Genomic DNA, 144,179 nt, shown 5'->3' on the forward strand with positions numbered 1-144,179 from the left:
ATGGAAGGGGATGAGAAGGACGAGCCATTCATTGTCATAAAAAATGGCTCAGAGGACACTGACAGTGCCCCTCCTATTCAACCGGCTCTGAGGGATGTGACACTGGTACCCCTATGACCACCAGCTCCCAAATTTGTAAGGCCCCCACTGAGAACTGCATCCACTACTACCTCAGTCGAAGTACACACTGCAGAGAGAAACTCATTGACACACCCATCAACCTCCAGTTCTTCGGACATAGGCAGTAGCACCATTGGCCCACTAAAAATGTTCTCCTCCTCAGTTTGAGACTTCTTTATGATTAGCAAGCAGAAGTATAACATTGCAATATGCTCCATTTGCCCCCTGTGTGTTTCCATCGAGGTAAGCCTGGGTCACACTATGACACTTGGCAAAATGACCCATAATAAAAACAGCACACAATCCGGTGGAAGGTACATATTAAAACAATTGCTTCAGGTGGTGGTGGTGATGAGGAAGGGGAATCAGCCACCAATCATAGTGGAAGGTGAAGGTGATGAGGAAGAAGAGGGCGACTGTTTTACGCAAAGCATCCCTGTCCTCGGCAGTGCACCAGTATCACGCACCTCAGCAACCTCAAATAGGCCCAAGAGTCAGATGGAGACACCACAGCATACAGTGACTGCCCCAAGATGCACATTGAGGCTACCACCTCCTGGTTCTTCTCTCCAGAAGTTGCCTGCATCAGTGGTACCAGAAAACAAAATCCAGGCTACTATTACCATCATGGTTAGGCAGGAGGGGCCCTACAAATGCAATCACCCAACATCAGGTTTGTACAACGAAAAGCTGGGAAAAATGTAAGTGGTGGACCGCCTCCCTTTTTTGTGGAAAGGGTGGGATTTTCAGAATTTATGGCAGCCATCTGCCAGAAATGGAAGGTTCACAGATGGGCCTATTTTGCCAGAGTTGCTGTTCCAGGCTCTATCACGATGTGATGCAATTGGTTGGACAAGCGTTGCAGCAAAGTGCTGTTCACACTATCCACCTGATGACAGACATGTGGACCAGTTGTCAAACCTCTGATTTTCATGCTCATCACTGCACAATGGATCACTTTTGTGGTGGTTAGGAAACAGCTGTTTGCAGGTCTCAGTACTGTAGACATTTTAAGGACCTTCATCAGCATGCAATAGTAGCCATGTTTGCCATTGAGAAATCCCATAAAGCTGGAAACATTTTGGGAAACTTTAACAGCAAGATGTTTGAATGCCTGTAACCAAGAGGTCTCAGAATTTAATTTGTTGCCACGGACAATGGCAGTAATATAGTTAAGGCCTTGGCAGATGGTGGCTATTTCAGGGTCCTGTATTTGGCAAGATGTTCTCAATAAAGAAGACATAGGGCCATACAAACACATTTCCCCATAGATATAGAATGGGTAAAACATTGATACATCTGGGTCATAGTCAGCAATATACTAACCTCCTGCAGAAGTATCTGCACTCATTGCAGCCATTCTTTTGAAGCCTGGAAGCAGATGAGGATCATTCAGCGTGCTAATAGAGTACCTCATACAGGAGGTGTCAACACGTTGGAACTTGACCTATTACATGTTGCAATGTCTATCACATGTTGCAGTACAAACCGATCAATGACTATGTCATTCAAAGAGGAGGTAATGCAACTGGGAAAAACATGACTAGTTAAAAACAGTGTTGCAAAGGTTTGCATATATGAATGGAGAAGTGCATGACTTGTTTGAGAGCTTAATCCTTAACCTGGCTGTTATTCCAAGGCTTCAAAGCGACATTGGTCATCCAGAGAGTACATCTGTGCCACAATACTTGATCCACTATACAAATAAATACTACCCACTTTCATTCCATTTATGGAAGCAGATGTTTCACTATACAAGACATGGATTGTTGATCAAGCGAGAGACCTGGAAGAAGAACTGCAAAAAATTTGAGTCCTGGGCAGAAGTTCTGGCATGCAGCCTTCAACCTAGAGAGAGGACAGTGCTGTTGTCTCACAGCAGCCGACACTACCAACAAGAACACAGGCAACAACAGCTACAGAACAATCCTACCCAACCTCTACAGTGGCTTGGTTTCAAGTGGCAGGGTTCAAGTCAAGTGCAGAGGTGAAGGCAAAAGAGAGTGAGCAAATGGCAGCACCAATGACCATTCAGATACAAAAGATGTCTGTGTGGATCAAAATCCATTGGTCTATTGGTATGGTAAGATGCCCCACTGGCTAGAGCTCAGCAAGCTGGGAATAAAGTATCTGGCTTACTTTGGTAGCCAGTTTGTCTGCTGAGGGTGTGCTCAGTGCAGCTGGCACAATTGTCACAGTGAGAAGGACTCTCACCACAAAACGTGAAGAGATTGACCATGATTAAAATGAACCAACACTTCATACCACACGATTACACTATTCTTGAAACACCACAGGAGGGCGAGGAGGAGGAGGAGGAAGAGGGTGATTGGTTAGACTCAAGTGCATTAGCTGGTCAACTTCTGGATTAATCACCTGAGTTTGAGGACAAACTCTACTTCCTTGACTGAGTAGGCCACCATACAACTTTCAAATTATCATTGAACTGCTTTGCTAAAAATAAAAAACTGGAGCATTAACTATTTTGTATGCGTCTGACGTGTGCAGCCACACCAATTAGGCACATGTATGTCCAGATTGGAGTTGGACCAGTGTGCGGTGAAGAAGTTTCACCATTCTCTTCAAGGACATTGGAGACAATGCCTGCCTCCATCCCAAGCCTAACCTAGTTTTCATTGCCTAACAAGGCTGCTCCAGTAAAGATCATTTAATTTACAAGACTGCCAATGTGTTGCTCCCATGGGAAAAGAGGAGATGCAATACAACAATTGTGTGGCACTATGCTTGGAAGGGAACAGGTAACTATTACACCATTGAGTGATATATTATTGAGTAAATGTGAGTGATGATTGATGATTCATGTGATGGCAGACAGTGAGGAAGGGTGTTGAACTAATTTGTAAACTTGATTTCAATGATTTGCAATGTTTGGGGCCTGATGGGTGATTTTTCCTGAAGGTGTTTGGTCCTTTCATACTTAGCAAGATTTACTTGTAGGGTCCACTCCTTCCTGTACTTTGTTTCCTGGTCCTTCAGAGACCAGACCAGTCAGTTCAGTCAACTAACATAATCTTTACAAAATAATTAAATTATTTTTCTCTTCTTGTTCATCAACAGCAGTACACTACAGGTCTATTACTCTCAATCTCAATTGAGTTGGGACAGAGTCAGACTGATTCGTTGCTCAGAGTAAGGAAGGACTCAGGGTGGGACTACCTCAACAGCGAGAAGGAAGTTATCGACTTCAAAGGGAAAACACAATTATGATGCCTGTAAGAGGCCTACTCAGCAATGTGGACTGGAGAGAAGTTTGTTGATTTGAGAAATGAGTGTGTGTGCTGGATTATATGTGAAATGTCTCTGTAATGTGGTTGTGGTTGGGGGGCTGCTATAGCTGGAGATAGACATGTGATGTCACATCATCATATGATGCATGCACTCTGCTAAATGTTATGATGACAGTTGTAAGATTGATCAGCCCAGTACATGCAGCTACTAGTATGGTTGTAAAATTGCTCTCACTTCCCAGTTAACTGCACACCAGTCATAATGGTTGATTGCAGCAAGCCTCTGGTCTTGCTCTACCTCTTGCTACACTCCTTATGAAGCTTACCTTCTGCCTTTCTCCTTTACTCTGCAATATCGTTTCTGCTTTACATTCCGCAGGCCCTCTCTTCTCCTGCATGACAAGCAAAAGCTCCACAAGACTCCTGCTTACCTTACCAGACAGGTTCAGCTCGGCTCCCAAGAAGACAGACAATCCAAAAAGAATGCAAATGCACCACCCAATTTGGCATTTGTACAGTATATCTTTTCTTTTAACAATCATAACTATAAGAACTGTGTGGGTTCCCGCCTACATAAATTTGTATTTTTTAAACCTAGATGACAGAACATTTAGAAATATAACAACTTGGGTATCTGGGGCTGAAAGACTGCTTGTAATGCATGTAACTGAACTGTCATTCCTTAATTTCCTTATACAACAGATGTGATGATGATGATGATGTACTGCTGATGAATATTGTTGTTGTCTAGTGTTTGTCTTTGTCACACCTTTCCCAACTACTCATTTCAATTCATTTATCAAACTCCTAACCCTCTTCCTCCAGGCTTTGTGATATATTGATGTGTGAATCATGAATCTACACCACAAACTGATCAAACACTTGGTGGTGCGGATATGGAAAAAAGTGACACCAGCTCACTGCGGGATCTTCTATTACCTGAGAAATAGTCCACACCAGCTCCAATTACCCACCCATGTATAACAAGCATTGGCATAGCTATTGACTTTGCCAATGTCTTCAAGCTGTGCTGTAGAGAACTGTGGCTGCTGTGCAGTATGCTGAAAGGTTATAATAAAAGCATTTTTGTTACCTTATATATGATCAAAAAGGCATTATGTACAACTGAACGACCACATAAAAAAAGTATTTACAATAAAAAATGTCCTCAGTTTTCTTTTGTTCTTGCAATGCTGGCAACTTGTTTCTGCCCATTCCAATAGTTGTTTGTTAAAACTTTTTTTGAGGGGGCATAAACAATCAGAGGGTGAAGGTTGGGAACTAGTACCTGTATTATAACACTAGCAGCGGCTAGACGCTAGGGGAGAATCAACAGATACCAGATTCCGAGAGCAGGCTGAGGTGGCACTGAGTGATGCTGTGGTGGCGCTGAGTGAAGCTGTGGTGGCGCAGAGTGATGCTGTGGTGGCATGAGTGATGCAGTGATGGCGCTGAGTGATGCTGTGGTGGCACTGAGTGATGCTGTGGTGGTGCTGAGTGATACTGTGGTAGTGCTGAGTGATGCAGTGCTGGCGCTGGGTGATGCAGTGCTGCCACTGAGTGATATTTTTGTGGCACTGAGTGATGCTGTGCTAGCGCAGACTGCTGTTGTGATTGCGCTGAGTGATGCTGTTGTGGCGCTGAGTGATGCTATTGTGGCATTGAGTGATGCTGTGGTGACGCTGAGACATAGGGTGGATATTACTGTTGATCCATAGTTAGACTAGTGGTACTGAATGAAGACCAGTGAGTTTCTTCCAACCGAGGGTACAGTCACCCTCTTGCAAGTGGTGAAGGAAAATAATAAAGTGCTCATTCAGCCAAAAAACATAAATGCTTTGCGGAATCTGCCTTAGAGTTTTCATTACTAGCAAAAAAGAACACAAATTACACTGATAATGATATGATGGTGACTACATGTCTGAAAATAGTCAAATTTCCTGGCTACTGTGCTTTTCAAAAAGCCAAGCGCCTGCAGTTTTTTTTACTACAGGAACTATCTCCCCTTTAACAGCGGAAGAGCTTTGTTTCATTGAACTCACAAACAGACAAGTCTAGTGTGTGGCCATTTTAGACCTCATTTGAGCCCATCAGCATCCACCAACGTCAGATACAGTTCTCTCAGTGAATTTCTCAGCAGAAAAACATAATGGCTTGCACTCAACCCAACATTATGCACCATGACGGAAGGGTTTGTGGACATTCTTTGGGAACACAAGGGTATTGTGGATTTGTGGCTTTCCGCTTCTACAGTGGAAAGTCATTGCACTGCCATTCCAGCTCAGAATCTGCAAATTCAATGAGCAAAACCAGCATGGGTCTTGATAGGCCACAGCCTTTTTTGTACCAGTGCTGATGACAGCAGCCAACACTGAGAAATCAGAGTAGCAACTGATCAAAATTATTAAGGACCTCTGGAATCTAAAACTGACTCCTTACAAAACTAAACTCACTGCTAGAGATGACCTGGTTCCACTCTTTTCTATAGAATGGCCTACATGATGCTTCTTGTTTCCATGATATGTATTTTTGCATAGCACAGAATTTGCCATTATGTAGGTTACCTCAATGTGCTTGGCGAGAGATAGCAAGGTGACGGAGGGTGGAGAGGAAATATCAGAGTAGATTTTTGACTATAATGAGATGCCTTTAAACACAAGTAAAAAAATAGTTTTTATTGTTAGGTGAGGGCAGTTCATCATAGTAACATAACATAACTTTTTTTGTAAAGCGCACTTTCACCCACAAAGGGGCATCTTGGCGCTGAATAACAGACGTCTATTGGTTACCCAACTAAATAGCACTCATATTTCTCGACCTCAGAAAGGATGAAAGGCTGAGTGAATTTCCCGGGATTTGGACCTGTGACCATGAGGTCGAACACAGTCCCCTGTAGTGCAAGTTGAGAAGTGGAGCTGGGCAAGGTGATCTAAAAAACTCCAACCACTTTGTAACGCTACAGAGGCAATGGAACAAAAGAGAACTGAGCTATAAAAGGAAAAGAAAGAACCTACAAAGTACCTATGGAAAAGATTAGAATACCAGGAATAACCTGAAAATATCTGTTTGTTTTATTGACTGATGTCAATTAAAAATAATTTGGTTAGGACAGTTTCCTTTCCCTTATCTTTAGAGTAAATCTATGCTCAGTATGAAAATAAACATAAACCATACACTACTGAACAAGATATGTAATCCAAAATCAATCCAGGGATGAAAAAGGGTGGTGTCTGCTGGCAAAGAGTGTGCACATTGGACCTAAAATCTACTGAAAGAGGTCAGTTATTTTTAGCATAAAGCTGAGATACTTGTATGAAAATATTTTATGAAATATTGTATCATGGAGCTATGATATTTGTATCTCCAATACTCGGCTTCATGGTCTTCAACCTCCTGACACATCTCCCTGAATCACACTTTATGTCTAGATATTGTTCATGCAAGGGCCTGGATAGGATTGTTAGTGAAAGCTCTGCGAAGAGTAGTGTACAGAAGCCACATTATTTTGATGCCGGTTTATCCTGCTCATAAGAGACTTCCATATTCGCATAGTGAAACAGAGAATTAAGTGGCATGCGAAACATTACACCCCCAGCAGAATGTGATTAGGGGCCCCTGAGTCAACCATAGCTCATAGATATTCATCAATCTTGTGAAGCATGGGGTCTCTTGAAGAGTTGGGGGTCTCCTAGAGGGGCTGCAGATGCCTGCGTTACTGCCTTGAAATAATGTCGCAGTCGAAAAACCAAAAACCACACCGCCAAACATTACACTGACAAGGTTGTTACTTTTGGGCTAGATGTCGGTCCCCAGCTTCACTCTTGTGTGTATTTAGCTTCTTTTCCTACACTTGTTTGAGGAGGTTGTCCATAGTTTGCTTGTGTTGCTGGGTCTGCCCTTATTTCATGTCTGCGTTGGCTTTGTTATTCAACCTGTCTTACCTGCTCTCAGTCGGTGCCCTGCCTCCCGGTCATGCTGCTGTGCGCGTGGCAGAGATGGGCGCTTGGTTCAGACGGCGGGAAGCGAAAGACGGTTCATGGCCACTATCGGAACGGATCACTGCGAAAACAAACAGATTGGTGGCGTGACTGCTCATGCGCACTGCAGTGCGGGGAAAACAACACGAGTTAGACAAATCATGCACATACGCAAAGACTTGGATTATAGCAATTATCAAAATCAATAGGCGCACAATCAGCCACTCTCAGCACTGGAAGACAGAAGTAATAGCAGTTGTTCAAATGCCATGGGCGTGTGGCTTTAATCCGTACTGTAAACGGGTAATTGAGATTGTCGTATAGCTCCAGGGAGTGTTAACATTGTTGTACCATCTACATACCTGCAAAATACCACAGCCTCTGCCTCACGCGCACACAAACACAAGCATTGGCCGTACGGGGCCACTATCGAGACGGATCACTGCGTAAACAAACAGATTGGTGGTGTGATTGCTCATGCGCACTGCAGTGCGGGGAGAACAACAAGAGTGTAACAAATCATGCACAAACGCAAAGACTTAGATTATAGCAATTATCAAAATCAATAGGCTCACAATCAGCCACTCTCAGCGCCGGAATACAGAAGTAATTGCAGTTGTTCAAATGCCATGGGCGTGTGGCTTTAATCCATACTGGAAACGGCTAATTGATATCGTCGTATAGCACCAGGGAGTGTTAACATTGTTGTACCATCTACATACCTGCAAAAATACAGCAGCCTCTGCCTCACGCGCACACAAAAACAAGCATTATTGACCGCACGGAAATAGACAAAAAACGCAAGTTGTGTGCACGCGCGAACGGAAAAAGTGCTGTGCACGTCGCGCGCGCTTGTGCGCGTTCTAGCAAGCTGGTGGCCGGCAAGGTAGCGCTCTTTGAAGCAGCTACTAAATGTCTCGCAAGAGCAGCGCATGCACTGACTCTAGCGAGACCTAAAAAGGATCAATACTTTAAATATGTAACATCTTTCATCAACATCATCATTCAGGCCTTGTGTTTTGTAAAAGCTTAACCTTGTCCCAAGTCCACTTCTCCTGTTTCGAGTATTTCATATGTTTAGTTTTAATTGTTTTAAAAATTAAATAATAGCTCCCTATTTCTCAGAAGAAGTTACTATTGCTAGTTTGTGTTATAATATCAGGTCTTTGTGTTGTGGTGGTAGACTTGTCTCAGTCTTTGTAAAGTTAGGATATAAATAAATAACCAACTAACTCAGTGTTTTTTTTCCATCTAGTTGTCTGTGAAGAATAATCCTGATTAATACTACAGTTTTTGTTCACCTGGGTGTAATTGGGTCCTTGCTTGTGATGTCTTCTCTATTAACGCACTAGCTGGCTACTACTACCACAACCATTAAGAAGGCACTTTGGGAATCCCTGCAGTAAGGTTTTGGAAGATTGAGATAGGTAGCAGCCATCACTACATCTATTTAGCTAAGAGAACTATGGAGTGAAGTAAACAAGTTTAGTTAGTAACTAACTTCTACCGAAGATTTAGATGTTTATATGTTGGTTTAGGCAATGTAGGCATAGGCAATGGCATACCCACCCTTGTAGACAATATAGTTACAGAGGGTAGTAGGACAAGTTTATAACTAACAGGTATACACTTTGAAAAGTGGATTAAAAAAACAACTAGCTGAACTAAAAGGCCGCACTACAAAGTAAAACACAAAAAGATTTCAGGCATAAAGTAACAATTTTGCTTTCATTTTTCTAACAATAAAAAAAACACCCACAACAGCCCCACCCCTCTCGGCAAACAAATCACCTCAATCAATGTCCAAAAGAAGAAACTAAAGTCCAACTTCCTGCTTCCTTCCCAATTCCTACCCTCACCAACCACAACAAAGTCCCTCCCACCAAATCAAATAAAAAAGACAGGGCATCAGAGGACATCATCAATATGGGTGTGCTACCTCTCAGCAAAGCGGTCTTGGTATGATGAGGAGGGGGACAGCAGTGGTGGATAGGGATCTCAGCTGCTAGCGGGGCTGCCAATCCTGTGACGGGGATAGAGGTAATGGCGGCTGGCTGGATATACTGGGAACATGGCAGTGACAGATGCTTCTGGTTCCTTCTCTTCCTCCTCCTCCTCCTCCTCCAGAGCCACCCGCCAGTGATATTCGGGGTGGATGGCCTCCCTCCATTGCCGTTGCAGCGGAGTTGCTATCTGCTGCTGAGATGGTGGACCAGCATGAGTAGCTATATCAAGGAAGAAACACATTTTAAATAATGCTTAGTGCAAACACTTGTTTATATAGTAGCACATTAGCAGTACATTTCTGGTCCCCAGGGTCATTGGGATTTTCTGATGTAATTAGTCAAAGAGCCAAATTTTCCCCAAACATGTATCACAAACAAGCACTGACTGGCTGCAAGGCATTAAGCCAGAATATCAGCAGATTAACCATCATCTCTGCCTACCCTCATTCTTATGTTACCGGGACAGAACTTGGGAAAGAATATATGAGTGAAGTACTAGTAGGCGGTGACCAAATGGGCACTGGGAAACACACCTTGTTTTCGGTTTGTAATGCATTGAAAACCTTGTAATGCTACAACCGCAATACCTCACTACAGTTCGGTTCTATCAAAACTATCACTTTGGAGGGTTTGTTGGTTAACAATGTTAGAAAAACCCAGTAGTCGAGTTAACCAAAAACCTTTAGTAATGGAGGGGCAGAGATAAGATGACTCTGAGTCTTTGAAGTGCAATGAAGTGAAGGGGTGCACTTGAAGGGTATCTGGTCTTCGCTGGCAAATGCAATGAGACCTCATACTTTCCTGCCATGCTGCACTGTCGTGGAAACTGCTGGTATACTTTATGAATGAATGATCACATACCATGGGGGGGGGGGGCCATGACCCTGGGCACTCTCTCGTTTTGACTGTTTGAGCATGAGCATGAAAAAGAAAGTTTTCTTAACAAAAATGCTTGTTTAATAATAGCTTACTTGGCCTGCAACCTTCACAATGGAGTACCAAAAAATATGTTCTCTTAGTTAACAGTACAACAAATATGTAGGGAGCAAGGTAGAGCTTCCTAACAAAGCAGAAGGAAGCTACATAGTGCAGACAGTTGGAATTTAGCTATAGAAACATGAAATATAGAATAAAGAATAGTGCCGGTATAACAAGAATTTAACCAACATTAGAAAGAGGAGATGAAAAAAGGAGGCAGTAAATAAATATAAACAATGCAAAATTATTCTAATAGTGGGGAGAGGTAAAAGTTGGGGAAACAATATTAATAACAGGGCTTACGGGGCCAGAAAAAAACCATCTTCCTTTGCGCTGGTGGTGGTTGCTCCTCCCGCTGCGGCAGTGGTGGCAGTATGCCTTTCTCCCGGTGTGATGCCCTCTTGCCCTTGGATGCTGATGTAAGAAATAAAGAAGATTAAAAAAATTAGATTAATTGTATAGTTAATCATCCCACAAATATTTTGACAGGCAGACGCAGAAGCATTGTACTTTTGTAAATCAAATCTCCTATATATATTGAGTTGACCTATTCCTAATTTCCTTTAACTACGTCCTCCCATTCTGGCTCGTTTGATCCTGGGCACCTGGAATTTTAATTGATTAGAGGATCGTAGTAGGCGTGAGGGACGATAATGATGCACCAAAGCACTTAGATAGTGGGGAGCTGAGCCCATGTTTATTCTATGCATATAGCAAAGGCTTTAAGTTTGGCGCGATTGTCAATTCTCAGCCAATGTAGTTCACCAAGTGAACCTGAAGTGGAGGCCATTCTGGGTAATTGGCAGAGCAGTCTTGCCGCAGAGTTTTGGACTACCTGCAGCTTGCGGAGCACTTCCTTACTAGCACCCAGATAAAGCACGTTACCGTAATCTAGTCTGGACACTGCTAAGGCCTGGATGACAGTTTTTTGCATAGAGGAAGGACGCATCCAAAGAATTTTTCCAAGCCACTTTAGAATAGCAGAACAAGTAGAGGCAACTTTAATCACTTGCTACTTCATAGACAATTGGTCGTCAATAATAATGCCAAGGTTGCGGGCGATTGTGATGGGAGGGGAATATCGCCCACTTGCGGCGGCCAATGTTGGGGGCCCCAGAGAGTTTTATTACCACGAAGATGAGAAGGTCAGTTTTCCCACCATTTAGTTTTAGTTTAATTGCGTGCATCCAGTCAGCTATATTTTTTAACCCCGGCTTGAGAGAGGATGTCTTCGAAGTCTCCTTGGAGGAAAGGGAAAAGATGAGCTGGGTGTCATCCGCTCTAGGAGTATATTGTTAACCTTGCTTGCTCTGCTATCATAGCCAGAGGGCTGATGTAGATGTTGAAAAGCAATTGACTGAGTATGGAGCCCTGAGGGACTCCATACGGGGACACCTGAGTCTTGGAATGAGCAATTGAGGAGAAGACCTGAAAGGTCCTTTTAGATAGAAAGCTGGACAGCCACTTGAGTGCCGCACCGCCAATACCCTTTGATTGAAGGATTTTCAAAAGAGAAGTGTGGGAAACAGTGTTGAACACAGCACTTAAATCCAATAAAATAAGTGCCACCGTATCTCCTTTGTCGACCTGTTGACAAACATTCTCAGTAACTCCCAGAAGTGTTGATTCTGTGGAGAAACCTGCTCTAAACCCCGTTTGAGACTAATGTAGAATGTTTTGTGCCTCAACAAACTTCATCAACTGGAGGTTCATGTGTTTTTCCAGGATCTGGGAAAGGACAGGAAGCAGGGAGATGGGGCGAAAGTTAGGGAGGACCTCGGGTCAGAGTTGGCTTTTTTAAGCAAAGGGAGGACCATAGCATGTTTCCAGGCCGCAGGAACCCGAGCTTCATATAGGGATGCGTTGAGGAGCTCCATGATGATAGTAAGTATAGGGAGGTCTAGTTTTTGAAGCACAGAAGAGGGAACCGGTTGCTTGGGGGAGCCAGATTTGATGCTTGTAAGAATATTACGAAAGGAAGAGATGTCAAGGGGAGTCCATTTGTCTAGCAGGATGTCACTGCTGACTTGAACGACTTCCTGTGAGATGCATTGTGTTGCAGAATAATTAGGTTGCAAATGTATTATTGTGGTCGTATTTTTATTAAATTCAGAGTAGATTTTATCAATTTTATCCACAAAAAAATCCGCCAGATCATCACACTGTTTAGAGTCAAGACCTGGAGGCTCGGGTTGACAAGTGGCACCAGAAAGTTCCTTCACTACTTTAAACAAAACATTGGGGCAGTTTTGTGAATGTAAAATAGTGTGATTGGCATGCTCAGCCCGAGCAGTGTTGCAAATTGAGTGAAAGTTGTTCAAAGCTAATTTATACGTGGATTTTTTTGCCGGCTCATAGTTTTTCCACCAGCGTCTTTCTAGATTTTTACATTTAGTTTACAATGCATTACATTAATGATGCACCTTTAAGATTAGCGCAGCATTACATTAATACAGAGCAAGATAGTTCCATCTCTGAGGCTCGAGTAGGCTTGGCTGGACACATTTGACCATGTTTGCTTTATTGGCTATTTGGTGTCATCCAAACATGGAGAAATTACTGCACAGTTGCAATAAGCACCAAACTTGTGAAAATTCAAGATTGAAAGTCTTCTGGGGCATAATTGTAAGTATGCACCTGTTAAGTTGGGGACTTTATATCAAAAGCAAATGTGACCATGTTTGCAAATGAGTTGAGCCATCACCTGATCGCTCAAGTTGAGAGGGATGCAATGGACAGAAGAGAATAGCAATTACTATTTTCTTTGCAATATTAAGACCATTCTGGATTCTATTAATGGCAGTCCTGAACATTTCTTGCTGTTCAAACTGACAATGAAGATAGCCCAGTGACTGTGCTTCGTGGATGGAGGGCTGTGTTTGAAAAGGATGTGTTTTGCGAGATGTGGATTGTGCATTGAGAGCAAAGATGTTTCTGTATGCTGAAGGGGTTGTATGTGGGTACTGCCAGGGGTAAGTAAGAGCCTGGGATCTCTTGGCACCCTGACCTGCCACAAGAGTGCCCCTTGTCACTGAATTTTAGGTCTTGGCTAGACAGCACGTGTGGTGTCTCGGAGAGGCTGCTGTATTCAATATGTGTGGGATTCAGCCTGCCACTAGGTTTCTCATTTATTGGCTCCATCATCGCTCTCATATTCTTTCTCCCCATTTGTGACTGGCATGCATGTGTCATGCCTCCTCCTGTGTTTGGCCCTCCCCGAGAGCATGGACCAATTACTTCTCCCATTTTAGGAACTATTTATGGAGCTATTTTTTTCTTTGTTTAAGAGCATTTCACATAAGGGCTCATGTTTTCACACGCTCCATTCTCCGTTTGCTATTGCCTCTTTAGTATTCTTCCAAGAGCTCCATTTCTGTAAACAGGCCAGGAAATCTTGTTCTTATCCCGTCACATTTGATGTGCATTCAAAGACCGAGGTCAAATGTTAGGCGCTGTTTTCCGAAGGCACCTCTTTACTTTTCTTTCTCTGACCTCATACCTCTTCTAGATTACCAGTGGGAAAACTCCATATTTAATAAAACAGCAATTTTAAATAGAGCTTTGGGTAAAACTAATCAGAGATTTACTGTATTTGCATGATTAAGATTTAGTTTCATGATTTATCATTTTTGGCAGCCTTCGATAGCTGCTGATGCGCAAGGAGCCTTTCAATCTTTCTTGAACAAGCAAACGTGTATCTCCTAATATATTTGCCAACCAAATATTTTTTGATTTTTAGTCTTATGCAGCGCATGTCCCCAAGCAAACTGCACATTGCCTTTTCCTGGAGGGATGCAGATGCCTCAGCACTCGCCCTTCTCTTGGGCATGTTTGCAGGAGGCTGTAATCTCTTTTAAAGTCTGGAAGGAGAAACACTGCAGTGAATGACTGCAGCAAATAGTTTAATTTCGGTAGAACTGTTAGAAGATCATTATTTCAAGCAGAAAATACACCAGCACTCAACCAAACTACATGAATGGGAAGAGAGGGGGCAAACCCACCCAGAATTAGGGGCATTAACTTTTCAGAACAGAAAGTCCTTTAAATAGCTTAACATATCCTGGGGTTGAGGGATTACAGTGTAGCATCGCGCAAATCCTTTTTCTTTGCCCTGTCCAGCCACATCCTTTTTGGTGTCTTCATGGTATCTTAAGTGACAGGTGTTAATAAACAACCCAACTCACTACATTGACATCAGAAGGATGAAACACCAAACTGGCCCTTTTGGAAGTTTCCGCAGATGGTGTAGATATTTCTGCAGCAGCGGCAGAATCCCATTATTATCACATTGTTGTCATCATCAAAAGTTATTGTATTCATTACAAACCAACATTTGTGCTACACATGATAGTAAACACTGCACACGTGAAATCCCATCAACAGCAGTTAATTTTGTGTTTACTAACTGGGCTTGGTGCATTTTGCCTCGATCGTTGCATCTCTCCAGGCCTTCCTGTATGCTCTCCATCATCCCCACACTCTCCTGTGTTGTAGTTTTTTATGTATAGTGCAAAATAAACTCGATGGTGTTGGAGCACTTTCCATAAGCACCGGATTAGGTAACAGAAGAGCAGATTAATTAAATGTATTGCTGGTATGGTATTGCTTGCCCCTCCCATCACCCTCTCATTGCTGCTTGCACCCTCCATTGCTTTTAGTACTTCCAAGACAGCACATCATTTTTGTATTAATATGCAATTATTCTGGTGTGAACATGATTCACCTGGCAGTCCACCTCAAAAATGTTTCTATTCAAACTGAGCTCCAATTTAAGTTAAAGATCCTTCGCTTTAAGCTGTTTATTATTTGCAACAAGGTCAAATGAGTTGATCGTTGTTTGTATTTTTACTAAAGGACTAGAAAATTGGCAGCCTTTATTCAGCTGGCAGCATCAATTATGCAGATGGAAAGGCTTTTTATGAGAAACTGGCTTTGAGCGTGTTGCAATTCAAAGCCGCTAATATGGGAGGTGAGAGTGTGTAACACTGGTTCAAACACATCTTGATGAAAGGTTATACTGGCTAAGCTTGGGCTACGTGGAAGAAGGATACAATTAGGGACTTTCCCTTTAGAAGAAGAAAGAGTGCTAAGGAAGTCTTCCAACCTGTGTAAATACTGTGCCAGAGACTGTTATGAAAATTCCCAAAGATCCAGAAGGAAGTTGCTCAAAGACTTTGTTAATAATATGTAAGAGGTGGAGTCAGAGAGACTCTATGTGTTGATCCTCTTACAGCCACAATCCGAGCCACTTTGAAAGTGGAGTCTGAAAATTCGACACAAATGTATTATAGGTACTCTTGTTGTAGGGGTAAACATAGTAATACCTGTAGTCATTACTGAATCCATTTTAGGCGTGCACAAGGCTGAGGTACAGGGAGTGGGGGTACATTGGACATCCACACCTACCACTGCTGCCTCAATAGAGGGTTCCTTAGGATCTGATAGAGGCTCAATAGAGCAAACTATTTGCTTTTTGCATGTAGATTTGTCAAAATGTGATCACACGCTGAATGCTTATGCAAAGTTACTGTACGAGTACATGAATATTATGGATGTGAGAGAGTGTTATGTGTGTATGCAATTGCCTGCTACTGTTGAGGAAGGTATTAGGTATCACCACTTGCCCTTGATGTATGGTATTAGTTGCAGTTTGCTCCTTAACATCTTTAGAGAAGGGTCATTACGAGTACTATTTTCGAATTATGATTTGGTACTTTCAGAAGTTCCAGTCTACAAACATTCCTCAATGACTCGCTGCAACAGTTCTGCTCTGAATGATGCAATCTCCTGAGGAGGTGGGTGATTTCCAAAGCTTGGAAATTCAATCTCTTCCAGAATCAGAGTCTGTAACCCACTCAACCTTGGCGGATAAGGCACAGTCAATAACAAGATTGCATTGGCTCATATTCCTGAAACTCTCAGCAGAATCTCGACAATCAGTATTGAATCTCGGACCTAGCTCTCCCCAGCATTTGTAGCTAGATAAGTCCACTCGGGAGATGAGTATCTCTGACTCAGCACTCTTGTTCTCCTTGATCTCCTCACTGTTCCTGGGGCTTGTTCGGACTTACTCAGGTGAGACTCAGATGATTCACTTATTGGTGCAAGTTCTTTCTCAGATGCAAGTCTCAAGTTTCTTCTTTTCTGTCTCACAGGCCACAACTCATTTGCAACCTCTTTAATCCCTAACTACCTACAACCAACTTCCACACCAGTCTCTTCTGCTGAGTCAGACTCTATGCAAATCGCACTGTTACCGTCTCCCTCAGAGTCTATAACTGGGTCTTATGTAGCTTGACCCGTCTCAGCTTCACCTGGTGGGTATCCAGACTCTTCAGGACGCCCCTCAGCTTGGCTTGCCCTTTCCAGTGACCTTGTAATCATGACTGGAGTCACTTCTGGTAGAGGAGCTGTTTCATCAGAGGGCCCGAGACTCGTCGGGTATGTAAAACGTATATTAGGTTCGGCACTTCCTCACACTTCACAGCAGTTTTCGTCACCAATATCACCTGGCATGGTCCATGTCACTGTAAGTCAGGACAATTCTTCTTTGAGTGTTTTCAGACAAGCACCCAATCTCCGAGGCTCAAGTCGTGACAGAAGTCTTTCGATGTTGGTGCAGTCACTGCTCCAACCTGATGAGACACAGAAAGAACCACATCAGCCAATCCTTTGCAGTAGTCAAGGACCAAGTCATCTGGTATGTTTATCAAAGATGTAGCTGGTGCTGCAGATAAGCGCATCTCCCTTCCCATCAGTATCTTGTGCAGAGATAGCCCAGTTCTCCTATCAGGAATGCTGCATAAGCTCATTAAAACCAAGGGCAATGCATCGGGCCATTTCAAAGATGCCAATGCTTTTGCCAGCCTCGCCTTTAGCGTCCCATTGATCTGCTCCACAATGCCTGATGCCTCTGTCCTGTAACTACAAATAAAATCTTTGATTCAAATGAGACAAATGTACCCATGTGCTTAGAATTGAGTGTGTCTAGCCCCTCGTCTTGCTTAAAGGCTTGCAAGAGCCTTTCGTAGTAGGCATGTATTGACGTTTTAGGCTCCTGGGTCGTTCGATCTATTTTAACCCAATTGATGTCTTGAGGGTATTTTTTGGACTGCAACCATGTGATCACCTGATCATAGTTTTTTATAACCAAGGGCGAAGGACCATGAGTTACAGGATCACTCTCTGGCTCAGCAGAAGGCCAATCAATAGCGAGTTTTTATGCAGACCATAGATCACTAGAAAACAACATTTTGAACACAGTATTTAAGTTAATCCACAGCATTCTAGAGATCTTAACAAAGCGCTCAACTTGTGTGTACCATTCAGCAGGTTTCTCCCTCGACCTAGTAAAATAATTTGTGAATGCAGCTAGGTCACCTCTATTCCAAGGTACATGAACATATCCTCCACTAGGCACCTCACTTAATGAATATACCTCAACTCCCAGAGTTTCCCCTCCTGGAGGTGGTGTTTCCCCTGTCACTTTTCTGGCACCCTTCTTCTTAGACCACATTTCCTCCCACTTATCCACCATACTCCAAGCCTGTATTCCTATAACCAACTCCTGTATATGCGTTTTCAGTCTTGTCACGCTCTTTTCCTCCAGCTCCTGGTCACTATAGTTAAGCCTTTGATTCCCCTGTAGCATTTATGTTCGAGACAGGTCTACTTCGTACCACTGAGCCAGTTCTGACAACTTCTTGTGGGTTTGTCTCGCTTAGGGGGTGACATCCTTTGCTATACACAAAAGGTCACCTGGCTCGTAGGTCCCTATTCTCTCCAAAGGTAGATTCCCACTGATGATTGCGTCTACCTCAGCCTTCAACCTTACCACATACAATAGCTTCACCTTTACTGCTGCCTTTATGGTTCCCTGATTTGTTGTACTGTTCTGACCTTCTTTGCTGTTATCTCTCAACCAAGTTTCTAAGGGCCAGATGAAGGTAAATTCAATTTAGCGAGTCCTTAATAGCGATTTTTACCAAATCGATATTAAGGACTCGCTAAATTGAATGTAGGTAGGAATCGCTAAAATTTTAGCTATTCCTTAAAATTCCTTATTAATGAATCGCAAATTGAGATTCGTTAATAAGGAATACCTACCCATTCATTCCTATGGGATAGGAGGCCCATAGGAATGAATGGGAAGATATTCACTATTTACGATTCGGTATTAAGGAATCGCAAATAGCGGGAGCTATTTCAAGGGTGCCAGGGTGTCAAAAGGACACCCTGTTGCACCCTGAAATGTGCATGTGTGCACGTGTGGCGCAAATACATGCCCTAAGGGCATGAATGTCTGCCACAGGTCACTTTAAAAAAAAGCAAAAAAGTGCTTTTTTACAGGAAATCGCTAATTATCACCAACTTGAAGTTGGTGGTAATTAGCGTTTCCTTAAGCCTAAAGTGCACTTTCTTTTGTGCTACCTACATTGCATTTTAGGAATCGTAATTTGCGATTCCTTAAATGCAAGAGCAAAATAAGGAATCGCAAATCTTGCGATTCCTTATTTTGCTAGTAGGTTTAAACTCACCTACATTGCTCTCAGCCAAATACTGATTGCAAACGCTGAAATTCTGCAAATGACAGCGTTAGCGATGGGCAACGTCTAGGAAATGTTGATTTCTGGCAACTCCCGGTCTTGCACTTGTTTCTGAAGTCGCACTCTTTGGTCCTTTCACATGTGTTTCCCACATCCTCAAGTCTGAACTAGTGCTTGCCATGGGTATGGATCGTATAGTGCTGGAACTGATGCGTATTCCCGAAGAATCGACAGTAGCTGGTAAAGGGGTACTAGATTCTACAGGCACTACAGATGGACGATTTCCACTCATGTTCGCTGACCCTCCCAATCCAGTTCCTTCCACCTGAGCGGACTGTCGCTGACTAAGCTTTCCCTCTGAGCTCAGGTCATACACAGGAACAACAGAACTAATGGTGACTGGTACTGTAAGAGCTTCCTGTAACCGTGAAGCAGCACTGACTCCATTTTGTTCCCTACCTCTTAAAGTGGATACTCTCGTCCCTCTGCCTCCTGCGGATATCCTTCCCACAACTCCTATAGTAGGACCTGTTTAAGATGCTGACACACTTTCCATGTTCACTGCATTCAGCAAGTCTCCCCTTCCTTCCTCTGATTGGTGTTTGTAAGATAAAGGATGCTCAGATAACAGCCCATCCAACAAGTTGTCCTCATATCACTCCCATCATTTCCGTTTTCTCTTCTATTCTTGTTCTGGGGATCTCCCTCTCCCACCAGCATTGGGTACAGCCTCTCTCCTTCAATCGTATCCACTCTCCATCTCTTGTGCTTCCTGACATGCCCTCAAAGCTTTTCTCATCTTCCCCTGATATAGCTCCCTTTTCTTTGCATGTGCTGCCCGTATCCATGCGTCTAACACCTCGAACTATATTGGTCTAGGTAAAGGTTTCAGCACAAACATCACTCCTCTCAACTGATGTAACATGTCCAACCAAAATGAACCAAAATGTGGAAATGACATTTCACCCTCTTTTTCAGTCATTTTTTGCCAATTATAGTATGGAGCGCTGCATTTGTTCCATATAGTGAGCAGGAGTATCCTCGGGTGGTACTTCTTCAGCCACTCGAGTAAAAACCCCTTGATCATCCCTAAAAAGATCCCACAACCCTCTAAAACATTGCAGTTTGTTCAAATATTACAATGGAACACTTTTTTCCAACTACAACTTACTGATGACTACCAACCAATCACAGTTAGGCGTTACACCAACTGACCTACCCCAGCACGGCACACTCTGATCTCACCTTCACTCCTCGCAGGGGAACACCCTACTTTACAATTTCTCCATACACATTCACTAACACAACCATCTTAAACTCCATCATTTTTTGCCATCTGAAAGGATTGATAGAATTCAGTCATCAAAGAACATTCACACACGGCGGCCTTCGACGTGCCCTGGTCACTTGAATCAGTATACTACACCTCTGTACACAAGGTCAACTAAACGATTCCCATACGTCCCCTTCATACAAACTTCCCTGTCTTAGGTGGAACTGCCAATGACGTCTCGCGACAACTCCTCAATTCTTCAGTCAGACAATCGGAATAAATCTCAGTGTCTTCTACACCATTTAATATATCCTGAGATCATAGGCTAATTCGGGACCTGAAACTCAAATCTCAGTCCTTGGACCACATCCTGCCCGAAACCACATTCAGTCAACTCTCACACCAACTCCGCCAGACATCTCACAATCGATAAATTCCCACAATCTAATACACAACATATACACTATTGACACTCACTTCTCCGTTCGCCGCTGATCTCGCCTCAACATCAATCTCTGTCGCTCTCTGCCAGATTCCGTCGCTCTCCATTCTTGGTCATTGTGATCTATTTTGGGGATCTGGGGTTCTAGCTTCCCTCTTTTTTAGGCTAATTCTGGATTCTCCTCTCGCTTCATGTGCAAACCATCTTACGCTGCTACCAACTGAAAGGGCCGGGCACATAAGTTCTGTTGTTAATAATGCCAATCAATTCAACTGGAATTTCTCTGGATACTTAGTAACCACAGCCAGCTACGTAGGGTTTGTTAATTTATCACAAAGCCAAGAATAACTGAACAAAGAAACACCTCCAAACAAGAGTGTAAAAATACATTGGAATCAGCATAAAGCCAAATCTGCGAATAAAGTTGAGTCGATGCAACATGCACAAAACAATTAATTCAAGAAATAGGATTCAAAGGATCAAAAGCATAAGTCCAAATTACCCTGCATCAAGGGCTGATGAAAATAAAGCATCAATGTAACCCTACACTTGCGCTAAAATGGCATTCCTACTTAAGCTTTCTCAGGCAAAGGAATGAAAAGGGGTCAGCATGTGGAGTCTTCCTAAGAAGTATCTGCACCATTGATGGGTCGGATAACATAAAGTTATTGAAACAGAGCTCATCCTGAGATGCTCTCTCCCAGAAGGCAGAGATGAAGTGGGCACTTTCCCTGCTTGCAACGTTCCAATATTGCATGTATCTTCCCAAGAGCCCTTGCGGGTCATGCCATCTGCTCCGACCACGATCTCAAAGGTACCGTTCCATGGGATAGAAGTGTTCCTGAACTGCAACATGTTGACTCTGATTCCCAGGCCTTCTCTGGTGTGAAAAACAACAATTTCTCTTATCAGATTTAGCTTGTGATGTATCTCTAGCTCTTCTTGCCTAACTAATAAAACAAAGACATTATTCTAACTAACGAGAACGATTCTACCACCTGCAACATAAAACAAGAGAAAGAACAGGATTCACAGCACAAATGAAATTCAAGCTGTTAATTCTAAAGTGAGAGCTTTCAGGGTAAAGCATTTCAGGCCTACAAATTCAGCTGACATAAAAGAAATTGCACATGAGCTTCACATAACTACATAAGGAATAAAGCACATTCCATTAATATTCCTACCTACATGTAAAGTGACACATTAATAAACACATTCACTAAATGAAGGATTGTCATTTGCACAACACTAGTTCTTCAGGTTAATGTTTTCTGCTAGTTCCATTTATTTTCTACATTAACTCTTCATGTTGCTATTCAATGGCCTAAATACATCACGTTTCACGTTATTACATTTCGAGTTCTAACCCTTCATTTTAACACGACAAAGGATTATTTGCGGGTGCGCTCTACATCTGTGATTATAGTGCACCACTTCAAATTAGATAAAATTTCAGCTACATCAGCTGCATCGACATTTCGGTCTCCAGCTGTCTAATAAATACATTAAACATCCTCAAGACAAAGTGTTGGATTTCTTTACTGGTATGCAGACCTTTGTCAAGTAATGAAACAATCGGTATCCAATGGGTAGCAGTAAATCTTATACGGATTGAGCTAGGTGACGTTTGCACCCCTCCCACGCGTTTATGTTTGCAGGGAGGAGTACCGCATTCATTCATTCCTGTTGTGGCTCGTATGTTTGATTCAATATCCCATGATTCTCTTGAGAGGCACATTCATTGCGATATTATACTCCAGATTCATTGACCTGTTTAAGACTTACTGCTACCCTTACGATACTTATTTTGTTTAAAAAAATGTATGCAATTGCTTTTAATATTTTGTGAAGTGCACATTGGATTGAGGTGTTTTTCTTTCAAGTATTTATCTCAGACTACCCTGGTGTAAAGTGATGTTTATCACAGCAGGTAGCACTGGGCCTCACTCAAAGCTGGAGTGAGCAAAATGAAGTGTGAGATTTTCCGGAAGCAGCAGTCAGGGAAATACAAAGGACAGGCCTGGCCTAGAAACATCATCTCCTTAAAAACCAGAAACTGAAGGCCCACTCCTCACAAAACTAACAGTGCTTAGTACTAATCTTCATTTCATGGTTGAACAAAAGGCCTCTCAAATTTCTGAAGGTTGCCTGGTCTCTCCCACCTCACTTCAGTGTCCTGGTCTCCTCCCTTCAGCTACAGGAATACCGCAATACACTTCCACTGTCTGGGAAGCTATCCTCACCCAGATCCTGTGACATGCTAAACCTCAGGCATCCAAATTAACCCCAGTGGGCTTTGGTAACTAATACTGTGAGGCAAACGTAAATGGCAAATATAAGTAGACATCTGCTCCAGGATTTGCTGGATGACTTTTTTTTGATGTTGCCAATATTTACCCTGTATATTTTATGTTTTTTCATTAGGTTTCTGCTTCATTTAAGAACATCCTAAAGCTCTCCATACATATTTATTTAATAAATTATGGTGTTTTATAAAGTGCAAACATGAGTCTCAAGGTATCAGAGCAATGTACACAGAGAACTGATGAGGGCTACAGTACAGTAAAGACCCTAGTCACTTAAGATACACTGTACATAGAGTTTGAAGAGTAAGGTATAAAACAATTGTATACAATATCAAATAGGGTGAATGACAGTTTCAAAGGAGTTCTCATGTATATAGTTTGATTAGAACAAGGCATGAAACAATCGTATACAATATCATATCTTGTGAATGCCAGTTTAAAAGGAGTTCTCTTATGCCACATGTTTTTCTAGTAGTAAGGCTTTAACTTCCTTCTTGAACAGCCTGAATGAGGTAATTTTTCTTGTTGAGGGTGGAAGGGAGTTCTATAATTTTGGAACATTTCGGGCGAAAGTGCGGCCTTGACATTTCCTTTTTTTTAATCAGCTGGTACTAGTGTGAGGGATTTAGCTTTTCTAGAGTTTCTTCCATCTCCTGATAGCTTGATCCTATTCAGCTTGTATTTTGGACCATAATTGTGTAGAACTTTGTGTGTTATGCAGGAAACCTTCAGTTGGATCTTAGCCTCAACTGTGAGCCAGTCAAGGGTTCTGAGTGATGGTGAAATGGGATCATAACAACATGTGCCTGTTAAAGGTCTTGCTGCTGCATTTATTGCCGCTTTCATAGGGCCTAGGCTGGCTTTCCGTAGACCTATGAGCGTAGCACTTCTAGTTGCTGCTTGTATGTGAGCTTGCATGTTTAGAGTTGAGCCTAGAGTAATGCCTAGTGATTTTATGGAGTCGCAAATGGTTAGGGGGCAGTTTCGCGAGTTGAGGTTCTGGGACCATAGTTGAGATTGTTGGAGTCTGAGAGTGGGGCAAAAAAAAAAGGAATTTGTTTTTTTGAGAATTTAGTTTTGGATGGTTCTGTGCTAATCAGAATTGTGTTTTTATTAGGTTATCATCTAGTCTCTGGATATCCTCATGAGAGGAGAGTTTGATGTATAGTTGAGTATCATTGTATCAGGATGTTGGTGAGTGGTTCCATGTAAAGATTGAAAAGCATAAGTGAAATTTTTGCTTCTTGCGGAACGTCCCTGCCAATGTCTGCTAAATCAGATAGGGTGTTGCCAATTTTGACTCTTTGTTGACAGTTCTGTAAGAAGAAGGTGAACCAGTTAAGGACGGCTTGTGATAGGCCAATTCTGGTTTCAAAAGTTTTTATGAGGCGTTTGCGCCTGACCTTGTTGAACGCTGCAGATAAATCCCGAAGTATCAGGAGACAGGATTCGTTTTGGTCTAGTGATGTTTTTGGCCACAAGGGAATAACAGACTCTTTCAGTAGGTGGAAGGGAATGGGATAGTCGAAATGTGTGGTAGGTTTCATTGATTGAATTGTTTTCTAGATTCCCCTCTCAGACAGAGATCTGAGACTGTTCCAGAAGGCTCTGTTTTTCCTTAGGATAATTGGGGAGTGTTGGTAAGTATTCATGTTGTGTGTTGTGTGGGCGGGGTTGGTGGATTCCCTAGGTTTGGGACTCGCTTGGCTGGGAAGAGAGTTGCTTATGGTTGTGATTTTGTCTTTAAAAAATGATATAAAGAACTATACATGTGCCCAACGATTCCTTTACACTTCTAGCCCTTGAGCTGATCAGCTGAACTTGTTTTAGATGTGATCTAGTGGTAGTCTTGTTTTAGATGTGATCTAGTGGTAGTCTAGCAGCGGACAGATTTTGCCTGCTTGTAGGGCCTATTAAAAACCTTACCTAATAAGGTACAATCTACTCGAAGTCATGTACATGTTTCCCCCCTCTAATGATAACACTTACCTCCTTCTAATTGTATCCTGCACAACGACACTAAAGTAAATGCATGAAATGGTCTCCATGGGAGCACAAAATTAATCTCAATAACTAACAATGTTTACTGGGCTTACCACTGTCCTTGGTTTCCTGAGTAACATGCTGGCAGCCATAATGTTCTTCAATGCCTCGTTTGGGATAGTAAGAGCTATATAGATTAAATTATAATTACAAATACAACCCAATAACAAACTGTGACGTGGGGGACCCTGCCTTGGGCCCCCCTGGTATACCTATTCATGTATCTCCTCTCTCTACACAGCACACAGACGCGTGGAAGACTGCCGACGTCAGATGCAGTCCGGTGACAGACACTGATGAACCCTGTTTCTTTAAGTGGGCGGATCCGGAGGTGGGACCGGCCCTCATCGACAAGGTAAAACCCACCCCTGAAACCAGACAGGTGTGTGTTACACCCGGAGGAGGAGGAGAGAGGCGGGAGGTGAGCGAGGACGGTGAGGAGTGGAGACTGCGAGAGGACGGTGAGGAGTGGAGAAGGAGCGAGGACGGAGAGGCGAGGAGACGGCGAGAGGACGGAGCGGAGTGGAGAAGGTGCGAGGAGGAGGACTGGAAGAAGAACGAGGAAGCATCCGAGTGGAGAGGAGCTGAGGAGCAGAGCGGGAGAGGAGACCCGACGGACCAGGAAGGTCAGAGAACCAGAGAAGCATCGGAGGAGGCAGAGAGAGACTGCAGCGACAAGCCAGGAGGCCTACGTGAAGGCGCATCGCCCAGCCACGCTTCCCGGGAAGTGTGGCTAGGACAGGTACGGTCACGTTTCCTGGGTTGGGCGGGACGTAGACGGGAAACACCCCACTGACCATAACCGTGCACGTAAACCCCCTGATCTCCTTACTTTGCACATCACGGATAGCGGGGTACTTATTTTGCACGAGTGTTCCCTCACCGACCCCCCCCCCTTGATACCAGGTAGCGTGGACAGCCCATTAATATTGGTCTCCGTTTTGTTTATATTGCATCGGAAACCGGCACGTGTGCCACGACGGCGGAAGCCAGGAAGCCAGGACTACGCCTCCCAGAAGACATCGGGAGCTAAGAAGACGCTGACTGGAACGGGAGGCGAAGGAGGACGCAGCGAATCCCCATCCTTATTACCGCGTCCCGGTACAAAAGAGAAGACTGTATAAATCAATAAAACCGGCTTTACCCACTATCCAGGTGTCCGTGGATCTGTTAGGTAACCCTCCCGAAACCCAACAAGTGGTGGAGAATGCGGGCATAGAGGAGGACTCCATCAGGGACACAACGATGGAAGAAATGATCCAGGCGCTGGTGAAAGGGCAGGAGCAGTTGGGATGGGCGGTAGAGCAGCAACTTGCCGCCGCCCAATTGGACAGAGATACGTTCAGACACACTGTGGTGACCCAGCTAGAGGGAATGCGCCCCACCGTCGACCCCACCAGCCAGCAAGTAAGAGAGAGCCGACCGCCAGCCACACCAGCTGGTATTTCCCTACAGAAGTATGTAACCGGAGAGGATCCGGATGCCTTTCTCACTAACTTTGAGAGAGTAGCACTGGCGTGTGGATGGCCTCTGGAAAAATGGCCGTTTTTCCTTGCACCGCTGTTGTCTGGAGAGGCCCAGGCAGCCTATCAGGTCGCCAACAGTACCGGACAGACCCCTTACGGACAAATTAAAGTACTTATACTGGATCACTTGGGATTGGACGCAGAGGCATACAGAGTGCGTTTCCGTAAGGAAAGGGGGCAAGTCGGGGATAACCCGAAAACATTATTCTTCTGCTTAAAGACCGCAGCGGACAAGTGGCTCACCCCGACTACTAGTACAAAGGAGGAAATCATGGATAAAATATATCTGGAGCAGTACCTCGAAGCCCTACCCTTTGGGACCCAGAGGTGGCTCCGCCAACACTCCAATCTGTCTACTGCCCAGGCCATGGAAATGGCAACCACGTATGTCCGCGCCCAACCTCGATTGCATACGGCGGAGCCGGAGAAACCAGCCAAACCCGCGCCCAGGCCTGAACGGAGGCTGCGGCCTCCCCCTGGGCTACCCATACCAAGACCGGCGACGGCAGAGACCCCACCATTTCGAGGTCCGCAGTGTTTCGACTGTGGAATGTGGGGACACATCGCCCGCCTTTGCCCCCAGAAAAGACACCAAGAAGAACCCATGGACGTCAGCTATTTACCTAAGGCTGTCATGTATTCCGCAGAGCTGGGCGGAGCATATCACGTGAGTGTTAAGGTCAACGGTGTGGGGGTCAGGGCCCTCCTGGATTCGGGCTGCAAGCAATTGGTAATACAGGGTTGTTACGTGAAGCCCCTCCAGGTAATGCCAGACGCCTTAGTGTTTATCAAATGTGTACACGGGGATGTTAAGGGGTACCCGGTGGCGTACGTCCCCATTTCAGTAGAGGGAAAAGAGACTATGGTTGTAAAGGTGGGAGTATTGAACGCCCTCCCCGAGAACCTTATACTAGGGACAGACAATCCCCACTTCCTTGAACTTTTTAAGGGCCGTCTTCAGCAGGATGGGGGAACCAATGTGACGGCTATCCCAGCCCTGACCTCCCCTGATCCCTGGGAGGGTGATAGGAGCTTTAGGTTTGCACAGGCAAACGACAACAGCTTATTCAATGCCTGGGAACAAGCCCACAGGGAGCAGAATGATCCCCAACCCCGATATCCGCGATTCTTGATTAAAGAGGATCTCCTATACAAACAAGCCAAGCAGGATGAACCCCTGCAGCTGTTGGTGCCAACCTGTTTTCGAGAACAAATCATGTTTTATGCCCACACTCATAGGGAGCGAAAAGACAACTCAGAACGTACTGAGGAGCTTCTACTGGCCAGGAATATACCATGATATCAAGAAGCACTGTCAGACCTGTGACTTGTGTCAGAGGAAAAACACCCAACGGGCCCCAGCCGTGCCGCTACAACCCCTTCCCATAATCGGAACCCCTTTTGAGAGGGTCGGTATGGATCTAATCGGACCCTTACCCCAGACCAAGAGGGGACACAAATACGCGCTAGTAATCGTGGATTACACCACGCGTTTTCCTGAGGCATTTCCCCTGAAAAATCCAACATCCAGGAACATAGCTGACAAGTTCATGGAGCTGTTCTCAAGGGTGGGGTTTCCCAAAGAGATCCTCACCGACCAGGGGACCCCGTTCATGTCGAGGGTCATGAAAGAAGTATGCATCTTACTCGGGCTCCACCAGATAAAAACCTCGGTGTATCATCCCCAGACGGATGGCCTGGTGGAGCGATACAACGGCACTTTAAAGTCCGTACTGAAGAAAATGTTGACAGTGAATGAGACCGGTTGGGACTTACTCCTTCCTCTGGCCCTGTACGTCATCCGAGGCCAGAAACAAAGCAGTTTAGGGTGCTCCTCGTTTGAGATGCTGTATGGGAGACAACCCAGAAGCCTCCTGGACATGACCAAAGAGGTGTGGGAGAACGAACCAACGGGAGAAACCAGAAATCTGTTGGAGTACACCCAAAACCTGAAGAACAAACTTGGTAAAATACGCGAGCTGGCCTTTGCCCATCTCGAAGTGAGCCAAAGAAAACAACAGGTCCAGTACGATAAGGGGAAGAAATGGAGACAACTTCTTATTGGTGAATGGGCCCTTGTACTCCTGCCCTCACCATCGAAGAAATTCCAGAACGAGTGGCAAGGCCCGTACGAAGTCGTAGAGACGATCGGGAAAACCACCTATCGCTTGCGCCTGAGTGGGAGGAAAACACAGATATTTCATATCAATCTTCTGAAGAAGTGGCTGGGATCAACCCCAGTGTCCTCCAACCTTGTCACACCGGTTGGGAAAACCACGGAAACCACGCTGGGTGAACTGGTAGTCAATGATGAGCTGTACCAACCCGAGCAAGACGGACTACAAGAGATCCTACACCCTTTTGAGTCGATCTTTTCTAACCTTCCAGGCATTACTCGGCTGGCAGAACACCGGATAGACACCCCTGCGGGAGTCTCTGTCAAACAGCGCCCGTACCGGATACCAGCAGCCAAGAGAGAAGCCATACGGAGAGAAGTGGACGAAATGCTCAGGCTAGGAGTGATCCGCCCGTCCAGAAGCGAGTGGTCCTCACCCATAGTGATGGTGCCAAAACCCGACGGCAGCAGCAGGTTCTGTATGGACTTCCGGGCTTTGAACGCTGTGTCCTCCTTCGACGCCTATCCTATACCCCGAATCGATGAGCTCATCGAAAAGCTGGGGGACTCCAAATATATCAGTACCCTAGACCTGACCAAAGGCTACTGGCAGGTGCCCTTGCGGGAAGAGGATAGAAAGAAGACCGCCTTCGCTACGCCAGACGGGCTTTATGAGTTCAATGTCCTCCCCTTCGGCTTACATGGTGCCCCAGCCACCTTCCAGAGACTGATGAACGAGGTATTACGAGGGCACCTGAAGTATAGCTCGGCGTATCTAGACGACATTATCATCTTCAGTCCGTCGTGGGAAGCCCACCTACAACACTTACGGGTCATTCTTCAACAGCTAAGCGACGCAGGCCTACATGTCAATGCCAAGAAGTCCAGGATCGGATTTCAGAAGGTTAAATACCTCGGCTACTTGCTGGGTCATGGGGCCATAGAACCACAGATAGAGAAAGTAAGAGCCATAGCCGACACCCCATTCCCCAAGTGCACAAAGGACATGAGGGCCTTCTTGGGATTAGTGGGCTACTACAGGAGATTCATCCCGTCATTCTCGGATGTGGCCGCGCCCTTGACGGACACTTTGAAGAAACATCCTAAGGGCATCGACTTCCTCAATCCCACGCCTGCCATGTGGAAGGCCTTCCAGACGCTCAAAAGAGCCATTACCACGAGCCCGGTGTTGACGTCTCCTGACTTTTCAAGGCCCTTCATCCTACACACGGATGCCTCGGACTTCGGCATAGGAGCCGTCTTGTCTCAGGACTCGAGGGAGGGGGGAGAAAGGCCCATTCTGTACATCAGCAGGAAGTTATTCCCTAGAGAAGTGAAATATCCCACTATCGAAAAAGAGTGTCTTGCTATACGGTGGGCTATTGACAAGCTACGCTATTACCTGGAGGGGCATCCGTTTGTATTATTCACCGACCACGCCCCCTTGTTGTGGATGAGCAGGAACATCTCCAACAATCCGAGGGTTATGAGATGGTTCCTTGCCCTTCAACCCTTTCGATTCCAAGTTCGCCATAGGAAAGGAACTGACAACGTCAACGCGGACTTCCTGTCCAGGTTTCCTCTCCCGGATCGGGAGAATCCTAGGGGGGAGGTGTGTGACGTGGGGGACCCTGCCTTGGGCCCCCCAGGTATACCTATTCATGTATCTCCTCTCTCTACACAGCACACAGACGCGTGGAAGACTGCCGACGTCAGATGCAGTCCGGTGACAGACACTGATGAACCCTGTTTCTTTAAGTGGGCGGATCCGGAGGTGGGACCGGCCCTCATCGACAAGGTAAAACCCACCCCTGAAACCAGACAGGTGTTGGTTACACCCGGAGGAGGAGGAGAGAGGCGGGAGGCGAGCGAGGACGGTGAGGAGTGGAGACTGCGAGAGGACGGTGAGGAGTGGAGAAGGAGCGAGGACGGAGAGGCGTGGAGACGGCGAGAGGACGGAGCGGAGTGGAGAAGGTGCGAGGAGGAGGACTGGAAGAAGAACGAGGAAGCAGCCGAGTGGAGAGGAGCTGAGGAGCAGAGCGGGAGAGGAGACCCGACGGACCAGGAAGGTCAGAGAACCAGAGAAGCATCGGAGGAGGCGGAGAGAGACTGCAGCGACAAGCCAGGAGGCCTACGTGAAGGCGCATCGCCCAGCCACGCTTCCCGGGAAGTGTGGCTAGGACAGGTACGGTCACGCTTCCTGGGTTGGGCAGGACGTAGACGGGAAACACCCCACTGACCATAACCGTGCACGTAAACCCCCTGATCTCCTCACTTTACACATCACGGATAGCGGGGTACTTATTTTACACGAGTGTTCCCTCACCGACCCACCCCCCCCTTGATACCAGGTAGCGTGGACAGCCCATTAATATTGGTCTCCCTTTTGTTTATATTGCATCGGAAACCGGCACATGTGCCACGATGGCGGAAGCCAGGACTACGCCTCCCAGAAGACTTCGGGAGCTAAGAAGACGCGGACTGGAACGGGAGGCGACGGAGGACGCAGCGAATCCCCCTTCCTTATTACCGCGTCCCGGTACAAAAGAGAAGACTGTATAAATCAATAAAACCGGCTTTACCCACTATCCAGGTGTCCGTGGATCTGTTAGGTAACCCTCCCGAAACCCCACACAAACCTAAACATTTTTGACATACAGATAACAGAAAGTAGTACAAACAGAAAATAACCTGTGTTGAGTAAACTGAGTCAAGGTAGTGTCATAGGTTACACCTACTTTAGAGTGTCTTTAAATCTACTAAGTGTTATAAGTGGACCTGTCTCCAATACTCATATCACCATGCCAATCAACAACTGTACAGAAAAAAATGAGCTCAACTGGGGATCCGAAAACAGAAAGGTAAATGAACAATAACCAAAGGGTACCAAACAACAAAACATCTTTTTAATAGGAATGTATTTGTATCAGATCTATATGCAGGTTAAAGGGTCATGAATAACAATTACCAGTGGAGCACTAAACATGTAGGATAGCATCACTATATCGATATGCTCTTAATCACCAGCATGTAGGACTTTGATTAACCAGGGCAATCAATTTCTATATTGGTAGATGAACTCTCGAAAAATATCATCATGCAGCTGTCCCCTGAGTACCCAAGCACTGCATGAAACCTGACAGGTGGGGAGATAGTTAATAGAATAGCCTGTTCCTAACACAAGTATCTAATGTCCCTTTTACAAGGCATTTTCTTGGGTATTGGTGGTGGAGGGGCAGTCAACGTCCCACAACTCGGCTAGCAGTAAGCATGAACACATAACGTAACTTTCTAAGCAGCTAAATCCTATAAATTGGAAGAGATGACAGAAATTGAACCTGCAATGCTACATCTGGGCTCACACATTGTGTAAAACAAATAGAAATATCCCTGATCCCGAAACTGGTAAAAGAGTTTGACCTACAACTCCCATAAACCTTTGAACCTTTGAGTGGCCCTACCATCTCGGCAAAAGGTCTCACCACACAGAATATGACAGTGAGACCACTCCAGCACCATTGACACTGACACGGAAATCTACCTCTTCCTGTGGAGCCCACCATAGGCACTGTGTATGTAAGACGTTATCTTTGTATTAATTATTACCACGTTATGTTACAGAGTTTGAGTTCTAAACACCATCCTCTTGCTCATGGAGTAATCAGTCACCACTCACCACTTTTGGACTGGAAAACGTCCACTCAAATCATTGTTGCACCATGGAATGTGTGAGGAGTATCAGTGGAAGAGGTAGACTGTCACTAAATGGCCCTCGAAAAATAACCATGCTGTACCATACAACATCAATCTCAACAAGGAGTTGAAAAGGACAAAATATGGCACTTTAAGATCAGACCCAGAAACCCTCCTTGTGACCATCCATGCTCGATTATGGACAACAATTACCAAGGCTAACCTCTTCTTCACATCTAGCCCAGAAGCATGGGCCACCACCTTCTAATCCAGTATCTGTACTAGCACACACTCAAGAATCCTAAGCAACCATATACTTGATGCGCCCAACTCTTTGGACATCCGCAGGAAACTCACAGTTGATGTTTCCAGTACCAGAACCGTTATGATACAAACCAACAAAATAAACTACCAGCATTTGAAGAAATCTTCCAAAGCCTTAAAATGGCAACACTGAGCATGGAAGTATCTACTAGCCCATTAACACTCCTTAACACAATGCCCAGCTATCACCTTGACTCATTGCCTTTGCCTAGGGCAGCCAAACTGATTAGCCACACTTTACTACCTCTAACCACTACTATAATTCACTGACAGCTCTCCACTAAGCACCCTCCAAATAACAATCCCCTCTCCCTCTGGCTGTTTCCCTCTCTCCATCCATCTAAAAGCCTAACCCTCATTAGACCAACCTCATTAAAACACCTTTAGCTGAAGCATGAGCCCCATCTTTTCTGAACAACACAACCAAAGCCCTGTTCCCTTACTGTTAAACTTGGCCCAATAAACACCCAGCTGTCGCTATCTTAGATGACCTCCTCCCACCAGGCCACAAAATTAGATTGAAGAAATGAGACGGGAAATGAAAAAATAGGTAGCGCCAGTCTGCGCTAATGAACTGTCCTGCTCTACAGTGCAAAACAATACATTCATGTCCTTCAATTGCACAGCAGCCTACTGTATTATTAATTCCAACAGCTCCCTCCTTGCAGTAGTGGTCTATTCATCCCAACCACTGAGTATTACTGTTTTTCCTGGAGGAATTCTTTGATTTCACCGTTCATCTACAGACCCAAGCCATTACAATCCTACTTGTGGGAGAATTCAACTTGTGAATCGACAGATGTAATGACAAACCTGACATTGATCTCCTTGATAGCATAGAAGCTTCAACCAGGTGGTAAGTTACTCACACACACACACACACACGGGTTATTTAGTGTGGAATGGAAACTACTAGCTTGATTAGTTTGCTGGCCAAGTGACATTTTAGTGCTGCCTTTTAAAGTTATGTCATACTATCAAACTTTGTGCTTTCATCGTCTGAAACATTCTAATAACCGCTATTTGGGGAGGAGGTGTACATTAATTCAGGTCACTCACTTAACTTAGTCATTCTGATGTTGCATTAGAGAGGGATTGCTACTATTAATTTAATTATTGCCATACCTGCAGGGGTTACTTAATTTCTTAAAGGCTCGTTGGCATTATTGTATTTATTAATGAAATTACTACTTAGTATAACTAACTTTTTACTTTCTGTAATGATTCATTTTAATCACTGAATCGTTTTGATTTGAATGTGGATTAAACTACAAACTGAGAACAGGAAAATGCCTAAATATGCACATTTGATTTGACTTATTGTTCATGGCTAATTCTTAGGGTTCATCCTTTCCTACAAGCTGACTCTCCATAATGTTAATTAAGTTGGAGCATCAACATCAGTAACAATTTTCTTTATAATCAACAGGATGTGGTAGTCAGGGAAGGAGTGTGGGAGGGCCCCAGAGCAATAGAATTCTCCTTATTAGAAATCTCTAAGGCAATTGAGGGCCTGACGCGTAATAAAGCACCAGGCCCGGATGGCACCCCCCCAGACCTTTTTTTAAGTAATAGTGATTTATGGGCACCGATAATGACTAGAGTATTAAACGCTGCAATTAAAACATTACTCCCGCGCTCTTGGTCAACAGCATTGATTATCCCTATATACAAGAAAGGGTGTAGGGATAATCCACAATGCTACAGACCAATCTCGCTAATTGATGTCTCAGCTAAACTACTAGGTAGAGCAATTTTAAACCGTCTTGCTGAGTGGACAGAAGTACACCACACCCTAGTAGACACTCAGTATGGGTTTAGAGCAGGTAAGTCAACTAGTGACAAATGCCTGAATCTATATCTACTAGCTGCCAAATACACCATATCTGAGAAAGGAACTATGTACATAGGGTTCATGGACTTCTCAATCTGCCCCGCAGAGCATCTGGGAAGTTGGCTCTGTCAAGACTTCACTGGCTCCCCATCAGGGAGCGTATTAAGTTCAAAGCGCTTTGCTTTGCCCACCGCATTGCCCTAGGAAAGGGCCCAAGATACCTGCAAAAGCTCCTTACCGTCCATCGCCCCATCCGGAAACTGAGATCGGCCGGAGCAATGCTGTTTAAACTCCCTCGCATTCGCAAGGCCAGGATGGGAGGCCGTTCCTTTAGGTTTTTGGCAAGTAAACACTGGAACGAACTGCCCATAGATCTTCGTATGGAGCCCTCAGAAACAAGATTCCGTTCAAAACTTAAAACCCATCTTTTCCCTGCCAATTACAATTATTGTTTATAGCTTAATTTTCCCCCTCCCTCCGGTCTTCTGCCTTCTAGGGTCTTACAGCAATTTACAGCGCGGGGACACACTGTTTTAGTGTAACCAGGCGCTCTATAAATGGCAATATTATTATTACTTGGCAGCTGCATTCGACAATGTAAATAGAACTAAACTCTGGGCACTTATGTTTAAATTGGGATTTGACCCAGATCTTATAAACATCCTAAAGGAACTCCATTGGAACACCTCTGCCAAAGTCCGCTATAGCGCGGGATGGGTGAGTACCGATCCCTTCCCGAGCACTGGTGGGGTGAGGCAGGGGCGTATCCTGGCCCCGTTCCTATTCTCCCTATACATAAATGACCTGGAGAGCTCTCTGACGATATTGGGGACTGATTGCCTAAGAGTAGGATCGCGTCATATTCCGGTACTCTTATATGCGGATGACGCGGTCCTGCTCGCACGAACGGCAGTGAGCTTGCAGCAGCTAATCAGTGGCTTTGTTAGGTTCATGGAGAATTTAGACCTCTCAGTAAACCTGACAAGGTCATTTGTCATGGTCGCAGGGAAAAAACCGTCCAAGAAATTTGTGTTCAAAGTAGGAACACATTCCATGGACACTGTAAATACATTCTCATACCTGGGCCTTTTGTTTGATGAAAATATAAGGTTTGCCCCATTGATGGAGGAAAGGTGTAGGAAACTTGTATCAGCGAATGGTGCCATCTTTAACTTCGCACGCAGGCTGGGCCGTTGGTCCCCAGAACAAATAATGACACTTTACAGAGCAGTCAGTACCACCAAAGCCATGTACGGGGCAGAGGTCTGGGGCTTTAGGGCTGCACACCAGTTACAAGTTGAGGAAGATAAATTCCTAAGGAAATTGCTGAAATTACCACAAAGCATTCCGGCAACAATTATACACAAGGAACTGGGCACCCCGTACATCTCTGACCTGATTAAAGTGAGACCGATCTTGACCTGGCTTCAAATCTGGTTAAATCCAAATGCCGAACTCAGTAGACAAATAATTAAAGATTGCTGTCTAAGAGATAGGTGCCTACAAATCCCATGGCTTAAATACGTTAAGGAATCTCTAGTCTCTATAGATCATCAAAGGTTATTTACTGACCCATCAATAATCGATACTTCCTGTAAACCTCGCATCCAGAAGCAGTTACTTGAAAGATATGACTCTAGTAGGAAACAATCTGACTCCATTAAAACATCTGTAGCACCGTACTCTCTTGTGAGCAATGAAATGGGGATGGAACCATATTTATTTCTAATGCATAGCCCACAAGAGAGGTTTTTTAATGTGCCGTTTTAGGCTCAATTTGTTATCTAATATTTTAGCATACCCGGCTGGTTTTACCCTAACAATTGAGCAGAAGGGTGCCTGCGGCTGCGACAATAGGTCTCCGCAGGACACCCTTCATTTTGTATTATTATGTTCTTTTTATAGTATTCCGCGTAAGAGATTTCTTGTAGACATTTTAAAGGAGTCAAAAATTTACCAGGCTAAAACTGCATTATTATTTTTACAAAGAGCAACTGATACGCGTACTCTGTGTGCCATTCTGAGTTTTTTAAAAATTGTGGTCAAATTACGAAACACTAGGGGTTGATGTGGGACGAAAGTAATTAACTGTATTTCTTTTTAAACTAATATGAATATGATATTTTAAATTTTTAACATGGTAAAGCTCACTGATATAATGTAATTTGCGATGGTTGATTTGTATTATTATGTATTTTTATGATGGTTTTAACCACCGAAATAAAGAAAACTGAAACTGAAACTGAAAACATTGTTAGTTCATGTGCTGGATCTCTATTGTTATGTTAGTCATTATGGTCGTGCAGAAAAGTCCACTATATTAAGTTTCATCTCTTCTATGCAACTAAATCGTGCAATTTAATAATCAATTAAAATTATGTGCAAAAAGGTGTTATTTAGTGTGGAATGGAAGCTACTAGCTTGATTAGTTTGCTGGCCAAGTGACATTTTAGTGCTGCCTTTTTAAGTTATGTCATACTATCAAACTGTGTGCTTTCATCGTCTGAAATATTCTAATAACCGCTATTTGGGGAGGAGGTTTACATTCATTCAGCTCACTCACTTAACTTAGTCATTCTGATGTTGCATTAGAGAGGGCTTGCTACTATTAATTTAATTATTGCCATACCTGCAGTGGTTACTTAATTTCTTAAAGGCTCGTTGGCATTATTGTATTTATTAATGAAATTACTACTTAGTATAACTAACTTTTTACTTTCTGTAATGATTCATTTTAATCACTGAATTGTAATGATTTGAATGTGGATTAAACTACAAACTGAGAACAGGAAAACGCCTAAATATGCACATTTGATTTGACTTATTGGTCATGGCTAATTCTTAGGGTTCATCCTTTCCTACAAGCTGACTCTCCATAATGTTAATTAAGTTGGAGCATCAACATCAGTAACAATTTACCTGCATCATCTGACCAGGAAACACTGTTCAACGTTCTCTACCACTACATATCAGCTGCTCTAGACTTTATAGATACCACTAATCCCACAAAACTAGAGGTGAGTCTCAAATCCATCAACAAGTGAGATAGTGAGGTACTTGTAGAGTTAAAACACAACAACCTGAGGCCGGAACAACAACGGCATATGTCACAAACCCAAGAGGCCAACATCTGCTACAAGAGAGGTTACCACAAAGCCTTCAAGAGATAGAAAAAGGCCAAATATGTTAAATGTATTTATGAGGCATCCAGTCAAATGTAAGATACATTCACTAGAACTAACCTACTCCCAATTGAAGAGGCACATTCAGCATGAAACTAGTCAACTAGTCTTGGGTTGCTTGTGCTCTGGGTCAGAGAGGACATGGGCTAGACTCAGGCTAGACTGGCTTTATTGCATATGGCTGGGTCTATCCCGAGGTGGCATAGTGGAATACTACCCAAAGCTATTGCAAATGGGTAGACTTATTGCAAGCTGTCCTCCCATCAGTTTTTTAATTTTTACATATTTTATATCTACCAGAGCTGTCCAATTTAACTTCCCTAATAAGTGATTTCTCATCCAAGCAACGTTGTAAAGACCTCTTACAGTTCTTTGAGGCCAAGATCACCAGAATCTGAGAATCTATCATCAGCAACCACAATGGCACATTTACCCCATCTCACCTCTCAAGCTATAATGCTACTTTACCTTCTTCACACCCAAGAAAACCGCTAAAGTTCTGAACCTAGCTACCTACCAAAATCATCCCAAATGTCCTATGGACATGTAGACAGATGCTTGCCTAAACCAATTCTACTCCCAATCCAGCAGACACAATTAATCGATTCAAAGCCTCCAAACATTGTAGTACAAATCCTGCCCCTTAAACTCTCCATTATCACCCCGTCTGAAAAAATCAGCTGACCCAATAATCCTTGCCTACTTCCAATCTATCTCCAGTTTTACAGCAACATTTTGAGAGACATGACATAGCTATTTCAAGACTATATGGAACTAAGCCACCTTCTTCACAATCAAGTTTCAGAATTTGCAACTCATTGGTTGCAGAAACCATTATGGATAACTGATAAGTAGAGCTGCCCCTCTGAACAGATTAGGAAAGCAAAGCTGCCCTATAATCGTTGATGTCTCTTCTACCTAAAACACTGTTGCCTCATAATCTTCCTTGAGAGTCTTAAATATAACACATTCATTTCCTGTCCTGGATCCTTTGGGTCAATTCATTTCTTAGCAACAGGAGCCAGCAACTCAGGACTGAACAATGCAAATCATTTATGGGCCTTCTCTTTAACATATACAGTGCAGAGGCTTGAGCAGCACCAGATGAACTTCCTAAAGGCAATCTGATTACACACAAAACTACTTCAGACAATGAGCCAGAAAAACAACCACAATCCGTTGATGTATGGATCACATATTCCACTTGATAAACATGAGTTTCTGAAGAAAGGCTCCAAAACTTAAATTCTTGCAAATGGAGTCAGTGAATCCACCAACCCTTGAAACCGTGCCCTCCACCTGATCCAAAGTTAGGAACCTTAGGATACTATTGATGCTTCCCTCTCTTTCTCAATCCTAGATCGATACAGTGACAATGGATGTAAGTCTGCAGCTCTTTCTTTTTTGTAAAATCCTCCCATTCCTCAACACCACCTACAGAATTAAGATGATTTACGGCCTCCTCTAGGCGTATTCTGATTACTCTAATGTAATATAATCCAGCCTAAGGAAAAATATTGCAATCTCAAAAATAAATCACAAAGAGTTGAGAACATGGCAGCTTGAACTTTCCTTCAACTTTGTAAGGATGACCACATCAAACCGATGTGTAAGGCCCTCCACTGGCTCCCTGTCAATGCCAAGATGAAATTCAAGGTCTTGTGCACCATCCGTAGTGCATACTGGGGCATCCCTACAAAAACTGCCACCTCCCTGCACTCCAACCAAAGCCCTTTGCTCAATGTCCTTCCATGCCTTCACACCTCATCAATACCTCCGAAGCAGCCAGAATGAGACAACTGGTACTTTTATCAAACCTCTAAAAAATAATAAGAAATCAATAATCAAGCCTTACCCCTCAATCTCTGATCCCAAAAAGTGACAATCTCTATTGTAACTTGGGAATGGAAGTGTGGAAAGGAAAGTAACCGTGCTACCAGGACCATTCCCGACCTTGACACAGCACAGAAAAGGGGTTTTAAGGGCGGACTTAGTACTATTACAGAAAGCCGTCCAACAGAACACCACTAGGAGAGATGCAGACTCTGCATGTCACAGAAAGCAGCTTACAGATTGCCAGTCAATGTGAAAGGCAGTAGTTTTCAGCTGCAGGACTTGAATGCAGCCTCAAGCACTTTCCCAGTAGCACTGCCACAGGCTGCTCACACTATGAGGACTTACTTTATTTCGAGTTTGGAGGAACTGAAAATCCTTCAATGTCTGGAGTTAACTTCAGTAGCGCCTGCTACCGATGGGGAGTGGTGGGCTAGGGGCGGGGTGTGGGGTGTGGATACGGGACGGATATAAATATTTCTTTTTAAAATCACTTATCTGGACCGGTCGGCCGCTGCCTCTTCTCCATCCTCTTCTTCCTGTCTCCACCGGCTGCAGGAAGAAGCAGGAAGCTCCCGGGATCCCAGGCCCCCCAAAGCCAATCACAATGCTGCAATGCAGCATTGTGATTAGTCTGAGCGCTGAACCAAAACGCTCAGATGGGGATGGGGAGGCTTTGTAAGTTCTTCACCAGGATGTGTAAACCAGGCCTGGTGGGGAAGATGAAAAGTGCCAGGACTGTTTGGCCGGCCCAGGAGGGCCGACCAAGCAGTCATGCGCACTAAAGGAGTGCCAACCACTCCTCTCCCTGCCCTGGCCAGCCCCGCCTGAGGGTCACTCACTTCAATAGGAAAAATAAAATGATAATAACGATATGCTATTATCATTTTTATCAAATACAGGATAGAACCCAGGTTAAATTTCCTCAACAATCATATCCCTAAGGTGGATAAAATGCAGAAGGCGAATTGCACCTAATATATAGAGTTTCTGACAGACGTTTTGTACAAAGTGTAAACAAAGCCCTAATGAAGATGGGGGTGGGGCTCTACATACAGCAAAAGGGACAGACTCAGGGTCCTTTTTACAAGGGAAGTGGCAGAGTGTGGCATTAGCCTTCCTGGCTTAAAGCCTCACTCAGACACTTCAGAAACACATGGTTGCACCATATTTATAAGAATATGGTGCAGCCCTGTATTTCCCCCTGTGCTGACGTATCAGCCTAGCGCCAATGCAAGCACCCTTGCACCATAGTGTAAGGGTGCCTGCATTGTAGGGGAAGATTGCTTATATGCAGGAAGGCCCCCCTGCCTGCACCTAAACAATCTTTAAATGCTATTTTGAAATGTCTATGTGTGCTACTTAATGCAGCAGACTCAGAAGTTGCAAAATGGCATTTTAAAATATGATTGTTTATGTGCAGGAAGGGGACTTTCCTGCACATAAACAATCATTGGGCTTTTGCTGTTTTTATGTGTGCTGCACAACGCAGCACACATGAAAACAGCAAAAGCAAGGAGAAATGAAACATTTCTCCTCGTTGCAGCAGGGTAAGACCAGGTTTTTCCTGGTGTTAATTCTGGCACTGCGTTTGATTTACGCCTCCCTTGTAAAGAGAAGGCAGAATCAGGATCAATGGGTGTTGCAGTGGAACGCCCACAGCACCACTCACTGCCCTCCCCTTTCACGCTAAGCATAACGTGAAAGGGGGACCTATTTACAAGGCAGCGTTAAGCCATGTTAAGTGGCTTATCGCTGCTTGTAAATAAGGCAAAGCCCCCATCATCACAGGAATGTCATAACAAGCAATGTTTCCGTGGCAATAGGGGCTTGTAAATATGCCCTTTAGTTTTTGGGTGTGAAACTCAAAATAAGTCTTTGAGCCCTGTATGTCCTTATATCATTCTGAAGCAACCCCTGCCCTCAGCACCTCGACACAGCATGGGGATGGGATCATCACGACCTCCCCGGTGTGTACCAAAATGGTAAAAAGTAGCAGCAAAGAAGACTAGGGAGCTGTTACTCACTGCCTTAAACTAGGTTTGAAGATTTTCTCTCCGTGAGTTTGAAGATTTTCTCACCGTGTGAATCTACATTTGCAATTTTCTGGTATCCACAAATATTCCAAGTAGTGTGTCTTGACATCTGCACCAAGTACTGGGAATGTCATGTGACATTTTAACATGTTGCTATTTCCCTGAAAACAAAACTGTATGTCCTGTGCCATTTTGCTTTTGAAAAAGACAAACCCTTCAATAATTGAACATTTATGTTTTGTTTAATCTTTAACACCATCGCTGCGACGGCTATTCCGCCGCAGCGCTAAGGGGGCGGTGCGGCCGCGCAGCGGCCGCATGCTGGTGACGGAACCGCTCCGTCATCAGCCGCGGTTGGGCTGTGCTCATGACGGAGCGCTTCCGCCATGGCCCCGCCCGCTCAATAGAACGCCCAGCGCAGACACGGTGGCCGAGCCATGACGGCACAGCGCCACCTCAGCTGATGACTGAGCGGTTCCGTCATCAGCATAGAAAGGGTTAATACATCTTTTCCCATGGACAAATCCCATTCCCCATACAACCCAAATGAAGTTGTGTGGCGCCATCCGGGACTGAAGGGGATTAACTCCAGCCCTTTGCTGGAACACATTTCAGCCCTCTTCTAGGATGGGAAAGGGCCATAAAGGATCTTATCAATACCCACAAAGTTAAGAGTTTGTCGGTTCTCACAAGTTTCTAAGGCAAAACATGCCTTGATCTGTCCACGCCATACCCTCAAAGTGGAGTTTAGTACTGCGTAAGTATGCACAATTGCAGCATACACATACACAGTAGTCAGCTGATTATACCTGCCATGTATACCTGGGTAGATACCTTTTACCAGAAATGCAGCTAAAAATTGACTTTGTGAATCACGCGTTTTGAGCTTCCAGGCTCGTAGCTTGCCTTCTTGGCCCTGGCAACAGCACAGAGGAACACATTACAGTAGTGTGGGAATGACAAACATGACGCTACTGCAGTTTGCTATAAAATAATGTGAACACAAGGTAAACACAACATTTATTAATATTCTTTTATTTACCATAATTTTGTATTTTCTCAAAGTCTTGTAGTTAAAATAATTTGCAATACCATTCATACTTAGGGGCTGAGAGCAAAACTTGTAACAACAGATAAGGGCTAAGCTTGTGAATTTGAAAACAGGCCATCTGAGGTCACTTGGCCTAACTGCCTAGTGTGGGTGATCCTAGGGAAGCTAGGCAGAGCGCTTTCGCTCCCAGTGCATCTGCTACCTCACTTGCCCAACCTGGAAGCACTCTAGAACACAGCTTCTTGGGATTAGGCACTGGGATCTTCACTTTGGAGACTTGAAAAACTGCTGCTTGAGGAATTCCTGCCATTTTTACAAAGCATTACCAATTTCAGATGTATTTATTTATTTATATACATATGTATGTATGTTGCCGTTTTTCTGAAGCACGAACAAGACACAATGGATAGCAAAGAGGTTTACATAAGAATAGTTACATACTGCAGCAAAGCAGTGTACGTACAGTGGTGCTGGAACAACTGATTGGTTGAGTACCTTGATTGTCCTTTCCACTCTGCTGATAAACATTTTGAGATATTTGTACTTTACTTTGTAAAGCAAGCACATTACTGTTTTTACATACACGTCTAGAATACTGTGGCCTTCATTTATGCTTTAGAACACAGGTCAAGGGGAGAGTAGACTAGAGGTTAAAAAAAAGGGAACAGGAGTTTGGGTGAGGTGGGGAGTGGAGGGGAGTGAGGAAAGAAAGACAGCGTAGAGGTAGGATGTGGATGAAAGGATGCGCTGGACGAGCACCCAGAGAAAAACATGACACTTACCTACTGTAGAGCTAATTTTAAGTGAATGGAAAGATATGGATTATCTAGGCATTCCATGCTTGAACGAATGAATGAATGAGTCATTTATATAGTGGCCAGCTATCAACAGACTTCTCTGCGTCTTCTTGCTGAATTTGTCCAAAGGAATGTACACTAGTGGTACACATGGAGAAATGTTAGTGCTAATTTCATATAATGGATTGATCTAGATCATCTATCCATTCCTCGCTTGGAGAAGATGTATGCCTTGGAAGATGGAGATAAGGACCTTCTGAATGTTATTAAGAATGATTCCATGCTTTCAACTCTAACAGGGTGTACAGCCAGTAACTCCAGAGCAATGAACACACTGGTTCACATGGAGAAACAGACAGAGAGTGCTTTGAAGAAAACATATGCTGGTAAAAGTGCATCAGAGCCATTAAAGAAGTGTGAGAATTGCAGTAAAAATCAGCATCAGTAGTTCTAGAGCCCGCAGTGTGGGCTCAAGTTGGCTCCAAGGGTGCCTACAAAGATCATTGGTGGGTCTGCTACGTGACATGGGCATATTTTTACATGCAATCTTGGCTGCTTGGATGATCTACTCAGAATCAGTGGGTCAGACAGTGAAGGACATAAAGTGGTCACTGCAACAACAGAATGGATTCAGGTCCTGGGGGACCCAGCAGCAATCCTGATTGTATCATTATCCAGATTCAATCCAGGCAAAGCAATTAAATAACAACCCAATGATTCTGTTTACTCAAGATATAAGGAAGGAATCTTTCCTGTGGTTGGAAGACCGTCGTTTCAGGGATGCAGTTTCTCTAGACAATCCTCCTTCAGTCATCATCATAAACAATGCCAATGTGAGAGCTGAAACCGAATAATCATCTGATCTTCAATAATTGATCACTCCAATATTTACCAAAGTTTTCAGCTTCCGTATTTTCAATTGATCTAGTGATTAGAGGCAGCACTCCTCATCAGGGAAATACCAATTGAGCTTAAATGGAATAATACAAATATGAGATGCATAAAGGACTGTGTTCTAGATCAAACATAGGCAAATAGAGATTTTTTTACAGAAAAATAAAAAAAACGGTGCATAGGAGAATAAACAAGAATTACTGTAGATTATCATAGGATATGGTACAAGAAATAATGCTAAAGATAATCTCTGAGGCAAACTCATAAGGAGTACTGACAGTACTTATACATCATGGAAGCCTCATTTACAATATTTCTAACTAGATTTTATACAACACTGCTTCATTAACATCATTTACATGAGTATCTGCAAAACAAAAGGACAGGTGGCTTTGCAGCTGGGCACTGATTGGGAGGGGGAAAGAGCAGGAGCAAGTTAAGCAGACAAAGCGAAACAAAATCCATTTTAAAAATAATGGTGTACCGCACAAATATGTGACCTAATTATCTTATTGCACAATCTAGACTTCTATATGACCTAAACACTTTTTTTACAGTAGTAATCTCATCAATAAATTAGTTACGACTCTATGCACCATTAAAACTGAAACATTTAAAGAAAAACATTTTTCACAATATTTGCACATAATGCATATTTTGAAAACGCTGTGACATCAGTGATATCGGAATGGGTTGCCACCCTGTAGAAAAAGCCTTTAAATCATTGATGGTCAGAGATGGAGAAGAGACACTGCCCAAACTGGAAAGATCTGGAAGTTATCTGATTGGCCTTTGCAGCAGTCCGGTAGGAAAATGAGGTTCTTATCAGGACAGACAATGTCTTATACCAGAGAGTGGGGCACGTACTTCCAAGTTTAATAAGGATATGAGACTCAATATTCATATATGCAGAATAGACATTTATAAAACTGTGTGCTTTATGAATGTCGGTCTCCCTCAAAGTATCCACTTCAGTGTAGTGGACAACATGGAGGCAGACAGATTGAGGAGAGTCATACTTCCAGACCTTTTGCCGAGACTCTAATCTGTTTTCCCTGATCTACAGGAGGTGTGGTTGACCAATAATACATTTGATTACAGATCAAGAGAATGCATTTCTTTCAGTTTTGTTCCAGGATTCAGAATCAAGAATCAAAGGGAGTAGGGGGAGGAGCCAAGATGGCGACCGGAGCAGACCTGTAGGCTCCCGGCTCCGCCAGTCCTTTTCAGCCGTGCCGATATCCTGATTCTGATCCTGGCGCAATTGACCGCAGAGTGGGTGCGATGCGGCGCTGATCCCGGCGGTGCTTTCCCGGACCCTCGACCTGCCCGGCAACCGGAGATAGCCACTTGCCAGTCCGTAGCCCTGGACCCCGCTTGTACGGGCTCATCCTGCCGTGCCTCGGAGACCTGCTGTCGGCCGGAGTGCTCCGTCGGCGCTGGCTGCTGGACCACCGGCGTGACCCTTGAGAGGCGCTGCCTGAGCCCAACCACCTGAAGGGATTCATAGCGGGCGGAGGGACGGCGGCGCTCAAGAAGCTGCATTACCCCATCGGAACGGCGCCTTTGTTTGAGGCTGAAGGTACGGGGTGAAGATTGCCCGGCCATGTTGGATTGCCCGGGACTGCCTGACCCCATGCCTCTCTATCCGGGATTGTCAGGGGGCGCCTAACCTGCACTGCGTGTCTCCCTGGCACGGCACTTACCCCCCCCGCCAGCATTGAAAGGGCGTATACTAGTGCTTTACTTATCCTGGTGAACGTCCCGGGGGTTTTGCCATAATGGCTTTGTGTGCTGACATGTTTTGTGGGGAGATGCGCCCGTCCTTGCCAGCGACCTGTGCTGCCCCGCCTGTAGGTGAGCCCGAGGTTCGAGAGATTCCCCCGGGACCTGTGGGACAGCCTATATTCTCTCTTGGCACCGTTCTGTCCGCTCTGTGCGACCTCCGGGCGAAGATGCACTGCTGCTACGGAAGATTGGGAGGCAAGCTAGATGACATGGCGTCTGCGCTGCGGTGGGACAATAACGATCTGGTTCCGCAAAGCTGCCGCCTGCCCCCGCCTACACTGCACGAGGACACGGCGCTTTCTCCGGCCTGTTGGACACCTGAGCCCGCTTCCTATTTTGTTGGCACCCAAGATCGCCCGCCTGACAACTCCACCCGGGATACTTTGTTTTCCCTTACAGTGAAGAGTGATACATTGTGGCTGGACTTATTATCGTGTGCGCCTCGGGATCTATCTGTGGCATTGCTGGTTCTACCGTCTGCTCCTGTGTTGTGCCCCCTGACTTTGCTGCCTACAAACTCGTGTACTCCTGGTGTCTCTGTGGAACTTTCTGCTACATTCGACGGTTTTCCTGGTGACTCTTTGCGGCCATTTTGCGCTCCCATATTGCTTTCGTTCTATCTCTCGCCATTTTGCTTCTTTGTTCTGCGGTGGGTGGGCCTCTTTGGGGAAGCGCATCTGGGGGTGTATCCACGTTCGGGCCAGGGCTAGGCTGCCTTTCCTGTTATCGGCTTCTTGGCTGGTTGACCGGGGTCTGGGATTGAATTTTTTTTTTTTTTTATTTTTATTTTTTTTTTGCATCCAGATTACTTGACCGCTGTGACTTGCTGTTTCACCTTTTCTCCCCGGCCATATTGACTCTTTGTATCCGAGGGGATGGGTTTCCCTGGGGGACTGTCTGCAGGGTTGCATCCACGATTGGGATAGGGCTAGGCTGCTTTTCTTTGCCATCGACTACCCGGCTGGCGAGAACGGGAATGGGACTGTTTTGTACATGCCTCGAGCGCGCACTGCGTGATGACTTTCTCCGCCTGTATTGGTGTTGCTATTTACTACTGTACTGGGTGTTCAGGGAGGAAGGTTTTGTGGACTGCGATCTTCCTACCCCAGCCCTACTACTATGTCTCTTGCCCTAGGCGGCCAACAACCTCGCCCTCAGCATTCATGGAGCCGTTGCTACAATAACTGGTTATCCTGGCCGACTGCGCCTATTCTGTGATGTTATCGATAAATTGTACTTTGCAACGCACTGATGCTTTGAATGCGCAGCTCCTTTTGCTTGATGGCGCTGTTTGGGAACGGTGGCGTCCATTTTGTCTAGGACCATCTCCTTTATGTTGAGTACGGCCATTTGGTCTCTTTGTTTTCAGTGGGGGCGGGCCCTCTGAGGGAGTCATGTTCTGGGATACGGTTGCGGACGGGCCAGGGCTAGGGGGCATTTTTTCTATGGCCATGTGCTTGATTGGCGGGTGGGATTCGGGCTGGGGCGCTTCTTCATTGTGTGTCGCTGTTCTCTGTGCTGACTTTCCCCACTCTCTCGTGTGCTTAGGGCTGTCCTGTTGTGTTCGGGGTGGACGATTTACTTGTGGCCGGGGTGACCGAGAGCATATAGATTTGGACCTGGGGGACCCAGTTTGCACGACATTTTACTATGTTTCTTGCGTTGAATGTGCTGATTTTCCCCACTTCAGTCTGTAATTGTTATGTCATGTTCTTTACTCTTGCTGATGGGGGGGCGTACTTTGTGCTGGCCGGGGATCTGAGTGTGACTGATTCTGCCATTCTTTTGGACCTATCTCTTCCGCATCTACTGCTCTGCACGGCGTGACGGTTTTGTATGGCTGGGAGTCCGGGAGATCTGGTATTGGGTGGGCTCCTCCCCACCTTCTCTTTTTCTGGGAGTTGTGGATTGGTCTATTCTTTTCTCACTCCCTATATTTCAAGTGTGAGGGGTTCTCTTTCCTTTTTCTTCACTTTTCTTTTTCTTCCCTTTTTTCTTGGTCTATATTTTGGGTTCTTTAATGGGCGACAGACACTTTGCCGGGGGGGGGGGGTAGGCCGTAGCCTCCGCATTGGTGTAGGGTGGGGGGAGGGTTTTATTTTTCATTTAGTTTCTATGGGCCTTATTTTTCTATGTCTCTGCGCTTTCCTGCTCTGTTTCTGTGCTGGGTCCGCGGTAGGGGTTTATGGGGAGGGGGTGGCGCTGTAGGTGGGGCGTAAATGCTGGCTACTTATCTTGTTGTTTTACTTTGCACCGCCATACTGTCTGTGGTCATATTTTCCGTTGTTGTTCTCAATGATGATGCCACCTGCCTATGTTGTGATTCTAATGTGTGGACTCAGTTCCCCTTATCTTTTATTCTTTACTGATTTTTGTTTAGATTGGGAACGAACTTAAAATTAACCTTTAATGCTCCTTTTCCTCGGTGACATGATTCTATTCAGTGTAACGTTTATTAATTGTTGCTATGCCATCCGCTGCTGCTGAGGAAATGTATTGCTTGCGATTGTGCTTCAAAGTGTCGTGGCCGGCCTGACGGTTGTGGGCCCGTATTTGTTCTTTTTCGTGCACAATAAAGGTTTTAAAAAAAAAAAAAAAAAAAAAGAATCAAAGGGAGTAGATGATTCTTCTTGGCTGTGGCATATGGGTGCTTTGTATGCCTTCTCCAGTTCCTTCTGATCTTAAAGTAGTTGAGGAGGATCAGGTCAGAGAGAGAAAGGATGATTCAGATTTTTTCTGTGTGGACCCGCTCCTCTTGATATACTCTAGTATGTCAAATTATGACTGACCAAGAGTTGTGTTCCCAATTATTCCATCTGCACTAAGGTATAAAAGTCTGTCTGAGAAGTGTTACTGCATCCTTAATTATAGGCTTGGATGTTTAGCAGATGGGGATACAAAACAAGGAATTGTCTATAGATTTTATGGTAGCAGGGTAGAGTTCTAGGAAGCAGTGTACTATGAAAACTCCAGTCCAGGCACTGGGAATCTTTTAAATATTGGTTTTGATTCTGTGAATGGAGATACTGTAATTTTGGCTTTTCTTCAGGATAGTTTTCTACTAGGTTTGTGAGTTGCTACTCTTTCTGTATAGTGTAAAATGTTCTTCGATGAGGTACTTTATAGAGTCATTGGTAGGGTTTCCGGTCTTTGAACCTTATCCTATCATGTTCCCGAAGAGTTTTTCATAACACTCGTCATGCCAGATTTTTGGTGGCAGTTGGAATTTGCACCTAGTTCTGGTAGTCTTGCAAAATCATCCTTTTTAAAATGTATGTTCTAGTCATCCGAATTTGTAAACATTTACATGACTTTACTATTTATTATACAAATGTTAGAAAACCTCTGCAATACTGTGGCCTTCATTCACCGTTTACCTCCGCAGGAATGTCACTAGTTAAAATTACAGAATACCCTAAACATGCAGTCAGAGAAACATTTAATAAATACAGCTCTCCGTGTAAATATAATTAGTAGCACTTTTGTCAACAAAGTTGCCTGTCATGAGACAGTTTGTATTTGAATGCACAGTAATTGCTTCAAAACTAATAAGTAGAGGCCTCTACAATGCTAATTCTGTATTTGAACTCCATCATGGATATATGGAGGTATTGCAGTAGCCCTGCACCCCTACATCCAGCACACTATGTAGGTAAGATCGTTTCACATGTTTCACATAAGAACAGTTGCCAACTTACACAAGAAGTTACAGAAGGACAGGTTCACTTTGCATGCTTCATTTTGAGTAGGACTGTTTTACAACCCCATCTACAACTGAGGATATAACTTTGTAACTAAAGATAGTCCCCAAAAAGGTATCCTTGGGTTACTTGTAGTTAATTGGTGAAGATCAGCATTATAATTTCCATTTGCAATCTAGTCTTTTTTCATGGTAAGTTCTGGTTTTGGATGTGTTTTTTATGTAAAAAATAATTGCCGTTCAACCTTTGTTCCAGGTTTGTTTCCATAGTATGAAGACTGCAACAAGGAACAGTATAAGAAGATAAAGTTCAAATTAATGGTTGGTAATTCCATTACTCTGAATACATTATTCCTCAAGATTTATGTTCCCCTGTCTCTCTCCCTTATTGGTCATATCTTGGCAGAGTCACTTCATAGTTTAAGTACAACAATGGAGGAATAATGGACTCGCAGTAAATGAAAATTAATTTCTGGTAAGTAATTTGAACATTATTATTGTTACAACTATGTCAAAGGAAATACAGTTAGGGGATTCTACTTCCGCATTTAGAGTATAAATTAGGCCTTTCGTCTTGGACACATAACCTAAAGTTTCTGTCTCAGGCAAACTGACGTTGCACTATATTATTACAGACATGAAAAGGAATGGAATAACCTCTTTTAGCTTTAACTTCCAACTGAGGAAAACTAATTTTGGCAACACAGTTTACTAATTTACTTATTACATAACCCGAATAACTATTGCATCTACTTTACAAACATTGCCACGTTAATACAAAATCTTTATTCTACACTCCACGTCTGCATAGTCTGGTTGTTCTTTTCTTAAATACATAACAATCAAAAAAATGGTGGGAACAGGATTTTCTCCATTATTTATACCATCCAAACTTTAAGCAATATGACTCAATATACTGTACTATTTGTGCTGGCACCTGACATGGGTTTTTTAACAAAATGTAAAACAATATTAACATAATATGATTGACATGTAGTTGAAATTGAAACACTGTACTCTTGTTAACAGCTGTCAAATGTAAGCCTCAAACTCACATTGATTGTTGTTGTTTAAAGCCATCTTTTTCAGCTCACAGTCATCTATCTGTGTTTTTCTCACCATCGACTCAGAACACAATGCCTAGTTTGTAAACAATATCGATGTAATGTTTCTTTCCCATATACAACATGAGGTTTCATTTTTAAGCTTGACAGCATGCTGTGTTAGTGAAATTAATTGTCCCAAGGCCTCATCTATTGTGACCACAGTGTTACTCTATTGTGTGCACCTATTTCTGAAACTTGTGTAATGAATCATGTACCAGTCATTGGATATCTGACGGGCACCAAGAAGAGAACTGTGCAAAAAACATGTGATTTCAAATGATATCATTCTTTTTTTTAAAGTTTTTTTGAAAACAGCAAAAGACAACCTTTCAATAATTAGAATATGTAATAGCAACAAATGATAGAACAGAGGTAGTAAGCATATAGTACAGTAAATGTAGGAAACTTGATTTAAAAAAAGTGGCGTAACTAGGGGGTAGTGGGGTGAGGTCTGCCCCGTGAAGCACTCTTTTTTTGGGGCAGTAGAGCTGAGCAAGTTGTCTATCGACTACTTTCTCCCCGAGAACAAGTCATTTGTCGGCCAACACCCCCGAGAACAAGTCATTTGCCGACCTGCGTGCCCAACAACAAGTTGTTTGCCGACCAGTGCAACACGACCTCCCACCCCCTGAGCACCACCCTTCGCTCTTACCTGCACCGTGGCGGCAAAGACAGGGACTGCCCTGTGAGGCAATATATCTAGCTATGCCACTGTAAAAATAGATATAGATTCCACCCTGTAAGAAACTGTATGGGTAATGATATAATAAAATGGAAAGGGGCAGGAAAAAGGAAAACAATGTGTAGCTTACTGTATCAAATAAAGAATTAAAGCTCCAGCTGAAAACTGTGGTCATTGTAATAAGAAAGAAAAAAGTAAACATCCTAAATGCTGGTTTATAACATTGTAAATATGGTCTATTTATACAAAAGAAGTAGGTGTGAGATTCAAGGTGGCTTCATACTTCATCTGGTACAGTAATACATTTTTATTAGCAGATAAGGTACAGTAGGATAAGTACATGGTAATGGAAGCTATAACAGTTTCCTTTTTATAGTAAAAGATATAGAAGTGCCATAGCTGGTGTCTAGTCTATGGTGAAAGCAAATGGCATTCCACCAGAACCTGAAAGTAGGATATTGAGCTTGTTCCCAATTTGACGTAATCACACGGAATACAATAGTCAAGAGTAGATCAATTAACTTGGAATTGAATGAGACCATCAAGGAGCCAAATTACCTAAGAACATATTAGTGAAGGAGAAAGAAATAGCTACTATAAAAATCTTTTTAAATTGATCCAGACCATTTTCCAAAAATGATGAATAGCAGGGCATTCAAATAACACATGCTTAAGATCAGCAGCGGAGCATGAACAGGACCAGCAAGATGAGGTTGCAGCTGGAGAAAAGGACTTTAGGGTCATGGGGAAACAACAAGCAATGGTAAGCAAAATAAAGGGTTTGTATAATTTTTGCAACTGAGAGTTTTGTGATGTTTAAGCCAGATCTTATCCCATAGAGTAGCAGGGCCAACACTCCACTAAATTCTTTTCCCAAGCCAGTTCAGTTTTCGGCTTGGGTCCAGCTGTAGGTATTTATAAATAGCAGCTGCTGATGAGATATTATTGAGCAGTGGAAAAAGTGTGACAGATATGGGGAGAGGGAGGGATGCAGATGGCAATGATGAACTGTATTGATTGAGGGAGGTACATAAACGTTCATATTGTGACCTGAAAGTAGTCAGCAGTGAGAACTCTGTTTGGCGATCAGTAAAGGATAAAAGTTGGTCATTGGCAAAAAGTTGTAATACCCAACACAGACCCCTTTCCAATATAAAGAATGATTCTTAATTTGTAGGGATTTTTTATGCCAACTAGGTTGTTGTGGATAGTTAGAAACCGAGGGATATGTGGAAGGTAAAAGTGGTTGCAAGATTTTATAGGAATGGGAAATAACTGGAGAGCGGTGATTGAGTTATAATTGTAGTGAAAGCAAGAATGTCTTTAAAATCGAAAATGGTGATAGGAGATTAATCTAACTGTAGCCACAGCCACAAAGGAGGATGTAGGGGTAGGTCTGAAGGAAGCCATCAAGCAGGCTGTTTGAAAGAGAAAGCATAATGGTATTTTTTTTTATCTGGCAATTTACGGCCCCCGATAGACTTATCCTTTTTTAACAGGGACAAAACTACATAAGGAAACTTACCTTTCCAAAGAAATTTTAATAAAAGGGAATCAATTTTCTGAAAAGAATATTGAGGGATATGAACAGGAATCTTAGCAATAGCATATAATGTTAGGGGAGTGAGCGTCATTTTAATAGAGTCAATACTGCCCCACCAAGAAATAAAAAGTGGATGCCATCGGGTAATATTATCATTTAGTGTCTTGGTAATGTAATCCAAATTCAGTTTCAAAGTTTCTTCAATGGTTTGCTAGAACCACAATCCTACGTACTTTATTTTGGAGGGTTGCTAGGCAAATCCCCTGTGTAGAGACGCCATCAGTCCTACTGAGGGGAATCGTGCTGCAGAATTTAGACCTTTACTCACCTGATATACCGCGCAGTGTGCGCAAGGAGACTCACGGCTGCTGGCCCCCCCCCGCCGCCACCCTTTGCAACATCCAGCGGCCGCCGAGCGGGGGGACTACAGACCCCACAAAGCTTAGCGGGATAGGCCCACCCACCCACGCACTTTGCCGTGCCCGGAGGCGCTCAAAACACCGGCACTCCCCCCGCGTCGCGGGACGCGCACGGGCGGCGCCGGGCTAAGCCCTGGCAAAGGGCGGGCCGTCTACGGCCGACCAAGGCAGGACAAGACTGGGCTGGGCCATCCCCCTAACGGCCATCACGAAGCGGGTAAGACTATTCAGAGGATTTGGGAAAACCTATAGTGTGTGATCTAGGGTCCACTGTGTCTGACGCGTACAAGAACTTTTCCACCCATATCTTGACTAAATATGTCCAAACCACTTGGAAAAGGGAAAAAGCCTGCAACCAGCTTAACGGGGACCCTTGACAATTTTATCACAAGGGCAGCTGTCGCACTAGAGAGAGAAATAGCTCTTACCGAGAAACGGCTATCTCTCGAACTCATAGGCTCCAAGCGATCCTCACTGGGTGACATAAGGAATGCTGTCACACCGGATCACGCTGCCAGCCAAAGAATCAGTGTGATTAGCACAAGTTCTCCAGGAAAAAGTCAAAATGGGTGTATCCCCATAACTTCAATGAATACCACTTCTTGTAACAGCCTATCCTCTGATGATTTTCACCCTATTGTACTTACTACCAAAAATGTTCAGGCCAATAATATATCGAAAAATGTAGTTATGGGTTCGAAGCAAATGGGTAAAAGAAAAAGGGGAGGGGGTCGCCAACTAGGTAGGAAACCAAAAGTACCAAAAATAGCAAATAAAATTGTAAAGCCTACTCCCACGAAAGCAAATGTAACACGAAATACTACCACCACGAGTCTGCCTGCACCAACAAAAACCTTAAACAGCCTTAGTCTTTTGCCTAATACTCATATCCCAGCAGTTCCTAGTGATGGGTCATGCACTTTATCCCAAGTGGAACAGCTATTTAAATCATTCACGCTACCACTTATCGAGAGACTAAAGGTAATTTACGATAAGATGGATAAACTTCATTAGACAACAGCAGAGTACACCCATACCCTAGCAAACCTAACATCTAGTCTGCAAAACAATGGTATTGCTACAGATGTAAGTAAACAGGTCAAAACTCCCCGACCCACTGCTAGTTTGACTTCTACTAGTGAAGTTGAAAAACCGAGGACATCAAAAAATAAGGAGGATGTGACGAAGGGAGACCTAGACAATGTCGAGGTAGAGAAAAACAACATAAACTGTAGACAGAACACTCCAGTATCAATTCTACCATCAAAACAGGATATGGGGGAAAGGTACCCGGTGGAATCCAATGAAAAGGTGGTTATTCTCCCTGTTATCGATTTACCCCCCAATCTTCACCTTTGGTGCTGGTGTTAGGAAATGTACCACCTCTCTCCATGGGAGTTAAGGAAGAGTATAGCCAATTAGAGAATAAGGTTGTTCACTGGCTGTCATGTAACACCTTAGAAGGCATTAGGGCAGGGCATATTTGTCATAATGGCCCGACGGGTGTCCTGGCTGGGCAGGACGAAAAAATCTAAAGAAGGAGATTGTATTGTGATCAACTTTAACAGCCCAGCCCCAGTGGAAAGAATATTGAGGAAAGTTGTGTACGGTCGGGGGTCCAGGGGCGCAGGCATTGATATTTTACCATTAGGTTTCTTTTATGGAGCATGGAATCAAGTACGAGTTGACACAAGGAATGAGTGGCAACATGTCAGGTTACCGCATCGTAGAAGTCAACAGGGATTGGGCCAACTACGGGTGAGGCCATCAGGTAAACCAAATTGGGGTGGTCAGAGATCTTTCTCGCCATGGGAGGGACAAAACAGATTCGCAGTACTTTCAGGTCTAAATGACTGCGACTGACTGCGTGGCGAAAATGTAGCTACCATTTCCCATAATAGAAGATATGGCCCGCTCCAAAGTCAGAGTATAGCCCAGACAGTGAACAAAAAATGGGCTGACCAGCTAGATAAGGCCCCAATAGAAGACCAAAATGTGCCTAACCTAGAAATGGAGAAAACCCCCTTACTCTATAAAAATGTTGTAGGCTTTGAAACAGATGAGAATATCATTGCAATCCGGACAAGCCCCAGTATCAAACAAGCGACCCCTAAAGTTGAGGATTGTAAGTTTGTGAAGGATGCAGCACATGTCGATGCAAATGTTAAAAGTGTAACACCTATGCCCCCGGCTGAAAATGCTTGTTCCCCATTAGTTAGTCCATCATTATCCAGAGGACATGTAAGGATAGTCTCTTGGAATATCTGTGGTTTGGAGAGCAAAATATCTAATATTGTGTGGGGGGAGTTCATTCAAAACTTTGATATATTATACCTGGCTTCTAACTGAAAAGCACTTGGATGGCTAGAAGACCTTTCATATTCCAGCGGTGCGCTCTGTCCATGGCAGACATAAAGGGGGTATTTGTGTATACGTATCAAATTTGATGAGGGTACAGGAAATCAAAATGTTGAAGTGCTCCCCTTACTACCAACTGGTATCCATTATTTTATATTCGGGTACAGAGTTGCTGATGGTAAATTATTATAATAATATTAAAATTGCTGATGTTATGGAAGTGATGAAAAACCTCCAGGAGGATTTAAACTATCTAAACTCAGTAAAAGGAAGAGATGTACTTTTGGTATGGGGAGGGGATTTCAATATAAGTGTATGTAATTTGAATGTATGCAGCCCAAGAGAAAAGGTTTGGGAGGAAAGTGGCGACAACAATCACTTTACACATACAGCCAGAGGGGAAAAAATAAACGACATTATGGCCATATTCGACCTTGGTTTTGCAAACATGATGTGCTCCCCGAAGGTCAACTTTAGCTCAACCTTTATAGCAAGGGGTTCCCAATCTGTTATTGACTTTATTGTCTTTCCTAAAAGATGCTCCAACTGGGTTGACAAATTTCTGATTCATTCAAATGGCCTTAGTGACCATTTACCCCTTAGCTTATATTTAAATCTACCTGATTGTAATTATTCCGCTACCATCGAGTCCCTGGCATGGTCGAAAGAAATTGTATTAGCACGCCAAAATGGATCGGCATTACAATGGGGAAAAAGGACCCGATGAAAATTAATGCTGATATTATATCAAAGGCCCTGTCACCTATCCTGGTATGCTTGAAAGAGGAATCTCCTAACAATGAAATCTTGGATGCTTTCGGGCATATCACCGCCGTCATCCAAGATTCTCTCACGAAACCAAACTGTAAGAAAAACAATAATGGATGGTTTGACACGAAATGTACAAAAGCTTATACATACCTTAAAGTTGCACTTAGCGCTAAACCAAGGGACTACGAATTAATTAGAGACTGTAGGAAGAACTACATACTAACCCGGATTCTTCGAAAAAAAGAAATAAAACCTTCTGAAGGCCTCGCAATGCAGAGACTCGAAACTGTTCTGGCAGACAGTAAATGCACCCTACTTTACTAAAAAAGACATTGCTAGAATAGAAGTCGCCATAGATGAAAAAACCTGGATAGACTACTTTTCGAATGTATATAAAAAAGATGCTGGGGAATCAGGGATGCCATCAGAGATAAAGGAACTGGGTGCAAAAGAGCAGGATCACTTCCCAATAGCCATAGAGATCCCATTTGAGGAAGTCTTATGTGCAATAAACAAAAGCAAAGGCAGCAAAGCCCCAGACACAGATGGAATCACAAATGACCGAATTATGGGCCCCTATTTGCACACGCGTCATTCTGGCCAGTTGTGCTAAGGGATTTATAAAAACCTGGGCCGAATCGGTGATAATACCAATTTACAAAAAGGGGACAGAGAGAGCCCAGCAAACTATAGGCCCATATCTCTTCTGGACTCTCTCATGAAAATTGCAGGTAGGGTGGTCTTAAATAAACTACAAATTTGGGTAAGTGACAATAACATTCTGAGCCCGGTCCAGTATGGTTTTAGGGGGGGGATGGGCACTGTGGCGCAAGTTCTTAATTTTGTGATGCTCCAAGGGAAATACACTCAGGCAAAAATAGGATGTCTATATGCCATATTCGTCGATCTCACAGCCGCTTTTGACTGTGTGGATCATGTCAAGCTGTGGCAAATACTGGAGGAAATTGGGGTGGAACCTGCGATAGTGCACTTCTTCCGACAGCTATACTCAGGCGCAACTGCGAAGGTCAGACATGGGTTGAGGGGTGAATGTACGGGGTGTTTCCGCATAGAGAAGGGAGTCAGACAGGGCTGCGTTTTGGCCCCTTTCATTTTCTCCATATACATGGACGCTTTGGAGGGGGAACTGGAGGCCAGCATTATCGATTCCCCAAGGTATGGAAAAAAGCAGGTTGTCTCCCTTCTCTATGCGGATGATGCCGTGCTTATGGCCGGAACCAGGATAGGCGCCCAAAAGGCACTCTCCAAGTACAAGGAGTTTATGGAAACAAGGGGTTTAAAAATTAATGCCAAAAAATTCTTTGTGATGTTGTGCGGGAGAGGGCGGCCTAAATGCAAGGCTATCAAGGTGGATGGCCTTGCAATTGAACACACAAAAACCTTTTCTTATCTGGGGGTGTTATTAGATGGATCTGGCTCGTGGGCTCCAGCGGTAAAGAGTAGGACTCTATTGTTAAAACGCTCTATTGCAGCATTAATGAATTTTTCTAAAAAACTAGGGAAAAGACCTCCTGAAATCTTGTGAAAAATATATAGGGCAAAATGTAGAAGCATTGCCCTTTATGGGGCGGGTATTTGGGGCTTTCAAAATGTAGCGTGCATTCAAATAGCAGAAAACTGCTTTTTACGATATTTGTTAGCACTTCCCCAGGGCACGTCAGTTTTTAATTGTCATGCAGAATTAGGCATGGATTGTATCACTGACATTATAAAATTACAAACAATCCTACTCTGGCAGAGAGTATGGGTCTCCGAAGAGCTGGGCCTTAACCGGGAAATTATTAAGGACGTTATGGCTCTGGATAACGTAAAACATATTCCATGGCTAGAGTACGTTCGAAAAACGTTAAATGATCTGCAAAGGCCGGATCTATATGATAATCCGGAATAGATTAGTAGGCTGTCTAGAAAAGAACTAAAAAGCCTATGTATGAATCATTTTGAATCATATGAATCATTTTGAGATGCTAAGATGTTTGGGTGAACTTTCTAAAAAAAAGTAATCCAACATCAAATGACCCTGGCCTGTTATACAATCCAGCCATATATATCCTTTTTTCAGTGGGTTTTGACCGTTTTATCCTGACTAGGTTTAGATTTGATTTATTTCATCGCCTGGTAACTTTTCCAACAAAAAATGATTGGTCAAGGAAGTTGGAGTTATGCCCTTGCGACAACCTATCCTTTCAATCTACATCTCACGTGATTTTATTCTGTAAATTTTATGAGAATGAACGCAGAAAATGGATTAAACCATACTTGAGACAAGGTTTGTGGCGGCAGGGCCGACCAACGTACTTAAGCCTACAGCAACTGGTATCTGGGAAATGCGTTATGATCATGATTGGCTTTTTAAAAAGTATCCTGCGGAAGCAGAATTTTATGAGTTTAATACTATTTTAATGTTTTGGCTGTTAATTATTAATTATGAAATGAAATGGTGTATATATATATACTTATTGCTTTTATGATTTTTCTATTTACTGTCAAATCGAATAAAGCTTTTCTGATTCTGATTCTGATTCTGATTCCGTGTGTACAAAAAATTGCTTATTACATAATACATTTAAAGGTAGTTCACTTTTATCAGCATTAAGCTGATAAACTGACAAGTGGGAAAAGAGGTAACTTGCTGAAGAAAAGCAGGGAGGGAAATTGTAGGATTAGATCAATATAGAATAATGTCAACTGAATGAACTGATATTTTAATTTGTTGAGACCCAGTTTGAACACCTTAAATGGACACTTCCTGTAAAATGTTGATTAGAAAGGGTTCAAGTGCTATGATACAAAAGGGGTGATAGTGGACAACCTTGGGATACCCCTCTGAACAAAAGAAAGTAAATTAGAGGCATACAAATAACAACAATTGAAGCTTTAGGACCTGTATATAACAAAGATTTAAAGGCAATCAATTTGGGTGGAAAACCAATCCATTTTAACGCCTGAAATATAAAATCCCAACTGATCCTATCAAAGGCATTTTCTGCTTTCAGAGCAACAGCAGCAACAGGATAACCCAGTCTAGAGGACTTGCTCAGGACATTGAAAAACCGACGAGCCTTATGGAATATCAATCAAAGCTTAACAAAGCTCTACCATTCACGACCAATTGGTTCAGACAGAATAGTGTTAATACGGAATGCCAAAATCTTTGCAGAAATGTTGTAATCACTATTGACTATAGAAATGCGAAATGCATTGTGCAAGATCTTTGGAATTAATCAAATCAAGGCATCCTGGAGGAAGCCTTGAGAAGCCCCTTGATTATCAAAAGATTTAAATAAATGTAAAGGGTTGTTAAGAAGACATTTTGCAAACTGGCTATAAAATTATCAGGCCCAGGAGGGATCACTGAAAGAATATCGACGGACAGAATATCGACCATCAAAAATATCGTTGAGAAAATATCGACAGTCAAAATATCGAGTTTCTATCTACAAACAGGTAAGTACAAAAATATCGAGTTAAAAATATCGTTTACTTAAGACAGTGATTCGTGGACAGGCCCTTTCCCTTATTGTTGAATCCAAGAGGGCGAGGGATCGGGAGGTGGTGGACCTCGAGAGGGAGATTGCTGAAAGGGAGGCTGCCTTAGAGTCGGAAGTCACATCTGATAAACTCCATGCCCTGGGTCTGAAACAATTTGCTTATAAGTCTTTGGTCACGGATGCGGCCAAACAGATGTTCCGGGAGCAACAGGGTCGTCTGTATGATGTGGGGGACAAGGCGGGCAAATTATTGGCGTGGTTGGATAAGAAGGAGAGGGCGAATCGTGTGGTGCCCGTGATTCAATCATCGAATGGTGTGAGAGTGACGGACCCGATTGGAATAGTTGCATGTTTTGCTGAGTATTTTCGTGTGGTTTATACCCCTGTGTCTGGACGGGATGTTGCTGACTCTCGCCTTCTGTTGCGCGATATAGCTTTGCCCAGTGTCTCCGATTTAGACTGTAAATCGTTGGAGTCCCCTTTTACTACTGACGAGATAGCTACTGCCATTCGCTCACTCCGTTCGGGCAAAGCCTTGGGCCCGAACGGGTTGCCAATTGAACTGTACAAGCTACGTCCTGATAAGGTGGCGCCCTATCTTCGCGACATGTTTTTGGAGTCCCGGGAACGGGGTGTTCTCCCGTATGATCAGCGTCTGGCTACGATTGTCGTAATTCCCAAGGACGGTAAACCGCGGGACCTTTGTTCGTCTTATAGGCCCATTTCCTTGTTAAACGTTGAGCCCAAGGTCCTGGCTAAGCTCCTGGCGACCCGCCTCTTGACGGTCATTAGTGACTTGGTTCATCCGGATCAATCCGGATTTATCCCACATCGCAACACGGCTCTTAACCTACGTCGTCTCCACGGTGCTGTTGCGAGGGCGGGGCTTCTGACGGAACCGGCCATTTTGGCCTCGTTGGATGCCTCGATGGCTTTTGACACAGTGGAGTGGCCCTATCTTTGGGCTGCTCTTGAAAAATTTGGTTTTGGTCCTGAGTTTATCGGTTGGGTGAAGTTGTTATACGCTGAACCCTTAGCGCAGGTAGTGGTGAACGGTAGAGTTTCTGTCCCCTTCTGCCTTGGTAGGGGGACCCGTCAGGGTTGCCCCTTGTCTCCGTTGCTTTTTGCGCTCGCCCTGGAACCGTTAGCTGCGTGGCTTCGATGGGAGCCTTCACTCAAGGGGATCCGTTGGTCACCGGACTTTGAGGACCGCGTCTCACTTTACGCGGATGACATTCTTTTATATCTTACTTCCCCGCGTAAATCTCTAAATGTTTTATTTGATGTTCTTACCTCGTTTGGAGCTAACTCGGGCCTAGTTATTAATTGGGCTAAGTCCTGCGTGTATGTTCTTTCGGGTGTTTTGCCCCCATTGCCGGACAGATTTCCTATCCAGGTGGTCCAGTCTGGCTTCCAGTATTTGGGGATCTTTATTACGCTGGACTCCTCACTCCGATTCGAGCGCAATCTCCTCCCCCCGCTTCTTAGACTGCGACTAGATGTGGCCCGTTGGCGTAAGCTGCCCCTGTCTCCTCTGGGCAGGGCAGCCCTTTTTAAAATGATGTCCTTGCCGCAGTTCCTCTACGCACTTCAGAATTCTTATGACGACGTTCCCGCTACCTATTTCCGAGAGATCGAGAGTCTTCAAAGACAACTGATCTGGGACGGGCGTCCACGTATTGCCCTTGCGAAACTCACCATCCCTTGGTATGACGGGGGCATGGCGCTCCCCGACATCAAGAGATATTACTGGGTTGCCCAGCTGTCTGCCATTAACCACGCGGTGTATTCACCGGGTCGGGATCCGGCCTTTGAGATGGATAGACTCCAGCTGCCGGGAGGGGACTTTAATAGAGCGCTTTATTCTAGATCGGCCGGGCGCCATCTTGTGGGCCCGTCCAGGATCGCAGTCACTGTGTGGCGCGCCGCGCATGTGAGTTTGGGCTGGGAGAATCGATTGACACTGGCGACGCCGCTTTATGCCTCCGAACGTTTGGGGTGTCTCTGGTCTACTAAGGGATTCGACCGCTGGGATATGATTGGGATATGTAAGGTGGGTGATGTCTGTGCGAAAGGTAGCGTGAAGTCATTCCAGACCCTTAAGGCAGAATACGACTTGAGTGATAGAGAGTTTTTTCGGTATCTGCAGGTCCGGCATGCCCTGGCCTCAGTTCTAACTCCTGGTGTGACCCTGCCCGAGTCTTCCCCCCTTGAAGATCGTATACTAGATGGACACCTGCCTGATAGTACTATCTCCCTTATTTATAAAAAATTGATTCATAGTCGCGCCAACCTGTTGGTCCGCCTTAGGGAGCTGTGGGTCGGTGACGGATTGGAATTAGATGACGAGGATTGTCAGTCAGCACTCTCTTCTCCTAAGGAGGTAGCCATTCCCGCCCGTCTTCGTTTGGTGCAACTTAAGATCGTCCACCGCGTGTATGTAACTGGTCCGCGCCTGGTTGTAATGGGTTTTTCCCCGGATGGCTTATGTAAGCGTGGCTGTGGGATGAGTGCTACCTTTATGCATATACTTTGGGAATGCCCGTTGGTAGCGGCCTACTGGATTGATGTACTTGATGTGATGACTGTCGTGACTGGTGTTGCCCTGCGGCCTGAGGCCCGACGATGCCTGTTGAACGTGTGGGAACCCACCGATTATTCTGTGGCCCAGGCCAGATGGGCAACCTTGGGGTACATGGTCGCGAAGCGGGACATTGCGCAACTTTGGGGCGCATCCAGACCTCCGGACGTTTCGGTGTGGGAGGATAACATGGACTGGTCCATGTTTCGAGAGAAGACCGTCTATGTGGCTAGGGGCAGACCCAGGGCGTGGACTAAAATTTGGGGTCAGTAGAATGCATATCGTGGAGACATTTGTACCCCTCCCTTGGTTGACACATCCGATGTTACCCTGTCTCCCTAGGCTGACGTTCCCGAAATCTTTCATTCTCTTTTTAAGATTTTCCTGTCCTCCCTGCTGCCCCCCCCCCTCCCCCCCCCGGCCTTGCCGAGTCTCATTGATTTACCTTTATCTTCCTGATTAGTGGACTTCCCCTCTGTCATCTGGGCTGACGTGATTGCTACATTCGCCTTGTTTTGGTTTGTTATTTTAATGTTTAAGACAAAAACTGTTGTGTCCTGTCATATGCTTTGTGCAATATTTAATCTGTGATTTGGGCCTGGCCACGGAGATTAATGTTTACTGCATGGTACGTGCTTTGCGAATTAGCGACCAGCCCGTGTGGTTGTAGGCCCATCTCTGTACTTTTTATCTGATTGCTCAATAAAAGTTTTTAACCCAAAAAAATATATATATATATCGTTTACAAAAATATAGTTGTAAAAAATATCGTATTTACTAAAAACAGTGTTAAATTAAATTATTATTAATAATTAATTACTAAAATATACTTAAAATTACTTAAATTAACTTATAATAATTAAATAATTAATGAAAGTTAAATAAATATTTTTTTATTTCATATTTATTAAACACATATATATAGTAATAAAATATAATAAAATAATACCCAAAAACTGAAAACTGACCCTGAACCCTAAAAATACCCCTTTACCCAAAAACTGAAAACTGACCCTGAACCCTAAAAATACCCCTTTACCCAAAAACTGAAAACTGACCCTGAACCCTAAAAAAAAACCTTTACCCAAAAACTGAAAACTGACCCTGAACCCTAAAAATACCCCTTTACCCAAAAACTGAAAACTGACCCTGAACCCTAAAAATACCCCTTTGCCCAAAAACTGAAAACTGACCCTGAACCCTAAAAATACCCCTTTACCCAAAAACTGAAAACTGACCCAGATCCCTAAAAATACCCCTTTACCCAAAAACCCAAAACTGACCCTGAACCCTAAAAATACCCCTTTACCCAAAAACCCAAAACTGACCCTGAACCCTAAAAATAAAAACGATATTACTTCACTTACCTTAAAAACGATACTACTTCACTTACCTTAAAAACGATATTTTGGCTGTCGATATTCTGTCCTGTCGATATTTTCTCCAAACGATATTTTGGAGTCGATATTATGTCCAAACGATATTTTGTAGTCGATATTATGTCTGTGCACCGCCCAGGAGCTCTCCCCTGCGTAGTATTGAGAGTGCATGAGTAATTTCTGAGAGCAAAATATCAGCCCCTAGTGGATCGAAATGCATATGATGAGAAGAAGGAGAAGCAATGGATTGAAAGTATTTAGTCAAGTCTGATTGTAGTGGTTATGTTTCTAGAGAATATAGATTAGTGTAAAAGTTAACAAATTCATGGAAAATATCCTTATCCTTAAAAAAATAGTCCCTGCGTTATTTCATACGGATTCAATTCTGATTCTGTTTTTCCTGATTTTAAATAGTTTACATGGAATTTTCCAATTGTATTTTATAACGCGCACTGCTCTTCAATAAGTAAGAAGCAGAGGCATTCGTAGTTAATCTATTAAAAGTAAGTTTTGCATCAATAAGGGGCTGAAAGGAGGTATCGTTTTTAGAGTGGCAATAGGTATGTTTCTAATTTTTATTTTATCAAGTAGTTGGTTTAATTGGGTTTCCATATATTTTTCTTTTGCGCGAGAAAAATCATTATAAATCCTCTTGCCGCTGCTTTAAAGGAATCCCAGATCGTAGCAAAAGAAGAGCCGGAGTATTGTTCATAAGAAAAAATTCAGAACCAATGGTTTCAAATTGGGAAGTTAATTTAGTATCTAAAAGTAGTGAGTTGTTATAGCGCCATATTCCTGCATTTGGTGAAAAAGGGATAACATAGAGCCCTGTATATACTGGTGCATGATCTGATATCAGTATTGATCCTATGTCAGATTATAGGACATATTGGGGCAAAGATTTACTAAGAATAAGATAGTCAATGCAGGATTGTGAGTGGTGTTGGGTCGTATAAAAGGTGTATTCCCGGAGATCCAGGTGATATAGTCTACAGCTATCAAATAATGATTTGTGCCGGATGTTGGATTTGAATTCTGAGTGCATTTTAGTGTGGACCAACTTGACCGTTGAATTCTTACCCAGTATAGAATCGTGAATTTGATTGCTGTCACCACTGAATAGATTATAATCATCATCACACAATAGCAATTTGTCTGATATCCTGGTCCAAAATGTATTATCAAGATAAACTTTACCTTATACAATGAAAATTGTTAAAGGTTTGTTATCAGCCAAGAGTTTATTGTCAAGCCACCAACTTTCAAGTTCAGACTTTTGGGTGATAACTGTAACATGTGGCTTTTTATGACAAAGGATCAGTACTCCATTTTTCTTCCTCAAAGCAGGGGAAGTAAACACATTACCTACCCAGCATATTTTCAATTTGGCAGCCTCTATTTCAGAAAGGTGTGATTTTTGTAGTAAGGCAACCTCTGTTCTTAGTTTGGCTAAATGAGATAACACCCTCTGCCATTTAATGGGATTACCTAATCCCTTGATGTTCATGTGGCAACCCGGAATTAATTACTGGAATAATAGTATGTACAACTATTACATCTACTGTAATACAATTAACAAGGAAAGGAATAAAATATTGGGAAGAATGAAGCTTTTGTTTAATGAAGAAGGACAGGGAGAGAAGGGTGATAGGGTGGGAGATAGAAAAGTAGAAAAGGAGAAGAGAAGATGCAAAGACGAAAGTACAAAGTGGAACCATAGAAAGGAACATCAGTGAGGAAATATTCGAACAGAAATCAGAAAGACAGTACAATTCATACAAATTGCGACTGAATAACATACATACAAAACACAGAGATGAAAGGAAAGGTGGAAACACTGGAAGACGATGGTGACAAAATCTGAACTCCACAGGGCGGCAGGGCGGCCTTGACATGGGTGAAGACACCACATAAAGTGAAACCTTATGGGGCCAAGAGATGAATACAAATATCTGCATCATAAGAAAAGAAACATTATGGAATTAAACTGTGTTAAGTTGTGAGAAAATAAATCATAACACTCAAACATAAGAGAAACCATTACATAATTGTTATTAAAAGAGAATAAGCAAGAGAAACAAGAAGACATTCGAATTTTTTAAGTGTCCATATCTTCTCCACCGTGTAGTTGAAGAAATCTCTTAAGTGCAGCAGGCTCTTCAGAAGTGGCTGTTTTTAACCTTACATGTTACCTAAAACAAGCAAGGATGAATTAGTCCAAATCTAGCGTTCATGACTCTCAACTGAGGACACATATCAAAAAATTATTTCTGGCGATCTGCAGTAACTTTAACTATATCCGGAGAGAAAAACAGTCTGAGATCATCCCAGATAATTAACTTTTTAGCTTTGTCAGCACACAAAACTTGTAGCAAGTCAGTATATTGCAAAAAGAACAAAATAACTGCACGGTTTTGTGGAAACTCTATGACCACGCCCATGTGCATTGTATATTGAGAGGGACAGATGTAGACGGGTCAAGGAAATTTGGTAGAAAAGATTGAAAGTAGTTGGTCGGATCAGAGCCCTCAGTGTTTTCAGGAAGCCCATATATGTGTAGATTATTCCTGCGATTTGAATTTTCAAGTTCTTCTGTGTTTTTGTAAGTGTAGAGATTTTCGACTCCCGACACGAGATACACGAAGTTGTCAGTTGTAGACTCTCTTTTTTATGTTCTACAATTAAGACAAATGACACATTGACTGAGTTAAGCACAGATGTATAAAGGAATTGAGAATAATGTAAATTACTGTGCTCTAAAAATGACAATCCTCTCATGAACAACAAGTCAAAGGGAAAGAAAACTGAACACAAGTAAAAGCACAAAAAGTATTCAGGAAACATGGGAGCAATTGGTAAAAGCTCATGCCGTAAAATAATAGTCATACATAATGCCCATGGACCAGCTGAGTAAATTAAAGAAAGCGCTATAGTGAGGAAGCAATCATTCTTTAGGGAAAAATACTTATTTAATGAATAATGGCATCAGTAGAGGCCAAACTAGATATTATCTTGACAGCAATATTTGAATTGAGGCACTCTTAAGGACCGCGATAGTTTGAGGAAATGTGTCCGCAGCCTTCCAAAATGGTGGTCGCAACCTCTCACTCTGTGCTGATATCCCACAAGGCCGGCTGCACCGCAGGAAGTAGACCACAAAGCTTGTAAATAGGCTCCAGCGACTCACCAGAGCTGCTGGAGGAGACACATGCCTGTCTCCTCAGTCGGGTGATCTCTGGAGCTGTCTCAAAATCACCAAAGGATCCCGCGTCTGACGGAGCTCAAAATTGTGCTGCCATCATGGGTGGTGCTGAAACCTCACCCCTCTATCATTTGTTTTTAATAAGCATGAGTGTAAAATCTGTTCCGCTCGCGGATTTTGCGGATTTTCGGTAAATTCGCAATCCGCGAACTCTCGAGAATTTACCGAAAATCCGCAAATTCGCACGCAGCGGATTTTTTTGCTTGGTGGTACAATATTGCGGCATGCGGCGTTCACTTACCGTCATTCAGCGTTTGCCGAGTTGTTTTTCTCGATATTTTGTGAGTGCTGCGCCATTTTGGATCTTGCTGCGGGATCCCGCGGGAGTTTGGCGACGCATCGCGAGAGTTCGCAATTGCGAACATGTAGATGCGGCGGGCAGCAACAATCTCGCACTCGCGAAATTACAAAATTTGCAATTCTGCACAAGAAATCCACCAGCAAGCAGCATACACCTTCTGAAAATGATGATTTTTTATCAGAATAACTCCTCAGGTTGACATTTGCCTGCACTTTTTTGGATTTGAGGCCTTTTTGACTTTCTTTGGATCACTTTTGGATTAGAAATCAACTTTCACAAGTAAGTTTGTTTGGGGCATTACAGTTGCTGTTCTGCAGAAAAACGAGTTTTGCAAAACTGAAAGCACTCAGCAGGTGCAAAAGTTCAAACTCATCATTAGTAGCCATTCCCTGTAGTGCTTCCTGAGGGGCCCCTCCAGAGTTCAGTTGCCTACTTGCAACTATTCTATGACCCTGCTCTGACCCTCACAGCAGGCTCAGAGAATAGCTACACATATACAACAAAGGTCCTGTTATAAAAATTACACTGCAACAGAAAGCAATTACAGATAAGGAAGCAGGTGCCAGGGATCTTGACCTGGAAGGATTACTTTTTGTGGATGCTGCTGGATATTTGGATTTTTGCAAAACTGAAAGCACTCAGCAGGTGCAAAGGTTCAATCTTATCATTAGTAACCATTCCCTGTAGTGCTTCCTGAGGGGCCCCTCCAGAGTTCAGTTGCCTACTTGCAACTATTCTATGACCCTGCTCTGACCTGCAACAGAAAGCAAATTACAGATAAGGAAGCAGGTGCCAGACAGGAAGTTTAAATTCAGTGACACATTAATCAACCCTGAATTAATTCATGTCGGTTGAAGCAGGGCAGGTGTGCTTGCTTTCCCCCCCATAATCTACAGTGATGAATCAGAGGGTGGCAGTGATGTACCAGAGGGTGGCATGGGTGAATCAGAGGGTGGCAGTGGTGAAACAGAGGGTGCTGTGAACCTGTGATGATGAACCAGACGTAGAAACAACAAAGTCGCGACCGTTGCGAGCCGACAAGTAAGTTCGCAATTGCAAACTGGTACAAAACCCTCGCGAACTGGCAGAAACCCTTGCGAACAAAAAAAAAAAATCCGCAAATTCGCGGGAGTTCGCGGATTTTGCGGATTGCGAGTTCGCAAATACGCAAATTCGCGAACGCCAGATTCGCAAAATTCGCCCATGCTTAGTTTTTAATATGATTGGATGGGATTGTGGGAACTTTGCACATTCACACCAGATGTATAGTTTTACTTTGTGTAATTTTCGATAATGGGATCACATACTGAGGGATTGTGGGCTCACTCTTCCTTGATCTTTAGATGTTGGTCTGACCTCTGATTCCTGACTATGATTGATTTCCTTTAGAACTGAATTGTATTTAATTGTGCTTATTCATTTCTTCCATTTTATTCTGAGCATCATGCTGTTGGTTAATTGACTGACTCTTAACCACTTTTTTTTACCTCTCTGTAATACCTTTAAATCTTTTGCTAAACCTCTATGGTTGATTTCCATACTTTTCTGTCTTTCGTGTGAAGCCTAATGTGCTTTATATTTAATTCTGAAATATTAAATGCTGTTGAATTGGTTTGAATGACCAGATCAAGTGAGAAGCAACAAAATCCTTAGGGGATTAACATCATTCATCAGAGGCACTTTGAAATGACATGCCCAAAACAGTGTCTTGGCACCACACAATTTAATCCTCTTTAAGTGGCTAACTATGTGTAAACAGGTGTATGTACTTGGTGAATATCTTTAGTTGCAATAGCATGCATAGGCAATTTGTGATGTATGCACAAGAGAGAAACACTAGAGTGTGTGCAGCATAGCTCAGTGAAATATCTCTGTGCATGCTGACATATTTTGGCCTTTGGTAATACTTGTAGAATTGACCACACATGTACAGCCCCTTTGAATAAGTGACCGAGATTACAGGTTGATACGGAAAGGTGGTGGGGGCGGAACCCAGTCCTGCACTTCTTCAAATGTCCTTTTCAAACATTCAAACGTAACTCAATTGTCAATACTGACAAAGGCATAATTTATAATTCATGGAAATTGAAAAACGGAAGGAAGCAAGCATTCTTTTAATTCATACCCCAGACCACTTCACCTCCTCCCGAGTCCAAATTCATTTCTCATCTGTCTGCAGTTTCTCACAGCTCCAAAATGTCGGCCTTGGACATTCTTTTGTGCTTAGATTTGTGAGGGTGCTCACTCGGACGACGTGCTTTCTGCATTGAGTACAGTGCAAGTGAGACGGGGCCAGCTGCTTCAAAACTGTACACTGGCACCCTTCAAAAATGAAGAGCTTCACTCAACCCACTTGTCTTTGTTCACAAGGCAGTGTTCCTTGTCAGCCCAGGATACCTAGCTAGGAGCTTTGTGCCCCATAACTCCTCTAAAGTGCTGCTGGTTGTACTGCATGTTATGCGTCTAATGAAAGGTGGCAAAGCCTTCTCGTTTCTTGCCATTAAAGTTTGGAACAAGCGCTCTTCCGATCTGAGTAAGACTCCTTTTGTGGCAGATTTTAAAAGGAAATAAAAAGCTGGTTCTTCTCCTTTAGGGTGTGTGGCTTTGTACCTTGTGGTGCACCTTTTATCTGCTCAACGCGCCGGGACACTCTTTGAGTAGCTGTGCACTTTATAAATTCCTTCATTCATTCAGCCCTCAAGCACCGTTAACCTTCTTAATCAATAGCCTCCTAATGCCTGCATTAAATATTTTATGAATGTTGCTTGGGAAATTCCCTTCAGAAATAATGTTTTGCATGGATGTATGACATTACAACGCATGCTTTTACATCGCATGCTTTTACAACGCGGTTTTTACAACGCATACCATTACAACGCATAGTGCTTTTAGGCGCTGGATGGTGAATTGTTTAATTTACTATTCCAATTCCAGTTCTCCAGTCCCCGTGGATAGTAGGGAAGGTGTTGGATAGTACATTAAACACATTCCCTATCCTAGAGCGCCCCCCAGCGCAAATCGTTGTAATGGTTTGCGTTGTAAAAGTTGCGTCGTAAAGGCACTGCGTGGTAAAAGTTGCGTTGTAAAGGTTGTTTACCGTTTTGCATGGTTCTGTACAATTAGTACTCTCGAAAGAAGCACCATTTTAACCCTTATTGTTCTTAGGTCCAGTGGGGGCACTCACTACGCTCTCTCAAAGGGGGGAAATTCAGTGATTGCATTTAAGTCTCACCACCTTCAAAGTTCACCAACTGCAGTGGCATAATGCAAAATGTTGCCCATCCCAACAAAATGTAAAGAAGGACCCCTGCTTCCCCCATCACTGATATTCTTTGGCCTTGGGCTGACTGGGATACCATAAAAGCTTGGGGACCACCAAAGACTGGAAGCCCTCCTGTGTCGCAGGGGCTGCAGGTGCCTACGTCACGGCCCGCAGCTGTTTGTGGAGAACAAGGGGATCCATTATTGTATGCCTTGTTGTTCTCCTGTATGAAGAATACCAAGTTAATCATTTTTTTACTAGAAGAGTTGTTCTTTTATTGCATCAGCACGTATGAATCCTTTACACCGAGCATGGGATCAATGTCAGAAAAACAAAATACAACTCATCATCTACATGTTAACGTGTACAGAAACCATTCATTTCATCTGATAATGATGTATCCACATTCTAAATCCACATAAATGTTACCATTTTAGGAACCAAGTGATAACTTCCTTTGAACATTATGGGCTGCATGGGTTAACAAAATGGTGGGAGGAGTAAGAGTCATCCATAATGAAAAATGGAATTTGTCCACATTCTCACTTGCTGAGTTAGGAGGTCCTGAAATCCTGGGCTTTACCCTGAAAACTTAATACGGTAGATCTTGCACTCCCATTCAAAGGACTGAAGGGAATATGTGAAGTTTTAGGTCCACAGCAACAAGTGCATGCCCCTGCCCCCTTCCCTCCCACTTTTCGGGCTGGATATACTCTGATCTCATTTTTGCCCCTGATGGGCAGATTTACATGAAAGCTATTTTACTGTTATACTGGACTGACCATGCATTAGTATAATTTCATATATCGGTGAAGGAACCTTGTCAAAAGGATTCTAGAAATTTTGAATAAATTAATTCCCCTCTCCAATCTGAAATCTGGTCGTAGACCATCTGCGCCTAATTATAATGAATAATTAAAAACACTGAAATTAGTGTGTAAGAGACTTGAAGGAAAATGGCGTAGTTGTTACACCGAAGCAGAAACAAAATGCTTAAAGATCTCACTATATGATTATAAAAGTGAGTTTGGCAAATCCAAGGCTGATTATTATGCTAACACCAACCTCGGCAGTTACAAATGGTGCAATAAAAGGTATTTGATATCCTTCTGGAATTCTCAAATCCAGACTGCATAAAGCAGGTAGTTATACCTTCACATCAGCTCTGCGATGATATTGTTGATTTCTTTGATAAGAAGTTCTGCACGATATTGGGGACATCAGTGTTTCCTTTCAGACAACATCCTCTGGACTAAACATTTCAAATAATTTGAAGAACTTAGACACAGCGAGTGATACCTATAGCTGAATAGAAGTACCACTGCTAGGTCCCATAATGGGCCAAATGGAGTAGACCCTTTGGCGGACCAGGTCCGCAGGTATGATTCATTTGAACACATCTTGGAGGAATGTTTTCAAATCATTGCCAGGTCGACCACATTGGGATCCCCACTTGATCCTCTACCTTCTAGGATGTGGAAAGAGCTAGGAGATGAACTCACCCTCCTGGCATTGCAGGTGCTGTAGCGCCACTGGGCACATTTACTCTCATATTAAGTTTGCTCGGCACTATACCTCAGAGTCATTTATTTTGATCCTACGAAGTATCTTGAACCATGCCGAGAGGGGTATGATATAGGGGATCCAATCCAGTCATCCAATGAGGACCAGGAATTGGACAAGTGACTTATAAACCAGTAATTAGATTCATGCATATGATTCTCATTACTACACTATACAGGTACAGAATTATTACTACAAAACCAAATCTCCGGAAGAAATTTAGGTGAGCTAGGATCATCCAAACAAGTAACTCAATTAAAGCTATACAAAACAGTGAGATTAGGACCTTTTCATGAAATACCTTTCTGTTAGAATTCCCTTTCCTCATTTAAACTCTGGAAATGCACAATCAATTATTGGAGACTAATCATAAAGAGACGGAAACAGGACCTATAAATGGTTAGATTTATCAATATTGAAGAAGAAAATACACCAATATCAGGCATTAAAAGCTGAAAGTACAGAATCTTCAAATTGATCTCTTCGGCGGGCCATCAATTACCATAATTCTAGAAGAAATGTTCAGGAAAGAACATGGATCATGTCAGCTCAAAGATTCTCTCCCATGGAAGAAAGAAGTCCGGGAATAGCTCACACAGCATATTGCCAGCCAGGAGAGTCCACCAGTCAGTTAGTAGTTGTCTCCCAGTCCGATAGGAAGCAATCCACATGAGAAAGTTGGCAAAAAGAATGTGAGCGTCCCAATCATCAATCCAATGGATATTATATTTTCACAGTTCTAGGGTGGCACCTCCTACATTACCTCATCAGATCGCACCACTCAGTCCATTGGTCAGTTTTGTAGGATGCTTGTCATGAGGCATAATGAAGACACATTCCGTCGGAATATAGGTGTTTCAGGTTACGTAAATGATCAGATCATCTGATAGAGGTGAACTTTCAAACAAAGATCCTTTACCAAGGCACATGAACAAGTTTGAAAGGGCAGTTTCCCATGCAGATGTTCCTGGTGTAACAATAATTGTATCCAATGGTCCTTGTAAGCCCATGAGAACTCCGGAAACAGGATAGAATTGCAATACATTTGAAATATTGAGATAATCTCCCATGGAGACCGAGTAGCAAGAAGAAAGGAAACATGTGCCTGAAAAAGCAAACAGGGCTATTTGAATTTGGGCTCATTTAAGCATTCAAATATGCATTGATGTTATGAATTATGACATTTAGATATGATTTGCATTGTATATATATATGCTTGAAGCAAGTTAGTCCACTGTAAATAACACGTGTAATTATAACATACTACTGCATTTCAAAAGTGCCAACATGTAACTTTATCTCAAAATCTTCAAAATGAATATTGTTTTAGGCCCATTACAATAATACATCTATTAAGATCATTCTGTGAAATCAGAATTAGCATTTACACACAGCACTATTTCTTTTTCTTGGTTGGTGCACACCTTAACATGAGCAAGAATAGTAACATAGCAACTCTTCAAAAATCGTACATCATGTTATCAAATTCACTTTTAGTTCTGTTAATTCCCCACATATATCATTATTAAAAGAAAACTCTTTAGTAAAACTTTCACACATGTGAGTCAGCACTTTCACATTTCTATTTCACGTTAAAAGAGTACCGTAAAATCTTATTAAGTACACACCTATGTTATTCAAACGAGCAATTTTACTTCTACTCTACTCTTTTTGTGCATACTTTTACTGTGCAGTAACTAAGTTTCTTTATAAACTATATCTCAAAACACTTCAATGCAAATGAGCATCAATTGTGCACGGTTGTCATTTTCTTACAAAAGGTGTCAAATTTTTCTTTTTTGTGGCAGCTTAAGCAGTTTATCTGCTTCACCATAGGCATGCAATCAATCCTTAGAGACAGGTATTGTGTCACATGTATGGAAGAAGGCGATAGCCACTCCCCTCCTAAAGAGACCCTCAGCGGACCCCTTGGTCCCGGGTAATTACAGACCCATATCGCTCCTTCCTTTCCCATTGAAAATGTTGGAGTGATATGTAAGCAGGAGGCTACCCCAAAACCTGGAATCCCACTCTCTCCCCAAAGACGAATAATTTGGTTTCTAAACTGGACAGGGCACTGGATCGGCTTTACTCATTGACATGGTAAAGTTATGGATGAGGATAGACAGTGGCCATTCAACAGTCCTGGTTATGCTTGACTTGTGGGATGCCTTTGACACGGTCAAACACAAAATCCTTTTTTGGAGGTGGGGACTTAGTGCTGAAGTGGATGGAATCTTGCCTGTCGGGTCAGTGTCCCGGCCCCCTACCGCTCCGAATTCAAAAGCCTGTGGCAGAGAGTCTCACAGGGCACCGAACTCAGCCCTGTCTTGTTTAACATCAATATTAGACCACTCATTACTCTCATAAAGGAACACCACATCAGGTTTTTGTGAATGACAACCAACTGATTCTATCCCTTAACAAAACCCAGGAGGAGACAATGGTGGCTTTTTAGAAAGGCCTGTCATTGTTAACTGGACGAATGTAAACTTGGTAAAGTTAAATGGCTACATCATCTTCTAACTTACACCTTCTCTAGGCTGTTCATTTTCGGGCATTATCCCATTTGATCTTGCTCCTTTATTTCTGTCTCTCTCACCTTCTGTCTTGCTAAATTGATTCTTGAGTATTTTCTTTAACTTGAAACAGCAACTTGTTCTTATGTTCTTGTGCTGGCCTAGGTTCCGCTACTGCTTTTACTTGTTCTTGTAGACGTTAGATGAATCTTCTGAGCTATGACTCTTCAGTGATGCAATGATGTCAGTCATGAAGTCAGAAGATGGGCAGTGAGGCAAGCTGCTACAAAATACCTTTGGTAGATTCCCCCAATTTACCAACTTGCATCATAACCTACAATGGACTGTGGACTTTTGCAGGGCATGATTGTTGAGAAGAATGTGGATATTTATTCAGACGTGACCCTGATATGGCCATGCAGGACTAAAGAAGGAGCTGGTGCTGTGCCTATGCCAAGTAACAAGTAGTTGGATGACTGATGAAAATGGAGCAGAGTTATGCACTCTTAGTTAATCTTACTTTCCCACTAGTTTACAATATTGTCTTTTAGCATCTTGAATTTATCATCAAAGGCTGGCAATTAGATATGACCCACCTTTCTGCTGAAGACATTCATGTTAAAGGCAGGGGTTAAAGTTAGTTTCAATAACTGCAAACTCGACTTCTTTTAGAGAACTGTAGTGGAGGCTATTGGCTGCACAGGTTGGGCTTAGCTTTTAAGGTGAAAGTGTGAAGGTGTCAACAGCTGATTAGAAGGTCAGTTTTTGAACACCAAGCTGTTATAGTGTTCCGCTATAAAGGTTTTCAGGTTGATTATTAGAGTGGTGTGTTAGAACGTTTTTCTTGGCGTGGCAATGGAAGTTTGAACCTTCCAGATTGTGGCCTGTGCAGAAATGTTCTTGATGTCTACAGAATGGAAGCTTAAGTTTCATGATTGTGTCTGGGGAACCAAGTGATACTTGTTGTGGTCGTCTATGGAGGCCAACGCTCCACTTCTCTGATCTTTTTTGTACCTTGTTAAGTTTTGAAGATTCAGGGGTCTCCAACGAGTAGCTCGGGAGCTACTGGTAGCTCACCAGCACCCTCACAAGTGACATCAAGACCAGTATCTCTTTCCGAGAATATGTGCTACTAAAGAAGGCAGCAGTAGATTGACCATGTTGTAGACCCTGCTCTGTGAGTTGCATGACATTTAAATGATCCATGGACCATGAAATAAGAGTGCCAGCAGTAGCCTGAGCAGTAGCCAGAGGGGAAACAACCATTACAACACAGTAATTAAAAATCACTACATTTACAATGCAGTCATTACAATACAACTGTCTTTACATCGCATTATAAGGTAAGTAATGGGGAATAGTAATTTTTACCCCTACACTATCCAACACATACCCTACTGTTGCACTCACAGAAGTGGCAATATTAATTTTTACCCCTACACTATCCAACACTTACCCAACTGTTGCACTCACTGGAGTCGGAATAGTGGTTTTTACCCCATACACTATCCAACATTTACCCTACTGGTGCCCTAGAATTTTTATGAGCTGTAATGCAATGCGTTGTAAATGTAGTTTCTAAGAATGCGTTGTGATGGCATGCGTTGTAAAATCATGCGTTGTAATGGATGTTGCGATGTAAAAAAAGTGTTGTAAAGGCATGTGTTGTAAATGTTTGCGTTGTAATGTGTCCTATTCTAGCCAGACCTGACCCATAGAAGTGCGTGACTGCAGGAGCCAGAGTGAACATGTGTTAGTTGGGTGCATAATTAGCCCAAGAGCTGAGTAGGGCATAGTATGTATGTATCCAGAGCAGAGAAAGTAAGAACCTCTTCTTCATGTATTTATGTGTGTGTCTGTGTGACAATGTGTCCCTCCGTATTAAATGGTGACGCTCCCTGGACACTGCGCCGGGTTCAAGGACTGCCAAAAGTGTATTTTAGCTCCTTTCAAAAAGGTCTCACCTCTGGCACAACTGTGTTTGTTCACAGCACAATAGTACCAATTGCATATTAATGTCATCCGTGACTATTTTGGGCATTTTGATCAAGTTGTGGCACACTGGCAGCCTTCAATAACATATTAATCGCTGGCCTACCTTAAACCATCCCAAACACAATGGTGGCTTCCCCTTGCTTAATAATGGCCATGAATGATATATGGTGGGCATCCTGGTCGTTAAGGAGTCCAGCTTTGGCACAGTGATGGCCTTGGTATAGTGGAGGGCATTTTTGACATAATACAGCCATCCTTCGTGTTATGGTGAACATCCAAGCCCTATGATGGTAAGCTGACTGTGAATTTCCTATGAATGAAAACTGCTTTTATATAAAAGCAAAAAGTATGTATTTTTTCAGAAAAAGTTTTTTTCTTGGAAATACAGTTTGTTAGCCCGAAATGGAAAGTCGTAGACAGATATGTGTATTTTCAGACACTGATTTGCTGATGACGACAAAAGGTTGAAACTCCAAAACATTTAAAGTTGATAGCTGAATAATAATTGAAGCTGAGTTACCGTCACTTATTGCTGTGGTTATGTCATTTGTGCCAGAGGGAATGTGATGATTCGTTAGTCGTGTGGAGACATCCAATATTGATAGGCTTTTTCCTGGTACTCCTGGTAATAACCTTGCCTGAAATGCTTGACTGGTCACTACGGACAATCCTGTTTACTGTGGTCATATTGTAACATTAACATTTGTGGGCACTGTTTCTAAAGTGAAAATAACTCTTAGTAGCTCAGGAGGACTTTTGTTTAGCAGAAGTAGCTCTCACTACAAGGGCACTGTTTGTACAGTGAAAATAATTCTTAGTAGCTCAGGAGGACTTTTGTTTAGCAGAAGTAGCTCTCACTACAAAGGTTGGAGACCCTGATCTATATGATGTGCAACAAGAAGAAGCTTGCTCTGAGAGCGGGCAATGTTTTTGATTTGCACGCCCTTCGATGGCAGCACAAAAACCACCTCATACAAATCAACACAAGCCCTCCCAAAACAGAAATGTTATTATCCAGGCAACGTGTAATGATTTTGTTTTGGTGCTTTTTGCTTGTCTTGTGGATCTGGGTTGAAATCCCGGCTACAGAACTGTGTGACTGTAGGCAAAACACTATATATACCATTCCTTAAATTATAAAGGTATGTAAAACACTGCATAGGTTGCTCTCTCAGTCACATGGCCACACAACGATTAATTAATTCCTGTGATCTGCTGTAGATACTTTAGCAAGGGCATAAAACATCATGCCGCTGATTGCCACTGGCAGTCTGCATGGGTTTGGCTATACCCTCTTAGCATAAAAAAACAACAAATTATACAGTAAATGGTGCCATAGGTAAGGTGAATATTTTAGAGGCGTCTCTTTGTTTGTGTTTTGTCAGGTGTGTAAAATGGCACCCTTTGGTGCACTACGGTGCTTTTCTTGACTTCAGAGTTCTTCAAATATAGTATTTACTTTATTTTGTGACTATGTCTGCCTTGGGGTTGTACTTTCATTTTATTTAAATGTATTTGCTTATTTTATTCAGTGTAATTTCTTGCTATTAAATGTTATTAACATAGTCTACATTCTTGAATAAATGGCAAGAAATATGCGATAACTTTATTTTTAATGTTAAGTTTCACGATCCCATACATCTCTTGATCAGGCTGCTGTCATATGATCATACTAACGATTTTCCCTTGGAGAAGTATATACAATCCTAGGCCATAGAACATTATGCAGCTCGCTGTCACTGACTGTTAAATTTTTAGCCTCCGGCAGATACTAAGGTAGCATTTCGTCTCATATACCACTCCAGACAGAGATCAGCCATAAAGTAATGCTTAATTTGAGCCTGTGGTTTCTGGTGCTCACCATCAGCACTTATGACAGTCTGCCACATGGTGGCACTGTTTGTCTACTTTAGAAATGAGCACAACAATAATTGTTTATTAATTCAATGTACATTTACAGGACTAAAACCTGCCACACAAGCCATTCTAATCGCTTTTGGGGCCTAGAATAGTCTGAATTGTCACACTTGTAGGATATGATGGTTAGTAGTTGTGTTGGTACTATCATTGGCAGTGCTGCAAAGGGCAATGGGTGGTCGAAGCCGCAGTGGCCCCCTGATGAGGGCCCTAGCTCTGCTTTTATTTAACAAATTAAGCACTGCCAATAAGCAAATTAGCCTTAGTCTGCTCCAATAAGAACATTTCATCCAAAAGGCCAGTTCAGGTCTCCTCTGAACAGTAATACCAGCAAACTTAGACTGGATTCAGCCTAGTTTGCCTCATCAGTGAGGTATAGCAAGGTTCCTAGAGGCACAGCAAATCACAGGTCAGTTAAGTATGCCAGTACCATGTGACTTTAAGAATATCAGGGTTCTCTGGATACATGGAATCCGAGGCAGGAACATAGATGCTAATCCACCAATCCTCCAAGCTACGTGGTTCACACAATGCAAGAATGGTACCACCGGCTGGTGCAATTCCCTCACGGGAACATGTGGATATGAGGAAGGAGATTGAGAGAGCCAAAACACTGAAATCAGCTCTGCCCTCTGGGGTTCAGTAATGGTTGCTTCCAGGAACCCCCCTTGGGAGTTGAGAAGGGGGTGCCCTTAGCCAACATCCAGGACATCAAGGTGCCTCAGAGACTTTAGCAGCAGTATGGAATTTAGTTCGTAAAAGGGATACTGCAATACACATTAACAACAGTCGTGGTATCTGTCTTTAACTATGAGGTAATTACCTCCATAACACGAACAAGAATTCAAGAAATGCTGAAACCAATTCCCACCGATTCTCCTCTGTGCTCCATAAAGGGATAGGCTTACCCAGTACCCTCAGGCCTTACTCAAGTTAAATATAACCAAGACCAGACATTATCTTCTACGTCTCATGTTCTAGTCCCAGTTTTTACTTGTGAGGTATCCCCAAGTTGCAGAATTAGGCTTCATTCAAAATAAATACATCTCCTTGAAGATAGTGCAACACCCAGTTATTTAAAGATATATTAAATTATGTTTCGAACACAATTCAAGACACTACTGAGCTCAAAACCTCCACACCAAAAGCTTTGGTTTCTCCTTCAATGTTATGCTGTCTATAATTTCGAACAGAAGTGTCTGAAGAGGAGTAGGTAGCTACTCTGCATATTTCAGACAAAGGCACTCCTTTCACTTCCGTCCAAGATTAAGTCATTTCTGTAGTAGATCTTCCTTGAATGCCTACAGAAAAAGGATGAACAGCCAATGAGTAGGCTAAAGCAATTGCGGGTCGAATCCATCTCCTCAGTGTCCTTGCAAAGATCCTCCTCCCCTGAACAGAAGAACCAAAGGTCACTAGAAAATAGCGTGAGTCTTGAATTTCTTTGACCTCCAAAGGTAAATCTAAAGAACCCTATTGACGTCCAAACAATACAAACAATCTTTTCCTGGAGAAGAAAAAAAACAGCTTCCATCCACGCCCACTCAGGGAGAAACTCCCTTACAGTCAATTTCTGAGACTTCGAAGAAATTGTAGCAAGACAGATGAGTACAAGACCCAGGGAAATGACCTGTGCAAGAAGCTCAAGGAACGAGACTACCTGAAAAAAGGTATTAATAAATGTAAAAAAAGAGCCAGGAATCAGAACAGAAGTAATCTCCTAGAAACACCCGAAAGAGCCCCACAAGAGGACTTGATGACATGTGTTACCACCTACAGGCCTGTGTCTAATAACATCAAAAAAATTATAAACAAGAACTGGTAGATCCTCACCTCTGCGACTTTGACATGGCCAAAACCCAGGTACGCTAACAAGAGAACACGTAACCTGAAGGATATATTGGTCCATACCAGACCACTATCGACAAAACAAAGAGAACCCCCCGGCCTATGGGGTAATCGGCCAGTGACAGAACACTTCCCTTGCGGTTCTTGCTCAGTATGCAGCCTAACGAGAAGTGTGAAAGAAATATAACTTCTACCCAACTTTAAATGGACAATAAGAACCCACACCAATTGTAAAACTTGCCATATAATCTACATGATAACATGTCCGTGTGACATGCGTTATATCGGCATGACCTGCAGAAAAATCAAGCAAAGAATTTGCGAGCACCGCAGTAATGTAAAATGCAAAAAGATCACTACCAAAATGTCTAACCATTACCTAGAGGCAGGCCATACAATAGAAGAACTAAAATGGATTGTGTTGGAGACACTTCACATCAGGGATCACTATGCAGAAAAAATCCTCTTTGAAAAAGAACAAAGATGGATACACAGACTGAAGACGGACTCAGCAGGCCTGAATGACAATATCCCTTGGCTGAGCCTCAACAAGTAACTTTCCACCTTCATGGATGATGGGTCCTAAACTGTTGGACATGAGAAGACTACATTAACTAAACACCCAGGACCGTAACTCACAAGTCCCTGTTTTTACTGTAACCGTAATAATATCTGTCTCATTGGCACCCAGAATACAAAGTCTGAGTATGACACAGTCACACACTTCAGAATTATATGAAGGAGCCCATACAGGCATAATATCGTCAAGAAAGTGATTTCCCCCCTCCCCTTTCTTCTTCTTCATTAAGCAAAATTTCGGACCACGTACACCTCATAATTTTGGAGCCGTGGTATCCTGAGCATAGAGACTTCGTACCGGTCCATGTCACGTCTTATTTTTTTTTATTTTTTTTATTTTTTTTATTTTTATTGAGCAATCATATAAAAATACAAAGATGGGCCCACAACCACACAGGCTGGCCGCTAAGTCACATAGCACGACACATATAATAAATGATCATTCCCGAGGCCAGGCCAAATTTTAGAATGAAATTGCTCCAGACGTAGGACAGGATACAACAATTTTCTATATAAAACATAAAAATAACAAACACAAAAACAAGGCGAGTACAATAATCAAGTCAGCCCAAATAGCAGAGGGGAAGGTCACTAACCAGGAGAACAGACATAAATCAATGAGATTCGGTAAGGCCGTGAGGGGGGGGGGAGCAGGGAGGACAGGAAAATCCTAGAACAGAATGAAAAAGTTCGGGGAACGTCGGCCTAAGGAGACAGGGTAATATCAGAAGTGGCAACCAAGGGAGGGGTACAAATTTCTCCACGGTATGCATTCCATTGACCCCAGATTTTCGTCCACGCCCCTGGCCTGCCCCTAGCCACGTAGACTGTCTTCTTTCGGAACATGGACCAGTCCATGTTGTCCTCCCACACCGAAACGTCAGGAGGTCGGGATGCGCCCCAGAGTTGCGCAATGTCGCGCTTCGCGACCATGTAACCCAGGGTCGCCCATCTAGTCTGGGCCACAGAGTAATCGGATGGTTCCCACACATTCAGCAGACATCGTCGGGCCTCAGGCCGCAGGGCAACACCCGTCACTACAGTCATTATTGCAAGCACATCCACCCAATAGGCCGCCACCACAGGACACTCCCAAAGTATGTGCAGAAAGGTAGCGCTCATCCCACAGCCACGCTTACACAAGCCATCCGGGGAAAAACCCATCACGACCAGACGCGGACCGGTCACATACACCCGGTGGAGGATTTTAAGTTGCACCAGACGAAGACGGGCGGGAATGGTGACCTCCTTTGGGGAGGAGAGTGCCGATTGCCAGTCCTCGTCATCCAGTTCCAATCCATCACCGACCCACATCTCCCGGAGTCGGACCAACAAATCCGCACGATTATGAATCAGTTTCTTATAGATGAGCGAGATAGTGCTGTCGGGCAAGTGTCCATCTAATATACGATCTTCAAGGGGGGAAGACTCGGGTAGGGTCACATCAGGAGTCAGAACCGAGGCCAAGGCATGTCGGACTTGCAGATACCGGAAAAACTCTCTATCACTCAAGTCGTATTCCGCCTTAAGGGCCTGGAATGACTTCACGCGACCATTCACACAAACGTCACTCACCTTACAAATCCCAATCATATCCCAGCGTTCAAAACCCTTAGTAGACCAGAGACATCCCAAACGTTCAGAGGCATAAAGCGGAGTCGCCAGCGTCAGTCGGTTCTCCCACCCCAAACTCACATTCGCAGCACGCCACACCTTGACCGCAGCCCTGGACGGGCCCGCAAGATGGCTCCCGGCCGATCTAGAATATAGCGCTCTATTAAAGTCCCCTCCCGGCAACTGGAGCCTATCCATCTCAAAAGCCGGATCGCGACCCGGCGAGTACATCGCGTGGTTAATAGCCGATAGCTGGGCAACCCAGTAGTATCTCTTGATGTCGGGGAGCGCCATGCCCCCGTCGTACCAAGGGATAGTAAGTTTCGCGAGGGCTATACGTGGGCGCCCGTCCCAAATCTATTGTCTTTGCAGACTCTCGATTTCTCTGAAATAAGTAGCGGGAATGTCATCGAAGGAGTTCTGAAGGGCGTAGAGGAACCGCGGCAAGGACATCATTTTAAATAGAGCCGCCCTACCCAGAGGAGACAGGGGTAGCTTTCGCCAACGGGCCACATCCAGTCGTAATCTAAGAAGCGGGGGGAGGAGATTGCGCTCAAACCGGAGGGAGGGGTCCAGGGTAATAAAAATCCCCAAATACTTGAAGCCAGACTGGACCACCTGGATAGGGAACATGGCCGTCAATGAGGGCAAAACACCCGAGAGAACGTACACGCAGGACTTAGCCCAATTAATAACAAGGCCCGAGTTAGCTCCGAACGAAGTAAGAACATCAAATAAGACGTTCAAGGATTTACGCGGGGAAGTGAGATATAGAAGAATGTCGTCCGCGTAAAGAGAGACAAGGTCTTCAAAGTCCGGCGACCAACGGATCCCTTTGAGTGAAGGTTCCCATCGAAGCCACGCAGCTAACGGTTCCAGGGCCAGCGCGAAAAGCAATGGAGATAAGGGGCAACCCTGCCGGGTCCCTCTACCAAGGCTGAAGGGGACAGAAACTCTACCGTTCACTACCACTTGCGCTAAGGGTTCCACATACAACAACTTCACCCATCCAATAAATTCAGGTCCAAAACCAAATTTTTCGAGAGCTACCCAAAGATAGGGCCACTCGACCGTGTCAAAAGCCATCGAGGCATCCAACGAGGCCAAAATGGCCGGCTCCGTCAGACGCCCCGCCCTCGCAAGAGCACCGTGGAGACGACGTAGGTTAAGAGCCGTGTTGCGATGTGGGATAAATCCGGACTGATCCGGATGAACCAAGTCGCCAATGACCGTCAGTAGGCGGGTCGCCAGGAGCTTAGCCAGGACCTTAGGCTCAACATTTAACAAGGAAATGGGCCTATAAGACGAACAAAGGTCCCTCGGTTTCCCGTCCTTGGGAATTACGACTATCGTAGCAAGACGCTGGTCATACGGGAGAATACCCCGTTCCCGGGACTCCAAAAACATGGCGCGCAGATGGGGCGCTACCTTGTCAGGGCGTATCTTGTACAGCTCAATTGGCAACCCGTTTGGGCCCAAGGCCTTGCCCGAACGGAGCGAACGAATGGCAGTCGCTATTTCATCCGTAGTAAAAGGGGACTCCAACGAGACACGGTCTAGATCGGAAACACTGGGCAAAGCTATATCGCGCAACAAAAGGCGAGAGTCAGCCACATCCCGTCCAGACACAGGGGTATAAACCACACGAAAATATTCTGCAAAACATTCCACTATGCCAACCGGGTCTGTCACTTCGACACCATTCGACGACTGAATCACAGGCACCACACGATTCGCTCTCTCTTTCTTATCCAACCACGCCAGCAATTTACCCGCTTTGTCCCCCACATCATACAGACGACCCTGCTGTTCCCGAAACATCAGTCTAGCGGCATCCGTGACCAAGGATTCATAAGCAAATTGTTTCAGACTCAGGGCGTGGAGTTTATCAGAAGTGACCTCAGACTCTAAGTCGGCCTCCCTCTCTGCAATTTCTGTCTCAAGGTCCACCACCTCCCGATTCCTAGCCTTCTTGGATTGAGCAATAAGGGAAAGGGCCTGCCCACGCATCACTGTTTTAAAGGCCTCCCACAGTGATACAGCCGAGGAAACCGACCCCTCGTTGTCCAAAAAATAGGCATCAAAAGACTTAATCAAAAGGTTTCGGGTCTCAGGGGAGGCGATATACCAGGGGTTAATAGGAGCCACTCGGCCCGCCGCTTCCACCCCAAACTCAAAACAAAGCCAGAGCGGAGAATGATCGGAGATGCCCCGGGGGAGGTGTCTGATCTCACGCACCGCCGGCGTCTGCGCCGCGGGCATCAGGAAATAATCCAGTCTAGACAGACTCCCATGGGCCCCCGAATGGAAGGTGTATTGGAGCTGGGTAGGATGCATGAGCCTCCAGCAACCCACCAAGCCAAACGTGTCCAAAAACCCACCTAGCCATTGTTGGGCCGAAGGAGTATCCCTAGGGGGGTAGCGATCATGTAGACCGGAGATCACAGAATTAAAATCGCCTGCAAGAAAAAGAGTACTGTCAGGAAGGTTCAGCAACACACGGCCCAAATCGGAGAAGGTGGAAGTCTGAAGGCCGGGGGGCACATAAACAGTAAACAAGGAGAGGGTACGACCCTCATAGCGACCGACGAGGACAGCATAACGCCCCCGATCATCAAGGATCACATCATCAATGGCAAAAGGGAGGGAAGCCCGAACAAGGATACCCACCCCCCTGGAACCAGTGGTAAACCCCGAATGTGCAGCAAGGCGATATCCCCACCTATTCATCGCACGACAAGAATTGCCCACCAAATGAGTTTCCTGCAAAAAAACAATATCTGGAGATAAACGGCGTAGACATTTTAACACCACGCTCCGCTTAATGCGATCTCCCAGACCATTAACATTCCACGAAACCAGCCTCAACCCGCTACCCCCATCCCACACAGCCACGCCGAAACCCCCCCGTAATGAGCATGACAGAAAAAGTATCAGAAGCAAGATTGATTCGCCTTGAAAACATAACACATAAACATCGAACATCCCAATCACCCACCCCCCAACAATCAAGAAAACACCCCCCACCCTGCACCCCTGCAAAATGCTAAATAGCCACCCCAACATGCAGTGTGCCTGTCGCCCAAGAACCCCTATTCTACAAAAAGAACCCCGGAGGAGGAAAGGCTCTGGCCCACCCGCCACCCCGAGTAGGACAGATAATGAGGAGAACACACAAACAGTAGAGGCACTGAGGCATTAAGTCCCTGAAGAGTTCACTCTATTCGAGGGCCCAGGCTTAGGCGGATTATTCAGCTCTCCACGCCACCCTCAGCACCACCCGGGTGGGCGGCGGACTCAGTCTCAGGAGGTCGATCAGGCAGAGAGTCCATCCAGTCATTAACAGAATCAGGCCGATCAAAGAAGAAGGTTCGGTCGTTGTACTCGACGCGCAGCCTGGTCGGAAAAAGCATGACGTAGCGAAGCCCCATGTCTCGGAGACGTTTCTTGACATCACGGAAGCCCATACGCTGTCTCTGGACCTGTTGCGAAAAGTCCGGATAGAAGTTCACCGTGGCGTTCTCAAAGGCCACCGGGCCCTTCACACGCGATGCTTGCAGGATAGCGTCCCGATCCCTATAATGGAAAAGTTTCGCAACAATAGGCCTCGGCGGGGCACCCGGCTTACCCTTGCCCCCCGGAACACGATGGGCACGTTCCACTGCGAAAAACTTAGTCAAACCAGACGGGGAGAGGTGGTTCTGGATCAAGTCCTCAACAAGGAGATCAACAGAGTGAGGTTCCGGATTCTCCGGAACGCCGACCACGCGTACATTACAACGACGGGCCCTGTTCTCAAAGTCCTCCAAGCGCCGGGTCATGAAGTCGTTCACCTTACGAAGGTTGCCGATCTCCGTCTGTATCTCTGAAACGTCTTGCATGAGACCGGATGACTTGAGATCCAATGACTTCACCTTCTCATTGGTTTTCGACAGGTCAGCACGAATCAAGTTTACATCAATGGCCACGGTGTCAATTTTGTGGGCCAAAGCTTCATATTGTTGGCCTATCGCCTCCTTCATGGCAGAAATGGCGCCCATGATGTCCTGCAAGGATGGCTCCGTTGACGCATCCACAGTGTGATCAGCGCTACTTGATCCGGGCAGGGCGGCTCCGGGGGACCCCTTAGAATGGGTATAGCGGTCCATAACGTTGGACTGGACCGGGCCCCCACGCAGGGGCGTCTTGGTCTTCCGAGTCTCTCGGTCCCCCCTGCCAGCCATGATAGAACTGCGTCACCAGGAGATCAACCAGGCTCGATAGAACGGCCACAGGAAAGCAGGGTCTCGGGACCAAAGAACCGCAGCTAGGGTACCACTATTGGGAGGGCCAACAGACAGGAGAACAAACCAGCCAAAGGCCCGACAGCCGTTCCGTGCCCCGACTTCAGCCCAGGCCAGGCTCCTCTGCCAGATGTCTCAGTCTGAGGCAGAAACGAAACCGAAACTTAAGAGGGGGACCCACAAGTCGAATCTCCCTGCCGTTGTTGTTCAACTGCAAGACGGCCACTGAGCCTCACCCAGTCCCGGGCATACCTCGAGGGCGGAGCCCGAAAGTCCGAATCGATGTAACTCCGGCCTCCCGGGTCCAAATCAAATTTCAAAAAGTCCAGGGCAATCAACCCAGTGTCCTCTACACAAATCCTCGTAAAAAGTCAGGATCAGTTCAGGATATCATGCCGGGAGTGGCGGGGGTCCGGGGAGCGCTGTGCTCACGCGGCCATCTCGGATGCCCGCCAAGCTCCTCCTATCACGTCTTAAAACCATCATCCGAGTAGCCCAAACACTTCGTACTAAATTAGCACATACATTACTTAATGTGATTTGGGTAACTTTCTGTTTATTGAAGCATAACTACACAAAAGAAAGACTTGAGATTAACTGAGTGAGTCTTTCTACAAGTAGCACTTCACTCCGCTTTAAATGACCTCCGGAAGAACCTGACCGGATCCAGGTACAGAGAGGCAGCGTCAGCACAAGTCGTGCAAAAAGGATTGAGCCGCAGGTACCAACAGCGGAGGCTCCCAGCAGCGACAAAACCGTAACGTATTACCTCTCTTCCTCAACTAACAATGTGTCTATCCCTTACAGTAGGCACCCTTGACCCTCTGAATAACCGGATGTGTGAAACATTCTCACGAGAGGTATGTGCACAGTCGCGTCACCCGACAAACTCTGTTTATTTAAATAGAGCACGTACTTTTGAAACACGACAGTACAAGTAAATTCTTAAAAACGGCACCGTGTTGCATAACTAACCACCTGACTAAGAGTTTGTGATTGTGAGAATGCTTGCGAGAATACTTTTGGGTGCTTAACGCTCACAGTGAGAGTATGAGAGCCAGATCATTACCCTTGCTACTATATGCATAAAAAACGAGAAGGGAAATTTGGCATAATGACAGGTTTCTTACACCACTAATGAGAAAACAAAAACAGAATTGAGAGAGTGAAAATTGCCATGATGTGTGTGGTTGATAAAGTATTGTCATTTTCCAGTTGCATAAAACGTGAAAATCTTTTTATTGCAGCAGCAATGACCTGCATTGTGTGTCTTCTTACAAACCCCGCCCCCTCCCCCACATATACATATCTTATATCTTTTTTCTACAGGCACAACTTGACCTCATTGATATAAAGGACTAATATGTCGCTTTATTTTCACTCCTGATTATAATAAGAAAATCTCTGTTATAATGAGCACATTCACATAGAGACACCCACTGCCTCTATCCACTTTTCACCCCGGTCCTGAAGAAAGCCCACACGACCTGACAAGGCAATACAGGGCAGAAACATGTAGATCATTTTAAACCACTAATTGTCAAATGCGTAGGAATCCTAAATGTTCACCAGACGCATTTTTTGAAGACTTGCTGAGAGGCTACCCGAATCCAGACCTAATAAATTAACAATCTGGCTGTCTGGGTATTTTAAATCCTGCACTATCCTCATCACTGATCACTACTGCTTTTAACTTTGGGTAAAGACCTCCGGGTGGAGGATGCATATCAATTAACCCTATGATTATGCACACATGTGTTTGAACAGCGGAGAATCAAGATATACCGCTTATCCAATCCACTCTACACGTGCATGAGGGTTTTTTACTTGGGACACATGAATATCCGACCTGTATACCCTAGTTATGCAGGACAAGTGATCCTTCCCCACTTGATTTATGATTGAGAAGAAAAAAAACAGTAATATCACCTCTTGAGACATGACAAAAGAGGGGATACGCCTTGGGAGAAAAAGACTGATTCTTGCCTCAAGATTACCTTCTCTTCAATGAGTGTCGAAATGGGGCTCTGTTCATTAATGCAGCCAGCTCTCCTATGTTGGCTAAAGTAACCGCAAACAGAATTGTCAAAGTTATAATAAGGAATTTGATATCACATATATCCATTGGCTCAAATTAACTCGATCGAAAGGAAGACCCCAAAAAAGTGTTACTGTCCTCATCTGAGGTTTGGGTAATCACAGGTGAGAGGCTAGAGATCTCATACCCCCAAATTTTCACAGGCTTCTCTAAATTATTCTATTTCTCTAAATACCCTTATTGATGATCATATGGCTTTCAGAGTTGTAACTGCTAATTACATTTCAAAAGAAAGTTGAATTGTCACTGCCTATTTCTTTTTAAAAACATTCCAAATGAAATTTCAAAATCAAGGCAAAGAGGTAAAGGATGAAGGGCCTGATTTACAAATAGTTAATGCAATGCAGGGCAGGAAGTAAACTTGTGCGGTGTCGCGTGAACAGGAGAGAGCAGAACTGCATCACATCTACTTAGTAAGTGGTGCAGTTCTACTGAGAACACTTTTGGCAGCCACACACCAACACTCCAAAGTGCAAGGATGTCTTCGGTGTGGTCAGCATGTTTCTTGTCCCGGAAGGTAAACCCTACTGTCCAAAACTATGCTTTATGGAATTAATCCCTATGTATGTGTGCTGTAGAATGAAGCACACATGGAAAGAGTTAAAAACAAAGAAAGGCAAATGTTTTTGGCAAAGATTGTGGCCCACAAATCTTTATAGATAGGGATTTTTATCAAAACCAATGGTTTATTGCATGGGCATGCCCATGCACCAACCTTGAAACCCCTCCTTGGCATAAAGTAAAGTAAGGCATGGTATTGCATTGCGCTACCTTGAGTTACTTTGGGTTACAATCCAATGCAAAACGTGATTCGAGTTGGATTATAAATCCCACCTGGAGACTTTGCGTTGTGTCTGAGTTAAGAAAATATTGTAAACCCTGTGCAAAGTCTTTATAAATCTGGGCCTTAGTATTACATCACTTTTGGAAATTAGCCCTGTACCTTGAATATGACTTTAATGTACTGAGTTTCCTAGAATTCTGGATGCATGTACTGAATGACATAAAATGCCTTTTCTTTGAAACCCTTCCCTCTCATTTTTTAAACGAAAAGCTGCAAATGTGTTTGGAGAGGAGCTGATAACAAATTGCCTTGCACTGGGCGTTGGAATTGATGAACCTGACAAGGCAAAACCAGAGCAAGAGACCGAAGAGAGGAAATGAAGACCTTCTCAACCAAAAGGGTGCAACAATGACTTTTGTCCCGGACCTTCTCTAACAATCTGAGAATTAGGGATACTGGAGGAGAGCAGCTTCTGTGGCCATTCTGTAGAGGGGGCAATTACCCCTATGCTCTCCCCTCCTGATAGCTTGAACAGAAATTCAGGAGTTGCAAAATCTTCTGTGTAAGAAAGAGGTCTAGGAATAGTTTACCTTATTTTTTTCTTCTGAGTTTTATAAAGCACAAACTTGACCCAAAGTTATCAGAGCGTTTTACATCAGCACCAGTTACATTGCACAAGGACATATTCATTTTTGTTAGGTATGGGGAGATTAAGTGATTTCCCCAGAATAACAGGATGTTGAGCATCATTGTCAAGCCTCGAACATGGTTCCCCAAATTTTAGATTGACCACCCTAGCCCGGTAGGCCACATCCTCTCCCCTATATTTAATGCATATCTGTTGGAAGACCAGGGAAGACATCTCTTTGGAGAAGTGGAAGAATATGCAGAGATAATCTGCCTCTTTGTTGTCTACCCATCAATATGCAAGCCCAGAGACAGAAGATGGTTTTCATGTATTGATGTCAATGGCAAACAATCAAATAGATTTTGTATGGGTCGATTCCTGATGGCTTACATACGACACTGCCACCCTGGTGTCTGATCTCACCATTATCTCTTTTTCCTAAATGGAGATATCGAATCTTTTCAATGCTTTGAAAATCGCCTTAAACCCCCTCCAGTTCGGGGAGTGAAAGCTTTCCAGCAGGGACCATTACCCTTAAGTAGTATGGTCTCTTAAGGAAGCACCCCAAGCAAAGGAACTTTCATCTGTTTTTATTGGTGTCCTGGACACAAAACCTGAGATATTTCTGATGATACTTGACAATGGGTATATGGAAATACGCATCCATTAGATCTATTGTCGCCATGAAGCTGTTCATTTGCATCAGAGTTGTGAGTAATTGGGTTATTGGTTGACTAGGGAGTGAGCCCTGGTCAAGCAGCAATCACAATTCTTGTCAGAGTGAGGCACAAGACAACCCTAAGTGAACCCGTGCTCAAGCCTCTGGCAGCTTGGCACTCATCAGTCAGACTTAACTTAGAGGCAATGTGCAAAGTATTTGTGTAACACTTCAAACAGTAATAAAGGGAGAACACCACACAAAAAGGCTCCCACACCAAGCTAGAACAATAGAGTTATTTTTAATATATAGAACATGATGAAAATGATATAAATCCAATTAGTAGATCCAGATATATGCACTTTTAAAGGTTTTAGTGAAAATAGCTCCAAAAAAGCACAAAACGGCAGCTATGGATAGCTGGTCGCTTCGGACCATGGCAAAATCACAAGTTGAGCCTAACTGCAATGGCGATGATGCATGGGTCCAGTACAGGGACCTGGTTAAGTGTGCTGAACAAAGTATCCTAAATCCTAGGTTGTGATGTGATGATGTTGGGCAGCAGAGGAGATGCATGGATTCTGGCAGGTCCACAGAGTCTGGCAGAGCACCTCAGACCCCCTTTCAAGGTTCCAGGACTGAGGTGGCACCACTTGGCAGGGAAGACACGGTTTTTAGTGCCTTCCATCTCTGAGGGTCTAGTCAGAATGCCCTTGGAGTCACTTTAGGGTCCTGAGTTCAGCAGATGCAGGTCCAGTCATTCTCAGTCACAAGAGGGCAGTGGCAGCAGGATATCACAGTGGGGCAACAGATTTTTAATTTTTTGAGTTTTATATAGCTTGTACTTAACCCAAAGGTATCAGGGCGCTTTACATGAGTCACAGTTGTGTTACAGACTGACACATTCATTTAGTTAGGTTTCGGGGAGATTATGTTATTTGCCCAGAATCACAGGATGTTGGGCGTCCCTGTCGAGACTGAACTCGGCGCCCCAGCTTTGAGGTCAACCACTCTAGCTGTTAGGCCTTAGTGCCTCTGAGAAACAGTCCAGCAGAGTGGCAGACCTTGTAGCAGCACAGCATTACTTCTTCCTGGCAAACTATCCAAAAGTCCAGAAGTGAACTGAAGAGTTGATGTCTGAGGTCTAATATTTATACATGGTTTCCTTCCTCTGGAAGAGGGGAGAAGCTTCTCGCAGTCCCCTTCGACGTTCCAAAGCATCTTACCTTCTCTGTCCTGTCTCCAGACCAACTACAGGGGGTATGCAGCCCATTGTGAGTAGGCAGGGCTAAACCTATTCAAATGTAATTATCTGTGTGCCCAGTTTCGGCTACCCATCCTGCCAGTGATGACCCATCCAGGCACACCTAAGCTCCCTCTTGTGTGTGGCTGTCTAAGAGGCATGCACAAAGCACAACTGTCTGCTACACCCAGTCATGTGATGCAAAACTAGCTTTAGGCACTAAATGGCTAAGGCAGGAAAATGCCAACTTTCTAAAAGTGGTAGTTTCACATTTGAAATTTAAAATCTGACTTCACCATAAGTTAGGATTTTTCATTATGATTCCAAAGACACCAAACATGAACCAGTTACCTGCTCCCATTTGTAAATGACAGCTTGTTTAATGTAATTAAGTAACTGCAATGTTATCCCATGTGAGAGGTAGGCATGTAGAAGTGAAAATTTATTTTAGGAGTTTTTCACTACCCGGATATTAAATCTGGGGGTCTCTAGTTGGCAATGGTAATCACCTTTGTCCAAATAGGGACCCTTACTTCTAAGTCAGGATAAGGGGATGAATAACCCCTGCTCATCCCCTTGGTAGCTTGGCATGAGCAGACAGGCTTATCTCGGAGGCAGTGTGTTAAGCATTTGTGAATATACACAGTAATACAGTGAAAACACTACAGATGGACACAACACAGGTTTTATAAAAATAAGTATTCTTTATGAAGAGTTAACACAAGACCACAATCAACAAAAATCCACAATACTATACTTAAAGTTGACTCAAAGATGATAAATGTTGCTTAGTTCAAGTTGATTATCAATGCGACACAGTTCTCAACAAAGTACCTGGATGCGTAACGCAAAGTGAACAAAAGGCTAGCAAAGGGGGAAAAGCGTCGGTTCCGTGATCCAGGGGAAATGATGCGTCGTGCCTCAATGCTTGCGCAGAGTAGGGGATGCCTCGTGGTCCTTACCGGTGGGGGTTGATGCGTAGATTCTTGGCCTGCGGGCCCGTTGCGATGCACAAGATGGTGCCATGATGCGATGCTATGATCTGGTTGCGTTGCGAGAAGAAGGCACCCTTGAAGCGACAATGCGATGACTATATGCAGACACCCTGGCAGCCTTGCGACGACTCTGTACTTTGGAGCCACGACAGGCCCTGCGACATGCTACTCCGGTGATGCAATGGCAACTCTCTCGATGGCGTCATACTTCTCTGGTGATGCGACAGCAGGCAGCTTTGACGAAGACACGCTTCCCGGGAGATGCGGTGAAGGCTCGTTTCTCCGGCAATGCGACTATTTCAGCTGCGGTGGCGACATGCTTCCTCTTGATGCATCGCGCTTCCAGCTCTCAGCGACTGTCTGGAGTTAGAATTCCCAGCAAGGAAATTCAGAGGGGAGCTGGAGATTAAGTCTTTTGTCCCTGAGACTTCAGTAGGAGGCAAGCACAGTTCAAGCCCTTGGAGAATATTCTGTAGATAATGAAATTCCTTAAAAAGTTCCTTCTCCTTTCCTTGGCAATGAAGCAACCACTACAGGCCAACCCAGCAAACAGCACACTGGCAGAGGGGCAGTCTAAACTCCTGCAGCTTCCTTGGTTCTTCTCCTTGGCAAAAAGTTTCTTGTTCCAGAAGTGATCTAAAGTTCTTGGGTCAGAGTCCCAATATTTATACTCCAAACTCCTTTGTTCTCTGAAGGCAGAGAGGCCTCTGCCTAGTCCAAACCAGTTCCTGAGCACTTTGTTGACATGATTCCTTCTCTCCTTTCACAGTGCAGGGCAGAGACATCAGACACACCACAGGTGGTGGAACCAGCATTTTGGAGGGAAGGCCCAGCCCTATTCAGGTACCAGGTGCAACTCCTCCCTCCCATCTAGATCAGATCTCTCAATTCACCACTGGGCTGTCCCAGCCTGTCTCCTGGAATCTCCCAGCCCTGTCACTCAGAATCGCAGACAAGGAATGCACAACCTAGCAGAGGCAGGCCTGAACAGTTATGTTGTAAATAAAACAGCGGTATTATTAAGCATTAGCCGAAGCCATAATGCATTAGTCCAAATATCTAGTATATGGATTCCATTTTGTATTTCAAGTCTGCCATTTTTCATGCTCTACATTGCCATGTGCTCTATGTTCTGATTGTCCTACCTCTCTGCCAGTTACACTGTGGATTCTACCTAGCAACAGTTATTATTAGTCCTTCTTGAGAGTGTAGCGCAAGCTCAGCAGAAGTAACAGCTGTTCCTTATTAGCATAGCCCTCCCATGTTCTAGAAATACTGTTGGCTCCACCCACTGATATATTTGGAAATGTCCTTACGTGGTTGTAGCCTCTGTCTAAACTGTAAACTGAACCCCTTCCACTGTGTATAAAAGGGGCCATGTGCTTGTATTCAGTGTGCTACTCTGTACAATGCTGTAGAAGTGTTGTGGAGGTTGTATCACCACCTTTAAAGGTTTATTAAACTATGTTTTTGTATTTCCAGTTTCCTTGCCAACTTCATTTGTAAGTCTAAGGACTTTGTACACAGAAGGGCGAACCCTGTCGGTACTTTTGGGCCTTGCTGAGGTCTGAATTCATCAATTGGCGCCCGTCACGTGGGGCTCATCGGCGACTCGGAGGCTCGAAGGACTGGTTGTGACGAAGGAATGGAACTCTGCCGGGGAAGTGATCACTGTCAGCGGCGTCTTTAGTCCTGGCATCCTGAGGTATTTCTTCCTTCCTTCTGATCTGACCATCTGGGTGGCGCCGGTCCTCGACTGAGACCTCTTCTGTCGGTTTGCCGTGGATAAGCTGTTTGAGCAAATTGTGGAACTTGGCAGGTGGAATCTGGACGCTCGTGCTTGGTAAGGACCATTGTATGGTAATGTGGAAGGGGGATACCACCTACCTCAACCGGGCGACGCCCGTGTGGGGGTACCACGACCTCTAACCCTCCCGCGTCTCTGACGACCGGGAGTCCTTCTTCTTTGTGTCCTGTGCAGGTACGAGACCAGAGGAACAGACACCGGCCCGTCCCAGAAACGGAGAACCCCGAACACCCGGAACCCGGAAAACCCGAACCGGAAACAGCCTACAGGGGAACCGGAAGTCCTGAACCGGAAGCAGTCCACCGGGAAACCGGAAGTCCCTCCCCCTGCCCAGGACCTGGACGTACAAGAGCCGACGACGAAGAGAGGAGTACGTTCCAGATAGCCGACTCGTGGCAGGAGACAGCGCGCAGCGAACCCTTGGCGGAGAGTGGAAGGAGTGAGAGGATAGAAGACGGAGAGTTGGAGGACGTTTGGACCGAGGAGTGGTGGAGTCCTCTGGAGGTGGCTGGAGAGCGGCCGTAACTCTCGGGAGAGTTACGGCGGGGCACGTGAGTACCTTGTTACCGTCTCCGTGTCCCCTTTGTATATAGCTGTATCTACTTGTAAATTGTATAGATATTGCATGCACTGATAGAGCACCCTTACGCACTGTATATATTAGAACTTAGAGACACTGCACTTAGACCTTGTATCATAGTCCCTACACCCCGACCCATCACCGGAGCACCTCGTCTATACCCTTTCCCCTCCTACTTTGATCCCTTCCCGTCTACCCCCTTCCCGTTCCCATCCTCACGGTCCTCTTTAGTCCCGCACGACCCTGGTGTTGGTAACGGTACATGTATAGTCCATACTGAAAGGACTAACCCCTGCTTCTCTATCTCCCTCCGAGGTTATCCCAACGCCCGGAAGACGTGAAGACCTCCGGACGATCCATCAGCCGGTGTATACCAGAAAGGCGACTACAGCTTCACCCCAACCCTCTGTACTGACTCCGGTTTTCCTTGTTCCACCGAATAATAAAAACATCTACCATAGCCCAATACATACGGCCTCCACGCCTGTTATTCCGGTCCGCCGCAACCCCCAGTCCACACCTGGTGTCAGAAGTGGGATCCGGAAGCATGGAGGCCGCCGTGAAGCAACTCGCAGAAAGCCAGGATCTTCTTGGGAAGATGATGGAGCGGTTTCTCAAGACGGCCGAAGACGACCGTGGCCAGTTGCACGACGTTCTGAAGGATCAGGGCACCGCTCAAGACCGAGCCCTTGGGAAACTAGTCGAAGTCATGGGGCAAGCTAAACCCGCGACTGCCTTACCCTCGGTGGTATTACAGAAATACGTCGCAGGAGAGGACCCGGACTTCTTTTTTACAAACTTTGAGCGTTTGGCTCAGGCGGCTGCTTGGCCAGTTGATCGCTGGAGCCACTATCTTGGGCCACTGCTAACGGGGGAACTCCAGGCGGCGTTCCAACAGGCCAACATCCAAGGGCTGACACCATACCAGGATATAAAGACTTGCATCCTTGAACGGCTTGGGATCGATGACGAGACCTACAGGGCACGACTGCGACAGGTGCGGGAGGGACCACAGGAAACACCCCGAGCCCTGTCGTTTCGCATCCAAGACCTAACCAATCGCTGGCTGAAGCCTGCCACGTCTACCAAGGAGGACATAATGGCTAAAATATACCTGGAGCAATTCCTATCCTCCCTTCACCCAGCAACACAGAAGTGGGTCCGCCAGCACTCAAGACTCACCCTGGAGACAGCGGTCGAGATCGCAAGCGCCTTCAGCCGTGCACAAGACTCCCAGAAGAAGGACGAACCTCCAGCACGAACGATCCATGGAAATCATCCCAGAACACTGAGGCCATTGGCACCTCGAAAACCAGAACCAATCCCTTTTGTTCCCTTTCCGGTGATTCCAAGACCAAGTCATCCCGGCCCTCAATGCTACCACTGTGGGGGATATGGCCACATTGCACGGTTCTGTCCACAAAAGGAGGAACCAATGGAGGTTGGACTGGCTCGGAACTATGTGTGTCTCACCACGGATACCAGTCCTCCTCCATTCCGGTGTCCGGTGAAAATCGATGGCTACCCCATGATGGCGTTAGCCGACTCCGGTTGTCGGCAAAGCGTGCTAAGGCCTCAAGAAATGGCCAGGCCAATGGGGCCTGTGACTGGCACCGTTGACATCCAATGCGTACACGGTGACACCAGAAGATATCCCACCACCCAGGTGCAGGTACAACAACCCTCCGGAGAAAGAAGCCCTCTGAACGTGGGCCTAGTACCCAACCTGCCGGAACAGGTCATCCTGGGTAGCGATTACCAAGGACTACCCCGTCTGTTGCATGATGCCACGAATTCCTTGGAGAAATGGTGGTCCGAGGCCCCCTTTTCCAGAAACCAGCCTCCCGTAGAGCCAACAACCTTAAGACTCACTTGGGCCAGATCAGGGAAATAGTGAGGCAGAACCTATCGGCCGCCCAGGCTACACAAAAGCGCCAATATGACAAAGGATCCAAAGCCAGAACCTTTGCCCCCGGAGACCTTGTACTACTTCTCCTTCCCTCCTCCGATCATAAACTACTGGGACAATGGCAGGGACCGTATCCGGTGACGAGACAGGTAACCCCCGTTACATACGAGATAGAATTAGACCATACCCGTAACCAGAGACAGATCTATCACATCAATCTGCTTAAGAAATGGGAGGGTCCCCAACCTGTACTGTCCAACACGGTTGTTCCTGGGAGCCCACTCTTCGAGAGTTGTGTAGATCCAGACCTATCCCCGACACAACGAGATGACCTCAGGAATGTCTTGTCCCCCATACAAAAAGTGTTTTCCTCCTCTCCGGGACACACCACGGTCATAGAACATGCTATTCATACAGAACCAGGAAAGGTCGTGAGACAGCGTCCCTATCGCGTCCCAGAAGCCCGCCGGAAAATAATCCAGGAAGAAACCAAAGAAATGATGAACATGGGAATTATAGAGCCGTCTATCAGTTGCTGGAACTCACCCATCGTGCTTGTTCCCAAACCCGATGGCTCCACAAGATTTTGCATTGACTTTAGGGAAGTCAATAAAGTGTCGAGTTTTGATACGTATCCGCTACCCAGAGTAGACGAGATGATAGAACGCATTGGTCGGGCTCGCTACATCAGCACGCTGGATCTCTGCAAGGGATACTGGCAAATCCCCCTGAAAAGTGAGGACAAAAAGAAAACGGCGTTTTCTACGCCTGACGGACTATTCCAATTCAGAGTCATGCCTTTCGGGCTTCATGGGGCCCCCGCAACTTTTCAACGGGCTATGAATATTGTCCTGCAGCCCCATGCCCGATACGCAGGAGCATACCTTGACGATATTGTCATATACAGTAATGACTGGCCGGAGCATCTGTCCCACTTGACACGGGTGATCACCTCTCTGGGGGAACACGGGTTCACTATTAACCCCGCTAAAACCACTCTTGCTGCCCAAACAGTCAAGTACCTGGGTTACCTCCTTGGGAAGGGGGTCATACGACCCCAAGATAATAAAATAAAGGCCATCCAGTCAATACCCTTCCCCCAAACCAAAAAGGATCTCCGGGCTTTCCTTGGGCTTTTAGGTTATTATCGGAGGTTCATCCCTAATTTTTCTCAGTTAGCCGTGCCCCTAACAGACCTCCTAAAGAAGAACATAGGAACAGAATCCTTGTTACGCCAACCCTCCCCTCTGATGCTGACAGCCTTCCGCTCCCTTAAACAAGCCCTACTGTCTGAGCCGGTTCTCATCAGTCCTGATTACACGCGTCCCTTTATTCTCCAAACCGACGCCTCAGAACAGGGACTGGGAGCAGTCCTTTCCCAAAAAGACCAAGCAGGCATAGAGAGGCCCATCCTCTACCTTAGCAGGAAACTCTTCCCTCGTGAGATGCACTACGCGGTAGTCGAAAAGGAAGCCCTGGCCATTAAATGGGCCATAGAGAGCCTGCGGTACTATCTGGAGGGGCGGGAATTCGTCCTATACACTGATCACGCACCTCTAGAATGGATGGCACGAAACAGGGGACATAACGCCAGAGTGCTCCGTTGGTTTTTGTCCCTACAGCCCTACAGATTCCAGACCTTGCATAGGAAGGGGGCCGAGCAGGGCAATGCGGATTACCTGTCCAGATATCCCCCGCCATCCTCCCCCACAAGAAAGACAGCTAGGGAAAGGGGATGTGGAAGGGGGATACCACCTACCTCAACCGGGCGACGCCCGTGTGGGGGTACCACGACCTCTAACCCTCCCGCGTCTCTGACGACCGGGAGTCCTTCTTCTTTGTGTCCTGTGCAGGTACGAGACCAGAGGAACAGACACCGGCCCGTCCCAGAAACGGAGAACCCCGAACACCCGGAACCCGGAAAACCCGAACCGGAAACAGCCTACAGGGGAACCGGAAGTCCTGAACCGGAAGCAGTCCACCGGGAAACCGGAAGTCCCTCCCCCTGCCCAGGACCTGGACGTACAAGAGCCGACGACGAAGAGAGGAGAACGTTCCAGATAGCCGACTCGTGGCAGGAGACAGCGCGCAGCGAACCCTTGGCGGAGAGTGGAAGGAGTGAGAGGATAGAAGACGGAGAGTTGGAGGACGTTTGGACCGAGGAGTGGTGGAGTCCTCTGGAGGTGGCTGGAGAGCGGCCGTAACTCTCGGGAGAGTTACGGCGGGGCACGTGAGTACCTTGTTACCGTCTCCGTGTCCCCTTTGTATATAGCTGTATCTACTTGTAAATTGTATAGATATTGCATGCACTGATAGAGCACCCTTACGCACTGTATATATTAGAACTTAGAGACACTGCACTTAGACCTTGTATCATAGTCCCTACACCCCGACCCATCACCGGAGCACCTCGTCTATACCCTTTCCCCTCCTACTTTGATCCCTTCCCGTCTACCCCCTTCCCGTTCCCATCCTCACGGTCCTCTTTAGTCCCGCACGACCCTGGTGTTGGTAACGGTACATGTATAGTCCATACTGAAAGGACTAACCCCTGCTTCTCTATCTCCCTCCGAGGTTATCCCAACGCCCGGAAGACGTGAAGACCTCCGGACGATCCATCAGCCGGTGTATACCAGAAAGGCGACTACAGCTTCACCCCAACCCTCTGTACTGACTCCGGTTTTCCTTGTTCCACCGAATAATAAAAACATCTACCATAGCCCAATACATACGGCCTCCACGCCTGTTATTCCGGTCCGCCGCAACCCCCAGTCCACAGGTAATTACTGTGAGTGTTTATGGTAGCCAGTGATTAGCAAGGCAGTTTTAGGATACGCTTGCTGTGGTTTATGGATATGGATATGGATATGGAGATGTTTGGATGATCGATCATATTATGATTATGAAAATGGGTATATATGCGTTGCAACACATATAGGTAGGTAATGTGGAGAATTTTCTCCAACATATGGTTGTGAGCGGCGCAACGATTAAGCGCTATTTTTCTGTATAATATTGCGTTTTTCGCACTATTTCTAGCATGCCTACTTTTAGCGCACTACGTAAGTGGTGCTGCTGTGGAAACCGGTTAAGTCTTGAAGAATCGCAGCCGGCTCCCCCAGAAGGGACGCCGAATAGGGATATGTACGTTAAATTTGGTCTTTCCCCTATAATGTACAGCACATTATGGAGGAAGTATACCAAGAAGGATCCTGAATTGAGATGGCCTTTGTATGGTTCGTTTGATTTGCGCAAAATTGAGTATGTGGAACAGTGCCTGTGTAAGCGCCGAGCGAGACAAGACATGTTTGAGAGTGTGCGAATGTGGGTGAAAGAAGTACGTGAGCGTGAGAAACGTGAACATGCGCTGATTGAGAAAGAGCAGAGGAAGAATGTGCGTGAGAAGGCGCAAGAAATGAGACAACGTGAACAAAAAGAAGCGGAAGAAAAACGGGAAAAGGAACGTAGATTGCAGATATCTGGCCAATATCCTATTCGACGGCCTCTTTATCCTGTCCGTAATAATTCTGATGATGATTTTTCATTACTAGATCGTTCTCCGCCTCCGTATGCTGGCCCGTCTGCTCCGAAAGGGGAAGATGAGGATTCTGGATCACTTAAAGATAAGGTAGACACGCGGTCTAAGTTAACATCTGATCGTATGGCGGAGCTCCGACAAATTTCTTATCGTATTCTTAAGGGTAAAATTCCTCTTGCTGAAATATTGTTGTCTCTTGAACAATGGCCGGACAGGGAAAAAATGTATTATCTTGAAACCTTTTCTGATGAAGTAGTCGGGGCTTTTCGAAAATATTCTCCTGTTCTTGAACCTGATGACATAGTACAAGATAAGAAAGAATTGCGTAAAGGTCTCTTTTCTCCTTCCCAGGCAGCTGATGCAGTTCGACGGTTATTTGCATTGCGGGATAAGACGTCTCGGTTACGAGAAGAAAAACGACAAGAGACGGCGGACGACAAAGAGACGGGTTTGAGTGGCGACGGGAAACAATCACCTATCTCTTCTTCAGATAAGGTCGATATTGTGCATGTTAAACCTATGCGAGAGGCAGCGCCTTTATATGTTCCTCCTAAAGGAGCGGGTACTAGTTCAGATAAAAATTCAGCTGATGCCCGAGGGTATTATATCTATAATTGGGTATATACTCCTTGGAATAGAGCGGATGTTATGGCCTTAAAGAAAGCGTTACCTGACCCACGGAAAAATCCTGCTGCCTTTTATGAGGAAGTTGAGGGGGCTTTGAATTCTTGTACTATGACATTAGCTGACATTGATTTATTCTTTGGTCTTATATTACCCCCTGACATGTGGAGATCAGTATGGAAAATTGACGATTTAGTGACGTTTAAAGCTAAATGGGAAGATATTGAGGAGGAGGACAGAGCTAGGAAACCTGCGCAGAAACCACCCCAGCTCATTCTAGACCTCCCTGCTGCCATTTTGACTAAATTGAAGACGATTATCCCCCCTAAAAACGTTGACTGGACTATGTTAGCATCTTGCAAGCAAAAGACAGATGAATCAGTTTCTGACTTCTTTGCGCGATTTGAAGAAACTTTTCACGATTTCAGTGGTCAGTCTCTGACGGATGACACGGGTCGACATCTGTTTGTAGACAAATATGTCTCGAATTTATTACCGGGAGTAGCAGCTCGGTTGAAAGCGAGTGAAAGCTCCTGGACGACTTTGACTCCGGCATCCCTCCTGACAATGGCTCAGTATTACGAGCGTCAGGAATTAGAAGCAAAAAGTAATGAAGATAAGAAATCTAAGGATTTGAAAACAAAAGTTATGCTAGCACAAGTGTATGGACCACCCCAGAGAGGGAATGATAGAGGTGGTCGGGGTTTTTATGATTCTACATATAACCGCACAGACTTGGCTAAAGATCAATGTGCATATTGTAAGCAACGAGGCCACTGGGCCAATGAGTGTCCTTTAGCGCGAGAACGCAGGGCTATGGGACGGGGTAGAGGTTTTGAGAGAAATCGTGGGGGTTTCTCTGGACCACGAGGTGATCTAAATTACAGGGCTAGATTTGAATCCAAGGAGCAACAACAAGGAGGGTCTAATACCTTTGATAGACGAAATCAGTATCAGATGTCTGACTATGTGCACCCCGAAAGTCATGATTCCCAATATGCATAGGATTGCGTAGGATGGGGGGAGGAATCAGTTGAAGTGCCAGTAGATCAGAGGGGTCCTTATGTTACAGCACATGTTTTGGGTTTTACTGATCAGTTTCTGGTTGATACAGGGGCTACTCGTAGCGCTTTGTCTAAACAATTGGTTCCGAGGGCTCCCCTGTCTGGCTTAATGATCACATCTGTAGGGTTCGATGGAACACCTTCTCTTAGCCCATTATCCCAACCCCTTGCATTTCATGTCGATAAATTTACAGCACCATGTCCATTCTTGCTTTCCTCAAACACGCCTGACAACATTGTGGGTCTAGATATGTTGAAACATTTTCGAGCCAAGATCCGCTGCTCCCCTGAAGGAGTACGCGTGATTTTAAATGACAATCACCCTGCAAAAGAGAGAGTGTGTATTGTCGCTGAAAGTACTGCATTAGCCTCTTTACCTCACACGTTGTGGGCTACTTCAGACACTGATGTGGGACAGATGGTCATTCCTCCGGTTCACATTAGTGTGAAGGAGGGAGCTGTCTTGCCACGTCTGCCTCAATATAGGATTTCACAGGAGGGTGAGGAGGCGCTCATACAGATTGTGCAGGATCTCATCCAAGTGGGGGTGGTGGAAGAAGTCCCATACAATGTTTGTAACAGTCCTATTCTACCAATCTTGAAGAAAGACACTGATACTAGGGTATATCGATTCATTATTGATTTGAGGGAGGTGAACAAGATAGTGGTGCCCCAATATCCTGTTGTTTCTGACATTACGACACTCCTTACCTTGGTCCCACCAACAGCGACAACGTTCTCGGTTGTCGACCTGAAGAACGCCTTCTTTTCGATCCCTATTCACCCTGATAGCCGTTACCTTTTCGGCTTCACTTTGAATAATCGATCGTATAGATTTTGTAGAATTCCACAGGGCTATACTGAGAGCCCTAGTATCTACATTCAGGCATTGAAAAGACAGTTGGATTCTTTTGTCTTGCTTGAGGGGGTAGTGCTTATTCAATATGTCGATGATATTTTGTTGGCTGCTGACACCCCTGAGCAATGTGAGACTTGTACGTTGTCCTTGCTTTCCTTTTTGGCTTCCCACAATCATAAGGTATCTAAGAAGAAATTGCAATTCTGTAGACCTAAGGTGACCTACCTAGGCCACCTTTTGTCTAAGGAGGGGCGTGCACTTACATCAGATCGTATCCAAGCCATCCTGGACACACCAACACAGAAAGATGTTCGAGCATTTTTGGGTCTTACGTCCTTTTGTAGGCAGTGGATACAGGGTTTTTCACACATAGTCAAACCACTGTTAGCGCTGTTGACAAAAGACACTCCAATTCCCCTTCCTTGGACAGATGAATGTGAAAACGCTTTTCAACAGTTACGTCAGGCCCTTTGTTCAGCACCAGTGTTGGGCACTCCTGATTACACAAAACTTTTCACATTATATGTACACGAGAGAGATGGATGTGCGTCATCTGTGTTAGTACAGATGCATGGGGACAGGCAGCGTCCGTGTGCATACTTCTCGGCATTGCTCGATCCTGTTGCTCGGGCATTGCGGGGTGTTTTCGTTCGGTCGCAGCGACAGCTGTGTCAATACGTCAGAGTGAGGGAATAGTGTTATCTCACAAGTTGTTAGTGTTGGTTCCCCATGCTGTTGACGCCCTTTTGAATCAAACAAAGACGCAGCATTTAACAAGTGCCCGTCTGACCGGATATGCGCTAACGTTGCTGGCTCCCCATATCACATTGAGGAGATGTGCTACGTTAAATCCAGCAACATTGTTACCATTCCCGACGACTCAGCCTGAGGCACAGGAAGCACATGATTGTATTTTTGTGACTGATGAACAGACAAAGGGTCGTATCGATCTCCAGGATACGCCTTTCTCAGATGTAGATGGAGAATTATGGGTGGATGGCTCCTGCCTGAAGCTACCGGATGGTACGACTTCGGCAGCATATGCCATCACTACTTTGTATACTATCGTGGAAACAGCACGCATACCACAGAAATCAGCCCAGGCAGCGGAGCTGATAGCATTGACACTGTGATGTATTCCTATAGGTTCTGTATCGATCCCCCTATTCCTGACCCTGTTCTGGTTAATAATGAACTAGCAGCCATCCCACGGTGCAAAAACCGTTATCTGATTAAGCCACACCACGGCACAGGAACGCGTTATCTGATTAGGTCATAACGCTTGCCATCTAATTAGGCAAGCACTATTCCTTCAGCCCCTGATAAGGCATACGGAGTTCTCAAAACAAATCAAACCTATGACAACCTGGGAAAATCCCTGCGGCCATTGTTTTGATTTCACCGAGAACTTCAGTAAAGAATGTGCTAACGACCAGTTCGTATGACATCCTTATTGACGTATCTATGTCCATCCTTACGTCAATCTCGGCACCTTACAGGTATAAATATTACCGACATTGCCTTAAGCAAACACACGTGGTGGTGACGAGATCGGAGCAGCGAGACTTGCCAAAGAGGCCAGCACAGAGCGGACCCCACTGGCGCAGCCCCGCCTTCCTGACGCGCTGAGAACGAGACGCTGCTTTCTCCTGCCGAGAAATCCAGCTTCGGCGCTTCCAAGCGGCCCTTGCAGGCAGCTGGAATATCAAGACCAAAGACGAGAGATACCAGCCCTCAACCATTCTAGATCTCAGGTACAGAACTGAATGACCCCTTACAGAGAATTCTTGAGTCAGTCACTTGGCAAAACAAACTTAACTTAAACTGCTACTTATCTACTCCCGCCCACGTATTAGGCTTAGGTCAGGTACACCGGGGTAGGCGTAGTTAGAAGCACCAGTTGAGTACGATTAGTCAAATGTATATATGTGTATGTATCCATTTTATCCATTTTAAATATCATATGGCTTAGAAACCATATCAATGCTTTTACAGTATTATTTTATAATTCTGCTTTTATTGTATGCACTTTACTTAACCATAAGTATTGCAATAATATCGATTCATTTCTCTTGTACGAGAAAAGAGACTGATCAATAAATAACATCTTTTATTGAACACGCCCGTCTCTTCCTTTTCTCTACAATCTGGTGAAACTAAGAATGCACTGAACTGACTGAGTAAAATAAGTTGTCTTTTGTTTTCACACGACTCTAGAGATACACTCTTGATTAGGGGAGAGCAAAGTTGTCATGTTCTATGGTTGTCAGAAACTAAATCCCTTCTTGTCTATCCAGGGAGGTTCAACTCCTCCTTGCCTATTCGAGAAAGTTTCTAGTGAACTCTGAGCTAGCTGGCAAACCCAAAACTTTAAGTCTAATATCGTCAGTAGAAGACCTAGTTAACCTCTGTCCTAGGTCTATACTATTGAAGGTATTATTCCAATGCGCAGAGCCTATTGGGATAATAGGAACTACACTACATGGCGCCCAAACGTTTGGAAAGGCGATAAAACTAACGCAAGACATTAGAGTAACTCCGTCGTGCTTTTTCACACAGAACCCTTTTTTCCCATAATACTCCAAAGACGTCTGGAGTGGGTGAAAGGTCATATCCGCCAAACCTCGCAGGAGGAGACTCCTATGTATGGTTCTTGGTTTAGTCAACGTTGAAGGATACACTGTTCCAAAATATTGTGCATCTAATCTTTGTTTCCATAAGAAACCTGATCTGCAAACAAACGGAATAACCTTCCTGTCGGTAAAATGGTAGACAGTGAAGAAGAACGAGAGACAGCTAGAATAGCAGCTGACCTCGTAGCAGCTGATAATACTATGCAAGAAGCAGACCCGGATATAATACTCATCCCAGTCAACAAAAGGAAATCTGTAACTTTAAAACTTATAGAAAATGGACTGACACCTAGAGGTGGCACAGTCATATTCGTAATAGAGGCACACGAATATCGGCAGACAGAGGTATTCTATTCATGGATAAACTTTCCAGCAGCTAATGCTGTAACAAAGGTCTTCCACTATTACAAAACAGAGGAACCTCCTGATGAGTACATTCCTTTCGAGGACGTGGAAGTACCACTCAAATTCCAATAGCACCTGCTCTTGTTTAATGGCGCCCTAAAACATAATAATCACATCACCAGGCTCGGTCCACTAGGTAGACCAGGAGCAACGTGGCCGGTCCTAGCCGGATACACACCACATCCAGACATCGAAGGAATGTCTGCAGCAGCTCTTTTAGTACAACTAAAACAATTAATCAAAATACATAGACAATTAGTCCAATATGTAATGCGGACTTCAACAGTCCAACCAGCAATTAAAATTCCACAGCTGACCCCTCATCAGGGGAACACAAATAAAATTACACCACAGAACATACAGTCCTGCCTAGGTAAAGTACCAGCTAAACGGGAACAAATTCCATTCTGGTTAGCACAAAAAATCACTCAAATAGAGGCGGTATTTCCAGAAACCACTCCTCTTGAGAAACACAGGATTCCGACTATCTGTCTTCCAATGGGAATCGCACCACACGTGGAGGACTGTGACACTTGGGGTACAGTCTTTGCTTCCATTTACACAAAAACACATGGTGTACCATCCATGTCAGTAATACCAGATGTGCTAAAACAAATTCAAGATGAATACGGTCCAGAACCCGCTTTAACTCTTGGTATGAAATTACTGAAAGACTTCAAGCAGGTCTCGGCTATATTATTAGCCAACATAAAGGGAGAAGCAGCAAATGTGGCGATCCGCCAAAGGTTAAAAGAAACAGATATAGCAGACCAACCAGCTGAAATTGCCAGAATCATAGAAAAATCCTATGAAGAACTAGGAAGAGATAGTCTGGGTGGAATATCGGTGAAACCACAACTGATTGAAAGTCCTGAAAAGGTATTCACTAAAAATAATTTAACAACACAAAAAAAGAGCTGGGAAGGAAATAAACAATCCAATCCTAAAGAAAAAAGATTCCAGTCCAGAGGAAGGTCTCCTCGGCGGAGAGAAAGATCTCCTGACCAAGGACGCAAGTCTCCCCAAAGGGAGCCCTCTGTGAAAAAATACAACCTTAGAAATAGGGATAATATAAAAAAACCTGATAGATATCAAGAAATTGATACACGTCCCTCTCAATCTTTTCAGACTTCCTCGCAGAAATCGGAGAGAAGAGGACGATCAGAACACAGGGAAGAGCACGTCAAGTCAAAAGACAAGGAACCTGCTCATCTGAATAAAAAATCACAATTTCCAAAAAAGAAGGTAGCCAGTATTAAAGTAATCAATAATGCCGAGAATACTGAGGACACAACTGAAAAACGGAGAATGGGCTCAGACAATGCTAGACAGCGCAGCAGAAGTGAGCATAGCTCGCAAAGTCCTTATGAATCATCTGGAGACAGTGGACACGAATGAATACATTCAGGTGGAAACTGCCGACACCAGAGTTAGCAAACCTCACAAAATATATGAAATAACATTACGTATAGAGGGGGATAAGACTAGAAAAATAAGGGGTCTATTTTGGGATAATCTTTCCGAGGGCTATGACATCCTTCTAGCTGAACGAGACTGGCCACCCGAGTTTGTCAGGGAGTGCCCACATGGCGAAGAAATAATTATGCCTGCCTTATCAAATCATATTCCAATTCATAAAAAATATACACTTGCAAGAAAGTGGGCAGTAGCTCAAGCTCCTGCTTTATATAAAAATCATGTAGGATGGGATGAGGACTCTCCTCCTCACAAAATCCAGTTAAAATCACAACCTACTGCACAGAGGCAGTACCCAATTAAGAGAGAAGCTAGATCAACTTGAATACCAGGGGGTGATTGAAACTTGCACCTCACAAATGAACAACCCTTTGTTTCCTGTCGCCAAACCAGACAATTCATATCGTCTTGTTTTGGATTACAGACACCTTAACTCATGTTGCAAAACTTTTGCAGTGCAAAACTCGCATAGTGCTGCACTAATGAATAACATAGTGCGCAAAAAATACAAAACAACATTGTATTGTATTGTGGTATATTTGTATAGCGCAAGTCTGTCACCACCAAGGGCATCCTGGCGCTTTGAACGTTAATCCAGCAAATTACAGCAGCTAGCCTGTCCTGGGAAGAGGTGAGTTTTCAGCGCCTTCCTAAAGGCTGAAAGATCTTCCAGACTCCTTAAGGACAATGGCAAGGAGTTCCAGAGTTTTGCCGCCGCTACTCTGAACGAGCGGCCGCCCATCCTCACTCTCTGGAACCGCGGGACTACTAGTAGCCTGGATGAAGAGGAGCGAAGGTACCAGGCAAACATTCTTTGCAAAGGGATCGGGCCCAAGCCATGGATAGCTCTAAACACAATACATGCTGCTTTATAGCGGACACGTAGATGGACCGGGAGCCAATGGAGTACCTGTAGCGCGGCCGTGGAAGAGCTGTAGTAGGGGCGAGAAAGGGCCAGTTTGGCTGCAAGGTTTTGTACCCTTTGGAGCTTGCCCAGAAGTGTTACCGGGGCTTCCAGAAGTAGTGCGTTGCAATAGTCGAGTCGACTTAAGATGGTACTCCGCACTACTTCAGGCCTGGCATGCTCAGGGAGAAGAGGTAAAACCTTGCGTAACATGCGAATAAGCATCATGCACGTTGAAGTTGTTTTGTTTACGTGCAGGTCCAACTGCAAGTTGGACCCAAAAATGACACCCAGATTACGCGCCGATGGTGTGACTGACACTGTGTCTGAGAATGACTGGGGCCAGAAGTCGGTTGGGAGATCTCTGGGAACTCGATCGTTAGAGCAGTGCAGGACCTCTGTCTTAGCTCCGTTGAACTGTAATGAGTTCAAGCGGAGCCATTCCGCAGTAGCCTGCATGCACCGATGGAAAGTCTCCAACGGGACTGCATCCTGTCCCTCGAGTGAAAAGACCAGCTGGGTATCATCTGCATAATTAAATGCGGAGATACCAAAGGATTTAATGAGCTGGACTAAGGGGCGGAGGTAAATATTAAAGAGTATCGGGCTGATGGCTGAGCCCTGAGGTACTCCTTGTCCCACCTTCCGCTCCACTGAACTAAAGGGAGGAAGCGAGACCCGTTGCTGACGGTCGTTCAAATAGGAAATGAGCCAGTCCCTGGCCTTATCTTTAACTCCGCACTCTTCCAGCCTCGATATTAAGGTAGGATGGCTGACCGTGTCGAACGCGGCCGACATGTCGAGCAGCACCAAAAAGGCTGCTCGACCACTGTCGACTCGCGCCCGCAGGTTGTCTAACACGGTCACTAACGCGGATTCCGTCCCATGAGCTGGGCGGAAGCCAAATTGCGTCTCATCCAGCCAGGTGTTCCCTTCTAAGAAGCCGGACAGAGTGCGGGTGACCAATTTTTCCATGATTTTAACTGGAAAAGGGAGCAGGGAGATTGGCCGTTAATTGGAAAGACAGGTGGGGTCAAGCGTAGATTTTTTTAAGAGAGGGGATACCACTGCCTTCTTCCAACAACCCGGTACGATTCCTGTTTCGAACGACTGGCAGCAGATGGAGTGCAAAGGCTGAAGCAGTTCCGCCTGGAACAGCCTCCAGAATTTTGGAGGGAGAGGATCAAGAGGTGACCCAGAAGAGATCGTAAGGGCTAAACTGCCAAACTCCTCCAAGGAGGGAAGGGGAAAGCTCCTCAGCAGGGGTCGACTGGCCACAATCGCCGGAGCTCCCAAACTGAAGGCCTGGTCCAAAAAAGGAGAAGAGGAGCTACTCAGCTGGGGTCGACTGGCCTCAGTCACCGGAGCTCCCAGACTGAGAGCCTGATCCAGCGCGGGAGGTAAGAGCCACTCAGCTGGGGTCGACTGGCCACAATCGCCGGAGCTCCCAGACTGAGAGCCTGGTCCAGGAAAGGAGAGGAAGAACTACTCAGCTGGGGTCGACTGGCTTCAGTCACCGGAGCTCCCAGACTGAGAACCTGGTCCAGAGCGGGAAGGGGAGAGCCACTCAGCTGGGGTCGACTGGCTACAATCGCCGGAGCTCCCAGACTAAGAGCCTGGTCCAGGAAAGGAGAGGAAGCGCTACTCAGCTGGGGTCGACTGGCCTCAGTCACCGGAGCTTCCAGACTGAGAGCCTGGTCCAGAGCGGGAAGGGGAGAGCCACTCAGCTGGGGTCGACTGGCCACCATCGCCGGAGCTCCCAGACTGAGAGCCTGATCCAAGGGAAGAGAGGAAGAGCCACTCAGCTGGGGTCGACTGGCCTCAGTCACCGGAGCTCCCAGACTGAGAGCCTGGTCCAGAGCGGGAAGGGGAGAGCCACTCAGCTGGGGTCGACTGGCCTCAGTCGCCGGAGCTCCCAAGCTAAGGGCCCGGTTCTCTGGTCGGGGTCGACTGGACGGCGTGGCCGGAGCTTCCAGACAGAGGAGAGTAGTCCTCTGCTGGGGTCGACTGGCCACCGCTTCCGGAGCTCCCAAACCAGGGGGGGCATTAACTGGGGCCTGCAGACCCTCCAGGATCCAGGATTCTACAGATTTTCTCCTCAAAGGCGTCAGCGAGTGAATCACAAAGAGCTTGCGATGAAGGAACGGAACTAGCCACACATGTAGGGTGGGCGAGGTCCCTGACGATTTTAAAGAGGGCCTGTGCCTTGTTTGAGGCCTGATTCAAGGTGGCTTCCAGATAGGTCGCTTTGGCCAACTTGATCTGAGCCTTGTATTTTTGTATGGCGGTCCGGAACACAGTTTTCTCCGACTCAGAGTACTGTTTCCTCCACGCCCTTTCTGCCCGTTTGCAGTCGAGTTTAAGCTGGCGTAATTCACTCGTATACCAAGGGCTAGCTCGATTCACCCTCCCTCGTGACTTCCGGAGGGGTGCCAACTGATCCAGCGAGCTCGAGATAGACTGACAGAGGAGAGTATAACTCTCTTCAGCAGTATTGCCAAGCTTAAAATCCCTACCTAAGATATTTGGTAGTGGGGAGATTTTCAGAATCCGGGACCAAGGTCTCTCTAACTTAGCTTGGGGTAATCCTGCCTCACGCAAGGTGTGATCCTCTGAATGCAGAGAGAACATAATCAAAAAATGGTCTGTCCAAAACTGGCACTTAATATCCTCCATTGATACCCATTGTGGGTCCGCAAATACTAAGTCCAGGATGTGACCCTTCCGATGCGTGGTGGCATTCACCAGCTGTTCCAGCTTGATGTCCAAACAGGCTTGACTGAGGTAGAGAAATGCATTGTCCAGTGAGCCGCCTGCCCATAAATTAAAGTCACCAAGAATCAATAATTTGGAATGGGAGCTAGAGAGTTCATAGATCAAATCAATGAGGAGCGGAATAGAAGGTGCCGGTCCCGGGGGACGATAACACAAGACACCCGAACAAAACGTCAGCTCCTGCTGTTTGACTGAAAAACCCATTAATTCGAATCCAGGTACCTCTCGGATCTTTAGCTGGGAGAGGGTCAACGAATCTTTGTAAATGAACCCGATTCCCCCTCCACGATGAAGTGGACGAGGGATGTGGCTGATTTTGTAGCCTGAGGGGCAGGCTAAGCCCAGCTCGACCTCACAGTCCTCCCGAGTCCACGTTTCTGTAAGAAACAGGACATCGAGTTTTTCTGATTCGATTAAAAAGGCAATTTCCGTATAGTGCTTGCAGAGCGATCTGACATTAAGCAACCCACAGGAAATTTGCCTGCTGGATGTATGCCTAGCCGGGTTCTGGCAAGGTCTAAGCCTAAGTAGCTCCGCCCGAGAGTAGGCGATGCTACGTGGCCCAGAGGGGCCAGAGGTAGCGGCCCTAAGCGCGTCCGTTGCGCGAACGGGCGCAAACGGGCTTACCTCTGGCGCACCTCCGGCGCGCCCGCTGCGCGCGAGCGCTGCGCGTCGGTCTATCCATCCTAAAGTACTATTACGCTGAGCGGAGGACCGCCTACTAGCCTCTTGCCTTACGCAAGATGGCCGCGAAGTGCCTCGCCTCACTGACTACCCAACCCAAGATGTCGGACCCGACTAATCTGTCTGATCCCCGCCAAATGCGAGGAAGTGAGCTGTTATGGTGCCGGTGTGCCTCACAAGTTTCCCCGGCCTGCGGACGCCGACAAGAGAGGTACAAGGGGGGAGTTCTGGCCAAGAGGGTGGGCGTCGACAAAGTAAGCACAATATCAGAGCGCCGCGAGAATTAAGATGCACGATGCAATAACGCTTTAAAAATGCAGCAGGGTAAAAGCGCGGCTGCCGAATGCGCTGGCAATAAGTTCTGACTGACCTTGCCTACAAGTTGCTTTAATAGCACCTCAGAGTGCGGAGGACCGCCTACTAGCCTCTTGCCTTACGCAAGATGGCCGCGGAGTGCCTCGTCTCACTGACTACCCAACCCAAGATGTCGGACCCGACTAATCTGTCTGATCCCCGCCAAATGCGAGGAAGTGATCTGTTATGGTGCCGGTGTGCCTCACAAGTTTCCCCGGCCTGCGGACGCCGACAAGAGAGGTACAAGGGGGGAGTTCTGGCCAAGAGGGTGGGCGTCGACAAAGTAAGCACAATATCAGAGCGCCGCGAGAATTAAGATGCACGATGCAATAACGCTTTAAAAATGCAGCAGGGTAAAAGCGCGGCTGCCGAATGCGCTGGCAATAAGTTCTCTATTGGATTCTTTTGTCAAAATATAGCACCAGAGAGCAGATATTTGACTGCGTTCACAGTAAATGGCTCGCAAAAAAATTTCTGCCGTTTACCCCAGGGGCACAAGAACAGCCCAGGATTATTCTCAGCGAGAGTAACAGAGTTACTACAAACTTATGATGACGAGGCATTATCCTATGTCGACGACATTTACCTAACAGATGATGACTTGGATACTCACTTGAAGAGAGTGAACACCATAATACTTGGGTTCGCAGCAGAGGGTTACAAATTCAACTTTAAAAAGTCTAGAATTGCCCATCTAACAGTCCTGTTTTTAGGATATGAATTATCAAGTGAAGGCAAAAGCCTGGCTGACAATTTCCTAGAGAAATGTGCTGTACTCCAAGCACCTAGAACACTAAAAAACCTACAATCAATTCTAGGCTTCCTGAATTTCGGAAGAACATACATTGCAAATTACGCAGAAAGGGTAAAACCCCTTTATGATCTAATAAAACCAGATTTTAAAAGAATCAATTGGACTCAAATACACACAGAAATTCTGAGATCCTTACAAACAGACATGTTAATTAAAACAAAATTACAAACACGTAATAACACACGCAATCTTGTGATTCGAGTCATCCCAGGAAGATGCGGATTCACATACCAGACCTTTAATGAGGGAGAAAAGGTACCAATTGCATACAAATCACACTTATACACAAAAGCTGAAATGAAATTTAGCCCAACGGAAAAAATTCTAACCGCGGCACAGACTGCTGTAGCAAAAGAACGAGCCCTAGCACAAGGTAAACGAATAATAATTGTGACACCGATACCAGCCCTGGAGGCGGTAACAAAGGCAAGCATTCCGAATGCTAAAGCACTCCATCCAAGATGGATACAATGGGCTAATTCTCTTGCTGCAACAGACGTGGCATACGAACTTGATCCCAACTTAAAAACACAAGAATTTCTCCAATATGAATTCGAATGTCCTCCGCCGACCGAAATTCTGCCTCTAGAACATTACGGCTGTATAATATATACAGACGGATCAGCACAACCCGCAGTGGGGGGGTAAAGAAGCTTATAGTGCTGCTTGCGCGATTGTTAAAGGTCGCTGGCACGAAGGGAAATTTAAACCAGCGGTCACTAAAACACAATCTCTAGGAGATTGTACAGCTCAGCGAGCAGAACTACTGGCATTCAAGATGGCGCTTGAAAATACCGATCGAGAATTCCCCACACTCATAGTGTGCGATTCGTATTATTGCGTTCAGTCTTACAATGAATACTTGCAGATCTGGCTTCAGAATGGTTTTTAGGATGCAAAAGGAGGCACAATCAAGCATAAAATGCTCTGGGAACAAGTAGTTCTTTTACAAAAAGAACTACCAAAGACTCACGTGATACATACACTGAGTCATCAGTGTGATGGCGTTCACGTTGCAGGGAATTCATTGGCTGATGAGGCCGCAAAGGCAGCTGTGCAAACGGCTTCCGTAGCCGCCATCACCCGGTCAAAAACAAAAATAGACAGCGATATATTACAAGCTGTCAGCGCTACAGAAAAAGATTCGATAGAAACACTCCCGAAAGGCTTTCCAGTGAAGTACTCATACATAACTGATGCAAACAATGTTCCGTTTGCTCGAATCCCTGGAGTGGGGGATAGGGCAATTCCAAACATGGAACATAGGTTAGGACTAATCATAGCGGCACACGAAGGGCTTGCTTCTGTACATGCTGGCGTCTCAGCCACAGTATCGTTATTAAAACAGAGATACTGGTGGCCACAAATGAGAAGACAAACACGGAACTATGTTCTAGAATGTGAAATATGTCAAAAAATGAAAGTATCAACAGTGAGACGACCAGCGCAGACGCCCCTTCTAATCTCGGATAAACCATTATCCTGTGTTTACCTGGACCACTGTGGTCCCTTACAAAGGGATGGTAACTATAAATATATCTTGGTTGCAGTGGATTCATGCACGAGATTTATATGGATGTGGCCCCAGCGATCGGCTGACGCCAGAACTGTTATAAAAGATTTGCGAGTCTTTATCGGCACATACGCAATTGGCATGCTGCATTCTGACCAGGGTCCTGCTTTTAGCTCTAGAGCTTATAAGGAGGCCATGACCAGCATGGGCATTGCGTTGCGGTATTCTTGTCCATTTCATCCTGAGGGAAACGGAATTGTAGAAAGAAAAAAACGTGACATAAAGCAATCTATAACAGCAAAGGTATTAGGTTCGGGAGCTGGGTGGGTCAAACATCTAATAAGTGTCCAACGTAGTCTAAACAACCTGCCAAGAAATTCTCTGAGGGGATTCAGTCTGTACGAATTATTGTTTGGGACTAGAATGATGATCTTAGATCTTGACAGTCAGACTTCAGTGGTTAAAGAAAAAAGCTTTGACATCAAAGATCGTTTGGCTATTTTACAGGACTTAAACGAAACAAGGAAAGACCTGAGCAAACAACAGCCAACGACCACTGAAGAAAAACCACCTGTCCCAGCAAGGCCTGTCTGGATTCCAAAAGTCGGGGATCTAGTCAGAGAAAAGATCGCGGTAAAGAAGGAATTTGGGCCTTCTTACAGAAAAGCAGTACCTGTCTTGTCTATCAACGGGACAAGATCAGTAGTACTACCGCCCCTTGCTGGTAAAAAGGAGAACAGAGTTGTATCAATCGACCTGGTAAAACCACAATCATGTGGCCGATAACAAACAGTAGGCCAAGTGGACTCCCGATAAGTAGTAGAACACCAAGGTTTGCTACAAACACAGAGGTTCAAACTAAGAGGCTAATCACATTCGAAATGCCTACAGAACATCAACAAGGACTATGCAACAAAGCAATTGAACTTAAACCTCTAAAAACCCAAATAAAAACATTTAGTCGAGACACACCAACCTACAATGAAGTACCATATGACTATGCTGATGAAACAAAGGAAACTTCTAGAACAAAAACTAATCCAGAAGCAATTGGAACAATAGACAGAACGGCATCCGGCTACTTCATCAACTTCAATGATTCATCTGAAGATCTGAGTGAATCAAAGAAACAGACATCAACAAAAACTTTTAAAGATAAAGCTAAGGAACTTTTTAAAGAACTGAAAGAAACCTATCTGATTTCTCCATGGATTGAATTCTGGGTGACTGTGGTATTCCTATGTCATCTAGAATCTTATTATGTCACTCAGTAGAGTGTTAGGTTCTTGGAATGTTTTCCCTTGACCAGTGTCAGTTACTGCTGATCCGAGGTTGAGGTGATCCCTTCCTACCTGTGGTTGTTAAGCTGTCTTACTCATGAATAAACCTACTGAACCTACTTCCTGTGTAGCCTCCTTATCACACCATTATTGGCGACGTTGGGAGCAGTGAATTTCATGAAGACAGCGTTCACTCGTCTACTACAGTTCCTGTTTCGTGCAAAACCCGCTTTTGCCAACTTAAAAGAAGGTGTGTTTCCACTTCTTACTTGTGAGGAACTCCTGCAATCATCTTCAGCCAAGAGAACTAATTTTTGATCATCATCAACTTTATTCTCCGCTTTTCAGCCAAAACGTGAGTTATTTTTCTGGATTTAATTATTTATACGCTGTGCCTTTACTTTCCGACCGCATCATCAAGCGGTGTACGAGCACTACAAACTTTAATCCTAAATCGCTGATTTTGCGCATTCCCAAGTTTAAAACTGCTTCCCTGCTTGTTAACATTTGAAAAGACCCACCTCGAGTTCTCCTCGAGCGCCTGGCAGTTCCTTCATCTTCAGAACTTTTCACGAGGCAGTGCTCGAATCTTCCGTACTCCATTGTCAACAAGTACACGGAATTGCATTCTGGGTCACACGCGTCACTCTGCACGTCATCGCGCAACTTCGACACTCTCGGCGGCCATCTTACTAAAGGTTGAAGCGGAATGTTCGCTTTTAAGCAAAACTCTTGAAGATTTCAGTTATATGCGCTACCTTCACAATTTTACAGCGCTACCTTCACAATTTCACAGCAGTTAAAAGCGACTTAAAAAGAAATATTTTAAACTCTAAAAAAAAAAAAAAAGAAACTTGAAACCTGGAAATTCATTTCAGCAAATCCTCTTCCACGGTGATTTGCACACCTTCAGCAAATCCTCTTCTACAGTGATTTGCACACCTTCAGCAAATCCTCTTCTACGGTGATTTGCACACCTTCTACATTAATAATTCTTACTTTTCAGTTTCCATACTCGCTTAATTGCTTATATTGTTTTTTTTTCTTTTCTTTTACTAATGTCTAATATTGCAGCACCACCTCATTTTCTTCAAGTTCCTGGCGATCCTCCTATAGAATGGGATCTTTGGTTTCCTATGTTTATTGCTTATGTGGATGTTTTAGAAAAAGAGGATTGCCCGGCAAAAAGAAAACTTGCTCTACTTAGACATTGTCTTGGTGGTGCAGGAATAAAAGAATTCGATAATTTACCACCCTTAGAAGACGCAGGTGATATGGATGTATTTAACAAAGCTTCTAAGCAAATGAAAATTCGTTTTGGCAGACGGATAAATACTGTTATGGAAAGGTTTAAATTTTATTCTCGTGAACAGAAATCTGATGAAACTATTGAGGATTACGTAGCAGCTTTACGTTCACTGGCATGCACTTGTTCTTTCGAAACTATATCATATGAGCAGGTACTCAGAGACCAAATCATGATGAAAACAAAAAGCAAAAAGATCCAAGAAAGACTTTGGTTGGGCACTGAAACCACTCTTGCCGCAGTTGTGAATATAGCTAAAGGTATAGAACATTCTGAAATGTTTGTATCTGAGATAAGAGGGAAAAATCTTAAAACCAACGTTCCTGAAGTTGAAGTAGCCGTTGTTAAAACTCATTCCAGTAATTCCACTCCAAACACCTTTATTCCCAAACCTGCTTTTAAGAAAGAATATATAAGAAACACTAGTGATAATAAGAATTTTACCAAAAGAAGTACTATTGTTTGCTACAGATGTGGTAGTACTAACCATGTGGGCAACTATAAAGGTTGTCCTGCTTGGGATAAGATTTGCATCAAGTGCAAAAAGAAAGGGCACTTTGGCAATGTGTGCAAATCTGGTCAAAGAATCAATTACATCTCTCCTGAAGAAGAAGAGGTTTTAAATAGTTTAAATTGCATACTGTCCATTGATGAATGTATTCAAAATAATTTTCCTTCTTGTACTATTTTTATGGACAACAAACCTATTGAAATTTTTGTTGACTCTTGTGCATGGTATAGTATTATTGGTAAGGATATTTTCGAACGACTTTGGCACAAGAGGGAACTCTTAAGTCCTGACATATATCCTGGTGGGTACACAGGACGGAAAATCGCATTAGAGGGTTTCTTTTGGACCAAACTGTTTTTTAAGAACTGGGATGTCTTAGCAAAGGTTTATGTTGCTACCAACGGTGTCTCCATCCTGGGTTGGCCTCATCAACGCTTGCTAGGTATCAAATTAGATCCAAATTCCGTTCCACCAGTTTATGTTGAGGAGCCCCGGTTTGAAAAGCACATCACTAACTCTCTAGTTAACTTAACTTTGAAAACATCTAGTGATTCTGATTTCACTAAAAGCATACTCAAAAATTTTCCCGAAATTTTTAATGATAAGTTGGGAAAATACATTGATTTCAAGCACAAAATAGTTTTAAATGACAATGCTGTTCCTGTCAGGCATAAAGTGAGAAATGTCCCTTTGGCTTACAGACCCAAGTTAAAAGATATTCTAGACGATTTAGTAAAAAGGAGTATAATTGAGCCTATTGAATCTTCCCCTTGGGTTTCGCCCATTGTAATTTCAGTTAAAAGTTCAGGCGAACTCCGCTTATGTGCAGATTTGCGCAGTCTCAATAAGGAAATATGGATAGACAAACATCCTTTGCCTAACATACACGAATTGATTTCCGCTTTGTCAGGTGCTACTGTGTTCTCCTCAATTGATTTGGCTAGTGCCTACCACCAGGTGGAGTTAGATGAAGACTCAAGGAAACTTACTGCTTTTGTCACCCCAGAAGGCATGTTTCAGTACTTACGCATGCCTTTCGGATTGGCAAGTGCGGCCTCCGTCTTCCAGCGCCTTATGAAGGAACTATTGACAGATTGCAAGGGGGCCATAGCTTTCCAAGACGACATCTTGATTTTTGGAAAAGACTATACTGAACATGATGAGAATCTAGCTTTGGTTTTGGGAAGAGTTCGGTCCAAGGGTCTTACTTTGAAATTTAACAAATGTAAATTCAGGCAAGACAAAGTGGAGTACCTGGGCCACGAAATATCTAGTTACGGAATCAAACCCAAAGTTAATCATGTTCAAAGCATTGTCAAAGCACCCTCTCCCAATTCAAAAGAACAGTTACTTTCCTTTTTAGGATTGACCGAATTTTATAGCAAATTTGTAAAAAATTATTCTGATATTGTGCATCCTTTGAGGGTTCTTTTAAAAAAAAATGCAAAATTTATTTGGGGTAAAGAACAAGAAAATTCTTTTGCTATTTTGAAACAAAAAATTGTTGAAGCCCCATTTTTGAAACCTTACTCGGTGGGCAAAGAATGTATTGTCTATGTTGATGCAAGCAACATTGGGTTGGGGGCTGTTTTAATGCAAAAGGATAAATCTGGTGAGTTTGTTGTCTCATATGCCTCTCGAGCTCTACGTGACGCCGAGAAAAACTATTCAACCATTGAGCGAGAATTACTTGCCTGTACGTAGGCTGCCCAACACTTCAGACAATTTTTGTGGGGCACAAAATTCCTTTTGAAAACTGATCATAAGCCTCTGATCACTATGTTAGCTGCTGGTGGTGGTAGAGTTCTCACTGCTAGATTAGCGAGACTAGCAGCCAAATTACAGGAATACCGTTGCGAGGTTGTGTACATACCAGGACGTATGAATGTTCATGCGGATTGCATGTCGCGTTTTCCAGCTAGAGTAGAAGTTGGTGACAGTGTTGATTGTGATGTTGCTTATTCACTTGCAGATGTCAACATTATTTCAGATCAGGAAAGTTCTTTAATTCTTTCTGAGAAGGACTGGGCAGAAGCTATGGAAAATGACTCTGTTTGACTCAAGTTAAACAATTCTTGATTAGAGGTTGGCCTGAAGAAAGGAAACTCTCTGGAGAGTTGGGGTCGTTTTATAAAGTTAAGGATGATCTTATGTTAAGTCGAGACATAATTGTCAGATCAGATAAAATCATACCTCCTTTTAGTTTGAGAGAAAGAATTTGCAAATTGGCACATGAGGGACACATGGGCATGTCCACCACTAAAAGAAGGATCAGAGAACACTACTGGTGGCCTGGTATTGACGCCATGGTAGATAGTTGGGTCAGGAATTGTTCTCCGTGCTCCTTGAGCGACAAGTCTGCAAAGGGCATTTCCGTTGATACTACTCCCATTGAGTATGCTAATGGTCCTTGGCGAAGGTTAGCAATTGACATCATTGGACCGTTTAGCTACCAGTCTGGTAAGGTTATGTTTGCATTAGTTCTGATTGACTACTTCTCTAAGTGGCCTGAATTGAAGATTGTTGAGAAAGTTTCTTCTGAGCATGTAATTGAGTTTCTTGACGAGATATTTTCTAGGGAAGGCTTACCGGAAGAACTTATTTCGGACAATGGTCCACAGTTCATCAGCAATGAATTTGAGTGTTTTCTTAGGAATTGTGGTATTACTCACAAAAGGACCTCTAATTATTTTCCCCAGGCCAACGGCCAGGTTGAAAGGTTCAACAGAGTCATTAAGGAATCTTGCCAATTAGCTATCAAAAGCGGTCTGAAGTGGAAGAAAGCTCTTCAAACAACCTTGCTAACCTACCGGTTATCTCCCAATTCAGTCACTGGTCTATCCCCTTTTGAACTATTGCGAGGGAGAAAACCAGGTTCTCGTCTTTTACCTTGGTGGTTAAAAGGCGATACTCCCTATGAAGTAGACTTTAAGGCATTAAGAGATAAAATTGGGAAATACCAGGGTAATATGATTCAACATTCTTCTAAAAAGAAATACAATACCTGCAATGTCAAAATTGGCGATCTTGTTCGTGTAAAAATGGGTGGGTTGTTCCATAAGAATGTGTCTAGATGGTCTGATCCTATCAAGGTCATTGAAATTTTCAGCAAAGCTGTCAGAGTCGAAAATGGGAAAATTTGGAATCTCAGAAGGGTCTCCTTATGCAAACCTTGTGTTTCTTCTTCACAAAAGACTTCTTTCCCAGAGAAATTTGTCTCAGACAAGCTGGTTTCAGACTTTGGCTCAGACCATAATCCAGATGGTTTTTCTGGTATGCATGAAGTTTATGACAATTTAGAAAGGGAGATTGTAAATAATTCTGATGTTGTTATTAATTCTGATTCTCCACCAGCTCCATGCATTTCTGTAGACAATCAATCTAATGCAGAATGTGAAGATACCTTATTAAGACGCAGTGAGCGTGTGAAATGTGCTCCTTCAAAGTTTAAAGATTACGTTAGATCCTAAGTGTTTTTTTTTCTTCTCTTTAAGGGTTATCTTGGTTTTTTTTTCCTTGTTTTTTTTAAAAAAAAAATTTAAAAGGGGGGAGGTGTGTGGTATTCCTATGTCATCTAGAATCTTATTATGTCACTCAGTAGAGTGTTAGGTTCTTGGCATGTTTTCCCTTGACCAGTGTCAGTTACTGCTGATCCGAGGTTGAGGTGATCCCTTCCTACCTGTGGTTGTTAAGCTGTCTTACTCATGAATAAACCTACTGAACCTACTTCCTGTGTAGCCTCCTTATCACAGTGACCTTAGGTGCACTTATCCTCATACTTTGGCTCATCATGGTACTATGTTTGGGACATTTCATTGAGGGAAAATATGCTAAAATGGACACAGCAAGCCAGAAAATCAACTTGGTCCTCAAACCACACACGTCTTCACACGTCGAGAAAAGAGAACTTTCTTCAGTCAACTTCACGGCCAATCCTATACCCGGTGGGGTAGCATGGGACAATACCGATTATGAAATCTATGGTCCGGTTGAAATCCTGAAATATCCACATCAAATTAAGATCTCATTGAGTGACTTTGTAAAACCAAGCTCATATGCTGATGATTGGGACTTTGAAAGTATTAATGATATGATGTCTGACCTAGTGATGTCTGCTAAATTTACAAAACATGATTATTTGCAGGGTTCGTCTAATTATGATAAGATGTTCTGCTATAATCACTTTGGTAACCATTATCTACATAAATCTGCACAACCTAGAAATGTTTTAAATTATAATCAATGGGAACACTGTGCAACCCCTCCAAAAGGTAGCTCAAGAACTTTTTATGACAAATATTCATATTTTTCAGGGTTCAACACGAGTAATGCAGAAACATTTTATTTCAAATTATCAAATAAGACAGGTACGAAGACCATGCTTACAAACACTAAATTGATATATTCAGACTCATTTTTTGAGCAAATGAGTACATTTGGTTTTGATTACTGGGACAAAAATGTTGAAGTAAAAAGTGTTTGGGGTACAAAAGAATGGCAAGTACAAGGTATAGAATCATTGTTTAGAGCCTGCATGATCCCAGAACAAATTATATTTTTGAATGACACTATTCAACAAACTACCTGTCTTGGTCTAGCCAAAATCAAAGACTTAAACAAACCGTCTATTCCAAAGCCAACAATGAACAGTAATAGCTCTATAGATGAGGAGATAGACGTAAACCATATATTAAGCCAAAACAGAACACATCCTGATTGGAAACAATGGTTGATCTGGCCCACAGATACTAATAACTGTCAAGACAGATTCCTGAACAAAATCCAGGGGTTCACAATGACCAGGCCAGACCCTAGATATTCCCAAAGACAACACCCAGGGATAATTACCACGTACAGTGTGGGCAAGCTCTGCCTTCAATGGCTACAAACATCCACACTGGTAGAAATTAAGCAACACCTAACTTTACTTACTGATGGTGCTGACTTGCTTGATTTCATTATGGGACCGCGCAAACAGCGTCAAAAACGCTTCATAGCAGCCTCTGTATATGCAGCTTATAACGAAGCCTGGAAAATAACTCAAATTGAAACATCAGAGAGAATACGGGAAATTGACCGTATTAATTTGGAAAAATCACTTTCTGTAGTGGACAATGGGTTAATGACTCTGTCCTCCAGAATATACTCTTTGGACAGCATTGTGTCTTCAGCAATAGACATAATATCGCAAGACTTACTGTTGTTACAACACGGTCAGTCCCAATTGTGTTCTATTGTACAGCTTGGCTGGACGTTACAAAATCTGCGTTCAGGCTATGTGCCTTGGCGTTTAATCAACACAACGTCACTATTCAATATCTTTAACCTTACTGATAAACAAATCAGTATGGCACAGAAGGGTGCTGATTATACAATCCTGAGCATTGAGAAACTCGAGAGATTACCATTGACAATGTCAGAACGACCTGTCAGTGAATGGATAATACATGGGATAATTAATATTCCAATATCTACTTTCAGGTTTCAATACTGCCAAAAATATATACAGGCTGGCATGTACGAGAAATTGGGAAAAGGGTACATTAAGTCAACATGGAACTTGCCCTATTCACATGCATGTGTCAGTAATAAAGGCCAGAAAGTGCTTCTTAGTGGCAATAATTGTGCGATGTCACTAAGCGGTACACTTCTGTGTAATGGTATTAGTTTACACGGAGCCTGTGAAGGGTCCTCAAATAACCTTTCATGTCACCAGCTAGGCACACCTGCAACACAAATAGAACCATTCTTTAGGAGATTATCGAACGGGAGTTACATTATAATTGTAGACTGCAGATGTTGTAGTTTGCTGCCCGGAATACCTTATCTCATAACTACGACTGCGAAGGTCATGTGCTGTGAACGGGTATTGTTCCCCAGCGCAATGCCAGACAGGGAGGCAAGGTTATGGCCGTATTTGAAGATTGCTTCTATTCGAATTGATACTTTAAGCAGAATGAAAACAGTGCTCCTTCAGACGCCGACCAGGCTCACGTCATCAAAAGAAACGTATGATCTCCAAGTTGCAAGGACAACGGCAGAGATTCATTCATTGTTATCAACTAATTCCCCCATACATTTCACAGAAATCCTGAACGAAATCTTAAATATTTCTGATACCAGTGGAGTCTCAAATGTATTTAAGACAGTGTTTTCGGGGGCTTTAACTCCATTTAAAGCCATTCTGGGTATTTTTCCAGACTTCGTACATTCCATCTTTGGCGGACTTCCTCTCCTTTTGGGACTAGTGGCAGGAATCCTATTTTTGATCCTTTTAGTTCGCTATGGCAAACCGTGTCACAGACAAAACACCTGCGACAAGGGAAGAAACAATCCTAGCCATTGGATACCGGGACCGGATATCTAAAATCCTTGGACTATCCCGGCTTAGAGACCTAAACATGACTTGGTTTCTTTCATTTAGACCAATATGGCAACGATGTGTTTTACCTGTATTAAGGTGCATGCTGTGCGGAGAAGAATGCGTGTTGGACACCTGTCTGACGCTACAATCGGATGCGCCAATGGATGCAGAAACTTTGTTGGGTCCGGTAACGGCTCATGCATTGTGCTGTCCCCAGCGGCTACCAATCCTGATGACGGCATTCGTGGAAACTTCACCACTACGATTGAGGGGTAGTGAGGTTCAAGATGAAAGCAGCATCGATCAGGTACGACCTTCTGTTAGCTATGCTGATCAAAACATCAATGAAGGCAATCATGCTCATGAATGCATGGTAACATCTTTTTCCGAGTTAGTGGAACTTTCACAGGAAGCTGTTGACAGCTTTTTCGACAGTCTAAATGATATGATGTTCTCACCAGAGCAGAAATAATGACTTTTGAGCAAGCTAGCACACGGCGTTCCCATCACCCTGAATTTGGCCTTCAACGTTAATAATAAAGTAACATGAACAATTTTTTCTCCAGTTTACGGACAGCAGATTTTTTTCACAATCCCCAAAATATTTTATAGTTTTTCGGGACACTTATCTTCTGCTTAAAGTAGAAACTATTCTTAGAGAACTAAATTTCTATTTTAGGAACTTTAGAGACATTAGCTGCCCTCTGACATGTTCATGGATATATTATTTTGTGATGAAATGGTCTCGCATTTTTTCTTCTGTATTAAGAGCCATTTCATGTGTTATTTTTCATATTTTATTAATAATGATGTATGAATATGCGTGATTAATTTAGCATTTTTCTACTGCTTGAGTACATATAGTGCATATGATTATTTTTTTCTCGTGTATTACATAATTTCAAAATGCATATGGATGTATTTTGGGGTGGTACGGTATACACATACACTACTGTATATTTACTATGCCTAGATTTGTAAATATGGACATAGTCTGCGTGGAGTGGGTGTGATGTATTCCTATAGGTTCTGTATCGATCCCCCTATTCCTGACCCTGTTCTGGTTAATAATTAACTAGCAGCCATCCCACGGTGCAAAAACCGTTATCTGATTAAGCCACACCACGGCACAGGAACGCGTTATCTGATTAGGTCATAACGCTTGCCATCTAATTAGGCAAGCACTATTCCTTCAGCCCCTGATAAGGCATACGGAGTTCTCAAAACAAATCAAACCTATGACAACCTGGGAAAATCCCTGCGGCCATTGTTTTGATTTCACCGAGAACGTCAGTAAAGAATGTGCTAACGACCAGTTCGTATGACATCCTTATTGACGTATCTATGTCCATCCTTACGTCAATCTCGGCACCTTACAGGTATAAATATTACCGACATTGCCTTAAGCAAACACACGCGGTGGTGACGAGATCGGAGCAGCGAGACTTGCCGAAGAGGCCAGCACAGAGCGGACCCCACTGGCGCTGCCCCGCCTTCCTGACGCGCTGAGAACGAGACGCTGCTTTCTCCTGCCGAGAAATCCAGCTCCGGCGCTTCCAAGCGGCCCTTGCAGGCAGCTGGAATATCAAGACCAAAGACGAGAGATACCAGCCCTCAACCATTCTAGATCTCAGGTACAGAACTGAATGACCCCTTACAGAGAATTCTTGAGTCAGTCACTTGGCAAAACAAACTTAACTTAAACTGCTACTTATCTACTCCCGCCCACGTATTAGGCTTAGGTCAGGTACACCGGGGTAGGCGTAGTTAGAAGCACCAGTTGAGTACGATTAGTCAAATGTATATATGTGTATGTATCCATTTTATCCATTTTAAATATCATATGGCTTAGAAACCATATCAATGCTTTTACAGTATTATTTTATAATTCTGCTTTTATTGTATGCACTTTACTTAACCATAAGTATTGCAATAATATCGATTCATTTCTCTTGTACGAGAAAAGAGACTGATCAATAAATAACATCTTTTATTGAACACGCCCGTCTCTTCCTTTTCTCTACAATCTGGTGAAACTAAGAATGCACTGAACTGACTGAGTAAAATAAGTTGTCTTTTGTTTTCACACGACTCTAGAGATACACTCTTGATTAGGGGAGAGCAAAGTTGTCATGTTCTATGGTTGTCAGAAACTAAATCCCTTCTTGTCTATCCAGGGAGGTTCAACTCCTCCTTGCCTATTCGAGAAAGTTTCTAGTGAACTCTGAGCTAGCTGGCAAACCCAAAACGTTAAGTCTAATATCGTCAGTAGAAGACCTAGTTAACCTCTGTCCTAGGTCTATACTATTGAAGGTATTATTCCAATGCGCAGAGCCTATTGGGATAATAGGAACTACACTACAACACGAGCATATGAACTTAGTACAGAGTTGTGTGTGAATATTTATACAGATAGCCGCTATGCTTTCGGAGTAGCGCACGACTTTGGCCTGCTCTGGAAAGAAAGAGGTTTTCTGACATCACACGGAGCACAAATTATGTATGGAGAATTGGTGCACAATCTTTTGACTGCCTTGACATTTCCTAAAAAGATAGCTATAGTGAAATGCAGTGCACATAAGAAGGTTACCGACAAAGTAGGGCAAGGAAATGCTTTTGCTGACCAAGTAGCATGAGAAACTGCAATGAGACCTGACTCCACTTCAATGTATGTTGTGAAGTCACAAGCAGAACGATGGCATGATGCTAGGAAAGAAGTGATGGAAATACAGAGAGTTGCTTCTGATAAAGAACGAGAGCAATGGTCTGAAAATGGAGAACTGGATGATGAAGGTTGTTGGCGCAACAAACAAATGGATAGGTGGAAGTTGCCCACAGCTTTTGTCCAACCTATGGTTCAAATGGCACATGGGCTAGCACATGTTGGAGCTTCAACGATTGTGAAATTGCTTGCGCAAGTTTGGGAGCATCCAGAGACTGCTAGCACGGCCAAGAGAGTGGTACAGACCTGTATGATCTGTCTTAAATACAACCCAGGGAAAGGAACGCGGACTCCAGCAGGAGGATTTGAAATACCTACTGCACCTTTTGAAGTCCTGCAAATGGACTATATCCAACTTGAACGCTGTAATAATTTAAAGTACGTTTTGGTGGTGGTGTGTGCTTTCAGTAAATGGATTGAAGCTACCCTACTAAGGACAATACTGCAATGACTACAGCAAAGGTGCTACTGAAGGAGTTCTTCCCTAGGTATGGTGTTTGTAGACTGCTATGGAGTGATAACGGGCCTCATTTTATAGCAGACGTTATCAAGTATGTTCTGAAAGGTCTGGGGATAAAACAGAAGTTCCATGCAGTGTTCGATCCACAGTCGGCTGGCTTGGTGGAACGGTACAATGGAACACTGAAGCTTAAACTAGCAAAGATCCAGGCTTCCACTTCTCTGACTTGGCCAGACGCTTTGCCTTTGGCATTGTTGTCAATAAGATCAGTACCACACTCCCGAACCGGCCTTACACCGTATGAAGTGGTGTTTGGTCGTCCCATGAATATTTGGGGAGTGCCCAAACCAAGTTCCGTATATGATGTACCTTGTGTATTGATGAATGACTATCTGGCACAATTAACTGATAACTTGGTTTCTATTCATCAACAGGTTCGAGAAGCACTCCCTGACCGGTCCACAGGCGAGGGTCATAGTCTCCGACCCGGTGACTTCGTCCTCATCAAGGCGTTCGAGAGGACGAGTGGCCTGGAGCCCCAATGGTGCGGTCCCGAGCAGGTTCTGCTTGCAACAAGAACGGCTGTCCGAGTGACCAACCGGAAAAACTGGATTCACTCCCTTCACTGTCGCAGAGTGCAACCCGGATTGGTGGAGCCTGCCGTGTTGACTGACCATCGAGAAATCCTGACTACAGAGAAAGGCCCTGCTGTGGTACCTGATGAGCAAGAGGAGTTCTTCCCGGACCCGACGACTTCTGGAGTAAGAAAATACAACCTTCGACCCAGGAAGAAGTTTGCTGCTGTTTAGACTGTTGTCAGAACGGCCTCTCGGTTGGTGCAACGGAGAGCCGATGAGGCAAGGGGGGGGATCAGCCTTGCATTGGAGTAGTGACACCCGTCTTGGCCCGTTGGTGAAGAAAACAACAGCCGCCTTGGGGGAAGAGTTCTGACAACCTTTTTTTAGTTTCAGGAAGATTTGCGAGACATTTGTTCAACATGGAGAAAAAGAAAGTGATCTGCGCTTTTGGATTCATTGCTATTGTGGCAGTTGTTGCCATTATCAGGTGGTTTGTTGAGGATGTAATTCCTGCCCGTGATCTATATGTGGTTTCTACACCGGTGCCAGAGGAGCATTTCTTTTATACGCTCCCCTATCAGGAATCAAAACACCGCTTGTCCTTTGTAAATAACACCTTCATTCAGATGCTACATCATACCCATACTGCTACAAATGAAACAAATTGCTGGATATGTGGTATGATGCCAGCGCACCAGAAGAAGGGGGGAACACCGTTTATACCTCTCCCTTTCTCTCATAATGGTTCTTGTCGTGCCTGGTATACTCTTCTATTTGCCACAAGAAAGCCTGCTGTTGGAAGATTACTTTTTAGACTAAAAAAAGAATGTCACCAGAATAAAGAAGGCTATCCAAAGCCAATGGAACTATATGGGAGTGGGAAGAATATCGACCAGACAATGAGTCTACTCCCTACATTTTCACGAACACTAGAGACAATGTCGAAAGTGAAAAATTTGTGATCTCAGTTGCACAAGCACAAGCGGACTTATGTGTGCAAAGTGTTGGGTACATCCCTGTAGGTGTTAGTGATTGTATTAAAGTTGTAAATATAGATGGCCTGAATAATAGCACATTTTTAGCATCCCATAATACATATTTTGTATGCGGTAATAGAGGATATTATCGATTACCGGCTGGCTGGTCAGGAGTATGCTATGTATCGTTTTTATTACCACCAGTGTTTTTAGCACCTGCCACATATCATAAAGACTTGAAATTGTTGAATAATGCCACTGTGAATAGATACAAACGTACTTTATCTATCAATGATGTGGACCAGACCGACACTAGTTTGCAGCAATATGTAGATTTTAACCTAGGTTTATTCTTTTTTGTCGGAGCTGCCCTAAACAGTAGAAAGATAAGAAGACTAACTAGAGTTGTAGAGGCAGTGACCAACCAAACTGCTGCAGCACTAGGAAACGTAACTGAAGAATTGCAAATTACTAGAATTGTTGCCTTGCAGAACATAATGGTGTTAGATGTCATATTAGCAGAAAGGGGAGGAGCTTGTAGAATTATTGGAAGTAGCTGTTGTGTCTTCATCCCAGACAACTCGCCTTCTGTTTATAATACCATAAATAAACTGCATAAAATAGCTGCCGACCTACATGTAGATAATGGTACATGGACCTTCTCTAGTTGGTTTTGGACCTTATTTACTACATGGGGTTGGAAGATCCTCACTGGCCTTTGTATAATAGTAGCAATTCTCTTCACTTGCTGTATGTGTATTCAATGTGGTCCTATGATATGTTCTCTTTGTATTACCTCTTGTAAATCCAATAAGAAAGCTGTTTCCGAAGCTGCTTATCAAAAAAGTCTGACTAAAGAAATTTCTAACATTATGAGCATTGACATTCAAGATGAGTATGATGACTACCCTATGAAATGGAATGGCTTCAGCTAATGCTGAAAGGGTCGTCTGTTGTAAATAAAACAGCGGTATTATTAAGCATTAGTCGAAGCCATAATGCATTAGTCCAAATATCTAGTATATGGATTCCATTTTGTATTTCAAGTCTGCCATTTTTCATGCTCTACATTGCCATGTGCTCTATGTTCTGATTGTCCTACCTCTCTGCCAGTTACACTGTGGATTCTACCTAGCAACAGTTATTATTAGTCCTTCTTGAGAGTGTAGCGCAAGCTCAGCTGAAGTAACAGCTGTTCCTTATTAGCATAGCCCTCCCATGTTCTAGAAATACTGTTAGCTCCACCCACTGATATATTTGGAAATGTCCTTACGTGGTTGTAGCCTCTGTCTAAACTGTAAACTGAACCCCTTCCACTGTGTATAAAAGGGGCCATGTGCTTGTATTCAGTGTGCTACTCTGTACAATGCTGTAGAAGTGTTGTGAAGGTTGTATCACCACCTTTAAAGGTTTATTAAACTATGTTTTTGTATTTCCAGTTTCCTTGCCAACTTCATTTGTAAGTCTAAGGACTTTGTACACAGAAGGGCGAACCCTGTCGGTACTTTTGGGCCTTGCTGAGGTCTGAATTCATCAGTTAGGCAAGACAATACCTACTTTCTAAAAGTGGTATTTTCAAACACAGAATGTTAAAACCAACTTTACTAAAAGATATATTTTATCATTCTGAGTTCAAGCATACTAAATTCGAATTTCTACCATGTTCCCTGAGTCAGTTAGGATTAAAAGAAGGTAATAATTTAACTGCCCATTCGAGCTTATGGAGAACAGGTAGCCTTGCAATAGTGAAAAGCGAAAATGGCTGTAATTCACTATTAGGACATGCTACACACACCAGAGCATATCCTACCGTATACTTACAATGCACCCTGCCCTTGGTCCTACCATAGAGGTGACAGATATGAAGCAAAGGGAAGGTTTAGAGACTGGCAAGTGGGTGCACTTGGTCAAGTCGACATGGTAGTCACAGACTGCACACAGGCCTTGCAATGGCAGGCCTGAGACACACTTTACAAGAAGCTTCTGTGGGTGGCACAACCAGTGCTGCAAGCCCACCAGCAGCATTTGATTTACAAGCCCTGGGCACACATGGTGCACTGTACTAGGGTCTGACAAGTAAATCAAATAACCCTCTCACGGAATCACTAATTAGTACATTAATTTAACCTAGGGAGCACATGCACTGTGGCACTGAATAGCAGTGGCACAGTGCCCAAAGCATATAACCAGCAAAAACATATCAAAAACAGAGGAGGCAATCTGTCAAAATGGAAGGGAGACTCACGCTAACGATGCCAGGTCTAACACGGGACATGTAAAACTAAAAAGTACATGTCCCCGGTTTTAAGTAAATTGTGCCCTGCCTTCTGGGCTGTCTAGGACCTTCACTATGTGTGATTTAACGGTTTTGAAAAAAAGCCTGGGCGGAGTTCACAAAAACACTCCGCCAAGCTACACTGAGGTCAGCGAACAGAGGAGTTGGTTTTCTACCACAGAACACACTGATTTTTAGTGTTTTTCCCGTGCTGTATAATCAGTGTGAACAACATCTCACTCAGTGCAAGAGGGCACTGCTTCTTTTTGCCACTTGAGTAAAAGTTCTACTTGAGCAGCAGCGGACTCAACACGAACGGAAGGTTTCTGAACGTGAGCAGTAGTGACCCTCCGCGAAATCTCTCTAGGAAGTGGTCTAGCAGTGGATGTTCCTCACTCCTGCTCACGAGCGCAAGCCAGGGGGAAACTCCACTCCGCTATGCGAAGCTGAGCTTTTCAGAACTCCGCAAGCTCTGGGGAGTGCAAAAAACTTAGCAAACACCACAAACTGAGTGGAATTCACCACCCAGACTTAATTAAAAAGGAAGGTTTGGGCCTGGAAGAAGGTATAGTTTGCCAGTTTAACATGGCAGTTTAAATCCTCACACATAGGCTGCAATGGCAGACCTGAGAAATGCCTAAAGTACTACTTAAGTGGTTATACAATTTGTGCTTCAGAACCACTTGTAGCATTTAATTTGCAGACCTTGGGCACCAGTAGTGCCACTTTACTAGGGACTTAAATAAAAATAAAGTAAATTGAATATGCAATTGGGTATAGGTTAATTCTGCCTTGTTTTAAAGAGAGAGTGTCATGATTCCGGCCCGGGGCATCCCACATGCCACCAAATCCTTTCCCCCTCGCCCCTGATCTACACTAGTGTGAATGAGTGGAAGATAACAGAACTGCCGAACCTGCTACGCTCGGCACTGTAATCTTTCACTTCCGGGCCACGCTGGAACGAGGCGGGTCAAGTTTCCACTTCCGGGTCGCGCTCTATAAAAGGCCAGAGTGCGGAACCAGATGCTGCTTCGTATCCAGTTCAAGGCTAGCACCACGTTTGGCTGTAGCCGTGCTGTGAAGTCCTTACTTGCCTGGAAGAGCTGACTACACCCAACTTCAACCTCTGAAGTACCAAGGGTGCAGGACCACCAAAGCTAAGTCCTTTGCTGGACCGCAAGGAACACAGTTGCAGGGAATCTTGATCTGTTAAAGTGCAAGAGCGCTTTAGACGTATCCTGTACGGCATGGAATGCGATCACAGGAATCTAAAAGCATCGCGGCGCATGTTTGCCGAAAGTGCACCTTTCCAAATTCTGCCGGAGCAGATGCAGGTGCTACACTGATAGTTACCACAGGAGCGCCTATTGTGTTTTTTTTTTTTTTTTGCATCACTGTTCTCGAGCTCCTATTGTATTTATTTCACTTATTGTATATCACCACGCGGGAGCGCCTATTGTGTTTCTTTCACTTATTTTGCATCTCCACGCTGGAGCGCATTTGAGTGTGTACATGGGTTCAACACACTAAAGCCTTATTGTGCATTTCCTTTGTCTGTGTCACTGCGCCGGAGCGCGTGTTGGTATAATTACATTTGGGGCATAGCACAGGCACATACCTTTGTTTGTTTGCTTGCGAGTATGCCGGAGCGTCTATCTGGGTACTTCCCTTTATTACACAAGGAGTGTGAAACACACCTCGCTTTACAAATACTGGTATTTCATTTGGTGGGGTCCCTAGAGCTTTTGGCCTAGGTGCCACTGCACCTGCTGCTCCATTCAAATCAAGTGCCTTTTAACTGCAAGGTAACTGCAGTTGGTACTGTCTGTCTAGTTATCAAATATAGGAATATTGTGGGTTTAGAGGAGTTCTTACAACTTGTGGGCCCTGTGCTACTGCACTTGCTGCACTATTCAAATCATGACACTGTTGTCTGCACAGTAACTGCACTTGTGGCTGCCTGTTTAACTGTCTACCTTTTCCATGGGAAGAGATCTTATCTTGGCAGAGACTCTTTGTTCTTTGCCCTGCCTCCTGCCCTGTGGGTTATCTACCTAATCCGTGCCGAGAAGGGAGGAGATCTACAAACTCTGGCACCACTGAGTGGGGCGCACGCTGCACACGTCACGCTTTTGCACCAGGAGATGCTACAACTGCGGCCAGGGCTCCCGCAGCGCGGGAGCACGTAACTCTTTGTTCTTTGCCCTGCCAGCCCTGCCTGCTGCCCTGTGGGTTATCGCACTAACCTGTGCTGAGATGGGAGGAGAACTACAAACCCCGGCACCAGTGATTGGCGCGCACATCGCACACCTCACTCTTTCGCACCAGGAGCGCTACAACTGCAGCCAGTTCTCCTGCAGCGCGGGACGCGCAAGGGCATGCCCGGGCTACGGGCAGGCCCATCTGCGCCCATCCGAGCCCGATATTGATACTGCCATTATTACCTGGGAGGATTCAAATGAGTAAGCGCAAGTCTGGTGCGTGGCTTGGGATTGTGGGGACACTTGATGCTTTCCTCTTAAGGGCAGAATCCGCACTCATGCACGAGATTGAGCTTACCGAGCGTAGACTGTCGTTAGACCCACAGATTCCGCTGAATTCTATGGCAGGACCGGAGGCTCCGATTATGCTATCTCATTTCTTTACTAGAAATGCTCAGCAGCCAATCACAATACAGTAAAGAAAAACACAACTACATTACCCATGAATGCTCTGGGTATCACCTGGTAAACCATAGAGTATGCATACTATATAAGGAACCATAGAGAATAACACATCCTCTTTCTTTGCTGCTCCGCAGCCAGTTAAATTCACTTTCCATTCTGATACTTTGTATATTGTCACTGTTTGATATTATATTGTTTACTTTACCTGCTACTTGCTGCAATGTATTGCGCTGTGTGATTTATGCTTTTCCGGCTTCGTTCGGCGTTTTCATCGCGTCGCGCTGCCTTTCTGGTCGCTGCTTTGTGCCGCTTGTGTTCGGGAGCGTGTGTTCACCTCCTTCGGTGTGGGCGCTGTGCGCCCGCATTTTTCTTTGTGGAGGGGAGACCGGGGGACTGGGTGGCAGCGCGCGCGGCTCGCGCTGCCCTCTCTGTGTTTCAGTACTACAAGCGGCCGTTTCCACGCATGTGCGGCGGCCATTTACTTTGTTTTCTTCCGTGTTTACACGGAGTTTGACACGCCGGAGCAGCATTTCAAGTAGCTCTTGCCCACAGCTCGCAATTTGGTCCCCTTATTACGCCCTACTTGCAGATAACGCATTGGGGCTGTATAATTTACATAGGCATTGCCTAGAGTGGCTAGTTGTCAGCGAGCCCTCCCTCCACATTTAAAGTTGTTTTAGACAGGTGGCTACCTGCACTCTTTTGGCTTGCTGTGGGTTTTTTTTCACTCCCCTGGATATTGCTTGTGGCAATTTGGTCTTTCCTTCCTCTGGTGGGCTATTCTTCATACACTTTGTGTTGTCATGGGTGACTATTACGGGGAAGACGAGTATTATGAGGATGATGAGGCTTCTGGTTCCCTGGAACAAGATTTAATGGAGTCATTGGATCAAGGTGTCCAGCACTCGGTTAACAAGGCACTAGTGCGCGCCATTGCCCCTTTGAAGCGCCATCTTTCAGATTACGCTCTGCAGCAGGGCTGGCTGCCGTCCTCGTCAGGTCGCAGCTCTAAGTCACCCAAAAATCCGCACCAGTCAGATTTTGCAAAACTGGCCAAAGCATTCGCCACTGATCAGGCTTCTGGGGCATCTTCCGGTCCTGCACGCTCCGCGCCAGCTCGTCACACAGATCATGATGCTACATCTTCAACTACTTCCTCCTCTGACCAAGATCCTCCTCCCGCAAAAAAATCTTGCACAGAGCATTTTGTTGATGCGCCATCTCACCTTTGACCCCTCTGATATTGTGCATCCCAACTCTACATCTTGGCTTCCATCTCCAGAGGTGGCGGAGTATGTACAGGCACATATTCGCCAGCCATTCGAACAAGATGTGCGCTCCCGCCTTAGATCTGAATGTACCCGCCCTGAACTGGCAGAAAAATTGGCAGATACACCAGACGTGGATCCTACGATGGTGACGTACCTTAAAAAATATGCCAAGGATCCGAAAAAGGGCATCGACAGGGCCTGGCGTTCCTGTCAGGATAAGATGTTGGATCTTCTCGGTCCCCTGACAAAAATTCTGGACTTGGGCTTTCGGGCCAAGGAGTCTGCCGCTGTCGTTGATCCTGATAAATTGATTGGTTCGTCCTAGAGGGCCATCTGTCAGTTAGGGAGTGCTAACTGTGCGATTTCCAGCGAGCGTCATCACTCTATTTTGCTGAAATTGGATCCTAAACTTGCAGAGTTGGTCTCAACGGAATCGAGGCCTTTGGTTCAGGGCTTGTTATTTGGGCAGCCTTTCCTCAAGGAGCTGACTAAGTTCGTGGCCACTTTTAGTGGGCTCGACAAAGCTCAATCTTCTCTTCGGAGAGCCTTCCGCCCGGTTTTCGGCAGGGCCGGACGAAAGGTACGTTCGTTCGGCCGAGGGTCCAATCAGTACAACCAGCGAGGTTCTCAGTCCCAAAGAGGTGGTGGTCAGGATTCCTCCTATAACACAAACAGGTCCTCCTTCTATCCCTCCCGCAAAGGGTGGGGCCAGTTTAAGAAAGGTCATTACGGAGGTAACCAAGGAGGTAGTCACGACTCTTCCAACTCAGGTGAGTTTGTAAGCAAAGTCCGATGCACACAACAAATGAGTGTGATGTGAATGATCACCAACAAGTAACAAGAATGGAGTCGCACAGATGTGTTCTTATTGTGTCGTTTTATTGGAATACATATATTAGGAACATGAGACCAGCCGACACGTGTTTCGTCAAGAAGGGTGATAACCCGTGACTCTTCAGGGCTGTAGAGTGGTCATGAAGGGCGGGGTCGAGGGACCGGTGATATTTCCAACCCGGTCCTGATCGGGTGTTTCACAAGATGTCAACGTACTCAAAGGTACGTGATGTGTGTCCCAATATGGACAATGTCGAAAGATCCAGTAAGCTGTGCTGGCGGCGTGTAATGCCGCCTTGGTGTCCGTGGTAAATGAAAGCTGGGGTTCGCAGGCGAAACGGGTAACGTAGATAGCAGGTCTCGCCGGGTGCGGAGAAGACGAGTTTGATTCTAGCCTCAGAGGTTGTGTTGGGGGGAAGGATACAATTTTTCCTCCCCAGTTGGCGCTTGATCTCGAGCGAAGCTTGGGTGTTGGAAACAGTCAAGGGTTACAAAATAGAGTTTTACAGTTATCCTCTCCAACCCCACCCTCCTTCACCCCTGGTTTTTTCCCGTCAAGATCAGGAAGTAGTTTCCGAGGAAATTGAGTCTCTTTTGGCCAAAGGGGCCATCGATCAGACTTCCCGTCATCCTCGGGGGTTCGTCAGCAATGTCTTTCTGGTCCAGAAAAAAGGGGGTGGATCCAGGTTAGTACTGAATCTCAAGGAATTCAACGGCGGGGTCGTTTATCGCCACTTCAAGATTGAGGGTATCCATCTTCTGCAGGATCTTCTTCAGGAAGGGGATTGCATGGTCCACCTCGACCTGAAAGATGCTTACTTGTCCATTCCGATTTACGGCCCTCATCGGAGATTCCTCCAATTCCTGTTGCTCAGAACTTGGTTCGAATACCAAGTTCTCCCCTTCGGCCTCTCGTTGGCACCGTGGTGCTTCACGAAGCTTCTGAGACCCGTTGTGAAGTCCTTGCGGACCCGTGGCGTTCGCCTGATAGTGTATCTCGACGATATCCCTATTATGACGCAGTGTCCTCTCCTTTTGCAGACTTATTTGAATCGGTCGATAGATCTGTTACAATCTCTGAGTTTTCTGGTGAATCCTTTGAAGTCTGGTTTCCGCCCCTCCCAGTCGATAGACTTCCAGGTCGATTCAGTGTCCTGTCAACTCCTCTTGCCCAATCAGAAGATCAGAGCCATCAAGATCGCTGGCTCGCACTGTCGGTCTGTCGGCATCTTCGATTCAGGCGAGTTTCCTGGGTCCTTTACATTACCGGGCTCTTCAGCGTATAAAGATCAAGCATCTCCAGAAAGGCCTTCGCTATTCGGACCTTGTTCCTCTGACGGAGGACGCGAGGTGGGAGATGTTATGGTGGCTGGAGCACATGGAATCTTGGAACGGGAGAGCCCTATTCGGGACATGCCCAGATGTGGTAATGGAATCCGATGCCAGCCTGTAGGGTTGGGGAGCCCGTTGCAGTCAAGTCTCGACGGGGGGCCATTGGTCTCAGGAGGAGTTGTCTCTCCATATAAATTGCTTGGAGCTCCTGGCGGGATCTTTCGCGATTCATTGTCTGGCACCGCACATGACGAATTGTTGCATACTCCTCCGCATGGACAATGTCTCAGCAGTTCGGTATATCAACAAGTTAGGGGGGATGAGTTCCAGACTTCTGGCGGAGATTACAAAGGATTTTTGGCATTTTTGTCTGCAACTACAGATCATTGTTATTGCAGAATATCTCCCGGGTCGCGACAACCTGATTGCCGATTGGAACTCTCGTCATCTGAGGGACTTCAGCGATTGGAGGCTTCATCCTCGGGAGTTCCGGTCTCTGTCCCGGATTTGCGGCCGGTGTCAGATCGATCTGTTCGCATCTCGCCTCAACACTCAGCTTCCCCAGTTTTTCAGTTGGCGTCCGGATACGGAGGCACTAGCCACGGATGCGTTTCTCCAGGTCTGGCCTCCATTTGTGATGATCCCCAGGGTCCTGGCTCGCACGAAGCATTTCCAGTCGGAACTCATTCTGATCACTCCTCTCTGGAGGGCTCAAGCTTGGTTTCCGGTTCTTCTGGAGATGAGTTGTTCGACGCCGCTCCTTCTTCCCCAGAAGAATCTGTTGCTGGACCCTCTTCTCAATCCGCACCCACTGCTTCAATCGGGTCAGCTCCTTCTAGGGGCATGGCGGATTTCGGGGAACGCTGGCAAGTCCCAGGCCTTTCTAGCGACGCTACCAGATTTATCAGCGAGGCTTGGTCCCCCAACACACATAAACATTATGCTTCAGCTTGGAAACGGTGGTGAGATTGGTGTTCACAACGGGAGGTGGATCCCGATTCAGCGGATATCGCTTTGATTGTCAATTTTCTGGCCTCTATTGCTTCTTCAGGTCTGGCTTATAGAACTGTCAATAATTTTCATTCTGCCATTTTTGCAGGCCATCTTTCTATCGATGGCAAGCCTGCTGGGGCACGTCCTTTAGTTTCTAAATTACTCAGGCTGGTAAAACCGCCCTGTCCGAAGTATGTGGCTTTATGGGATGTTTCTGTTGTTTTGCGTTTTTTGGAGTCTTGGCCTTCCAACTCTTTGTTGACTCGCAAACAACTCTCAGCTAAATTGACGATGTTGCTGTGTTTGGTTTCGTGCAAACGTGTCTCCGACGTTCGAGCTCTGGACTTTGCTGGTCGTACCTTTTCACCTGCAGGTGTTACTTTTACTATATCCAGAGGCACCAAATGTAATATGTCTTCCATAACATATCCTCCTTTTCCACATAATCCACAACTTTGTGTGGTTCAGTGCCTTAAAGATTATGAGGTAAGTACTACTCCTTTTGGACAGGATTTGCAGGGTCAAATGTTAATTTCTCTACAGAAGCCTTTTAAGCCTGTGACTCCTGCTACTTTAGGAAGATGGGTGTGTTGGCTAATGCTTGATACCGGCCATGATGTTTCCATATTTGGTGCGCATTCCGCACGGGGGGCTATGGCTTCTAAGGCTTTTTCTATGGGTGTGAGTCTGCATGATATCATGAAGGCCGCTGATTGGTCTTCTGACTCTGTGTTCAAAGCTTTGAACAAGCATAATCGGACCCTCCGGTCTGCCATAGAATAAAAAATTTGCAAACATACGTGACAAGAATTTTCAATTCTATTAAGGACTCGGAGGCGAGGATTATCCCACCCATGTTATCTGTTTGCATTTCTAATGTTGATGTTGTTGCTTTTTATTGCAATTGTATTATGCATTGTTGAGTCATGCTCCTTGTCATTTTTACCCCCCTCCCCCTCTTTGGTTCTTCTGTTTTTTGCTTCAATTGAGGGTATAGTGTATTACGACTCTGAATTTCTTTTCAGGATCTGATCCTAAATGAAGTTCTTGCTGGACGTTCCTTCTTCTGCCTGATGGCTGCTTCACGTCCCAGAGGTTCTTCCGTTGCTGAAAGCATCGCGTCTTCCTTTCCAGTGGACTGCTGCTTCGTGGTGTTGTCCTTCCATCCATGGTTTCATTTATGACTACGATTTTTCTTCAATTGAACTGTTTTACTATGGACAAAGAAAGAGGATGTGTTATTCTCTATGGTTCCTTATATAGTATGCATACTCTATGGTTTACCAGGTGATACCCAGAGCATTCATGGGTAATGTAGTTGTGTTTTTCTTTACTGTATTGTGATTGGCTGCTGAGCATTTCTAGTAAAGAAATGAGATAGCATAATCCTCGCCTCCAAGTCCTTAATAGAATTGAAAATTCTTGTCACGTATGTTGGCAAATTTTTAATTGTATTGCATCTGTAGGGCCCATTTTGCACATTAATGTTGAAGACACCACCTCTCAGATTAATCAGACAGCGGCTTCAGGCTCAGATCTTGATTCCACTACACCCTCTGAGCGAGTAAGCAGTCCAAGTAGGCCTAATGTAACCACTAGGGGTCAGAAGGCTAAAACAAATCAAGGCAATAGCCATGAACCTCAGTCTAAGAAGAGGAAGGGTCGGGGTCCACAGAAACAAAAACAACAATCACCAAAGGCAACAAGACGTAAAACTAAAATCAGCGACGGAGATTGTAGTCAGGGGCCTAATATAATGTCAAAGACTACTGTGACAAATGGGCTAACACTGAGGTCAAATGAGGAGGAGCTCTGGAAAAGGTTAGAGACAATAGTAACAGTTCTGCTGGACCCGCTGTCACAGAAATTGTCTTAAATTGAAGCTAGACTCAGCAAGCTGGAGGAGCCTGTCACTAGCATTTCCGCAGCCCATTTGGATATATGCCCATGCAGAAGTACTGATATGGTGGCTTATAAAGTAAAGTAAAGTCCACATTTGTAAAGCGCACAATCACCCGTAAGGGTCTCTAGGCGCTGGGGGCCGTCGGGAAGATTAAGCGAGCTATTGCCCAGAGTCACATGGTGCTGGGCTAACCTGCCGCCGGAGCCGGGGATCGTACCGTGGTCCCCAGATTCCAGCGTCAGTCACCCTGGCCGCGGTGTCTAGTCAGCCCGTAAGCAATTCAGATAATGGACAAGAGTACTGCCCTAGCACACACACCAGCATAGCTAAAACTGGCTGGCTCCTCACACCAAAGAGTAACACCTGCTTCATCAGTACATTCAGGACCCAGCCTTGTCTGGAAAGCCCAATCTCTACCTGTACTAAGGTCGCAAAACCTTTAAATGGACCTTCAATTGTTACAGAGAGTACTACATTAGGGGATGGGATAAGAATTGCGATTCTCATATTTTCATGTGTAGAGAATCTGGATTTCATTAAAGACACGGAGGCTGACACTATGCAAAGTCTTTTATTGCAGACCCAAGCAGCCGCATACATCACAATAGACTAAGCTCTAAAACAGAACAATGGCAACACATAAAGCCCATGAGACAGCAATAATCTGCCTCTTTTAAATGAACAGTCCAAGAAAGGAAGAACTTCAGGAAAAACTGTAAAATCCAGGTCAAACACGAATGAAGAAGAGTGAAAACGATGAATAAATGGATGGTGGAAGGAAATCCAACGAAGATAATGAAGATGATGGAAGGAAATCCAACGAAGATAATGAAGAGAAGCAGCAATCAAGGATTTTCTGAAAAGGAAATCAGAAATAAGTTCCAGAGAACAAAATTGCAGAAAGGCAATACAACAAGAGTACATTACAATCAAATGTAATAAACGACAAAGCAGTATAGCAAAATATTGCATTAGAGAAAGTATTACAAACAATAATATCAATTATAATACTCACCACCACCAGAGGGTGGGAGGGAGGGATAGTGTCAGCCTCCGTGTCTTTAATGAAATCCAGATTCTCTAAACATGAAAATATGAGAATCGCAATTTCATAACAAGACCAGAGGCTACATTATGCATGTTGGTAGCTTTCTAAAACAACATTAGACATGTGCTCAATAGGTTTACAATAATGACGAGCAAATGTACTTGCATTAGACCAATCCGCAGCCTTAAGGATGTCATCTAACTTACCTCCAGACCAGAGAGACTTACTGGCCATAGCACCCCTTAAGGAATGAGCTTGAAATTTATGTCAGTCAACACCAGCAAGACTCGTAGCAGTTTTGATCCACCTAGCAATAGAAGTGGAGGAAATACCTTTATGGGGTTAAACAAAAGAAATTAGCAATTGGGAGACACCCTGAGGGCGGAGAAGAGCCATTCTTCGATCATATTCCTTCATGCATTCAACAACGCAGTGTTTAGGGAAAAGGTCAAAACGAGGATAAAAAATAGAATCAGACATAGTCTTAGTTCTCCTGAAAATATCAAATTTGACACCAAAGACATTGTAAGAACGTCTTGAAATTTCAAGAGCTTTGACGTCAGAAGCTCTTCTGCAAGAAATCAGACACAACAAGGTAGCCAATTTAATAGAAAGATTTTTTCTGTTCAGAAAAGAGTTAGAAGGCCAATTGTTGAAGAGATCAAGAACCAAATTGACGTCCCAAAGGGTCTCATTTTTGGCTTTAGGGGGTCTCTTCAAACGGATACTTTTCATAACTCTACAGACAATAACATTTTTACCAATTGTTTTACCATTAATAAGAAACTTTACCAGCAGATATAGCAGATCTATAACAATTAATAGATCTATAACTCAGCCCTCTATCAAACAGTGCAACTAGGAAATTGACTATGTCAACAATAGGGGCGTCCAAGGGATCCAAGTCCCTTTCCAGGCACCAACGTACCCATATTCTCCAGATACTATTGTATCTGTAGTGTGTGCCAGGAGCCCAAGATTCCTTGAGGAGGGTTGAAGCCGACTCCGAAAGTCCTGAGATTTCGTTAGATCTCCTGACACCTTCCAGGCAAGAAGGGATAAACTCTCGTTCAGAATAAGGGGGTGAATTCGACCGTCTATGTCGGAGAGAAGGTCTTCCAGGGAAGGAATCAAGAAAGGGACACTGCAAGTCAATTCCAGAACGGTTGGGAACCACGCTTGAGAGGTCCAGAAAGGGGTTATCGACACGAGGCAAGACTGTTCTCGTCTCACTTTCTGAAGGACCCTCTGAATCATTGCAAAGGGGGGAAAGGCGTAACCCCGGACGTCTTTCCAACATTGTAGGAAGGCATTGACTGCCAGAGCACCCGGGTCGGGCATCCAGCTGAAGTACTTCGGAGTCTGAGAAGTTAATCTGCTTTCAAATAAATCTACATCCAGAGGACCCCATATCATGTTCAGGGTGCTGAAAACAGAAGGATTCAGCTTCCAATCGCTGTAATCGATAAGGAATCTCGAATTCCAATCCGCCGAGAAGTTTGCTTCTCCTGGAAAATATTCTGCTTTGAGGGATAACTTGTGTTCCAGACAAAACATCCAGAGTTTCTTGGCTAGGTTTGACAAGTCCAAGGACCTTGTTCCGCCTAAACGATTGATATAAGCTACAGCCGATATATTGTCCATCTTCAGAAGGACGGACCTCCCCTGAAGGGAGTGCCTGAAACTCATAAGGGCATATAAACCGGCAGTCAAATCTAGGAAGTTTATGTGATGACAAGATTCCTCTTGAGACCAAAGGCCACCCGTGTTTTGATTGAGAAAACAGGCTCCCCAGCCGTGAAGGCTGGCGTCTGATTCCAAGACAAATTCTGGCTTGGGGCCAAAGATTGCTTTGCCATTCCAAGCCTCTAGATTGTCTAACCACCAATTTAATTCTGAGCGGGCTTCTAGATCCAAAGAAATCCGGTCTTCGTACCAAAGTCCGGACCTCAGAGCCCTCGCTTTTATCCTTTGAAGGGCTCGATAATTGAGTGGTCCAGGGAAAATAGCCTGAATGGAGGACGATATGAGACACAAAAGTCTCGCAAGTTCCCTCAGAGATGAATCCTGATGTCTCAGCACATATCTTATCTCCTTTTTTATTTTG

Source organism: Lissotriton helveticus, chromosome 3_2, assembly GCF_964261635.1.
Source record: "Lissotriton helveticus chromosome 3_2, aLisHel1.1, whole genome shotgun sequence".
Lineage (NCBI taxonomy): Eukaryota > Metazoa > Chordata > Amphibia > Caudata > Salamandridae > Lissotriton > Lissotriton helveticus.